General features: G+C 36.5%; 1 protein-coding gene across 1 annotated transcript; it reads left to right on the top strand.

Annotated features, from left to right (window-relative positions):
• Positions 1 to 51,294: 51,294 nt before the first annotated feature.
• beat-VI (beaten path VI) lies at positions 51,295 to 141,194 on the top strand. Its single transcript, XM_067773540.1, has 5 exons — positions 51,295 to 51,430; positions 85,629 to 85,720; positions 91,001 to 91,111; positions 132,987 to 133,256; positions 135,792 to 141,194. The coding sequence occupies exons 1-5, from the start codon at positions 51,346 to 51,348 to the stop codon at positions 136,359 to 136,361; spliced, it is 1,128 nt and encodes a 375-aa protein (XP_067629641.1). The 5' UTR covers positions 51,295 to 51,345; the 3' UTR covers positions 136,362 to 141,194.
• Positions 141,195 to 144,179: the final 2,985 nt, after the last annotated feature.

Here is a 144,179-nt window from a genome sequence, read left to right as displayed (position 1 = left end):
ACCCTCAAGAAGTATTCGGTTCAAAAAGGAAAACCATTCCAAAAAATATCTGGTTCTGAAAAAGTATATGCTTTTAAAAAGGTATCCCGCATAGCTCAGAATGTAGTCTAAAAGTGCCCAATCTCAGAACTATGTTTATAATCTCCTTTGCTTGGCTCAAAGCGTGTTATATTAATGCTGAGATCGAGTTTTTCAAAAAACTTCATGTCAAGGGAATTTTTTAACCAAATTTTAAGGTAAAGCATGTTTGAAAAAAAAAATTCTTACTTACGGACTTCCGAGTGAGTATTTTTACTTTATGTTTTTTTTTCATGAGAAAAATTTGAACTCTTTCAGGATAAATTCAATGAAAATAGTATATTCGTATCGTCTCATGCTGAAAAAATAAAGTTGAGTAAATTGATAGACTAACATATTCGTATGGCTTCGTTCTTTCTACAACAAACACCATTTGCAGTTGGAAGCATGGAAACCAGAAGGATAAAAAATGTCTCTGCAGCCTTGTCATTGGCTTTGATTTGACGTGAGGATGCACAATGCGCACATACAAATCTCTTCATACATTCGACATTTGCAAGGACATGCATATTCAGATGCAGTCACAAGGAAACGATTAAGGCAACAATTCAAACATTAGAAGGATATGTGAACTGTGACCGAAAGCACCATTTTGTCTCTTTTCTGCCTCTTCTATTTCGTATTTTTTTTTTTTTTTTTTCTTTTTTCACTCGCCCACATTCAAAGAGTTTTAGATTTGGGCCACTGATTCATCATAGTCGTCTTACAATTACTTAGAATGGCTGCAAGGCATTCAAACGTAAACTGACGGCTACTGCAACGAGTTGTCCTTAGTGAGTGGCATCCACTAAACGCGCTTACTTGGTTGTCCTCTTTGTTAGACAAACATACATATCTACTTACATTGGTTATGTATCCGGAATTATTGGTGGTTTTTCTGATTTTTATACTCAGCGTGCTTTGCACACAGAGTATATTAACTTTGATTGGATAACGGTTGGTTGTACAGGTATAAAGGAATCGAGATAGATATAGACTTCCATGTATCAAAATCATCAGTATCGAAAAAAAATTTGATTGAGCCATGTCCGTCGGTCCGTCCGTCCGTTAGCACTATAACTTGAGTAAATATTGAGATATCTTCACCAAATCTAATACACTAGCTTATCTGGACCCAGAATAGATTGGTATTGAAAATGAGCGAAGTCGGATCATAACCACGCCCACTTTATATATATATATAATTTTGGAAAACACAAAAAACCTGATAATTTAGTAAATAATGCACCTACAATGTTGAAATTTGATACGTGGACTGATATTGGAACTCTTGATAAAAAATGTTTTAAAATGGGCGTGGCACCGCCCACTTGGGATAAAATCAATTTTACAAATATTATTAATCATAAATCAAAAACAGTTAAACCTATCGTAACAAAATTGCCTTTACTATAAGGAATGCTTTGAAGAAAAATGAACGAAATCGATTAAGGACCACGCCCACTTTTATATAAAAGATTTTTAAAAGGGCCGTAGACGAAAATCATAAGCTATATCTTAGCGAAAAAGAGCTTTGTATCAGTAGAATTTTACTTTCTAAATTGTATTATAACATTAAATTGGAAAACACTAAAAATTTTGAAAATGGGTGTGGCACCGCCCCTTTAAAGACTAAGAAAATGTCTATGTTTCGGGAGCCATACTTGAAGAAAAATGAACATATCGTAATGAAATTGTGTACACATAATTTCCTTATAGCAGAAAATATTTCTAGCAAAATGGAAGGAATCGGTTAAAGACTACGGCAACTTAAATATAAAACAAGTTTAAAAGAGTCGTGGGCTAGAATAATAAGCTATAACTTAACAAAATATAGTTATGAATCAATGATATTCCACTTATCAAGTTTTATTGTAAGAGAAAATGTGGAGGCATTTTTTTTAAACGGCGGTGTCACGAGTTAAGTAGAAAAGTAATTTATCTGAAATGAAATGTGCAATTGAAGCTCACGCTGAGTATATAAAGTTCGGTTACACCCGAACTTAGACACCTTTACTTGTTTTTCTTCGCTGTGATTTTCCTACTTTACAATTTTCCGGCTCCTGCCCTTCTTCTCGTTTCACTTCATTACACACATTCCTTTGCCTAAATTTTTTCTTTGCCAAATTTTCTGATCTTTTGTAGCTTTTGATTGATTAGAGGCGTGGGTTGAGTGGCATAAAAAAATAAAATAAAAACCACATGCCCTTGCATACATACATGAATACATGAATGAAGTATGCACATTTAGATATACATATACGTATTTATGCTAAAATATAGACAAATATGTCTGTTTCTATGTACAAACGTTGGTGTGCATCCTTGAAAATGTGCAGCGAATTGTAATTTTGACTGAAATGCCCAGGAGCGCAACTTCATGGCCTTTTTTTTAAAGGATTCCATTAGAAAAAATAAAATAACATATAAATAGAGCAGATCAGAGAGGTCAGCTATGAAATCGCCAAAGTGCCTCCGGTTGGCAGTGCAGTGGTAACAAAAAAAGGTTGTCTATGTAAATCACTTTAGATAGTTCCTTCACAAAGGAATAAATTTATGGCAGTTTTGAAAATATTAACAGCTATTGGCGATTTATCATTCAAATAGCCTAGTATATTCACTACGAACAAAACAATATTGATTTGAGGGACAAAATCAACTACAAGAAGTTTACTTAGCAGAATCGGCAGTGAATAGCACTAGTTTTCAAGTTTCAACTTTCAAGTCTTAGCAAATAGATGCCTTATTCGGAATTGAAACCTAGTAAGGCAACAAAGTATAACTTACCAGAAAATTCAACCAAATCGGAATACGAAAACAAATATATGGCAAACTAAGAAACTGAAATTGTAATTGAAACTAGCAGTGAAACAAAACAGAGCCAGAAATGGAATAAGAAGCCAAAAGACATCAAAGTCAGAAGAGGAACTCAATAGCTTAACCTAAGCTGAACAAAACTAAAGCCCGAACGAAACCGAATCGATGGCGTGGCTACCAAAAATAACTTCTGTTTCTAGAACGACCAAACAAAGAACTAAACAAGAAAATAGAAAGAAAGAAATAAAGGAATAAACAAAGAGGTAAACAAAAACTTATCAAGGGACTAGAAAAGGAAGTAAACAAGGAAATTATCATGGAACCAGACAAGAAAATAAACAAGATATTAGTCATTGGGATAGACAAGGAAATAGAAAATTTAATAAACAAAAAACTTAAGAAGCAACTTAACATGGAACAAAAGAAGGAACTAAACAAGAAACTAAAAAATGATCTAATCCGGGAAAAAAGAATGAACTCAACAAGAAACTGAACAGGAAACTTAACTAGAAAGTGAACAGGAAACTTAACAAAAAGCTGAAGAAGGAACTAAAAATGGAACTAATCTTGGAACAAAAGAAGGATCTTAACAAGGAAATAAACAAGAAACTTAACAGGAAACTGAACAAGAAAAGAAACTAAACAAGGAACCTAACAGGAAACAAAGAACTAAACAAAAAACTTAAAAAGAAGCTAAAGGAGAAATTAAGTGAGAAGCTAAATATAGATCTAAACTTTTAGCTAAACAGAGAACTCAACACGGAGCTAAACAAAGTAACTTAGTTAAAGACTAAACAGTGAACCAACTGAAAATAAGACGAAATTAAGCATGGAGTAAAATTTAATAGGGAAAAAGTAATCAAAATCGGATGTGAAATCAGAAGCGAAATTGCACTGAACTAGGAAAAAAATGTGTTAAAAAAATGAGAGCCATATGGTTTACCGTAATCAGAATCACAACAATGCGATATTCCGTTAACAGCTCAACCTTTTGGGAGCCATTCCAAATCAAACAAGATTTCATAAAACTACTTAAATGGTGTGGGTTCTGAGTAAAATGAGAAATAGACATATTACTTTATGACTAAACTAGTAGAGTACCAGTCTTTACCAATACGACGAAATTTCAGTGCTCAACGTGTATTTCATGTAGTCATCAAGATCAACGTTTTCTGATTACGAATGTTTTGGGACACCTAAACTGAAGGTATACAATTTTATGAGAGAGTCGGTGAGTCACATGGATGCCGGAGTATCATAATATACTGCATAATGAGCTGGCTGTGGGACTATCACGGGCAAAGCAAATGTCGACCATATTGGATATCCTCGTCGACAACCATACACCCAAGAATATCTCTTAGCAAAGTCAAAGAGACTCTCAAATAATTATAAAATAATTGTCCGGACTCTTGTAAGCTACACGTCCCCTATATGATCGTCGATTTCAAAAGAAACGCACTGTGGGAACTGCAGGGCTTTCAAGACACTGCGCTCAGAACTTCCACGGAATGTATTCTAATGTCTAAGGGTGTTCTATCTTAAAATGAAATGCTGAACAAAAAGTTTCTGCTGAATACCCAGAATATTGGAAATATTCTGAATACTATAAATCCCAAACGATATTTGTTTAAGGCGAATCCACCTCACAGAAATTTAAAAAGTCATCTCTGTTAGAATAAAAGAAGCACGTAAGGTCCCTCACAGATATCTACGAATATTCGTCGGTTAACTGTGTCAGGCATTTCCCGTTGAGATGGGGAAAGCAACCTCCCCGTGGATACGCGCTCTAACTGAACTTCGTTCTGGATACTGTAACAGTCTTACTTGTTCAGAATCAATCGCAATTTTTCCAATGCATTTCCCGCTCGGAAAGTGTCCCCACATGAAACCGATTATCCTTTCAATTTCAATATGGATCCACTGCCTCTAACACCCTTATCTCTTTGGTTCAACTTTGTTTAAATAGCAAGTTTCCACGGACTTATGTACTTTAAGGGATATTGATGACAATTTGTGAGTTATCGCAACTATTGAATGAGGCGAATCACTGCTTCAAACCAACAACAGCAACAACAACAACAATACGTATGTTGCTTTTGAGCAGCTCTAATTGAACTGTGATTTACTGCGATATCAAGACATCCAACATAACCCAAATCAGCAGTACAATGGCGCCAATGGCAAACGTAAATATTTCGCTGACTCACTTAACTCGATAAACTGATTAACTGAGACTGATAAACGTCAAATACAATTCACAATTGTTATTGTCAATCCCTGATTTTAAAGTGTATCATAGTATGTGTACTTATGTTATTACCTTCAAGCATTTAGGTTCAATTATTAAATGAACTAAATGAGTGAAATTGTCAATACTCCCAAATGTTAAATAGATACCACTAAATTGGACGCAAAACAAATCGTAAGTAAACGAAAACAATTGTTATTTGATATTGGTGACGGATATAAGCGCACATACAAATGCGTTGAGGTATACACATTAACAATGAAAGTATCTATATAGAGATATAGATAAAAGCAAAATTAATACAACAGTCAATCTACAACGAAATGAATTGAAATGAAATGAAATCAAATGTTATATATATTTGGATATTATTAAGTATATTGTCAAGCCATACGAAATGTGATATACCTCAAGTGTACATACATCTGCACATACATAAAAGCTCGTATACTCTTGTGATTTCTGATTATTGATAGCGTTTGCCTAGTTGTAGCGTTGTAGCAATCAAATCGAATTTATTCTAAATATGAAGCGCAGCCTTTTTGTATACTAGAAGTATACATACATATATCTACATCCATACAAACATATCTTATCTCATTCCACATTGTCCAGTTTTTACCTTGCTCAGCATGAATGAATTTTGCTTTCAATTATTTGCAGCTAAATATATGTACATACGTATGTATGTAAAAGTTTGCGTTTGCTGTAGCCCCAGATATCTGATGTCACTTCAGTTTTTGCTAACAATGCGATTTACCACAAATTGTTCTGCGTGGCACTGATAACACTCGATACGATATTTTCGCGTCATGAAGATGTAACACACACAAGCACATACATACAAGCACTTTTATGCTCTCATATACTCTGCATTTCTCTTAACCGAATCTTGTTGATGACGTGTCACTCATAGTGGCTTTATTCCTATTTCTATTTGCTTTCGCTTAACAATTGGTATTAGCTACGTTAGCCAATACATGCGTGGAATGGAGCTGTCGATTTCCAATCTTGCCTATAACCTTCAATATTTTTGCCGGCTTAATTTATTTCAGCAAAAGGCTTACATTGTCGTTTACATTTCAACATCGACATTTTAGAGACGTTGTCAATTACAAATTTTGATTGCTTTGATATGCCCAGCATAAGAAAAACTCTATTTATATTTTTATACCTTTCATGAAACTGAAATGATATATTAACTTCGTTACGAAACCCAAAATTGTAAGTCCTTAAAGGAAAATAGATAGACCCACCATTAAGTATACCAAACTAAGCAGGATAAAGAGCTGAGTCGATTTAGCCATGTCCGTCTGTCTGTTTGTATGCAAACTAGTCCCTCAATTTTATAGATATCTTGATAAAATTTGGTGAGCGGTTATTTTGCGTGTCCAATTAGACATTTGTCGGACCCGGCCGGATCGCACCACTATAGCATGTATCCTCCATACAACCGATTTTTCAGAAAAGGAGGATTTTTGTCATATCATCCGCAATTTATCAGACGAAGCTTCAAATTTCACCATATGTTTAGTATATTGCACGTATTGTTTTCTGAAAAACTCATAGAGATCGGTGGTATATATAGTGTATACCCAATATAAACTGTCATTTCCCCCTTTTTTTACGGCTAGAAGCATCAAATTTCATCAAAAACTTACGCTAAGTGATTCGTGGTCATAGTTTTTACATGCAGACCAAAAAAAACGTGAAACGTTGCATCCTCACACAAAGTACGGACTTATTTTTTATTTTATATTTATCTTAAAAATCGCTTAGGTATGTACATATGTTCACTATATATTTCTTATCTTATACGGCCGATTATTTGGAGATTACGAATGGGATAAGATTATTGTTCAGCCCCATTCATGAAAAGTATGAAGTCTTCGGCACAGCCGAAGACAATCACATCCTTACTTGTTTTTTTGCTTCTTGTTCTTTTCTGTGAGATTTAAAGCATTGTTATCTGGCTCATCTAATTACCATTGCGGTTATATTTTACATTTTTTATTTCGACTTTTGTTTAGTTCACTCATCTTCAGTGATGATGTGCCAAACACTTCTTGATTTGTAGTGCGCTGCGCGTGCGATACGGCGTATACGCAACATTTTTATACTCAGAGTGCTTTGCACACAGAGTACATTAACTTTGGCCAGAGTATATATGTATAAATATTTGGCGGCCACCGTGGTGTGATGGTGGCGTGTTCCGCCTACCACACCGTATGCCCTGGGTTCACACCCCGGGCAAAGCAACATCAAAATTTTAGAAATAAGGTTTTTCAATTAGAAGAAAACTTTTCTAAGCGGGGTCGCCCCTCGGCAGTGTCCGGCAAGCGCTCCGAGTTTATTTCTGCCATGAAAAGCTTTCAGTGAAAACTCGTCTGCCTTGCAGATGCCGTTTGGAGCCGGCATAAAGTATGTAGGTCCCTTCCGGACAATTTGTAAGGAAAATCAAGAGGATCACGGCGTAAATTGGAAGTGAAGCTCGCCCTTAGATCTCTTCGGAGGTTATCGCGCCTTACATTTATTTATTTATTTATTTATTTTATATTAACTTTTATTGGGTAACAGTTAGTTGTACAGGTATAAAGGAATCAAGATACAATCAAGATACAAGATACATAAAAATCATCAGTATCGAAAAAAAATTTTATTGAGCCATGTCCGTCCGTCCGTCCGTCTGTCCTTTAACACGATAACTTGAGTAAATATTGAGATTTGTTCACTAAATTTGGTACACGAGCTTACCTGTACCCAGAATAGATTGGTATTGAAAATGAGCGAAATCGAATGATAACCACGCCCACTTTTTATATTTAAAACATTTTGGAAAACACAAAAACCCTGATTATTTAGTAAATAATGCAGCTATAATGTTGAAATTTGACGTGCGGACTGATATTGAGACTCTTGCTAAAATTAAAAAAAAAAAATTCAAATGGGCGTGGCACCGCCCACTTCTGATAAAATCAATTTTACAAATATTATTAATCATTAACCAAAATCGTTAAACCTATCGTAACAATATTCGGCAGAGAAGGTGCCTTTACTAAAAGAAATGTTTTGAAGAAAAATTAACGAAATCAGTTAAGGACTACGCCCACTTTTATATAAAAGATTTTTAAAAGGGTCGTGAATGAATAAAATAAGCTATATCTTTGCAAAACAGAGCTTTATATCAATGGTATTTTATTTTCCAAGTGTATTTATAACAATAAATAGGAAAAACTTCAAATTTAAAAAACGGGAGTGGCACCGCCCCTTTTATGACTAAGCAATATTCAATGCTTCGGGAGCCATAACTCGAAGAAAAATTAAGGGATCGTAATGAAATTGTGTACACATATTTTCCTTATAGCAGAAAATATTTCTAGTAAAAATTGACGGGATCGGTTAAAGAGCACGGCAACTTAGATATAAAACAAATTTAAGAGGGTCGTAGACTAGAATAATAAGCTATAACTTAGCAAAAAATATTTTTAAATCAATGATATTTCACTTATCAAGTTTTATTGTAAAAGGAAATGGGGAGACATTTTTTAAACGGGCGGTGCCACTTGTTATGTAGAAAAGTAATTTATCTGAAATTAAATGTACAATTGAAGCTCACGCTGAGTATATAATGTTCGGTTACACCCGAACTTATACACCTTTACTTGTTTTATATATTTCCGTACATATATAGGTAGCCGATTAGGTAGCCAATTGGATTGTCAAAATGAAATGAATATATTAATATGCTGGAATATGATGCATATGCAAATACTAGTAGATATCATAAATACTAAAATGTATTATATATTGCTAATTAAAAAAAAAAAAAAATACCAGAAATCGAATGTAATATTTATATATTTGTTAACATGGATAAAAATTCGTATTTTCTGCTTAAAATATTTCAAAATATTTGCCTGATTCAGTTCACTTGTGTCGTTTGCTCGTTTCAGTCTGTGATTCATTGAAACAGTGTTGTATCAAGTACCAATTTCCAATTTTGCTTGCTTACTAAAATTAAAACTGCGCCATCAAGCAGATGGTTATTTTCCTTACTAATTACTGGATAGCAGTGAGTGAGGGGATGTAGGCTTTCGTTAAGAGTGTGGACGCTTTTGGTAAACAATTCATATAAGTGCAAATTAGTTTATTTTTAAGTAGAAGCAAATAACTATTTTGTCATATTTTGGCGCTAATTGATAAGAATTTGATGTGCGTAAGGTTAAAAGCTTAAGAGATCAAAATAGAAAATTTACTGATATGAATAAAACTCTGTACAGAGAATCCAAAGAACTAAGCAAATTTTAAATTGTTTTTTTCTAAATAGTTGAAATTACCTTTCATGCACAGTTATACAAAAAAAAAAAAAAAAATATTTCTCTCTTGAACGAAGAATATCAACGTACTAATGAGGCATTGCTGGAAAAATATATAGCGCATAAAATATATTAAAATTTCTTATCAGTGCAAACTGGACCGAATTGAGTGTCATTTTACTTTATTTTATTTAGACGGGTGCTTTAGCAATAAAAATAACAGAGTCACTTAATCGAGTTTGCAAGCAAGTGTTTTATAAGATCGCGGGTTCAAAAAAATTGCAAATGTTTTATGTTAGTCTTCAAAGTTGGGTTTTTTATAGCTACAAGTTGTTTAACCAATAATCGTTGTTCAACTCTTTGTTTGATTTATATGTAAACATCATTGCTGAAAATATGGGGAAATCCTGAATATAAGCCTAACATGTAAGTGTAAGCGTTAGCGCAAGCGAAGTCACTGTAAGAGATATGCTATATGTAGGATACATGTAAAATATATATGCACACTTAGTTTGCATTGGTATTCTGTATGGAGTAATAAAGAATGAGCGATACTGTATCGAAGTCACACAGCAATTAAAGGCAAACATGTCACTTACATATAAACTAAAGTCTCTGATCATATACAAAATTTTTGGGCACACACGTTCTCGAAGAGATGTATACAGTGCTACTTTGTAGGAAATAAACAGCCAGACCAACCATGAGCAACTACGTGATACTGGTTTCTTTTATTGGTTTCGTTGGTTGTAGGTTAGGTTAGATTAGAGTGGCCACCGGTGCGAGCACCACTGCACTTAGGCCCAAAAAGGTCCCATTGTAATACCACGTGGATTTCTCCCCTACTCAAACCAACAGCTCGATACAGCAAACGTCAGGAGTTTCTTATGTTCCAACTTAGTCACATCACAAAAATCGTGAAAGAAGGAAGATCGCAGAGATTTCTTCCTCTTGTGCAAAAGCGCGGGACAATCGCACAGAAAATGTTTGACTATTTCTATCTCGTCTTCGTCTTTGCAGCTCCTGCAGTAATCAATATAGGGAGCAGCCAGTCTTTATGCATGCCTTTCGATTGCTATGTGGCCGGTTATAAGTCCAACCACCAGAGATATGCCCCCCCTACCAATATAAAGGAGACCTTTTGTGCGTCGCGCATCCCATTCAGGCCACACGAGCTTGGAGTGGTAGCAGGATTCAAGATTGCTCCATAACACGCCCGCTTCCTTAAGGAAAGTCCCTTTCAAAATGAGCTTACAGGTACCGAGCGGCATGCTCAATCCCTTCCAGGACGACGAAAGCGGAACGGATGTGCCCCCTCTTGCAAATTCGTCAGCCATCTCATTGTCCGGTATATTCGAGTGTTCAGGCACCCATACCAGACTGAGGGAAGTTTGCTTAGCGATCTCGATCAGAGATTTGCGGCACTTCTCTATTCTCCTGGACTTACATGTGACCGATCCAAGTGCGTTTAGTGCAGCCTGACTGTCAGAGTAAATACAAATTTGGTTATAGCCATGAGCAGCCTTTCCCAGGCGATAGGCGGCCTCATTTATAGCAGCCACCTCCGCCTGAAAGACGCTGCAATAATCGGGCATGCTAAATGATAAATTCCACCATAGTTGAGGTGCAAAAACATCGCTACACACCTTATAATCCAGTTTGGAGCCATCAGTATATATCTGCAACCTATCGCTCAGGTCTGGCGGCTTCTTCAACCAATAATCATATTGAAAAATATAGTCGGAGCGCAATAGTCCAACGAAGGCGCATCCAGATACTTAAGGATAGCTGCATGGCCATCCACATTGTCTCTCCATCCGGATAACTCTCGCAGCCGCAGAGCAGAAATGATCGCACATTGCTCGGCCATTAAATCTATTGGCAACACATTACAAATAGTGTCCAGCGCCTCCGCCGGGGTGGTGCGCAGAGCACCCCCCACGCAGATTAGAGCACATCTTTGTACCTTCTGGAATAACCGTACTTTTGATTTAGTATCTATGCTTCGTTGGCTGTAAGATATTTGTACATTATTTGCTTGGATTTATATTAAATAATAAATGCACAAAGAAAAAAGAGGAAAATAATTAAAAAAAATTTAATTAAATAAATCAATATATATATATACAAATCAAATAAATTGAAATAAAAAGGAAAAAACATAAAAGCAAAATAATAAAATAAAACCTAAAATAAAAGAAAAAAAAAGAAAACAAAACAAAACAAAACAAAAGAAAAGAAAAGAAAAGAAAAGAAAAAAAGAAAATAAAAATAAAAATAAATAAAATAAAGTAAAAAATACGAAAAATGAAATTAAATTAAATGAACCACAATTAAAAATGAATAATAAACAAATCAGTGCCGTTTGTAAACTTTAAATTTTTCTCTATTATCAATAACATAAACATTTGTATAAAGCATTATTAACATGTCTCTCTAATTAAATAAAATACAATGATATTGATATTATAGGGATCAGCGGAAGCATTGCTTATAAAGCGCTGCTAAAAATGTTACTAAGCTCTTAAAATAATAAAACAAAATAAACTAAAACAAAAAAGGAACATAAAATAAAATAAAACAAGTAAGAACGGGACTGTCTTCGGCTGTGCCGAAGACTTCATACCTTTCATGAATGGGGCTGAACAATAATCTTATCCCGTTCGTAATCTCCGAATAATCGGATGTGTAAGATAAGAAATATATAGTGAACAGATATACATACCTTAACGATTTTTAAGATAAATATAAAATAAAAAACACGTAGGTACTTTGTGTGAGATTGCAAAGTTTCAGGTTTTTTGTGGTCTGCGTGTAAAAACTATGACTACGAATCACGTATTTCAACAATATATGACGTAAACGTAACTATTTGATGAAATCTGATGAATTTTGAAGCTTCTAGCCGTAAAAAGGGGGCAAAAATTATAGTTTATATGGGGTATATAATATATATACCACCGATCTCAATGATTTTTTCAGACAACAATATATGCTATACACGTAAGCATTTGGTGAAATTTGAAGCTTCTAGCTGTTAAAATGGGGAAGAAATTGCGCAAAGTTTCTTAACTGAACAATCGGTTGTATGAGATATATACTATATATACCACCGATCTCAATGATTTTTTCAGACAACAATATATGCTATACACGTAAGCATTTGGTGAAATTTGAAGCTTCTAGCTGTTAAAATGGGGCAGAAATTGCGCAAAGTTTCTTAAATGAACAATCGGTTGTATGAGATATATACTATATATACCACCGATCTCAATGATTTTTTCAGACAACAATATATGCTATACACGTAAGCATTTGGTGAAATTTGAAGCTTCTAGCTGTTAAAATGGGGAAGAAATTGCGCAAAGTTTCTTAACTGAACAATCGGTTGTATGAGATATATACTATATATACCACCGATCTCAATGATTTTTTCAGACAACAATATATGCTATACACGTAAGCATTTGGTGAAATTTGAAGCTTCTAGCTGTTAAAATGGGGAAGAAATTGCGCAAAGTTTCTTATCTGAACAATCGGTTGTATGGGATATATACTATATATACCACCGGTATCTATGATTTTCTCAGACAACAATATATGCTATATGCGTAAGCAATCGGTGAAATTTGAAGCTTCTAGCTGTTAAAATGGGGAAAAGATTGCGCAAACTTTCTTATCTGAACAATCGGTTGTATGAGATATATTCTATATATACCACCGATCTCAATGATTTTTTCAGACAACAATATATGCTATACACGTAAGCATTTGGTGAAATTTGAACATTTCTAAACGATTTTTAAGATAAATATAAAATAAAAAATATCTAGGTAATCTGTGTGAGGATGCAAAGCTTCACGTTTTTTGTGACTATGACTACGAATCACGTATTTCAAAAATATATGACGTAAACGTAACTATTTGATGAAATTTGATGAATTTTGAAGCTTCTAGCCGTAAAAAAAGGGGTCAAAATGACAGTTTATATGAAGTATATAATATATACCACCGATATCTATGATTTCTTCAGACAACAATATATGCTATACACGTAAGCATTTTGTGAAATTTGAAGCTTCTAGCTGTTAAAATGGGGCCGAAATCGTAAAAAAAAAATGTATATATATTATATATATATACTATATATACCATCATATATATATTATATATATCACCGATCTCTATGATTTTTTGACACAACAATACATACTATATACGTAAGCAATCGGTGAAATTTGAAGCTTATAACTGTTAAAATTTCAATTTCATTTTCAATTGGGGTAGAAATTGCGAAAAGTTTCTTATCTGAACAATCGGTTGTATGAGATATATACTATATATACAACCGATCTCTATGATTTTTTCAGACAACAATATATGCTATATACGTAAGCAATCGGTGTGAAATATGAAGCTTATAGCTGTTAAAATGGGGTAGAAATTGCGAAAAGTTTCTTATCTGAACAATCGGTTGTATGAGATATATACTATATATACAACCGATCTCTATGATTTTTTCAGACAACAATATATGCTATATAAGTAAGCATATAGTTAAATTTGAAGCGTCTAGCTGTTAAAAAGGGGCAGAAATTGCGCAAAGTTTCTTAACTGAACAATCGGTTGTATGAGATATATACTATATATACCACCGATCTCAATGATTTTTTCAGACATCAATATATGCTATACACGTAAGCATTTGGTGAAATTTGAAGCTTCTAGCTGTTAAAATGGGGCCGGAATCGTAAAAAAAATATATATATACTATATATATACTATATATACCATCATATATATATTATATATATCACCGATCTCTATGATTTTTTGACACAACTATACATACTATATACGTAAGCAATCGGTGAAATTTGAAGCTTATAACTGTTAAAATGGGGTAGAAATTGCGAAAAGTTTCTTATCTGAACAATCAGTTGTATGAGATATATTCTATATATACATCCGATCTCTATGATTTTTTCAGACAACAATATATGCTATATGCGTAAGCAATCAGTGAAATTTGAAGCTTATAGCTGTTAAAATGGGGAAGAAATTGCGAAAAGTTTCTTATCTGAACAATCGGTTGTATGAGATATATACTATATATACAACCGATCTCTATGATTTTTTCAGACAACAATATATGCTATATGCGTAAGCAATCGGTGAAATTTGAAGCTTATAGCTGTTAAAATGGGGTAGAAATTGCGAAAAGTTTCTTATCTGAACAATCGGTTGTATGAGATATATACTATATATACCACCGATCTTTATGATTTTTTCAGACAATAATATATGCTATATACGTAAGCATTCGTTGAAATTTGAAGCCTCTAGCTCTTAAAATAGGGCAGTAATTACGAAAAGTTCCTTATCTGAACAATCGGCTGTGGGGGATATATACTATATATACGACAGATCTCATAAATTTTTTCAGGCAACAATATCTGCAATATACGAAAGTATATGGTGAAGTTTGAAGCTTCAATCTGTTAAATTGGGTAAGATATTACTGAAATCCTCTTTTTCTGAAAAATCGTTTGTATGGAGGATATATGCTATAGTGGTCCGATCCGGTCGGTTCCGACAAATGTCTAATCGGACACCCAAATACACCCGCTCACCAAATTTTATCAAGATATCTCAAAAATTGAGGGACTAGTTTGCATACAAACAGAGAGACGGACAGACGGATATGGCTAAATCAACTCAGCTCTTCAACCTGATTATTTCGGTATACTTAATGGTGGGTCTATCTATTTTCCTTTAAGGACTTACAATTTTCGGTTCGTGACGAAATTAATATACCATTTCATTTTCATGAAAGGTATAATAAAATAATCGTGCTTGCTATCGACCTTTTTAATGTTACCTTTTTATTTGCTTGCTCGAGGTCATATAAATAAAAACACGGTGTTAATATTTTATGCCAATATATTTCGATTGGGCGGCCGCCTATCACACCGAAAATCCTGGGTTCACGCCCCGGGCATAGCAACATCAAAATTTTAGAAACAAGGTTTTTCAATTAGAAGAAAATTTTTCTAAGCGGGGTCGCCCCTCGGCAGTGTTTGGCCAGCACTCCGAGTGTATTTCTGCCATGAAAAGCTCTCAGTGAAACCTCATCTGCCTTGCAGATGCCGTTTGGAGCCGGCATAAAAACAAGTTGGTCCCGTCCCGCCAATTTGTAAGAAAAATTAAAAGGAGCACGACACAGTTTGGAAGAGAATCTCGAAAATAAAATAAAATAAAATAAAATAAAATAAAATAAAATAAAATAAAGTAAAATAAAATAAAATAAAATAAAATAGTCGATCACACATATCCATATGTTCCTGATGATGACTTCAGATTGAAGTTGAAATATCGACCAAATAAATTATAAATGAATATAAACTAAAAAATAAGTTTTATTCATCTTGAAGCCTTTTAGCTCAATAAACCTAACAATTTATAAAATAAAATAAAATAAAGTAAAATAAAATAAAATAGTCGATCATACATATCCATATGTTCCTGATGATGACTTCAGATTGAAGTTGAAATATCGACCAAATAAATTATAAATGAATATAAACTAAAAAATAAGTTTTATTCATCTTGAAGCCTTTTAGCTCAATAAACCTAACAATTTATAAAATAAAATAAAATAAAGTAAAATAAAATAAAATAAAATAAAATAGTCGATCATACATATCCATATGTTCCTGATGATGACTTCAGATTGAAGTTGAAATATCGACCAAATAAATTAATATAAACTAAAAAATAAGTTTTATTCATCTTGAAGCCTTTTAGCTCAATAAACCTAACAATTTATAAAATAAAATAAAATAAAGTAAAATAAAATAAATAAAGTTAAATAAATAAAATAAATTTAAAAAAATAGAATAAAATAAAATAAAATAAAACAAAATAAAATAAAATAAACAAAATAAAATAAATTAATATAAAAATATAAAAAAATAAAATAGAATAAAATTAAATTAAATTAAAAAAAATAAAATGAAACAAAATAAAATAAATAATAATGGAATAACAAAAATTTTATAACATTAAATTAAACTTAAATTTAATTAAATTCAATCAAACTAAATTAAATTAAGTTAAATCAAAAATTTTAAATAAAAAAAGTGAAAAAATTAAATTGAGCTTGTCTTTCAAAGTCGACTTTCTATAAAACACACACCTTCAAACCTTCAATATTAAATCGATGACACATAACTAACGCTTCGATACAGTCAAAAATAAAAACACGAAAACTTGAAATCGAGAACTTTCCAAAAAAATTAAAAAAAAAAACTACTGTAACATATTTGTTGATGATTGTTAATATTAAAACATGTGTTCTTATGCTTTTTGTGTCCAAATTGTTAAAATTCCCTAGAAAATGGTTGTTCTTTATAAAAACAATGGAGTAATTTCTGAATTCGAAAAAGTTGTCTGATCTTTTTTTTGTGTTATAAAGACATGGAAGAGTAAGAAATATTTTACTTATTTTTATTTATTTATGTCAAAATTGTAAAACAAACAAAACACCATCGATGATACACCTCCGAAATACTCCTTCTAAATTTTCTATGATAAATCTATTTGGTGATATTTGGAAATATACTTTTTTAAGTAAAGTGAACTAAATATGAGTAATATAATATCGATATGTTTTTTAACAATATATTAACCCAATAATATATTGGGCTGCACGTAGAATTTAACATGCTACTACAACAACAAATTGATGTGACCAATTGGCGCCAGTTGGCGAAGCGTAGAAGCGACTGGCGCGCCATGGTGGACGGCCGTAACCGTTTAAACAGTTAAGCTTCAATTAAATGAGTAAACGTTTAATTTGCTCCACCTTGCTTTGGTAAGCACACTCATACATACCCAAGTTTGCTGATCACTTAGTTGTGGTAGTTCCATGGCTGTCCATAATCATATTCTACGCAACCCAATGCACATAAATAAATGTCAAATAAATTAAGATATTTCCCTTTTCCATATTCAAAAACAAAAAATTGAAAGCACTCAATTTCGCAGACTAAATATGTACTTTTTTCGACATTGGAGCAAAATATATATTTCAAACACATAAAATTATTTAAGCAAAACATAAACACCAACAAAAGCCACAAGATCTCAACTTTCAAACTGGAGTGAATAATTAAAAAAGTTATTAAGTGTGTAGTAAAAAAAACTTTTCCAGCAATTTCAACATGCGTCCGAAGTATGTACCCTTTTCAACCTCCTCCCAATTTTTTTTGCTTATATAACCACTTTTAAGAAGGCTTATGTCGAACTAATATATCTATGTATATATGTGTGTGAATTGTGGTTAGCTTCAGACTTCATAAAAGGCAACAGCACATTTGATTTCATTAAAATTAAAGCAAAGTTCAAATATTTTATACAAAAACGTAATACATAGATACATACATATGTACATACGTACATGATTAAAGCTATCCTGATGAATGTAAGTATAACATAACTCTACGTTATAAAATAAATTTGTGTTTCAATATAGATTCAAGCAGACATACATACCTACTCACATGCTAACATACTCAAATTTTGTAAGTTTATGCTTATATGAACATTCATTTGTTCGCTTTGTTGGTATTAATTTTTGCTTAGGCTTTCCTCATTGATCCTTTTTAACCTTGCCCAAGAGCGCACTTAAACAGTAAATTGAATTTGTTATGTTTTTAAGGTTCATTTCTCGAATTAACAAAATGACTCTAGAGAAGGAATTATTTACATGTTTTTATGCCTTTCATGAAAGCGAAATGGTATATTAATTTCGTCACGAAACCCAAAATTGTAAGTCCTTAAAGGAAAATAGATGACCCATCATTAAGTATACCGAAATAATCAGGTTGAAGAGCTGAGTTGATTTAGCCATGTCCGTCTGTCCGTCTGTCCGTCTGTCTGTTTGTATGCAAACTAGTCCCTCAATTTTTGAGATATCTTGATAAAATTTGTTGGGCGGGTGTATTTGTGTGTCCGATTAGACATTTGTCGGAACCGACCGGATCGGACCACTATAGCATATATCCTCCATACAACCGACTTTTCATAGTATATATCCCCCACAACCGATTGTTCAGATAAGAAACTTTTCGTAATTACTGCCCTATTTTAAGAGCTAGAGGCTTCAACTTTCAACGAATGCTTACGTATATAGCATATATTGTTGTCTGAAAAAATCATACAGATCGGTGGTATATATAGTATATATATGGTGGAATATATAGTATATATATATAGTATATGTATATATTTTCGCAATTTTAGCCCCATTTTAAGAGATAGAAGCTTCAAATTTCACCGAATGCTTACGTATGTAGCATATATTGTTGTCCGAAAAAATCATAGAGATCGGTGTTATATATTATATACCCCATATAAATTATATTTTTCTGCCCCTTTTTTACGGCTAGAAGCTTCAAAATTCATAAGATTTCATCAAATAGTTACGTTTACGTCATATATTGTTGAAATACGTGATTCGTAGTCATAGTTTTTACACGCAGAACACAAAAAACCTGAAACTTTGCATCCCCACACAAAGTGCCTACCTATTTTTTATTTTATATTTATCTTAAAAATCGTTTAGGTATGTAGATCTGTTCTCTATATATTTCTTATCTTATACATCCGATTATTCGGAGATTTCGAACGGGATAAGATTATTGTTCAGCCCGTTCTTACTTCTTAAGTTTGTATTTAAGCAATGAATTTTTGCATTTTTTTAGTTTCGTTGGCCCGTCTTCATTGATTTAAGCATGACAATAAAAAACACACCATTTTACATCTTTTCAAAACTCTGTGTAGGTATGAGTCCTGGGCTCATATTGCGAGTTCCGCGAACTGAATGCTTATGACGTGATATTGCTTATTTAGTATTGAGTACATGAACATGAAGGGAGTAGCCGTGTGTAGAAATACACGTAAGTGGGAAAATGTTTTGATCGCCATTCACCAGGAAATAGCAAGGGCAATTCTTTTGCATGCGGTTCAATTAGCTCACTACTTCCGTCGCTTGTGGCAAGCATCCTTTGGGTAACCATGATATAAAACCGTGCTTGCCCCACTTTAACGCAAGATTGGGAAAAGAAGCTGTATTTGGCCCCACAGTCGGAAATTTCAGCATACGCAGTGAAACCCCTGCTAAAGGACTGAGGCTGATCGACTTCGCCGGTGTTAAAAACATAGTCACATGCAGCACCAGGTACATGCATAACAAGTAAGGGTGCTTAACTTCGAGTGTAACCGATCAATATATACTCAGCGTGAGTTTCAATTGTATATCGATTTTTTTTTTGCGAAGTATTTATTTTTTTTTTTTTTTTTGTGGCTCTAGAAATGTCGTGTATTTCTTGATCGGAAATATCATTGATACAACACTATTTTTCGTTAAGATATAGCATATTATTCTAGTCTACGATCCTTTTAAACATCTTTTATATAAAAGTGGGAGTGGTCTTTAACCGATCCCGTCCATTTTTACTAGAAATATTTTTACTAGAAAAATGCTATAAAGGAAGTATGTATTTCAGTTTTGTTACGATATGTTAATTTTTCTTCGAGTTACGGTCCGCGAAACATAGAAAATTGCTTGGACATAAAGGGGCGGTGTCAAAAATATTTTCAAATATTTTAATTTAATTTAATATAATTCCACTTGGGAAGTGAAACCTCATTGATATAATTAATGGCCCTTAACCGAATTCGTTAATTTTTCTGCGAAGCATTTATGATTAATAATATTCGTAAAATTTAAAATTTTTTATAACAAGTGGGCAGTGACACGCCTATTTTCAAAATTGCTTTCATATTTTTATCAAGAGTCTTAATGTCAATCTATACATCCAAATTCAACATTCTAGGTTTATTATTTACTAAATAATCCGATTTTTTTGTGTTCTCCAAGATTTTATATATGTAAAAAGTGGGCGTGGTTATTACTCGATTTATCTTAATTTAAATAGCGATAGGATATGAGTGCCAAGGAACCCATATATAAAATATCAATAACAAATCTCAATATTTACTCAAGTTATCGTTACCAGCGATGACGAATGGCTGTCGATATACCGCGACTGCCTCCGTGATGTCTTATGATGCTCCGTGCTTTGCACTGCTAAGCTATCTGAGAATATGCATACATCTCGGCCATTTACAGGGTTCTCCAATAGGCAGCAACTGAGCTTCTATATTCCTAATAGCTCTACTTGAATGATACTACGTTTGGAAGACGGAGCGACTTTCAGCTATTAGGAGAAAGCCCCTGCACCAACACTGAAGTTAATTTTGAACCCGTCAGTCAATAGTGCGGTGACAACCTCCTTACATACGAATTAAAGTTCTATTCGAAGTTCAATATAGGCGAAAGATAAGCCGTGGTTGAATCTACATCGGGTAGTCCTCTCAGGGTACCGCTGTGGTCATACTTTTTGTTTCTCCAGCAACCATACGCCCTAAATCTGATGGCAGAAGTAGTAGCTATCCTGTTTAACCTGCACAGGCCACCCATTGTATTGCTTGTCCAAGATTGGCCACCACACCACACTATCGCTCCGTACAATAGGATGAGTCTTATGTCTGCTGTAAAAAGCCACATCCTAAGCTTTCAAACTAGCTCACGAAGATCTAAAAGCTCGAAAATAAGGCGTCAGTTAAATTTGTTGATACCACGAAGTGGTTCGCTCCGTCGTAGCCAAACAATGGGCTCATTTGTGGCGGGCTGGGAAGCTTATTATCGACCCAAACCTTTAAATCAACCTTAACTTAGTTCAAAATTCGTTCAGAACTAGTCGTAGTATGATTGAAAATAATTATCAAATTTTAGTAAACTCTTGAAATGTTTGCCAATGACTTTGTTGGTTTGCTTACGCTATATCTAACTTTTTTAAAGACATTGTGTGGAATTGGTATTTGTAAAGTTGCATGTTTGTGTCCAAATATTTATGTAAATTTACCCTTAATCATAATATTCAATAACAAAATTGACATTGAATTACACTCTCCATATGCACAAAGATATCAACTTTATCTCTGCGACCGCAAGCTGCTTCATTGCTACTCATCGCAAAGTTTTCACAGAACAAACAGTTGGTGTCCTTGCCTTCCTTTTGTTGTAAACTTTAAGGTTGTTGATATCTGCTTGTCGATGTTACGCAGAAACTCAAGCTTTAATAATGCCTGACGACTCGCCACAATCCTAAAACAATCGGCCACCTGCAATAGCAATAATATTTAAATTTAATTTTAATGCTCACATGAGATTCCACTTCAGAAATGAAAATATTTTCATACAGAAATTTCCGGATTCTGCCAGCAGGACTACATACACATACAAGCATACTTTATTCGTAAATGCATATTAAAATCGAGCAGATGAATGAATGAACGCAAGTGAAAGATTCGTTTTGGTCGATGTGGTTGAAAGACCAACTATGTAGATCAGCGGTACACAACGCCGGCAAAGCTTCGAATACAAATGCAACTTTTTTTTTAGTAGTAACTAGCAAGGTACCCGGCATTGCTCGGGTTGGGCAGATACTAATCTAAATAAGAAGATGTATTTAAACGCATTCCTTCCCGTTACTCAAAATTCAGCAATCAGTATATGAGACTTTATTGATCTTCTTCAAATTATATCTCCAATTTTTCTCATTCTTAGCGTTTATTATTTCCTTATCTCTCCCTCTTCTTTTTACACCCTCTACCTCTCTCCTTCTTTTTTCTTAGATCCCTCATTCCTCTAAATTATCATTCCTTGCTTTATTTTTCAAATTTTACTTTGTCACACACAATTCATACTCAATCAAATCTCATAACCTAATCAAAATATTTTCGCTGCACAATTTCTGTCTATCATCTCATATTGACAGTTATTTTTACAATGAAATGCCTAAATTGATTAAAGACTTTTAAATAACTCAATGCAATCGCTTTAACTTTCAATGCTATGACCAAACAAAATTTCTGCACTTAAATACGTACATGACGTATTTGTAACTTTTGCTGACATACAAAATTTTTCGCACCATCCAGTGGCGCACGTGAAATTAAAAAAAAATTTTTATTTAAAACTCTTAGTTCTGAAATATGAAAAACCTTTGTCTTGATCGAAGGAACCTATAGTCAGAATTTGGTGATGATTGAAGTTTGGGAAATACGTTTCCATAGGGAATACACAAACACAGAATTTGATTTTTATATATACATATATAGATTGTTTACTTGTATAGAGTCCACGCAATAGATGTTTACTGTTGAACTACTAGCTAAAACTGATGGACTGCTTCCCTTATGACCGATAATGAAGTATTTCATATACATAGATACGTTCAACGCAATCTTATGCATTCCAGTAACAACGAAACTTCTGGCTTAGCAATTGAAGTTTATTTCACCTTGCCCATTCTCATACAAAATTTCGCGAAACACGGTTGTTACAAATATTCTCACCATACAAGAAAAACACTTTCTTACATATTTCGTGTTCTATTCTTTTGTTAAATTGCATTTTCTAACCGTGATAAATCTTTAGAAAAGTGCCAACAAGTGGAAAAAATAATTTCACTTGCAAACTGTGAAAGCACCCTTAGCCAAAAAAAATTTCAAATTCTTCTTCTTATGCTGTGCTTTTAACAAAAGTTGGAGATAGCTACTTTTTTATGTCAAATGGCGCTATTGTCGCTCGACCTGTCCTCCATAAAAATGCGTACAATCTACTCATCATACATTAGATGGAAACTGCTTATGTGACGAGGCTTTTATTGAATCTCTGTCGCTGCGGTCACATGACATGTAGATGAAGGGCGAATTATTTTTCGAAGCTCTCGAGTGCACCACTGATGTACGTTCATTTATTCATATGTATGCATATATGTTTGTATGTGTCGAACCAAACCAGTCAAGTCAATGAAATATCAACAGAAACCTAGATACTGCAGCAATTGTGGTTCTTCCTCAACTCTGAATTAATTTACTTACATGTGTTTGTTTTATATTTTTGTTGTCGTCTTATAGTTTCTATCTCTTTGTTACCACATAAAGACAAAAGATAGCCAAAAATATGTAGCTTCAGAGAGAAAGCGCAGTTGCCCAAAAATAATTTGTTATTCCCTGAAAGGCTTCAGTTTGAGTACAATCCTTACAAAAACATACAGCAGCGAGCAATAAAAAAACAGTGTCAATTTCAAAAACGTTTTCGAGAATTAGGTGAAATTTTACGGAAATTTTGAAATTTTTGTTTAGCTTTTGTAATTTTTTTTTAGTAGACCAAGTTTTTAGTTTTCTAGACCGAACAGCATTTATGAGTGTTGCTGCTTCCTTTCGATGATTGCAGTAAAGGCCAAATCCGCGCGCTGAACCCAAAAACATTGCCTCCCGATGAGAGCAACGGCTTCTGGACCAGCGTCAAACGAAGCCTCCTTAAGGATCAGATGTTCACTCGACGCCACTTTACTGTGTTGGAGGATTATCTCTAATACTCACAGCCCCACAGGGCTGTTTTTCCCCCTCCAACAACATTGCCATGACGTCTGCGTCATCCTCTTGCCTTTTAGCTTAAGGCTTTTAAGGTTATCTTCAACGTGTTGGAGGTTCCTTTGTAAGACTTGCAGCATTACTTTTCTGTTTGTGCCCCTTTAATATCCTCGTCGTGACAGCTACATTCTCCTCCCGTCTCCATTTTAAGGGATTCGAGTTCCTTTTCAACCTCGCCCGCTTCATGCGTGTTGGGACTGTTACACTCGGCACTTCTTTCCTGAGTCATAGATAATTTTAACTGTGTTTCAGAATATTTGTCTAAGCTGAGTGTACAACATGTCCTTCCCCTGCTTGTATATATGGACGATTTAGTACTGACCCGCATCTGTAGCCCGAGATACCGAACTTACCAATCATGTATCAGAACATTCGGCTTTTGACTCTGCAAAAGGCGCAGTAAAGCCTCCCACTTCGTAATTCATGACATTTTTGCTATGACTTTTTATATCGTGGGTATATTCCCTCTATCTATAACCTCAAGTTGTGCGTTCTTGCAAGCTTGCGATGTTGTCGCACGATATCATCTTAACACGATTGTAGCACTCCGCCGAGTCAAAGGTTGGATTGGGCTTATTTGCATCTGTCAGAAAAATTGCTTCAATCAACAAGGTTTCAGTACAGAGGGTTTCTGGCAGCAAAACCTTTTAGCTGCCTTTTACCTAATTTTACCACTTCATGGGCCCATTTCAAGCGGTCAATATCAAGCTCTTTTGGTTCGTCCACTGCCCGCAAGAGTAAGAAAATTCTTGTTGCTGCACTTTACTCCCTTCTAGAGTTCCTCTTTATCCGCTTTGCTCCGTACTCTTCTTCACTCGACTTTTCCGCTTGGATTCACCTTCCGGTTAATCAAGGAGCTCGTTGACATTCCACAACTTTTGCTCGCCGAAGCCAACGCAGCGCGTATGGAGCTTTTGTTTTACTTGTCTTGTTACTCCGTTCATCCTCTCTCATTTAACTTATTATCAAAAGATCTTGAGTTTGTCATCTTGGTGGTACGACCCCAACAAGGTGGGCTCAGGGGTCTAGTAACAAATATATAATAGCCCCGTCTGCCACAGCAGCACCCCTTTTTTAGTAAGGCCATCGTTACTTGCCGAGGCGGCCCGGTCTCGGGAAAGCTCCGTTAGAATGTACCACCTGGCTGTAAGTCATCCATGTTCGTTAAGCACCCTGGATTGGGGAATTGGCAGAGGTTTTGAGTTACAAAATTCATAGAATTTCTAATTGCTTCATCTTTAATTATAAAAAATACAATAAGGATTTAATTGACTTTTATTAAAATTGCCACTACTTCTTTATTGTTCGCTGCTGTATATACGTAAGTAATGTTAGAATAGGATGACTTACTGTAGCGACCATACCTAAAAGGCGCATTAATGAATAGAAAGACACACAAATGATGATGTAGGGAAGCTAAAGTGACTCAAAAATGTATCAATTTGTTTAGACTGCAAAGATTTTTGGACGATATTTTGCTATGGTCAAGGAAACTGTGAAATTGTTGATTTTGTATAACACACTAATTTAGTAAACTCAACTGCAGTGAAATAATAGGAAGCAAAAAAAATATGCTATAATTATCTCAAATGAACACTTCAAGACGAATATTTTCATGGTGTTTTAGAACAAAATAGAACATTGGAACTTAGATAAGGACAGTATGGTGTTACGCTAGGACAAAGTCGTCTACGTATGAGGCTTGGCTATGAAGTGATTGGATTTTCGAGAGATATGCTATTTCTAGAGGGATTTTGAAAACCGTCTTGTCGTGTAAAACTACGTATGTGAAAAGCAAAACGGTTAGCTTTATTTGTGGTCATGTATTTTTGATGTGTAAACATCTTAGCTCACGGTATGGGGGAATTCTAACTGTAAGCTTAAGCTATATACGTAAGATGTAAGCATAATGGTATTCTTTGTAAGTGGTATATGTGGAATGTTAAAAGTAGGCGTACTGTGGGGTTTTTACATATTGTATGGAGTACTAGAAAATGTGTAAACTTTGGCGTATTGGTATACTGGACGGGCGTATCCGTAAGGGTATTTACTACATTGTATCGTTATGTGTGAACAATGTATGGTATAATGTTTTATCGCTACAACAACAACACGTCACCTACATACAAATTTAAGTCCCTGAGCATGTACACAATTTTTATGAATGCAAGTGGACGAAGGGATGTATCATTGTTTTCAAATATATAAAAACATTAATTGGAGGCAGTTTTCAATTTTTAATTTATTTAAGAATTTTTTTCTTTTCATAGTTTTGCTACTTGTATACCTTCGTACAATATTTGGTTGGATTTATATGAAACACATAACAGAAAGCAAAGAAAGAAAAACTGCTAAATAAAATAACGTAAAATAAATAATATAATAAAATGATATAAAACAAAATAGCTAAGAAAAATTATCAAATACAATAAATCAAAAAATTATATTAAAATTAAATCGGATAAGATGAAAAATACATTAAATTCAATTTTTTTAAAAATACCAAATAAGATAACATAAAATAATATAAAATATATATATAATATAACAAAACAAAATAAAATAAAAATGAATAAAATGAAATAAAATAAAGAAATTAAATAGGGTAAAATATAAGATAATATAATATAGCAAAATAAAAAAAACAACATAAATTAAGATGAAATAAAACAAAATAAAAATAAAATTAAATAAAAAAAAACTAAATAAAATAATATTAAATTAAATTTAATAAAACATATTTACAAAGTAAAAGGTTGCGAAATAATATAAAACATAATAATATAAAATGAAAGAAATAAAATAAAATTAAAATAAAAATAAAAAAATAAAATAAAATTGACTAAAATTGAATTAAATAAAACATTTGTATGTTTAATGGTGTGTTAAATTTTTACTTAAGATTCTTTAGGAATTAATGAGCTTAACACCGATAAATGATAATTGCCTGACGATGATGACGTAGCGGTATTCGCAATATGCTAGTAAATGTTTCCTCCTTTTCAATTTTTCCCAATAAAACCAAAAATAATAATTGAATAACAATTATCGTTACTCGGTGTTAAGCTCATTAAAAATAAAAAATTTAATTAAAACTAAACTAAAATAAACTGTAACAAAGCAAAATAAAATTATACCAAATAAAAAAAAAAAAATAATAAAAATTAAATAAAAAATAATAAAATAAAGTGAATTAAAAAAATAAATAAATAAATAAATGTTTTATAAAATAAAATAAAACAATGAAGTAAAATCAAACAAAATAAGAATTAAATTTAACTAAATCGATTTTTAGTCTTTGTATGTATGTATCGATTTATCGAAAAAATTCATCGACATGCTATCAAAATGTTATCGGATTATATCCAGTCTAAGCGATTAAAGCTAAGCCTCTTTTTCAATTAGCGTCGCCCTCCTTTTAGTTTTTCCCACAAATTGGCGCGACCTAAGTGTTTTACGCCGACTCTGAACGGAGAATCTTTTCATAGCAGAAATAGCTCGGAGTGTTTGCAAAATCGCTGTCGAGGGACGACCCCGCTTAAAAAACCTTTTTTTCTAATTGAAAAAGTTTGTTTCTAAATTATTTATGTTGCTTTGCCCGCCGACAACCGTGGAATGTATTACATACCGTCAAAAAGAGCTCACGCATTTCTTCGCATTCGATAGCACTTTATCGCGAAAAGCGTTAGAAATTTTGTGATAAGTGGGCTTTAATAGGGATTTAACAGTTGACCAAAGTTTACCTGCACCGGCATAGAGGTCGTAGTTCCATAGGTCTTTCTTTCATTCTCTCTCGTTTGTCTACAAGCTACATATATGTAAGGCTGTGAAAAGATTATCTGTGTATTCTTTATATATTTACCACTTTCCTGTTTTGTAGTGGATCAAAGTGCGTTTTCAAATGGAATGAATGCGGCTGATGGGTAAGTGAGAGGAGTATCGGTAGGTGGTCGGATGCCAATGTTAACAACGTCTGCCAGCTGACGTAGTTTACAAGTCCTGCGCTTACAATGGAAAGGCCCGGCGAGCTATGACAATTTCCTCTCATTCATGTGGGGCGTCCTCGTTTATTGTGCAAAACGCTGTGTCTTAAATTAAATCTGGCAACGTTTCACCTCCTCTCTCATCTTATATATCAGCGACGTTGGAATCATTGTGTAGAGTTAGATGAAGACAATTGCGAAGGTCGACAGTAAAGTGTTTCCCAAAACTTAATTTTCGTGTTTTTATTGACAAACTACCGGAACTTAATTGCCACACCTTGTATTTATAGTAAAAAAAATTGTATGGTTGAACCATTAAGAAACTTTTTTTAAGAAAGCGGACATGGTCGTGAACCGATTTGGTTATATAGATCTATATATAATGCAAAAAAACTTAACTTCTTCAAATTTTAAAAATGTGGCACGGTAGCATAGTTTGATTTATTTCTTTACAGTTTTTCTATTCAATGAGGGCGGTGTCTCGCCCATTTCCAAGCGTTTACTAAATATAATTTCCAACTTGCAGTTTCTGCCCTCGATTGACACCCTTGAAATAATACTAACTGGTAGCTCCACTGAAGATCGTTTTCCTACAGCCATAATACAAGACTTAACCAGCAGTAGTTCCAAATTTCGTATCAAAAAATGCTGCTGGGTATAATATATTCCGCATATTTGTGCCTCTTCATATCTGATCAAAGATATTATACAGAAATAAATAAACAATTGCCATTTGAATAACAAATGAACAAAAATGCAAGGGCTTTCCCATTTTTAAATGCATATATAATATTTTTTTCCTACATTGCAAATTTTGTGTAAGAATTTTCAACGTCAAATATTAAAAACCCCGATACCTACTAACCAAACAAGTACATGACGCGTATATTAATATAAATATGTATGTGTGTGTGTTTATGTGCATATCTATGTATAATGAAATCGTAACCCTGCAAAAAATAATGTTATTAATCCCTAAATAGAGTGATCTGCGATTGAACTCTTTTTGTCTTTATTGGAGTATAATTGATCCCGTCGAGTCCCTTTCGGGTACAGTTGGGATAAGTCAGTTTGAGACTTATGTAGCCAATTTTAAGAAACAATAAAAAAACCAAAAGAAGTGGGTAAACTAAAAAAAAATGTTATGGAATTGAAACGAATTATTTCATAATTATCCGAAGCCACATACCGAGACTTATATACCAGTATCCTAGGTTTCATTATCGCAGGATTTGTTTTTGTTATATTTTTCTACAATACCAATAAGACTCAATCCATATAGATACGAAAAGGGACTGCACTTCATATGTTCCCATATGGTTACAAAGGGGATTGGTCCTATCGATCCCTTTCGGGTATAATTGGGTAAAATTAGTCTGTTCATAGGACACGCTCAAACAAAAGGGAAGAGTTCAACATACAAAGAGCTCAAAACTGGCATTGGTAGCATACTCCTTTGCGACTCATCCCGGATTCATCCTGGACTAATCGCATTTTCTGCAGGGCATTGTCAAACAGCAGCCACACCACTACAAATGAAAAGAGACATCAACACCCATCTTACTACTCATGACCAACTGGGAACAAAACTTAGTAAATTTGCATAACGCTAAGCATCCGCATTTGAACTGAAAACTCTCAACTCGACTTGCAGAGATTTTGTTGAAGTAGAGTGCGGCAGTACGAGTAGGGTCTCATAGTGGTTCATAGCCAAAGGTTGAATAAGTTGTTATTCTTGTAACCACACAGCACAAATTGTCAATGCCCTTCAAGCTAACAACAGCGTTTTGTACTCTTCAGCCTACATTTTGCTTCTCAGGTCATCAGCAAACTTTGCATTTTGTTGAACATCAAGAGTACTGCGTCCAATTTCCATTTTATTATTATTGCTATTATATAGGTTCGTTGTTGTTGTTAAAAATGTTTAATTCCGTCGGTCTTTGCTAAATAGCGTTGAGTATGAAAGGGTCAAGTTGTGTCATAGGAGCTAACCGCATTGTTTAACAACAACAATGCCACCTCTGTGTCGCATTCTGGTTCAGCAACTGACAACTTGGCCAACGAACCGACAACAGATTTCTCTGTCAAACAAACCACAAAAGAAATTTGAAATTTTAATGCAATTTAAATAGACAAGTCGAAATGTGCCAACAACACAATGATATGTAAAACAAATACAAAATACAAGTAGGTATACACACAAAAAAGAAATTAAACAAGTAAGGAAGGCTAAGTTCGGGTGTAACCGAACATAACATACTCAGTTGAGAGCTATGGAGACAAAATAAGGAAAATCAATCTGGGGTAACCCTGGAATGTGGTTGTATAACATGTGTATCAAATGAAAGGTATTACAGAGTATTTTAAGAGAGAGTAGGCCATAGTTCTATGGATGAACGCCATTTAGGGATATCGCCATAAAGGTAGACCAGGGCTGACTCTAGAATTTGTTTGTACGATATGGGTATCAAATGAAAGGTGTTACTGAGCATTTTAAGAGGGAGTGGGCCTTAGGTCTATCGGTGGACGCCTTTTCGAGATGTCCCCATTAAGGTGGACCAGGGGTGATTCTATAATGTGTTTGTACGATATGGGTATCAAATGAAAGCTGTTAATGAGTATTTTGAAAAGGAGTGATCCTTAGTTCCATAGGTGGACGCCGTTTCGAGATATCGCCATAAAGATGGACCAGGGGTGTCTGTACGATATGTGCATCAAACGAAAGGTGTTACTGAGCATTTTAAGAGGGAGTGGGCAATAGGTCTATAGGTGGACGCCCTTTCGAGATATCGCCATTAGGGTGGGCCAGGGGTGACTCTAGAATGTTTGTACGATATGGGTATCAAACGAAAGGTGTTACTGAGCATTTTAAGAGGGAGTGGGCATTAGGTCTATAGGTGGACGCCTTTTCGAGATATCGCCATTAGGGTGGGCCAGGGGTGACTCTAGAATGTGTTTGTACGATATGGGTATCAAATGAAAGGTGGTAAGGAGTATTTTAAAAGGGAGTAATCCTTAGTTCTATAGGTGGACGCCTTTTCGAGATATCGCCATAAAGGTGGACCAAGGGTGACTCTAGAATGTTTGTACGATATGGGTATCAAACGAAAGGTGTTACTGAGCATTTTAAGAGGGAGTGGGCATTAGGTCTATAGGTGGACGCCTTTTCGAGATATCGCCATTAGGGTGGGCCAGGGTGACTCTAGAATGTGTTTGTACGATATGGGTATCAAATGAAAGGTGGTAATGAGTATTTTAAAAGGGAGTAATCCTTAGTTCTATAGGTGGACGCCTTTTCGAGATATCGCCATAAAGCTGGACCAAGGGTGACTCTAGAATGTTTGTACGGTATGGGTATCAAACGAAAGGTGTTACTGAGCATTTTAAGAGGGAGTGGGCATTAGGTCTATAGGTGGACGCCTTTTCGAGATATCGCCATTAGGGTGGGCCAGGGTGACTCTAGAATGTGTTTGTACGATATGGGTACCAAATGAAAGGTGGTAATGAGTATTTTAAAAGGGAGTAATCCTTAGTTCTATAGGTGGACGCCTTTTCGAGATATCGCCATTAGGGTGGGCCAGGTGTGACTCTAGAATGTTTGTACGATATGGGTATCAAACAAAGGTGTTACTGAGCATTTTAAGAGGGAGTGGGCATTAGGTCTATAGGTGGACGCCTTTTCGAGATATCGCCATTAGGGTGGGACAGGGGTGACTCTAGAATGTTTGTACGATATGGGTATCAAACGAAAGGTGTTACTGAGCATTTTAAGAGGGAGTGGACATTAGGTCTATAGGTGGACGCCTTTTCGAGATATCGCCATTAGGGTGGGCCAGGGGTGACTCTAGAATGTTTGTACGATATGGGTATCAAACGAAAGGTGTTACTGAGCATTTTAAGAGGGAGTGGACATTAGGTCTATAGGTGGACGCCTTTTCGAGATATCGCCATTAGGGTGGGCCAGGGTGACTCTAGAATGTGTTTGTTCGATATGGGTATCAAATGAAAGGTGGTAATGAGTATTTTAAAAGGGAGTAATCCTTAGTTCTATCGGTGGACGCCTTTTCGAAATATCGCCATTAGGGTGGGCCAGGTGTGACTCTAGAATGTTTGTACGATATGGGTATCAAACGAAAGCTGTTACTGAGCATTTTAAGAGGGAGTGGGCATTAGGTCTATAGGTGGACGCCTTTTCGAGATATCGCCATTAGGGTGGGCCAGGGGTGACTCTAGAATGTTTGTACGATATGGGTATCAAACGAAAGGTGTTACTGAGCATTTTAAGAGGGAGTGGACACTAGGTCTATAGGTGGACGCCTTTTCGAGATATCGCCATTTGGGTGGGCCAGGGGTGACTCTAGAATGTTTGTACGATATGGGTATCAAACGAAAGGTGTTACTGAGCATTTTAAGAGGGAGGGGGCATTAGGTCTATAGGTGGACGCCCTTTCGAGATATCGCCATTAGGGTGGGACAGGGGTGACTCTGGTATGTTTTTGTACGATATGGATATCAAATTAAAGGTATTAATGAGGGTTTTAAAAGCGAGTGGCCCTTAGATGTATATGTGAAGGCGTTCTCGCGATATCGACCAAAATGTGGACCAGGTGATCCAGAAAATCATCTGTCGGTTACTGCTAATTTATTTATATATGCAATACCACTAACAGTATTCCTGCCAAGATTCCAAGGGCTGTTGATTTCGCCTTGTAGAACTTTTTCATTTTCTTCTACTTAATATGGTAAGTGTCACACCCATTTTACAAAGGTTTTTCCAAAGTTATATTTTGCGTCAATAAACCAATCCAGTTACCATGTTTCATCCCTTTTTTCGTGTTTGGTATAGAATTATGGCATTTTTTTCATTTTTCGTAATTTTCGATATCGATAAAGTGGGCGTGGTTATGGTCAGATTTCGCCCATTTTTTATACCAAGAAAAAGTGAGCTCAGGTAAGTACGTGGGCTAAGTTTAGTAAAGATATATCGGATTTTGCTCAAGTTATTGTGTTAATGGCCGAGCGGAAGGACAGACGGTGGACTGTGTATAAAAACTGGGCGTGGCTTCCACCGATTTCGCCCATTTTCACAGAGAACAGTTACCGTCATAGAATCTATGCTCCTACCAAATTTGAGAAAGATTGGTAAATTTTTGTTCGACTTATGGCAATAAAAGTATTCTAGACAAACTAAATGAAAATGGGCGGAGCCACGCCCATTTTGAAATTTTCTTTTATTTTTGTATTTTGTTGCATCATATCATTACTGGAGTTGAATTTTGACTTAATTTACTTATATACAGTAAAGATATTAAATATTTTGTTAAAATTTGAATTAAAAAAAATTTTTTTTTAAAAAGTGGGCGTGTTCTTCATCCAATTTTGCTAATTTTTATTTAGCACATATAGAGTAATAGTAGTAACGTTCCTGCTAAATTTCATCATGATATCTTCAACGACTGCCAAATTACAGCTTGCAAAACTTTTAAATTACCTTCTTTTAAAAGTGGGCGGTGCCACGCCCATTGTCCAAAATCTTACTAATTTTCCATTCTGCGTCATAAGTTCAACACATCTACCAAGTTTCGTCGCTTTATCTGTCTTTTGTAATGAGTTATCGCACTTTTTCGGTTTTTCGAAATTTTCGATATCGAAAAAGTGGGCGTGGTTATAGTCCGATATCGTTCATTTTAAATAGCGATCTGAGATGAGTGCTCAGGAACCTACATACCAAATTTCATCAAGATACCTCAAAATTTACTCAAGTTATCGTGTTAACGGACGGACGGACGGACGGACGGACGGACGGACGGACGGACGGACATGGCTCAATCAAATTTTTTTTCGATCCTGATTATTTTGATATATGGAAGTCTATATCTACCTCGATTCCTTTATATATGTACAACCAACCGTTATCCAATCAAACTTAATATACTCTGTGAGCTCTGCTCAACTGAGTATAAAAAGAATGAAAATTAAGTAAATATGAATGCATAAATAAGCACGTGCTTATGTTTTGTTTGTTTGTATGTATATTGGATCCTTTCATAAAAGTTTTCCATTATTTTTTTTATTCGCGCAGGCTTGAATGTGTTTAAACTGAGCTGGAGAAAAATTAGCTTATAAAGGGTATGTATGCTCGGGCGCTGTTTTCCGATTTTTTTTTTTTTTTTGTACTCCCACTCGAAATGTTTTTCGAGAAAAATGCCTTCAAAATTTGAGCATTAATAATACTGTGACTGCAAAATAAAAGTTAACTCTACCCTTGTGCTTTCGCTGAGAAAACGCTCTAACTATTCATATCAAAGTCCTTCATTTTAAAAGAGACAATCTCGGACACTACTGAACGTATTGGGTTGCAGCTTTAAAAACAAACTTACATATAGCTGAACAAGGATAACAACGTTATAAAAATCAAAATTAATCATCCATTTCTGAAATGACTAAGACTTAAGTTTAAAAATTGAGGGTATATGTAGAATAATGGTATAAGTCGAGTTACACCGTTTTTCCATAAACCAACTAAATAAAAAGAGCACGATTATATACACATACCATATTAATCTTAGAAAACAATAATGATATTTAACAAAGATATTAGCTTCATTTATGGAAAAACGGTATAACTCTCTAATAAAATTTTGCAGTAGTGAAGCATCGAAATTGTATGAAAATTCATTCAATGTCGTAGACCAGAAAGAACTGACAAATAAAAGAATTGAAGTGGTTTCAAAAACGACTAAGCAGACAGAGAACTACATTGTTAAAAATAGCAAAAAGGTTAAAAATGATAAAAATGATAAAAGTAGTAAAAACAAGTAAGGAAGGCTAAGTTCGGGTGTAACCGAACATAACATACTCAGTTGAGAGCTATGGAGACAAAATAAGGAAAATCAATCTGGGGTAACCCTGGAATGTGGTTGTATAACATGTGTATCAAATGAAATGTATTAAAGAGTATTTTAAGAGAGAATAGGCCATAGTTCTATGGATGAACGCCATTTAGGGATATCGCCATAAAGGTAGACCAGGGCTGACTCTAGAATTTGTTTGTACGATATGGGTATCAAATGAAAGGTGTTACTGAGCATTTTAAGAGGGAGTGGGCCTTAGGTCTATCGGTGGACGCCTTTTCGAGATGTCCCCATTAAGGTGGACCAGGGGTGATTCTATAATGTGTTTGTACGATATGGGTATCAAATGAAAGCTGTTAATGAGTATTTTGAAAAGGAGTGATCCTTACTTCCATAGGTGGACGCCGTTTCGAGATATCGCCATAAAGGTGGACCAGGGGTGTCTCTAGAATGTGTTTGTACGATATGGAAATCAAATGAAAGGTGTTACTGAGCATTTTAAGAGGGAGTGGGCATTAGGTCTATAGGTGGACGCCTTTTCGAGATATCGCCATTAGGGTGGGCCAGGGGTGACTCTAGAATGTTTGTACGGTATGGGTATCAAACGAAAGGTGTTACTGAGCATTTTAAGAGGGAGTGGGCATGAGGTCTATAGGTGGACGCCTTTTCGAGATATCGTCATTAGGGTGGGCCAGGGGTTACTCTAGAATGTGTTTGTACGATATGTGCATCAAACGAAAGGTGTTACTGAGCATTTTAAGAGGGAGTGGGCATTAGGTCTATAGGTGGACGCCCTTTCGAGATATCGCCATTAGGGTGGGCCAGGGGTGACTCTAGAATGTGTTTGTACGATATGGGTATCAAATGAAAGGTGGTAAGGAGTATTTTAAAAGGGAGTAATCCTTAGTTCTATAGGTGGACGCCTTTTCGAGATATCGCCATAAAGGTGGACCAAGGGTGACTCCAGAATGTTTGTACGATATGGGTATCAAACGAAAGGTGTTACTGAGCATTTTAAGAGGGAGTGGGCATTAGGTCTATAGGTGGATGCCTTTTCGAGATATCGCCATTAGGGTGGGCCAGGGTGACTCTAGAATGTGTTTGTACGATATGGGTATCAAATGAAAGGTGGTAATGAGTATTTTAAAAGGGAGTAATCCTTAGTTCTATAGGTGGACGCCTTTTCGAGATATCGCCATAAAGCTGGACCAAGGGTGACTCTAGAATGTTTGTACGGTATGGGTATCAAACGAAAGGTGTTACTGAGCATTTTAAGAGGGAGTGGGCATTAGGTCTATAGGTGGACGCCTTTTCGAGATATCGCCATTAGGGTGGGCCAGGGTGACTCTAGAATGTGTTTGTACGATATGGGTATCAAATGAAAGGTGGTAATGAGTATTTTAAAAGGGAGTAATCCTTAGTTCTATAGGTGGACGCCTTTTCGAGATATCGCCATTAGGGTGGGCCAGGTGTGACTCTAGAATGTTTGTACGATATGGGTATCAAACGAAAGGTGTTACTGAGCATTTTAAGAGGGAGTGGGCATTAGGTCTATAGGTGGACGCCTTTTCGAGATATCGCCATTAGGGTGGGACAGGGGTGACTCTAGAATGTTTGCATGATATGGGTATCAAACGAAAGGTGTTACTGAGCATTTTAAGAGGGAGTGTACATTAGGTCTATAGGTGGACGCCTTTTCGAGATATCGCCATTAGGGTGGGCCAGGGGTGACTCTAGAATGTTTGTACGATAGGGGTATCAAACGAAAGGTGTTACTGAGCATTTTAAGAGGGAGTGGACATTAGGTCTATAGGTGGACGCCTTTTCGAGATATCGCCATTAGGGTGGGCCAGGGTGACTCTAGAATGTGTTTGTACGATATGGGTATCAAATGAAAGGTGGTAATGAGTATTTTAAAAGGGAGTAATCCTTAGTTCTATAGGTGGACGCCTTTTCGAAATATCGCCATTAGGGTGGGCCAGGTGTGACTCTAGAATGTTTGTACGATATGGGTATCAAACGAAAGCTGCTACTGAGCATTTTAAGAGGGAGTGGGCATTAGGTCTATAGGTGGACGCCTTTTCGAGATATTGCCATTAGGGTGGGCCAGGGGTGACTCTAGAATGTTTGTACGATATGGGTATCAAACGAAAGGTGTTACTGAGCATTTTAAGAGGGAGTGGACACTAGGTCTATAGGTGGACGCCTTTTCGAGATATCGCCATTAGGGTGGACCAGGGGTTACTCTAGAATGTTTGTACGATATGGGTATCAAACGAAAGGTGTTACTGAGCATTTTAAGAGAGAGGGGGCATTAGTTCTATAGGTGGACGCCTTTTCGAGATATCGCCATTAGGGTGGGACAGGGGTGACTCTGGTATGTTTTTGTACGATATGGATATCAAATTAAAGGTATTAATGAGGGTTTTAAAAGCGAGTGGCCCTTAGATGTATATGTGAAGGCGTTCTCGTGATATCCACCAAAATGTGGACCAGGTGATCCAGAAAATCATCTGTCGGGTACTGCTAATTTATTTATATATGCAATACCACTAACAGTATTCCTGCCAAGATTCCAAGGGCTGTTGATTTCGCCTTGTAGAACTTTTTCATTTTCTTCTACTTAATATGGTAGGTGTCACACCCATTTTACAAAGATTTTTCCAAAGTTATATTTTGCGTCAACAAACCAATCCAGTTACCATGTTTCATCCCTTTTTTGGTATTTGGTATAGAATTATGGCATTTTTTTCATTTTTCGTAATTTTCGATATCGATAAAGTGGGCGTGGTTATGGTCAGATTTCGCCCATTTTTTATACCAAGAAAAAGTGAGCTCAGGTAAGTACGTGGGCTAAGTTTAGTAAAGATATATCGGATTTTGCTCAAGTTATTGTGTTAATGGCCGAGCGGAAGGACAGACGGTGGACTGTGTATAAAAACTGGGCGTGGCTTCCATCGATTTCGCCCATTTTCACAGAGAACAGTTACCGTCATAGAATCTATTCTCCTACCAAATTTGAGAAAGATTGGTAAATTTTTGTTCGACTTATGGCAATAAAAGTATTCTAGACAAACTAAATGAAAATGGGCGGAGCCACGCCCATTTTGAAATTTTCTTTTATTTTTGTATTTTGTTGCATCATATCATTACTGGAGTTGAATTTTGACTTAATTTACTTATATACAGTAAAGATATAAAATTTTTTGTTAAAATTTGAATTTAAAAATTTTTTTTTTTAAAAGTGGGCGTGTTCTTAATCCAATTTTGCTAATTTTTATTTAGCACATATAGAGTAATAGTAGTAACGTTCCTGCCAAATTTCATCATGATATCTTCAACGACTGCCAAATTACAGCTTGCAAAACTTTTAAATTACCTTCTTGTAAAAGTGGGCGGGGCCACGCCCATTGTCCAAAATCTTACTAATTTTCTATTCTACGTCATAACGTCAACCTATCTACCAAGTTTCGTCGCTTTATCTGTCTTTTGTAATGAGTTATCGAACTTTTTCGGTTTTTCGAAATTTTCGATATCGAAAAAGTGGGCGTGGTTATAGTCCGATATCGTTCATTTTAAATAGCGATCTGAGATGAGTGCTCAGGAACCTACATACCAAATTTCATCAAGATAACTCAAAATTTACTCAAGTTATCGTGTTAACGGACGGACGGACGGACGGACGGACGGACGGACGGACGGACGGACGGACGGACGGACGGACATGGCTCAATCAAATTTTTTTTCGATCCTGATTATTTTGATATATGGAAGTCTATATCTATCTCGATTCCTTTATATATGTACAACCAACCGTTATCCAATCAAACTTAATATACTCTGTGAGCTCTGCTCAACTGAGTATAAAAAGGTTGCTAAAAATAACAAAAAGAAATAACAAATAGTTATAAGCATTTCCAAATAATAGATTATAACGTATTTAACAATGGTTATTAATGTATCTACTATTTTGTTTAATAAAGTATCTCAATCAAAATATTTGATATTCGATATATGGAATAACGGTATAGCTCAAAAAAAAAAAGAAATCATCCATTTTCTAATGAAATTATGTATATATAAAGTTTATTACTTTTTCTTATCAAAGAATCATACGATTTAAAATCTTACCAAGTAAGATTATTATAAATTTATTTTTACCTGTATTGTTAACTTTTTTCACTTTTCTCAAAAGGTTGACTTTGAGATATACCGTTATTCCACACATCCCCTAAATTGTTTACACTATGCGCATCAAAGTCCCCAAAAAGATTCCGGAACGACTCCTAAATGACCCCGGGAGGAGCCTGAGGTAGTCTCAAAAACCATCCCGAAATTACCCCCAAAAACGCCAGGAGGATATTCCCACAATAATAGCAAAAGTAATAAATCTTCTTCAATTTTCTCTCGATCGCGCAATAACAGAATTCTAATTTAAATTTATCCGTATAAATTAAATTATCTAGAGCGTTTGGCTTATTGACAATTTGTCAGCGAAAAAACTTTTTATTTTTTACATAGAATAGCAATTACTTGTTAAATTGTCAAACTTGACATATAAGCAAGATGGTGAATTTGTCATGTGAGGATGATGTTGAAATGGCAGTCGGGATAGGCTAGTCCTGTTGTCTACTTTTAACCAAAGAATATTAATGTCGTAAATTTTTAAAGATTTCTGAAGTCGAAACGGTCTAACGTTCATAAATAATACCCAATTGAAGAAAAATTTTTGCTCTGTAAGATTCCTCTCGACATTTTGTTGAAGAGAGTAAAAGGTGCATGAAACTTATGCATCACAGACAGAACACATAAGAAGCAAATAGCGATTGCAATCATTTTTTTGTTGGTTCGTTGTTTTCTTTTGTTCTTTGTGAATACCCACTATCATAGCTATCTTAGATTATGATTGCCACACACAGCGCTACACCGTGAATTTTTTTGAAAAAAATAATAAAAAAAAAATTTCAATAATTTTACTACAAACTTTTTTGGCATAGTTAGAAACTATCATCGTAAAGTCGATTTGAGACATACATCTACGAATATAGAGCCCCTCCTTGCCAACTCATCAGTAATTGTATTTCCTTCAATTGCTCTATAATTCGGCTTTCCTCATAGACCTGTCGCATCGCCTTTATTCTGAGATCCCCTTCTTATTGAAAATCGACTTTAGGCGTAGAAATTGTTTCAGGCATTCTATACCCGCTATCCGATGAACGCTTTCCTGTTGATTTTATAACCGATTAATAGTCCCAGATACTCGGTATAATTCGATAGGTTTAAATGATGGCCCTATAGTGTTCGTAACTCATAGGTAGGTGGTTTGCACGCTGTTCTCGTTAAGGGTAGCAGATACTTCTTCTCTGAATTCGATCTAAAGCCACATCTCTGTGTCACGTTGTTTCCTACATTTTACTCATCACGGAAGGGAAAAGATATGAAATCAGAATCGCCACATCGTCAGCGTACGCTACAATCTTCATACTACTTGTGTCGAGTTTTGCTATGATATAATATTTAGTAATGAGCATCTGACCCTGTGGTGTGCCTCTATATACCTGCTTACTAATTTTTGCTCCTCATAGCCCAGCTATATGCCGTGTTTAGTAAAAAGGGATGAGATCCATTTCCTTATTGGTTCTTCGTCTCAGCCACTATGGAGGTGGTAGCTGTCAGAATGACCTCTTTGATCCCTGCCAATGGAGAGATTAGGGTTCCGTTGGCCACTTGCTCTCTGATTCTGTACAGGTGAGATCTTTGAGGCACATTGTTGCTTCCTTGAAACTTTTAGGGTTTACAGAAGCTCATCTGTCCATCGTTATTGATGTGTTGAACAGGGCAAGGTCCAGCGAGGCTTTAAGTGGCGCATCTTGATATACTAGAAAGCTCCACTTGTGTAAGTTGTGTGGAGAACGTCGATCTTGAATTATACATTTACTTATGTTAAGCTGTCTAGCTTTTGCGAGAACGTAGCGAGAATATAACCAACTTAGCTGTTCAATTTGTTTACTTACTTGCTAATTTAATTGCCGCTCAACAGTTTAAGCGATTATGATCGCTAACAAGACGCACTAGTCGCTTCATTGTTGGTAAACTGGCGCTAATTGGTTACATCAAGATCTGGCGGCAATTTCCTACCGAAATTATCACCTTCCATTCGCATAACATGGCCTAGTGTTAAAGCTCGTAAGGGTCATAATTAAAGGACCCATAATCTCTCCAAGAATTGTTTTCCTGTTCACTCATAGAGCTGCTTCGTCTGTCATGATCCATCATTAAGCTCCATATAGCAGTACGGGTATGGTAAGTGACTTGTAGGCCATGATTTCCGTTTGACAAGAAAGCACTTTACTATTTAAGTTCCTACCTAGTTCACAGAAATACTCATCGGCAAGAGTTAATCTTCGATGGATTTCAAAACTAATTTTGCAGCTTGTATTAATGCTGGTTCTCAAATAAACGAAATCCTTTACTATTTCGAAGTAATGGCTGCCAACAATAGCCTGGTAGCTGAGGCGCATATGCGCTGACTCTTTGCTCGATGACAGCAAGTACCTCGTTTCGTCCTCATTCACCCATCTCCTCCGCTTCTTTTTCTAGTTTGAAGTAAGCAGAATTTGTGGTGCGGGTGCTCAGACCGAAAACATCAATGTATTCAGCATGCTCGAGTGATTGCACGCTTTTATAGAAAATTGTTTCAGAGCAGTTATGTTCTGCAGCTTGTATTATTTTATCCAGCATCAAATTAAAGAAATCGCGAAATAGAGGGGAACAACGAAGTGTTCCCTCCATAATCTAAGTAGTCTCTGGGAATCGGCTTTCGCTTTTACACGAGTTTTCCCTGGCCTAAAAGGCCCCCGCAGCTCAAGCTCTCCGCACTAATGCTTTTCTGCCTCTGTTTTTTATTTCTGTAAAGGCATCTCGCTTCCCTTTCCATCTCGCGGTAGCGTTAATACACTCGTCCCTCTTGTAGCGCTCGCTCTATATGTTGCCGTGTAGGCAGCAGCGCTGAGGAGGGCGCGTATTTTTCCTACGACAAGATGATGAACTGAGTCGATGTAAGGTCCTCGGAGTGTGCGCACATCTAAGATATTTGAGGTATGCCGATCTGATTGCATATATTTCGATCGGGGAACAGCCATATTGCTTGATATATCAATTTATTTTTATTTACCCGATTAAAAAACAATATAGACACACAGTGCCTTTTGCCAAGAGCTACATACATATGTTGGAAATGCAAATAACTTCTTCAATCCTCTGGTATATTAGTAAAAGTTTAGATCGCCATCACTAGCTCTGCAAAAAGAAAGCTAACAGTATAAATAAAGGAAAATTCCGGATATGTAATGGTTGAGCCTAAGGTTATTACATAAAGGCCAAAGAAAGAAACATATAAAACGCAAAAACTACATTTTGATTTGCAGAAAATATAAAAGCATATATTTAAGATAATTCTAAATTCTTTATCAAATTTCAAAGTTTAAATACACACACGCACACACCTAGTACACTTTGCTTATAAGCCCAGCAAAAAATTTAAGGTTTGCATAAGAAATATTTCATATGGCCAGATTGCTTATGTCATCAGGCCTTAACTCTACAAAGAATATTATTTGTACATGTGTCGTACCTTAACAAAGCAACAAGAGCTTTCTTCGCCTGTACTCGATTCTACGGAAAAATATTGGGGATATCTCCAAAAATGGTATAATGGATATTTAGTGCTGTTGCAAGGCCAATAGTCACCTATGCTTCCCGAGTTTGGTGCCAGAATGCCTCGCAAAGAACGGCTACAGCAAAACTAAGCAAACTGCATCGACTAATTTGCATTGACATAACGGGTGCGATGAGAACGGCCCTGATGCTCTTAGTGCTTTATTGGGAATACCTCCCTTCCCTCTTCTGATAGAGAAGAGGCAACACTAGGCGCACTAAGACTTCGAATATTCCGAAGTCGAAGACAGGAAAAATGATAGGGCATATAAAAGTAATAAGAAAATTCATAGTAAATCCCTCATTCAAAAAGGAAGATAAAAGGGTTTCCATCTACAATGAAGCTAAATGATCAGATTTCCACCGATAGCTTCGAAATTGCTAACATGTTTGCGGATTTATTCGAATCTAATTATTCAAATACCTATGATTACCCGCCATCGAATTATCCTTTCAGATTGTCTCCTCTGGATTCCCAGGCAGTTCCATATATGTACTGATGATGTTTTAACTCATCTGGAAAATCTAAAAATTTCTTACTCTAGTGGTCCGGATCAAATTCCGTCGGTAGTACTGAAATCTTGTGCTCGATACTTATATCGACCTCTAGCCTGTTTGTTTAATGCGTCCCTAAAGCAAGGGGTATTCCCCAAGAAGTGGAAAGTATCATTCATTATACCACTGCATAAAAATGGAAGCAGAACTTGTGTTATAAATTATAGAGGAATAGCTAAACTCAACACTATTCCTAAGCTATTTGAATTGATTATCACCAAACAGATTGCTTTTAGAGTATCTTCATTAATTAACTTTTCACAATATGGCTTTTGCAAGGGTAAATCAACGGTGTCCAACTTGCTCGAGTTTACAACCTTTGTATCCAACAGTTTTAAGACTAATTGTGAAGTTGATGTTATTTAAACTGATTTTAGTAAGGCATTTGATAAAGTTTCTCATTCTATACTTTTATTCAAACTTGATCGGTTAGGATTTCCTCCTTTGCTTCTATCTTGGGTTTCTTCTTATGTGAAGGAAAGAAAACAAACAGTTATATTTAATAATTGTTGGTCTCGGTTCATAAAAGTAACTACTGGTGTTCCTCAAGGTAGCCATCTTTGTCCGGTTTTGTTCCTGTTGTTCATTAATGACCTTCCTAGTGTTTGGAAGAGCTGCAAGCCGTTGATGTACGCTGATGACGTCAAACTTGTAATGCCTATCCGCTCACCCGTGGATAGGGCATGTCTTCAGGCTGATCTGAATAGTCTTGGTGACTGGTGTAATGTAAACGCCATGTCACTAAACCTACCTAAATGTAAGTTCATGTGTTTTACAAGGAAGTCCTTCCAATCCCATGATTATGTTATTGGCGACTATGTAATCAAGCAAGTCACTAATTTTATTGATTTAGGCGTTACAATGGAGCCAAAACTCCATCTTAAACTTCATATTGAATCTTGCGTGAATAAGGCTAAAGGTACCTTGGCTTTTGTTAAACGTTGGTCTAAAGAATTTAATGACCCATACGTTACAAAAACTCTTTTTAAATCATTGGTCAGACCTATTTTGGAATATGCTTCAATAATTTGGAATCCGCGTTATCAGGTTCATTCGGTTATCAGGTGGAATCGGTCCAGAAACAATTTTTGCTTTTCGCTTTAAAACACTTACCATGGGATCCTTCTAAAAATCTTCCCCCCTATTGCAGCCGGTTAAAACTAATACAGCTGCCCACATTGCAGAGCCGCAGGGAGATGCTTGGTGTCTTATTTATTGTTATATTAATAAGAGGGTAAATAAATAGTCCATTTTTGCTTGGTGAAATTAAGTTTAACGTTCCTATTAGGCCCTCTAGACATTTTCAATCAATTGTTGTAGCTACATGTACGTCGAATTATGAAATACACGAACCACTTCACTGCTTATGTCGTGATTTTAACAAACACTCTAAAAATTTCGACGTCTGCGACTCGTTTCTTGGTATTAAAAAATACCTTTTAACTACATTAAATTTGTAATTCGAAATGAAGCAAAGAACGCTAAACCGTGATATACTGTTCAACCCTCTGTTTCAAATATGAAGTACCAGTTACTTGAAACTTGTTTGCAAAATTGCCTTGTGGTCCTTATTTTTATATGTATGCAATCAAATTTACTCTGTATAAATTCTTTTCTGTATATATTTTATCTACTATTAATTTGCTTTATTGTCAATTTCTTAAATTATTATTTACTAGCTCCTTCATGAGTACATTTTAACACATTTACAACATTTTAACTTTTGCTTACTTCTAAGTTTTTAATTGAAATTGTCAAGCGTTTAATTAAATACTGTTTAAATATTACTTTAAAATTGATGACTGCTTATGTTGTTTATATCGTGTATTACATCTGTGAACTAATTGTCGGTATATTTGGTCTGTATAATTGTTTAATTTTTAGACTGATAAATAAGTAAATAAAATACATACAAAATTAGGCTGAAAGGTCATGTATAATAGATCTGCACAAAGGTCGCAGTGCTTCCAGGCGTAGTAGTAATAATAATAATAATGTCGTATTCCCTATAATACTCCTTATGTCTTCAGGCATAAATATTATCTGATTTAATTTACTTTAGGGAAATGGCTTATTTGTAGCGTCAATAAGCTTGAAATAAACCGATACTATAAGGTGTATCATGTACCATTCTTATCTTGTTCTAAAGTTCATCTGTCGGTAGTGAAATATTACAACTGCTAATGTCATTTTTTGCTGGGAGTGTAAGCAATTCTTTCACTTGTATTTGTTCTTTGATATAGCAAATGAAGATTTAGTTTTCTCGTCCAATGTTTTCGACTCTATTTACACTTACAACACAAACTTACACAAAAACTACAAATGTGTTATTTATACATAAATGCATACATATACATATTACATTTGAATGTGTGTGTACTATAAGAGGATCAACTCTGCGCATATTTATTTAGAAACAAAATTTAAATAAAAGTTTTGTAGTCTTTGATATTTGTTTAATTGCATCAGATATTGTTGGTATACTTTGGTTTCGTGTATGTTCACTTGGCTAGTTGGTATTTATCTTGGCTTATTCTTTGTCATCATGTTTCTACATTTCGTTCTTAGTTCGGTTTTTGCATTTGCTTTAAAACAGATTGACTTTAAAAATTGCGCAAAGTGGTAGTTAAAAGAAGAAGCTTTTGTTAGTCATACCAAACAAATTTGTTAAAGATATATAACATACATATAAAGAAGAATTGCAAAAATTAAGGTTTGTAAACAAGCGTGGTTTTCGTTGTTATTGTAGCGATAGGGACACTCCTCGAAGGACTTTCGGAGTGTTAACGATGTTGATGGTCCTTTGTCGAATGCAGATCCGGTACGTTACGGTAATAAGCACCATAAAAGTACTAGCCCGACCATCTCGGGAACAATTTGGTATGACCACATGCCACCTTCTAGGCCATAACGCCCTCCCACCCCATAGATCCATCAGGAGTTCGGGGTCGCCAGAGCCTCGGCTGTTAATGAAACAGGAATCGCCACGGATAGGAGAGGTTGACAATTGGGTTGGGGAAGCTATTTATTGCGCTGAAAACCCCTTGAGAAGGTTGCGTTACGCAACTTCTTGAACCAATTCGGTATTTTAGGCGGCTCTTACGACAGGCATACCTACCGCGGGTATATTCTAAGCCCCTAACCCGCGGGGGAAACAAGTGTGGTATTAAGATCTAGTGTTGTACGTTCTTATATGAGGTTCAAAGAATAGTTTAAACGGACCTTAAAACCAGTTACTCTGCAAAACGAAAGCTTCATGTTCCACAAGTATTGAAAAATTTATATAATGAAACCAAAGATGAATTCCAAAACACCAGAAAACGGCTTTAATTGAAACGATTTTCCGTTAATAAATAACCCTAAGTCGGTATAAATGAAGCTTAACTGCATTCAAAGAATGCCCAACAACACATCTTTACACTTTAACGCAATTGAAGGATATCTGAAAATCAAGTTTATATGCACCGTAATTACAATCCAAACAAGCATTAACTTCCCTTTAGGGAATATCTCTAAATCTCAACAATGTTATATGACAAACAAAGATATATTATTGAACATTACAGTTTAATTTCAGAATATAATAATAAGAAATATGAGCAGAAATAAGATCATATACTGCGATTTTATACTGGCGGGATGCATCAGATTCCACTCAGCATGATTTCGGAATGCAGTGGATTCCCATCATGCTGTTGGAATGCAACAAGATTCCAATCAGCATGTCACGGGAATCCAGCAGAGCTAAGAGTAGTGTAATGAGGATACGCCATCACAAGGCATAAAAAAGTAACCTGACTTGTGTTGTTGGAATGCACCGGATTCCAATCAGCTCAGTGCCTGACCCATACGATTATACTGCCGAAATCCATACGATTCCGGTCAGTGACACATAAAAAGACATGTTTTTAACGTTGTTGGAATGCAACAGATTCCAATCAACACAATACTGTCTCGTTCCTTCGTAATGATACATGTTGATAAATGCTCCTCCATCCTTATACGAGATCGTGCCTGTTTTTTACGGAAGAAATAAATGCCGGCATATTAAATTAGCTTATATCTCTTAGATTAGATAGGCTAGTATTGCATTACGTATTGTGGCAAAAGTACATTCAAGACTGATACAGCTATACAAGTCATTATAGTGCGGGCACGAGATAAGAAGAGGATTTTTTTTAGCAAAATTTAGACGACAAAGGGGTAAATAAAAAGGAACGTAGTGTCTGGATACTCTAGGGGGAAATGCAAAAAACAAGCGGCTGAGAAGGTCCGCAGAATCAAATTCTCCAATAATGAGCTCATGGATGAACAATACCCTCAGTAATATTCTCCGATTTTCCAGAGTGGGTAAGTTAATAAGAAGAAGTGTACTTCTGTATGGGGAAGGTGGAGACTTGAGTCCCAATTAATTTCGCGAAATGCGAATATCAAAAATTGCTTTTGAATTGACTCAAGACGCTTTGTATGCCTTTGAGAAAGAGAGCACCAAACGCATAAGCAATACTCCGGTATTGGATGAACCAATAATGTGTAAAGAACCATAGCGAGGTACGGATCATCGAGCTCTTTAGCCCATCTTTTAACAAATCCAAGTACACACAACGCCTTGTTGGCAATAGATGAAAGTTGCATGTTAAAATTCAGTTTCGGATCAAAAAGGACACCTAGATCATTTGCAATAGATATACGCTCCAAAGCCGTACCATCTATTACATAAGGTTTCAATACTGGCTTCACTCGCTGAAATGTCATATGCTTATATTTAGAGCAATTTAAAACTTGTTAATTTGTTGTGCACCAAGATTGGAACGAGCCCAAGTCGACCTGAAGAAGATCCAATGAACTCAAATCAGTAGGACAGTAAGTGTAGCAAAGTTTGACATCATCGGCACACATTATTGTTGGGGAATAAATATTGTCTGTGGCAAGTCATTAATGAAAAGGGTAAAGAGAAAAGGGCCTAGATGACTTCCCTGGGGTACACCGGAGAAAACTCCGAACGAATCCGACAGATTTCACTGAAACAAGACTTTTCGAGTCCGGTTAGAAAGATAACTTTTTAGCCACATTAATAGGTGAAACGGAAAGCCCAGTAAACCAAGCTTATGAATAAGTAACTCATGGTTGACGGTATCAAATGCTTTGCTGAAGTCCGTGTAGATAACATCCGTCTGCTTGTTCGCCAAAAATCCTTCCATAACTATAGAGGTGAATACATGCTTTAAAGTGACGAACCTAACATGGCGATGTCCTAGACTTTGGAAATTGTTCCTGCTGCATTACTTTTTCTGTAGTTCTGAACTAGAGACAAAACTTTTGAACTTGATGGTTAATTGGCATTTTTTCGTTAGTTCCCTACTTGTGAAAAATTATTAGTATATATCTAGACCGCTTATTGTTACTCTTTCGATAGCTTCGAACTAATGTAAAAGTTTACAGTATAGACTTATTTCTTTTGTTGGCACAATTTCGTAAGTTTTGTAGCAGACCGAAATTCTACATGTTGCATTCAGTAGGATTTTATCCCTTTTTCTATAGCTCCAAACCACCCCATAAATATCTACGTTGGAAATATAAACTCAATTTTCTCTGATCCAGACGAAAATTCGGAATATATTTGCTGTTACCTTTTTTCACAGACGTATGACGTTTAAAAATGTTTCCTATTTTTTACCGCTTTGTAAGTTTTGCAAACAAGTGCTGCTTTGGATTGAGTAGGCAATTGCAACTTCAAGTACTCCAGCGGCGAACAAAAATCACGCGCTGCAAGTTGCTAATCATGCTTGTATGGATCGGAATCATAGACGGTGTGGAGCAAAGATAAGATGGTTCTTGGTGTGTTCAAGGTAAAAGTTCTCCGGAAGATGTATGGTCTTGTCCGTAGTGCCCTTGGAGAGTATCGAAGAAAGTTTAATGATGTGCTGTATGAGCTATCTAGGGTATGTTATGCGATTAGACGAAGAACCTCAGCTCAATAAAAGAGGAAGTGGGAGACCTCCGCTGATTTGGAAGAGAAGGGTGCATTAAGGCTTGAGCTCTCTAGGTGCTCCCAATTGGCATGAGTCATCGCGAAATGGAGAAGGCTTCCGTGACTTTTTGTGATACAGCAAAAATCGCTTTGCGGTTAAGCGCAAATTAATGATGATTAGCAAGGTTATGAAGATCACTTTTATTTTTAGCCGTTCAAATAATGTTTACATTTTCGTAACGCTTTTTTCTGCAATGCGCTTTAAAGACGGCGTTTGAAAACATATTTCCAGTTGTGCAACGTGGTGTGATGGTAGCGTACTCCGCCCATTACACCAAAGATCCTGAGGTCACACCCTGGACAAAGCAACATCAAAATTTTTTAAACAATTTTTTTCAATCAAAAGTAAGTTTTTCTAAGGGAGGTCGCTCCTCGTCAGTGATATGGTAAGCATTTCGAATGTATTCCTGCCATAAAAAGCTTCTGAGTGAAATCTCATCTGCCGGTATAAAACAAGGAGGTCCCGTCCCGCAAATTTGTAGAGCACATAGATGCATTCCATAATTCCTGAAGATGACTTCAGATTGAAGTCGAAATAGCAAAAATAAAAAACTGACAAATATATGTTTTATATAAAAATCATTAGGTGATTTTATTTCATGTACTTTGTCTGGCCTAAAGCTTGATAATTTGTTCAATATTTGTACAAAAAATTAAAAGGACACGACGCAAATTGGAAGAGAAGCTCGGCCTAAAATCTCTTCGGAGGTTATCGTGCCTTACATTTAATTATATAATTTTTTTTTTAATAAATTAAGTATTTCAGACTCCTTGAAACCGCCCCTGAGGGCTAAGGCATGTTTAATACGAAATGACTCAAATATAAGGTACTTGTCATTATTTTGATGTATCATATATATTATTTCTAATTGCTGTTTTTATGTACGGGTCCCTTTTTCGCTCTTATTTGGAATCCAAATCTATAAATAAAGTTTTGGTTGTAAAGATGGAGATTCGGGCTATTAGCGAGCTTTGGGCAATTTTGGTCGTAGTGCTTTTGTTTAGCTATATTTTATTAAAATAATTTGTTAAAAATAAACGATTGTGAAAGAAGTCTATTTGTACTATGGCACTATTGTGAATATGTGCACTGCATTACTGGCAGTTGCTATTATACGCTAGATGGCAGCGCAAGCTGTAAGTTTTAATTGATTGACGGCAGTTGCTATTATACGCTAGATGTCAGTGCAAGCCGTATGTTAAAAGAACAGCTGATTTGCGTTGATATTTGATAAGAGACTTTTATATTGGTTTCGCAAGATGTGCACGGGTCAGGCTCATTATTTTATAGTTATGGTGATATAACTCTCTTGCTGTAACCCTTTTTCTGCTAATTTCTTTATATATAAAAAATATTAAAGGGTTACGAGAAGAAAAGGCATAAAGTGAAGGTATAGTCAAAGGTCCCGAAAGCTTGTAGTAATTTTTGTAGAAAAGATATTTATCAAATATATTGTAACGAATTATGGAGATTTCTGATAATTATGCACCTTCTGCTAACGTTCGAATCTCTAAATTTTCGAATAAATAACTCCAATATTCAGTATTGCAAAATGATCTTATCTTTGAGAGTATTACAGTTATACTTCACTTCACAACTAATCGCGTGTTTAAATCAAACTGATTATTCATTTCTCAGCTTGCACTGCTTTTATACCCTCTGTTGCCTCGTTCTCCTAAGGAGACGTTTAACTTTCTAGAACAGGTGTATCTCCCGCTTGGTTGTTTAGTTATATGCGTGCGTGCGAGTGAGCAATACTTTCGGTTGATGACTAAATGTGTGTTTGTGATATGTCTCTTCAATTCGAGTTGCCGGTTATGTTTGTGAAATATTATTCGTTGTACATAGGTATGGCTGCTTGCCTTTTTGTTGTTGTTGTGATTATTTACTAACAGTATAGTGATGTCAACATTAGCCACAATATGTTCAGTATGATATGAAAAAGCCCAAAACTGTCAATATTAAAATATAGAAAATCTAATTTCTATCGAGCTAGTACTTTTTTGGTTCTTAAGGTCTAGTTCTGAATCAGAAATTTGTATCACTAGTTACTGACTTCCGTATAGATTTGTTTAAACTTATGAGCTTCGTTCATATATTGCATAAGAATTCACAAATCTCTCGTTTGCTTTTTCTTTGCAGATATCCAATAAATAAATTTTGAGCAATAAATTAATCAACAGTTAAGCGAAAATGACTAGAAGGCATAGATTATTTCATGAATGGTTCAATCTATTTGCGCTAATTTGGATGATTATCGCAGATACTTGTTTTAACGGTAAGTTATATAGAATATGTGATATACTTTTATATATACATACAAAAACGAAGTTAAAGTATAAGGAACTATACATAAGTGGTATTCCGTAGTGATGGGTGGAACAGTTTGACTCAATTTTGACTCAAACTTTAAGTAATTTTTTATTAAGTGGTATTTATAGAAGTATGGATATTTTACCAACCACAGGCGAATAACAATTCGATACAAAGCTTATGAAATATACAACTCTGGTATTTAATAAACCCAAAAATGTAACGTTCTAATGAGAAACTTACAACCAATTGGAACCTGAACGTGATTTGTTTATTTCGCATGCGCATTTCCCTGAAGTGCTCCTTAGAAGTTAATTTTGAGTCAATGTTTACTCCTAGATATTTCAAAAATGTGCTTTGAGTTTATTCAATTATCTCCTATGGTTAGGACTACCTCAACAATTTCTGTCTTATTACTATCCATCTTCAGCACCATGTTCATCAGCCATTCTTTTATACTTCCATGCGCACGAGAATTTTTCCTATCGAATCGAACATATAAATTGGCCTTTATATGGCTAGTCGCACATCTTACCAGGTTTTAGCAGATGGACCAGTCTTTGCAGGTTGCTCTGTTTTCTTCCCCTTAATTTTACTCAACGCCGTTGTGTAAGCCGATCCTCAAGGATCAATATCGGCACTTTCCTGTTTCTGCGCTGCTTCCCTGTTTTGTCGTTCCACCTGTAAAGAGGATTCTAAATTACTTTGGCGCTACTTCTGAGCATGGCAGACGCCATTCCACTTCATTTAGATATTTGACGCGACAGGTCTTCCGCAAGTGTACTTCGTATTGTGGCATTATTCCATACATTATCAAATTTTTATGGCTAAAAATTTCACCTTCTCCTTTGTATTTGGTTGGAAGCTCTAAGCTTGCTGATAGCTTCGTGGTCGCTGTGTAGACGTTACTGATAGATCAATTTGCGTGTCTCGCTAATTCGCTACTACTAAACGTGAGATCTATATTTAATCGTCTACTGCCAGTGTCGAGTGGATATTTCCTTGATTCTTTTAGGAGTTCTGGCCGCAGGAGTGCAAGGATTTGGAGAAGAACTCTAACTCTATCGTTAGTTCGGCTACTAACCCATATTGTTGACAATGCATTGAAGTGTTCACCTATTATAAGTAAGTGCTTACCCTATAGTTATCCCAAGAATTATGCTCTCAAACTCCATGCTGGTAATACTCGGAGGTGCATAGCATGTAAATAGCTATATTCCTTTGATTTTAGCACACGTGAATCCGGCTATCGTTGGTGCCATTTTTTCCTGCGGAGTAGTTTTCCTGGTATCCAAATTGAGACTTTCCCAGCTGAGTCAGAGTACCAACCTTGCTCCTGAGTATTTCTGTATGGTCACGAACATACGGCTGTATCAAATCTTCCTTCAAATATTCTTTGGAATAAGAGATATTGCGCCGCTTGGGAGTCTTATTTCTTCCCCCCGTTGTGCGCTTGTTACTTTAAACTACGTAAACAATTAAAAATTAAATTCCTCTTTTTAAAAAAAAAAATAATGCTCTACATGTCTCTTTCGTATCCTTCCTGCTATATGGTGCAAAAACATGGACCATGACAACATCAGATGAGGACGACGCCGAGTATTGAGGCTTTACGCAAACACGAACATAGTCCAGCGAATTTAAAAAATATAACGGCAACGCTGGCTAGGACATGTTATGCGAATGAACGATGATGCTCCGGCTAGGAAAGTATTTTTGTCGCAACCCGCATATGGAAGCAGAAGCCGCCTTCATCGGCCCCCACTCCACTGGAAGTACTAGGTGGACTATGATTTAACTTCCCCTGGTGGGTGCGACCGATGGCTACCAGTTAAGCCAGCGAAGAAGCAAAAAAACGACGATGGGCATTGCCGTTTAAACGGTGACGCGCCAATTAAGTAAGAAAGTTATATGAGTATGAGAAAGAGGTAGGACAAGATGAGATAAGATTATTTACAAGTTTTTCCTCAGCTTAGCAAATACTAAAAATTTTGCACATGATGACTTTTTTTGAGTAAAGCTGAGGAGGCTTGCGATTTAAAAAACGATTAGCAATGAGGAATTGCAAACAATCACCTTCTTAAATGCTGAAGACAAATCAGCGTGTCAACATCGGTTCTCCTTTAGTTTTTATTTTTAAACTAATTTGCTGTATCCTATGACACCTTCTCCATATCAGCGCAAAATTCAAGAAGATCGATTGCTTTATTGATACATTCCTCATTTTTTGAAAATAATTCATAATCCTCCGAAAATCGTGCGTGCATCACTAATTCTTTTTTAGTGTTCTGGTTATAAGTAAAAACAAAAAAAAACCTATTGGTAAAAAAATAAAGTGATATGATATCGAGAGTATTTACCAAGCGCTAATAAGCACTCAGAAATGCGTGTTTCGCAATTATTTTCCGTAATCTTTTATCTGTATCAGCAACAAAGCAAAAAAATTTGAATCGAAACCAGCTGCATATATATATTTACTAACGGTTTAAAAAATTTGCGTTGAATTTGGCTGCATGATTCCGATGCATATACGCATATCATTTACCCGACTAGGATTGTGCCGGGTCTTTGGTAGGTATGCGTGTTACGAAGTATCCGGTGCTAATATGTAAATTTAAAGGTTTCGGATTGAGGCTGGGAATCCTTTTAAAATTACACTGGTTTAAGCAAAAATGTACCAGAGACACCATTATGAAATTCCTATGTAAAATCACCCCTTGATTTCTTAAATCAAGGTTATTTTTAATTCTATGGTAACGTTTTTGAGATATTTACGAATAACGGTTTTTTCCAAAAAAAAAAAAAATTGGGTCCACTTACTCATATATATCTCAAGAACGAATTGAGTAATTCCAAAAGGGTTTGAAGCTTTTATAAGGTACTAAAATTTGCAGTAAACTGTGCATACTACACTTTCTGCTAGACCCTGCATATTCAAAGATAACGAACAATCATTACGGATTTATTCCATTTTTTTGTAAAAATATACAAAAAATTTGTAATTTGCGAGGAAAGATCTCGAAAACTTTTTATTTTTTTGCAAATTTGTTTTTTGTTTTCTTCTCTCTAAGCTCTGTTCTATTACAAAAAAAATAAGCTGTAACTCAACAAAATCGATGGACTAATACAAAAGTTATAAGCATTCAAGTAAATATTCCCATTTAATACTTAAGTACGCTACTGGTACATATGTATATGTTAGTATTCGTACATCAGTTAGTTAGTGAATTTTAGTTACGTTCCAATGACGCGTGAACCAGATACGGATAGAAATTTAACATGCAAATGCAACAACAACGTTGTGATCCTGATATTTATCTGGTTCAATTTATGATCCGTATAGCAGTTCTGTTCGTTTCGTTTTTTGTAGTAGATTTTTTGACAGCTAACCACTTTTGAGTTGGTAGCACTCATGGCTCAACGATATAGTTGGCTCAACTCTACAGCAACAGCGTACCTTTGTTCAGATTGTCAAAACGAGCGTGCTGGTGTTGGGCGAATATAATGAAATGAAAACATAAAACTTAGCAGCTTTTGTGTGTAGTAAGAAAATATTGTCAATGTGTTGGTTTCGTTTTGAGTTAGCTATCTCCTTCTGACAATCTTTACTCCAGTGAAATGAAAATAATAAAATCAGCTAGTGGATGAGCCAACCATGTAGTTGAGCCATGGAAGCACTGAAATAAATATGTGTACATATATGTATACATAAGAGATTTCGCCATATTTAAAAGCAAAAACACGGAAAAGGTAAACAACTTGAAGAAAATGTAAGGAAAATAAATAGTTTGTTTACGTGCGGAACTACTTAAATGTTAATCATTCTATCTGCAATTTTTGTGTACGTTTCTTCTTATTTTCAACAAAAAATATGTTTTATATTAGTGCTACCAACTTTCGATTAAGTTGACCCAGATCGTTCCAATGAGATTTGATCGTGAGCCAGAGCACGTTAGGTCAATGAAACGCCCTAATTAACACATATGTACCAGTAGGGTACTTAAGTATTAAATGGATATATTTACTTGAATGCTTATAACTTTTGTATTAGTCCATCGATTTTGTTTGTTTTATTTTTTTTTGTAATAGAACAGAGCTTAGCGAAAAAAAAAAACAAATCTGCAAAAAAATAAAAAGTTTTCGAGATCCTTCCTCGCAAAGTACAATTTTTTTATATTTTTACAAAAAAAATTGAAAAAATCCATAATAATTGTTCGTTTTCTTTGAATCCGCAGGGACTAGCAAAAAGTGGTGTATACACAGTTTATAGCAAATTTTATTACCTTTTAAAAATTTCAACCCGGTTTGGAATTGCCCAATTCGTTCTTGAGATACATATATGATTAAGTGGACCAAATTTTTTTTTTTTTTTTTTTTTTTTTTGGAAAAAACCGGTATTCGTAAATATCTCAAAAACGTTACCATAGAATTAAAAATAACCTTGATTTTCGAAATTAGGGGGTGAGTTTACATAGGAATTTCATAAGAGCGTCTCTGGTGCAGAAAAAAAATTGGAGTTTGTGATCCAGGGTTTTCGGAAGATAGCAAACAAGTTTCATTCTGAAAATATTTGCTTAAAACCTGTGTTGTGGAAGCCTTTGGAAAAATTTCAACAAATTTGAATATCACAAAAAACAACCAAGGCATGACGTAGCTGAATGCGTTTATAACCATTTCGACTATCGTAGGAGTGCGGGTTCGACTCCCACTCCCGGGAGAAAAGGCTTTGAAGAGATTTACAAGGTATAATCGAAACAGCTGTCGCCTTGCCCGTCCTTATGTCACGTTGTTTAAATTTTCCCCAAAATTATTAAATAAATTACAAAAGGATTTCATTATCTTCTTTGTTGTTGTTGTTGTAGCGATAAGATTACTCCCCGAAGGCTTTGGGGAGTGTTATCGATGTGACGATCCTTTGCCGGATACAGATCCGGTACACTCCTGTAACACAGCACCATTAAAGTGCTAGCCTGACCATCTCGGGAACGATTTATATGGCCAAATTAAACCTTCAGGCCATCCGTCCCTCCCCAATCCCAAGTTTCATGAGGAGATTGGGGTCGCCAAAAACTCGTCTGTTAGAGAAGCAGGATTCGCCGCGGATAGGTGAGGTTGACAATTGGGTTTGGATAAGCTATATATTGCGCTGGTAACCTGAAGGGTTGCCCTACACAGCCCCTTGAATCTGGTATTTTAGTCGCCTCTTACGACAGTCATACCTACCGCGGGTATATTCTGACCCCCTAATCCGCTGGGGAATCTTTATCCTCGTACTTGCCACTATTTTTTATATATTTTGAGCAACTTCTAACTAGCGGAGAACACATCGTTAATTTTTTGACAACAAAAGCAAGAGCTTTTCGATAACAAGCCGCTTTTATATAACAAATTTAAGATAGCAAATCAAAAACTTTTGAATAGAAATCGATAATTTTTCAATAATTAATCGATAATTCTTTAATTATAACTCTATTAAAAATTGATAGCCTCTCGAAAATTATAAATTATGTACAGCAAATCAATAACTTTTGAAGACAAATCGATAAGTGTTCAATAAATAATCGATAATTATTTAATTATAACTACATTAAAAATCGTTAGCCTCTCGAAAATAAGCCGGTAACTATTTAAAAATACGCTTATATTAAATTGGACACACTTCGATAACAAATCAATAATATCGACGAGAAATGAGAAAGTTCATAATAAGATTTCGATAACTTTTCGCTGTGAACTCGAATATTTTTCCATAATGAATCGATAACTTTTTCATATCAAGCCGTTAAAAAATCAAAAGCCCATCGATGACTGGTTATGCATGCTTCTAACAGTTCGGTGAAAAATCAAGAAACGATCACTCATCCCCAAGAAAAGTATATTACGCCTATATCTCGTCAATGACAGACCGTCTACTCGATAAATAACTGTTGACACTTCGATAAGAAATTTATAACACGCCATCAATTTTTGTTTCCGACTTCGGTTTTCACTTCTTGTCTTTCCTTCTCTCCTGCTTTTACCTTTTCTTTCCATTCGCATTCCCTTCCTTTATATGCGATATTAAACAGACTTATTCAGCGCTGGTTAAGCTGTTGTGAATTTGGCAAAGCCCACAAAAGTTTCTACCTGACAAAATAACTTTGTTAAAATGAGATTTACATAATAGAGGATGTAGATTTTTCACATACTAGGTGAATTTGTATGCTCCACATGTCTAGATACCTTACCGATACGCCACTAGATGATATATTCGTACGCAGCCTGACTTTTAGTTTACATCGTACACTTTTTTTGTGATCTGTGGAACTTTATAAAGTGCGCGGCAGCAGTACTTGATATGTGAGCAACTTTTAACTACTGCTGGATTACATCGGCAGGCCTAAGGGGTATAGCAGTGAGCCAGTGGGAACGCGATCAATTTGGTGTTGTGTTATTTGCTCAGGATACAGAAAAGTATTTGGCTGATGTTGTTGTTGTAGCGATAAGGATATTCGCCGAAAGTTTTGGGTAGTGTTATCGATTTTGGTAGTCCTAAGTCCGACCATCTCTGGAATGATTAAATATGAACCAACCTGAACCTGAACCTATTTTGATATTCTTTTTATTAGAGGCTGAATTGAAGAACTCTTTACTTTTCCGCCTTAGGCTTTATGCTGGTAAACTTGATTTTGATGATATGGCTGCGAAGAGGTCATTTTAGTTTTCTTGTTGGATCACAATCAGTTTTAGAATATTTCCTATAAATTGTGCTTTCATGTTTCTGCTGCTGTCCATGAGCGGAGGAGGACGTCTTCTTGTTTAGTGGCGTTGAAGAGATAGAATACTGATATTGTAGAACTTATCGCAGATTTAACGGCTATATTTGGCATTCCAACAGTTCCTCGGGACTTATTTTCTGCAATTATATGTGTTGCATCCAATACTTCCTGCTCTGTTATTCGTAGGATTTCCATACCATTAAGACCTCGCTTTGATAGTTCAAGTAAGATTGCGTCGGGAAAAGAGTTTCGACGATTCCTCTCATTAGCATTGGTAGATTTATCTGATATCTTGCTCTTTTTTTAGCCATCACCGTTCTGTGAGCAAATCCCTACATAACAAGATTGGAACTATTCATAAGTTCCTTGAATCTCATTTATACAGCAATTTTAAGCGCTGTTATTTGGGCTATATAGGTACTGCGTTGCTCGTCATATCGTGGTGACATATAACAGGTCTACTCCAAGCTCGGACACCCAAATTTGGCCATAACTTTTTATCGCTCATCGGTGATTCGATTATTTTGGTTAATCCCTATCCGGCTCAACTCTAGTTTTAACGGTATTATTTTTATCAAATTTTTTTGAACTATGCAATGCCATATTTTGCATTTTTGTTGTTGTGCTCGCGCATAGCAATGCGGCAGTTAATTGAACTTTAATCACATGTACGGCTATTTCATTTTTAATTGTGTTTCCAGTTTTTTTTCTTATGTGTGCAGCTGCAGGCCACAGTTGTATTTTTGTTGTTTTATCACTGCACAATGCTGCACCAGCAGTCAGGGGCCAACATCAACAGAAAAGTTTATTACCCAATCGATGGCCATAAAAATGAATAAAAAACTAATGCAAAAAATTCAGAAATAAAATTGATCCTTCAGAATGCAGAATGTGGTGACTTTGTTATTGGAATGCGATACTACATAAATAGATATATATATAGGTGTGTATGTGTACACGAAATTCACTTAACGCCAATTTAAGTGCGTGTGCCAAAAAAATTGGTAGCCAGTGGTTGAAGCCACCAATATTTTCGAATGAAACAGGTGTTCGTTCATAGTATGCAATTTTGTTGTAATGTGAGGACCTGAGCATGGTTGCCATACGATATTTTTTATTATAAACCGAAAATTCATCATTGAGTTGACCAATAACGCTTTGAGGCGTTGTTATATCAACACACAATAACCCAGTTGAGTATAAGAGTTTGTGTGTAAAGCAAATATCGTACGGTAGATTGTTTCACAGATATCGATTAGTTCACCCGCGCTTTGTGACGCATAGTATCTTAAACGGGAAAAGTTGTATATAGACCCAGTCAATCCTTGAAACCGTTTCGAAAATGTTTTAAAATATGCGCATAAGAATATTTCTAATCCCAAAAACATAAAATAGCGAGTATCGCAATCTGGTCGCAAGTTTACAGATTTTTGATGTGCAAACATCTTTTCTCACTCTACGGAAGAATCCTTAATGTAAGAGTAAGGTGTAAATAGCGAAAGCGTAATAGTAACAGTAAGCTTAGTCTTTGTAAGTAGTATGCTATAGGGGGAATATATTGAATGTAAATCCAGGCACTTTGTGGGGTTTTGGTGATCTGTATGAAGAATGTTCGGATTTACGTTGTCATTACATTGTAGCGCTATGTGAGGACAATGTATGTGGTACAGCAGACATATTTATATATATACAGCAGACATATTTTACGTAGTGCATCAAAATTTCTACCTGGTTGATATCAAATTCAAGAAGCCAAATTTTTATTTTTTTGAAAAACACAGATCTGGATCTAATATCTCGTATATTTTCTGGAATGGAATTAAAAAGTTTTCAGGATAAGACAGTGTAGGAATTTCTAAACAATATTGTTCGAAAAATTGGCAAAGAAACATGTGTGCATGTTGGATTTTGCAAATAGCTACGTCTCATGTAAACAAAATTTTAAACTTTTTAATAGAACAAATGCCGAACTGGGAATATATTTTACCTTCTAAATAAGTCAAAGGAGTGAGTTCAACGTGGACAATTAAAAATTTTTCAGTTAATTAATTGATTTTATTGGAGTGAGCATCACGCCAGCAACTTATTCAATATTGACTTATCTTGTTTTGTTGAAGTTCCGACAGGGTGGATAAATGATGTATATTGGGACGATTTTCCGTCATCCCTTGTCAGATTTGGTTTTGGGACAAACCGGTTTCGGCGTTGTGCCATAATCAGTGTCGATTTTCGTTCGACACTGATGATGGCACAACGCCAAAACTTGTTTGTCTCAAAACCACATTTAATAAAGGATGACGGAAAATCGTTCCAATATATATCATTATTCCATATTCTTATTTTGAATGAAATATACCATATAAACTGTTTTCAATGTATGGTTTGAAACGTATTTTCTGCGACGGTAAAGTATATGATTGGATGAAAGTAAGAATTTTCTTATAGTTGCGATTTGTTCATTCCAGTTTATATTACAGTCAATTGTGACTCCTAGGTATTTGAAACTATCCACTTTTTCAATTTCAAATCAGTTAGAGTCACATACTGTACTATTATTGAAAAAAACACTCATAACGATGGTTGGAGCACTTATTACTATATAGGATATTACGCTTGCATATTGCACTGTGAAAAGTTATATTAAGATTTGTGCTTCTTGAAGTTTTGGACCAAAGCACACACAAATTATATACAAGACTGCGGCTTTGTTTGAAACAAAGAGCCAGATGCATAATGGAAAACATTAGCAAATACGTCGTGTTTATTACTGATAAAAAGTATTTACAAAAACAAATCCTGTGGTTAGGTATTCAGGTTTAAGCTGAAATTTGCTACACTTAATTAGATTAGTTGAACTGAAAGGCCGCGGTTAATGAATAAAACTTCCTTTTGGTTTGTTTTATATTCATAAATTTTAATTTTGGTCGATATTTCTACTTCAATCTGAAGTCATCATCAGGGACATATGGACATGTATGATCGACCCATCGATGATGATGACTTCAGATTGGAGTCGAAATATCGACCAAAATTAAAATTTATGAATATAAAACAAACCAAAAGGAAGTTGTATTCATTAACCGCGGCCCTTCAGCTCAAATAATATAATTAATTGCAACATTCAAGGTTACTAAATTTTATCAAAATGAAATTTGTTACTTTTTTTAAGTTAGATTAAAATGAAAACAGAGAATAAAATAAAATTTAAAAAATAAATCAAATAAAATAATACGAAAAATAAAATAAAATAAAATAAAATAAAAGAAGTAAAACAAAAAAAATATGACATAATAAAACAAAATAAAAAATCAAAATAAAACAATATAAAATAAATTAAAAAATAAAAATTTAATTAAATGAAATCAAATAAGAGGGCTAAGTTCGTATGTAATCGAACATTACATACTCAGCTGAGAGCTTTGGAGACAAATGATATCTATATATATAAAAGATATGTCGAAAAAAATTTGATTGAGGCATGTCCGTCCGTCCGTCCACCTGTTAACACGATAACTTGAGTAAATATTGAGATATCTTCACCAAATATAGTACACGAGCTTACCTGGACCCAGAATAGATGGTATTAAAAATGAGCGAAATCGGATGATAACCACGCCTACTTCTTATATATATAACATTTTGGAAAACACAAAAACCTGATTATTTAGTAAATAATACACATATAATTTTGAAATTTGACGTGTGGACTGATATTAAGACTCTTGACAAAAGTATGAAACAATTTTTTAGAATGGGCGAGGCACCGCCCACTTGTGATAAAATCAATTTTACAAATACAATTAATCATAAATCAAAAATCGTTAAACCTATCGTAACAAAATTCGGCAGAGAGGTTGCCTTTACTATAAGTAATGCTTTGAAGAAAAATTAATGAAATCGGTTAAGGACCACGCCCACTTTTATATAAAAGATTTTTAAAAGGGTCTTGAACGAATAAAATAAGCTATATCTTTGCAATAAAGAGCTTTATATCAATGGTATTTCATTTCCTAAGGCCGAGCTTCTCTTCCAATTTGCGTCGTGCTCCTCTTGATTTTCCCTACAAATTGGCCGGACGAGACCTACATGTTTTATGCCGACTCCGAACGACATCTGCAAAGCAGATGAGTTTTCACTGAGAGCTTTTTATGGCAGAAATACACCCTGAGCGCTTGCCAAACACTGCCGAGGGGAGACCCCGCTTAGAAAAAACTTCTTCTAATTGAAAAACCTTATATCTAAAATTTTGATGTTGCTTTGTCCGGGGTGTGAACCCAGAGCATACGGTGTGGTAAGCGGAGCACGCTACCGTCACACCACGGCGGACGCCAAGACAAGCTCGGCCTTAGATCTCTTCGGAGGTTATCGCGCCTTACATTTATTTAATTTTTTATTTATTTCATTTCCCAAGTGGATTTATAAAAATAAATAGGAAAAACTTCAAATTTAAAAAAAGGCGTGGCACCGCCCCTTTTATGACTAAGCAATCTTCTATGTTTCGGGAGCCATAACTCAGAGAAAAATTAACGGATCGTAATAAAATTGGGTACACGAATTTTTCCTATAGCATGAAATATTTCTAGGAAAAATGGGCGAGATCGGTTAAAGACCACGGCAACTTAGATATAAAACAAATTTAAAAGGGTCGTTGACTAGAATAATAAGCTATAACTTAGCAAAAAATAGTTTTGAATCAATGGTATTTCACTTATCAAGTTTTATTGTAAGAGAAAATGGTGAGAAATTTTTTTTTTTAAATGGGCGGTGCCACGTGTTATGTAGAAAAGTAATTTATCTGAAATGAAATGTGCAATTGAAGCTCACGCTGAGTATATAATGTTCGGTTACACCAGAACTTAGGCACCTTTACTTGTTATATATACAACCTTTTGGAAAACACAAAAACGTAATTATTTAGTAAATAATACACTAGAAATATTACTTGTTGTAACCTAACGTGAGTATCGAATTTTGTTACGAGGGATTTATTTATTATTATTTTTTTTTTGAGGCTCTTGAAATATTGTTTAATGCTTGACAGAAAAACGTCTCCCCATTTCCTCTTACAATAAAACTTGGTAACTGAAATACCATTGATTCAAAACTATTATTTGCTAAGTTATAACTTACTATTCAAGTCTACAACGTGCGTGGTCCTTAACCGATCCCGTCCATTCTCACTAGAAACATTTCCTGCTATAAAAAGAGTATATATTCCCAATTTTATCGCGATATGTTATTAATCTTTCTTCGAGTTATGGCTCCCGAAACAAGAAAGCTGCTTAGTCGAAACAAGGGCAGTGCCACGACCGTTTTAAATTTTTTTAATATTTTCTTATTTTTGTTGTAAAATAACATTGATATTAAGCTCATTTTCGCAAAGATATAGCTTATTTTATTCGTCCACGACCTTTTTAAAAATCTTATATATAAAGTGGGCGTGGTCCTAAACCGATTTCGTAAATTTTTTTTCGAAGAATTCTTTCTAGTAAAGGCAACTTCTGTGCCGAATTTAGTTATGATAGGTTTAACGGATATTGATTTATGGATTATTTATATTTAAAATTGGTTTTATCACAAATGGGCAGTGCCACGCGCATTTTCAAACATTTTTCAAATTTTTATCAAGAGTCTCAATATCAGTCCACACATCAAATTTTAACGTTACTAAATAACTAGTTTTTTGTGCTTTCCAAAATGTTATTCATATAAAAATTGGTGGTTATCTTCAAATTTCGCTCATTTTAAATAAAAATGGGTGACGAGTGCCAATGAACCCATATAAAAAAATTTCCAAAAGATATGTCATTATTCACTGAAGTTATCGTGATCACAGACAGAGGGACGGATGGACGGACGAGCATGGCTAAATTAAAGCATTTTGATATAAAAAAGTCTATATTAATCTCGATACGTTTATGCCGTTACGATCCACCATTATTTTACCAAATTTAATATATTCTGTTTGCAGAGCACGCCGAGTATACCAATAAGTTGTTGTTATGGGTTGTTAAACATTAGTGAAAAGGCGACTTAGCTCTTTTCAAAAAGCCCGAAAGTATTTGTTTTTGGTAAAGTTACCATGTTGTGGTTAAGTTCAACCCATGGGCGAGCTATAGTTAACTTAAAAACATTTGTTTCTTGGACGTTCACTTTTATTTTTCCCATCGAACTTAACGAGGACCAATTCTTTTTTTGTAAAACAGTGCAACAATGTTATAGACATTGGGGATGGTGATATTTTAAATAAATATGACATTTTTAGTTTCTAATAAATCTTTTAGAGATCCTAGTGAGCCGCGACCGAAATACCTTTGCCTAGTTCTGGTAAGCGGTGGACAATCAAGTATAAAATATTTCGAAGACTTCTATTCAATTTCAACTCGTCATTCTCCAGCTGCATTAATGGTTTTTCAATATGTTCAGAAGTACCGCACAGCCTCTCATTTGGACAGTTACCCGTCAAAGCCCCAATCACCATTGAGTGAGGCGCCTTGATGAACCCAATTATTTTAGCAGACCTTCTGCTATACACTTCTGGTCAGTAGGATCCCGCTATCCTGCAATTGGTAGTGTCTGTCTTTTGGTTTGATCCGGAGACTATATTATCTTCATCTTAAACTGTTTGACGCAAGCGCAGGCGAAATCAAACATTTCAGTTCCACCTCCGATCGCACCTACGTCGAACTCAGATCCTTGATAACTGTTTGGCAGTCGAAATAGGTGTTGAGTTCTCTAACCGTAGTAGCACTGGAAAGCGTACCATGTACCGTATCCTCAATTACGTCAACCTTCGCTTTGAAGACGCTGCAGCGATCACGTTATTAAAAATTGCGGCTTACATCGAGCTCCTCACAAAAAACCCTCTTCCAACCTTACCGTAAAACTTCGATCCATCGGTACACTGAATTTTCACTTACGACTGGCACTGTTGACAAATGCAAATTCAAGGCTGCATGAAAACGAGTCCAGCTACTACTTCCAACTGAATACATGCAATTATTTTAATACGTAGATTCAATACAAAAGTGGAGTATTTTACATTTATATGCAAATTTAATTTAAAGTTGTTGTAAGTATGTAGGTACGTAATCAATTATATAAATATGCAAATTCATTCATTAAGTAATACATTATGCAATAAGCAAATTCCACATGCAAAATTCCAGCGCATTCCCATATTTTAACAAATTGCTTTTTCACGTTGTTGACTAATTTCAAGCAACTGGCACAGATGACGAACAAACCCCAGCGGGTTAGGGGGTCAGAATATACCCGCGGTAGGTATGCCTGTCGTAAGAGGCGACTAAAATGCCAGATTCAAGGGGCTGTGTAGCGCAACCCTTCAGGTTGCCAGCGCAATATAGAGCTTCTCCAAACCCAATTGTCAACCTCACTTATCCGCGGCGAATCCTGTTTCACTAACAGACGAGGCTCTGGCGACCCCAAGCTCCTCAAGGAACTTGGGGTGGGGAGGGAGGGATGGCCTGAAGGTTTAACGTGGCCACATAAATCGTTCCCAAGATGGTCGGGCTAGCACTTTAATGATGCTGTGTTACCGGAGCGTACCGGATCTGTATCCGGCAAAGGACCATCACATCGATAACACTCCCCAAAGCCTTCGGGGAGCAACCTTATCGCTACAACAACAACAACAACAACAACGAACAAAAAGAAACAGTTAAGGACATGACTATCTGCGGTTGGGTCGAAGTCCGTACACCTTTCATGAAATCATTTGAAAAACTTACATCGCAGAACATTTTTTCCAAGTAGTTGGTCGCCGCTGTGGTGATGGCGTGCTTTGCAGCGAATTCTGATACACTTACATGGGACAAACAGGACGACAAGTAAGAATGAGGTTCAGAGAACAAATTAGAGATTACAGCAAAGAAACACGGAATCCAACCATTATACCAGAGTCAAACTTTGCGAATCATATGGTCAACAATAAATGCTCCCCAGCAAACATCAATAAAACAGTCAAGGTCCTTCACATGCAAGCAAAATTCCGATAGCTGAACTTACAAAAAACATTCGACAGTAGAATAGTAAACAAACTGACAAACACAATTCCTTATGCAATAGGTCTTTGAACCTTTAAAACGTAAAAAAGAAATAACAGGTACAACAGACCTAAACTTCCCCACAAATAAATACAAAACAAAAAACCAAACACAAATACACAAAAAAGCTGAAACGACAAAAATTATTGATTTCTACCTATCTCAGCGAACCACAAAAAATGATCAGTGAAACCCACTCCTATTTCCGAATGAGTACATAACACACACATACACATATACATACCCAAGCATTCCGTTTGGCCATACCTGCTCATGTACTTACGAACAACTCATATAAGTGAAACAACAACAACAGATCACAACGATAAATTACACTGATGATGGCGCAACGCCGGAACCTGTTTGTCTTAAGACCAAATTCAACAATGGATGACGGAAATTCGTTCCAATACACATCAATTATCCTCTCTGCAAAAAACCTGCTACAAGGTGGAAAAAGACGCTGTGGTGCGATGCGAAGAGTTGAGTCTCTCTGGGGACCTCTATATAAAAAAAATAAAATATTTGGTTTAGTTGCGAAGACGGCGCAATATTAATCCAGCCCGTGGTACTTGTCACTTCCGTGCTATCTCTCAGAATTTCTACCAAGCTGTACGAGATAAGATTCCATATATACCTTACGCAGTCGAGTAGCTTTCCTCAACGTTTTCAAAGCCAATCCTTCTAGGTGCGATAAGCTTCGAATTTTTGGTATACCGATTGTCAAGCAAATTCTCACATTATGTTCTAATTCCAAATACAGTCAATCCGGACGTCTGTCTAAAAAAATCGGCTGGCATTACCAAGAAGTTGTTAAGAGTTGGGAAAGGATATATAATGCCATATTATGCGAAACTTTGAAACGAAACGAAGATAAGATAATAAAATCTTACGGCTATGAAGTTTGAATAAGTTCCGAGATAAGTTGTATAAAATGAGGAGATATCTAATAAATAAGTACATGAAGAGTTTGGAAGAAGCTGGCGATAACTGACAACAATTGTTGTCATCACGGACAGGATGTACAGAAGCCTGAACTAACGGCGCGTTTGTTAAAGCCTATGATATCAATATTTTTCGGTCCTATAGTGCCATCGAATTTTTAATCTGTTGCTTTAGGGTAAAAAAGACGTACGATAGTTATTCGCCTTTTTCCAAGCTCCGTTTGCTGTCGAGTGCCTCGCAGAGGTCCTTTTTTAATCCACACGGAGCTGGTAGTGTTGATCAATGCCAATGAAAAAAATATATTAGCTCTGCCCATAACTCCAGATCAGACAAGTAAACAAGCGTCTTCATTCGCGCTGTCAAACAATGTTTTAAGTTGGCACAAAGATGGTTCTTGTCGTTGTTATCGTAGCGTACAGACACCTCCGGAAGGATTTGGAAATTCTCTCGATGTTGATTGTCCCTTGCCGGATATAGATCTGTTACGTTCCAGTAAAAAGCAGCATTAAGGTACTTTCCCGACCATCTCGGGCCCGAATTAATATGAATACGTTGAACCTTCTAGGCAAGCTTCCCGCCTATATGTTAAAATAGGTGGTGCGTCTTTAACCGCCGCCCTGTTAGTCTTTAGTCGAGATAATGTTATTTTCACTTTATCACAGTCGGATGACGGAAAGTATATTTCGGCATCAATAACAAGGGTATCAGGTTCATCTTCTTCCTAGCTTTCAAGTAATGGAGAGCTATTTTATCTTGTACCACCAGACTATATAATATGGCCAAATGTTTAAGCTACCGACTGTCTTACCCTCAAAAATAATGGGTTAAAGTTCGATCAAGACATATATTTTGGCGATCATGCATCCGAAGATGTACCCAAAGTTCAGAGGGAGGGGTTCTTACTTACTTACTTAATTGGCGCTTAACCGTTTAAACGGTTATGGCCGTCCAACAAGGCGCGCCAGTCGCTCATTCTCTCTGCCAACCGGCGCCAATTGGTCACACCAAAGGAGTTGAAATCGTTTTCCACCTGGCCCTTCCAACGGAGTGTGGGCCGCCCTCTACTCTGCTTCCATAGGCGGGTTCCGATATAAACACTTTGTTGGCCGGAGCGTCATCTTTCATTTGCATAACATGGCCTAGCCAGCGCAGCCGCTGCGTTTTAATTCGCTGGACTATGTTGATGTCTGCGTATAGCTCGTACAGCTTATCGTTAAATTTTCTTCGATACTCGCCATCGCCAACGCGCGACGGAGGGGTAACAAAATCATAAAATCTCTGGCCGGCTATCCCCAATATGGTCGGCGAGCACAAAATAAACACACTGAGGGAAATTGCAGGCCTGCCAAAACATCTCGGTCAGAACTGCCACGGGATGTCTTTTTGTACACAGTGAGGCGAAATTACTCTCCATCAAGGAGAGAAATTAAACCTGATCATACCAATAGACATAATTTTGAAGGGACCCTCCTCCCAGGAACTTAAAAAATCATCTCCCTATAAAAAATCCGGCGCTTGAGAATAAAGCTGTATGGAGAAATAGAGCATGAAATGCTTCTCAAAAGCATCCACAAAATGTCATAGGACAATTATGCTATAGATTGCCTGGTGCGCCTCATTCTTAAAGACAAACATCCTGATCTCGCAGTTGAGGAAAGTGGCCTCCCCAGGGAGACGTGGATCAGTTAGTTCAACTCCGATTTGGGTACTGTTATATGTTAAACTCTTACTTATCTCGACCCCGACTTACCCAATGAACGTCCCGTTAGAGATATTGATGGAAATTTGGGAATAATTGCACCTCTTTGAATGGGCCGAAGCACCGCTACAACAACAACAACCAAAGGCTCATTTTCGTGCCTGGTATAAAAATGTTGCTAATGATAATAGCAGCTCCTGGTGCTCAACATTGTTAAAAGGAAAGTGTTTGTAAATGGATATTCGCATGTATATTTGTACATGTGTCTTTTTTACATATATATAGTAGAGTTACCATAATTAAAAATAAAAATAAATGTAAGGCGCGATAACCTCCGAAGAGATCTAAGGCCGAGCTTCTCTTCCAATTTGCGTCGTGCTCCTCTTGATTTTTCCCTACAAATTGGCCGGAAGGGACCTACATGTTTTATGCCGACTCCGAACGGCATCTGCAAGGCAGATGAGTTTTCACTGAGAGCTTTTCATGGCACAAATAAACTCGGAGCGCTTGCCAAACACTGCCGATGGGCGACCCCGTTTAGAAAAATTTCTTTTAATTGAAAAACCTTATTTCTAAAACTTTGATGTTGCTTTGCCCGGGGATCGAACCCAGGGCATACGGTGTGGTAGGTAGAGTACCATCACACCACGGTAGCCGCCATAATTGCTTCTCCATTTAATGTGTTAATTTGCATTCTTATTAAGGTTGTTCAGAACAGATTTTTTTTTTTTTTTAACATTTAAAAATATTTAAAAATGTTTTCAATGCCAAACTATTTCATAAATCTTCTTCATATGAAGTGTATCAGGAAAATCTGCTTGATATTATATAGATCCAGCAAGACTAAAGTGACACTGGTAAGATCCAATCAGTTGATTTACGGCTGACTCAAAATTTCGCACAACATTATAGATATATTCTATATCCGATATAATGCAAAGTTATGCTGTAGTTGTAGGTGCGGCTTGCTGGATTGCCTATTTTTTTGATTGCTGAGAGCAATCGCAATATCCTATCATAACAGCATTAGCTTAACCCTCCATTGTGTGATGTGGCCTACGCAGGCTCTTTCGATTTTTAAAGGGGTATATCTTTTTGTTTCGTTAATTTTTCAAAAAACGGCGTCAATATACCATACAGGCCTGTTAGCTGAAGCTTCTGAAAATGTTATAACCATTTCTAGCGAAGTGATTATGAAAAATATATATTTTACACAAAAACTTTATATGCTAGGGTAAATGGCCTGCACAGGCCATCACTGCAATTTTGGTGTAGTCATGTATCGTACTTTTCGGCAGTTTTACTAGATTTAGTAAAAAAAAGCACGAGAACAGGCGCCAGATATCTCCAGTTATGTTGGAATTGAATTTGGTTGCAAATTTTCTTTGTGTATGATTTATTTCGCTTTTTGCAATCATTCTTGTTTGAGCGGAAACAAGTTAGTATTTATTTACAATTGAAATAGTGACCTGTATTATTCATAAAGTGTTTCCTTTTATGCTGTACCGGAACAGAAATATCACTTTTAGACGAAGTAGATAGGGCTCGATTAGTTATCTGTAGTAGTAGTTATCATCAATCAAGTGAGTAAGTGCGCCATCACGAGGAAGTGCTGAGCAAATTTACTGCAGCGGAGGATGAGAAAGATAATCCGTATGCCACCGACGACTATGATGATGATGACTATGTTCCTGTCGATAACGGAGACGTGTCTGATATTGAGAATGAACTTGAGCTCAAAGAAGAGTTGCCTAAAAACCAAGACTTTTATGACGTTGAATGGGATTAAGTAATCGAAAAAGAGCCTAGTGTCTCAAATCTTGCCAGTGGAGTGAATCGATTACTAGGTGAAAAAGCAATATAATGAGTGCAAGATTGACAATATGTTTTGGAAAAAGCAACCGCCAGCACCTAGAGCACGCCATTGGAACCGGTTTATCAGTACCCGCACCAGACCATTGGGACCTGCTCATAGATTTTTACCGATTGCAGTGTCTATTTTTCGTGACATGATGTCACCTGAAATAGTGGAATTATCCGTCAGTAGAAGTGATCAAGGCCTGGAATAAGGCTAATCCAACATGTAAGCCAAAAGAGTAGAAGCCGACTGACGAAATGGAAATGTATGCTCGGTTTGTATTGCTATTATTTTTCGGTGTGCTCCACTGTAATAATATGTAAGCAATGGATCTATGTCATTCTCGGCATTTTGATATTTATAATGCAACGTTAGATCGATTCAAAATGTTGATTCGGTTTGTTCGTTTTGATGGAGCAAACACTCGTATTGAATGTATGCTGTTGAGTAAATCTGCACCAATTGACGACATTTTGACTATGATCAATCACAATCTTCAAGAAGCATATAGCCCTAACGCAGCAATAACAGTAGATGGTCAGCTATTTCCCTACCATGGGCGAACTAGGTTTACGCAGTATATTCCGTCTAAAACGGAAAAGTGTGGAGCAAAAGTTTGGTGGGTCTGCGATTCTTCAACAAACTTCTGTTTTTTTTTTATTAGTATTACACTTATATTGATTACAGACATAATTTCCACACCACCCTACAAACAAAGCACGTTTTCTTATAGGTGGCCTAGCCAGGCCATTTTAAACAACGAGTGGATATAAAACTTTCACACAATGGACGGTTAAGTAAATGCACGATTTTTGTCAAATTTTCACCTCCCTGATATACAAGTTGCGTATTTAAAAACTCAGGCATCGAAACATCTTAAGGTATGATGTATCAGCTTCGCTTCTCTAGCTTTATGTTGTCCACAATATAAATACCCCCTAAATGTTGTTTCCCACGTCACCATTACTGCGCCATAGAGTTTGGTAGAATTTTGATACCTCCCTAGGTCACCTTCATGAGAATTCCACCTGGAAATCTTGATTTCTGCTTTTACTGTATTGTACACATGTATTTGATACAATAAGACTGCGATTACATGATTTCCATCTTTTTCCCAAGCATACAAATCTTAATCACAATGCGGCATTTAAAATAAAAAGTAAGTAAGGAAGATTAAGTTTGCGTCCATCCAAAAATGATATACTCTTCCCGAGCCTAAACATGTGCCATATAGCACTTAGAATATTGTCTATTACGATGCAAGATTCGCGCAAAGGCGCTCAAATGGCAAATGAGGCGGTACATGTGTACAACGATGGTTCCAAAGTAATGGAAGGTGTAGGAGCTGCGATTTACTGATCCTACAAGCTGACAAATCACTTTAGTATTTTTAAGGTGGAATTACTTACTACCTTTGCAGCAGTTAGAGCAACAATCTCTCAATGCGCAACATCTTAAAGTGTGCTAGAGTGTAAGCAATCTCTAGAAAGAATCGGAATAGGGAGATATTTACATTAATTGGATTCTTTAGCATTTGGGAATAGAGGGAAATGAATAAGAAAGTAAGTAAGCCAAGAAATGGCGCATAGCCAGCGGCTTTTACCGTGGATATTTCAATCAGATTGGGCAGGGCTGGAAAGTGTCGAAGGTCATACGGAGGTTTTACAACTTTGGACTTGCGAAGTTAATCTTATCATTGAAACCAGACACTACCTTCTGGCGTTAAATGCTTTAAATCAGGCAGAAGTAGGAAGAGCGCAATCCTCACGGATCAGCTATTTCAACCTGAGCTAACAGCGTCAGAACATTATAAGTTACCACAACTCTCCTTCCCATATAAAATTTGACATTTAGTATTTTCAAAATAATTGCGATTTTTCTGTGGTTTTCAAAGTACTCGATATACACAATGTGGGCGTGGTTATTATCCGATGAATGATGCGTGCCAAACAAAGTACATACATCGAAATTCTCAGTGAGATAGCACAAAGCTTCTACTAGTTTTCACGCATACAGAGGTAAGGACCTGGTTTAATCAAATCATTTCTTTGATTTTGTTGATTTTCCTAAAACATGGATTAATGATGTACGTATAACTTCAAAATGTTGATAATGTGACCTCCTGGTTAAAGTGTCAACTTCGTGGAGATTTCAAATATTTAAGCTTTTTTTCAGTACCTTGTAAAACCAGCGAAATTAGTTTTTTTTTCTACAAATTATTTGGAAGGTAGCGAGTTTGTTGTGGCAGAAATTGGATGGCATGAGATCTTTAATATTTCCGAATAATAATAAAATAGATGCGCTGAAGTTTAGCATCCGAATTATCTTTCTCTTTTATTGAATTAATTCTTTCCTATTTATACAAAAGTTCTTAACCTATACATATATACATCCTTACATTAATATTTACATACTAGAGGTGCATGACTCAATAGTGAGAAATGCTTTGTCAGCGAATTATTATATTGACCTACATATTGTCAATATGATTCCTACTTGAGCAATTTGGGTATGACGCATTAATGCATTAGGCGACTTGGTGAACGCGAATGAACTCATGGTAGTTACCTGGGTCAAAGAACGTATGTTTGTAATGTTAAGCGTGTTTGAAGTGAGGTGAATTCCACGCGATACTACAGGTCTGCCGAAATGATTGGGTTCACTAAGGCTCATCTCTCAATGGTCATTGTAGTTTTAACAGGAAACTGTCCAATGGCAATCCATATGGTACATCTCAATGTACTGGAAAGTCCATCCTGTTGCAGCTGTATGGAGGATGATGAGGTGGAACCATCGAGTCAGTTTATGCCTAATTGCCCAGCTTTTGCAGTATTTTCTTCGAATGTATTTCAGTCATAAATCACTCGGATCGCCGGGGAATTTATCCAAGGTTGAGATCGCCTCATTCGAAACTATATACGCAAAAACTCTGTGAGTAGATGTGCATAAGTCAGCGTTATTTTATGTGGTGCCACAATGAAAATTCATGCTTTCCAAGTGAGCTTCAGTTTTAGTTTTGCTGAGCTTTATATTTGTCATCATTACTTTTGGCTGGGGTGGGGTTGACAGTGGCTGGAACATTAAGGATAGATTCAATATGACGTCATGACAATTTCGTAGCAGTCACTGAATTTCACACTTATCAATATATAATACCAAAAATTTCACAAAGGCACTCAGGTTTACTGTGATTCACTGAAGTGACTGAGTGCTTTCATATCATACGAATGTTGGTTTACACGAGTAAAAACGACTCGTTGCGTTCTACATAATTTCCCCCCAAGGTATACTTGCTTTTCGGTTAAGCCCTTACATGGACAACGACACAAAACAGTGAAACTATTTTCCATCAAATTTGGTTATGTCAACTTCAGGGCCGTTTCCTGTTCGAAACTGGAATTCGATATATTACAAGGTTTAAGAGAAAATTCGTCCAATATTATCCTCTAATTCATTAATTTTTTTATCTCCTTCATACTAGTGATGTTTTTATCGAATTTGTTGGCGTATTAGTATTTTGATATAAGGAAGTAAATATTTATTTTAACTTGTTTCTGCTGCTTCAACCCACTGCATTATAAATTTAATAAACTTGTGTAGCATGAGCACCAGAGCATAATCAAATAAAATTGCTAAAGAGAGAGAAGAAATAAAAAAATATATTTTAAATATAGCGAGAAAATGGATAATCGAAGGTAGATATGGATAATTATTGCATTATATGTACATATGCATATATGTGTGTATACGGAGAAACTTTCCAACGGACGCCTCTATAAGGCGGACACTTCCCACAAGTTAAAGAAACAGTTTTTAGAGCAACCATGTTTAGATACTCGACCAAGCTGATAAATGCCTTCAGGAACTATGAACTATTTTATAAAATAGCTACATACGATTGAAAAATACTATAAGTTGTATAAGGACCATCCCACTTACTATTTCTAGAGCTGAAAATTTTATTAGACATGATTTTGATGACCTTGCATAAAACCATCTCGGTTCCATAAGATTGGTTCTACATGTATCGTTTTTTACGACGTTGCCGCGCCTTTGCCACACCCTTCAGCCTTTATTAGGGCTCAAAGAACTCCGCGTTACTTACTTACTTACTTACTTACTTTTGAGAGCGGTGTTATATAAAAAAATGTGTCTTTAAAATGAAAGGCTGTGAGTACCATTAACTAAATAGCAACCCATACTCTTGAGCGGACACCATTCTTATGTTAGGTTAGGTTGACCTGGCCGGTCTTTGAGGACTTCACATAGACTGAATGAGTTCGTAGTGTTACCAGAAGTTTGGTTGAACGAGCAAAATGAAAAACCATATCAAAAGCCAAGACCTATGTTAAAAAATAACTCAGTCCTCTTGCCAAATACTAGAACTTTTCTGACTTAAGCCACTTGCTGCTTCTAGATCTGACAGCTGTATCACTCCTGATAGATGTAGTGTTAGCCTGGCAAGCGCAGGGCACGAGCACGTGCTCTATCGGTTCCTCCTCCAGCCTGCACTTCCTTCATCCATCACTGACCAAGCCTAATTGTAAGGCATATGACGCCAGAAGGCAGTGTACCCGTCATGACTTTACAGTCCTCTCTTTTTAATTATAGAAACAACTTTGTTAGTCTAAGGTTTTAAGACCTAGACATAATCTTCGAGGACACTACTCTTGGACGAACAAAAATGGGCTGGCGGTTAGTGTTCGCTTTACAGGGGTTTCACTGTACACGTATATGTGCAGCATCGAATTAAAACTCCTATAATATAAGGAATGCATTAAAAATTTTTATGAACCATTAAAATCATAGCAAATGGATCATAGATATGAAAAGAAAGGGAATATGAAAATAAATGCCAATTGAATGTATCATGAAGTGAGAAAAAAATGTAAATTATTAAAATATGGAAAATGGGAGGTAATTAAGATACAATGCGAAGTGCTCATATTATGACAGTTGGTCATCTGGCCTACAATCCTCATCTTCAATAGACAACCAAACTCACATGTTAAAGTTTTGTTTACCGTGAAAGCAACAAAAAAAAAAAAAAAAAGGATAAGGGAAAATATGCTAACATTAAAAATTTCTTACGCCTCTGGAGTCCTTAACCCTCTACAGTTACCTAGGCAACAGTGGCATATATGCGATTGATACGTACTCCTGCAGAAAGTTGGGCGTATGACTTTTTTAAAGCCAAGACAAATCTCTATACCTGCTCTAATAGCGACCGTCTTAGTATAAAGGATTAACACTTAGATTAAAGTTATCTGGCATGCACCCGTTCGACCATGTTTACACAGAAGTTGAACAACTCCCTATTTGAACTACTTATAATACCATTGATGAAAATTAAATGGTAAAGTACTTAAGTTTGGTTTGACATCAAAAATTTAAAAATATTTAAAGGCCACACAGAAATGTTCACGACGACGAGCTGAGTTGATTAAGCCATGTCAGTATGTCTGTCATGCTGCCTGTCAGTCTCATTTTAACGGTTAGAAGCTTGAATTTTCTCCAGGTGCTTACATATATGACATACATTTTTATCTGAAAAAATCTGTCATATACATAATATCAACATATACAACATACAACTGATTGTTCCGATTTTATGTATATTTCGAGTTTCATCAGATTATTGTTCATTCATGAAGGTATGAGGTTTTCGATACATCTCAAGGCCGTGCCTTTAAACTTGTTTCTGTTTTGACTTCGTCATAGCCAGGTGGGGGATTATTAGTTCCATCTCAAAATCGATTGTGGAGTGGACCCTGTTCGTCACCTATCGAAATTTTTTCCCCAAATCTTATACATTTCCGTCTTGTTTTCAGCCACATATGACGAGTTTGTAACTCAATGATAAATATTATCTCACAAATGTATCGCAATATGCCACGCGATCGGTGCGATATTGCTAACTATCCAGATGCATGTGATTTCCAGCGAAACTTTTTGTTATATAAGTTAAAGAGTCTTTGATATCTGAGCCACACTTCTCTCACAGTTATTAGCTTGCAGGGAAGTTACTTAGAAATCGATTCCATGATCTCTAATTATCTCGATCTCTGCTATATCTAGTGAATCTTTTTTCCCAAATTTTACATTCTAATAGGGCTTTAAGCTGTTTTCAAATGTTCAAGTCTCTAGCTCACGGTTAAGTTATTTATAAACCGATCGCAATATTCCTTATCTCGTATAAATTTTTCAATTATCACGACCCGCGCGCCAACTAGCAATAATTTTGTCTCCTTTTCAACTAGAAGTTGTTCAACAATTTTTTACAGTATTTCCCAATTGTTTCCTATAATACTTCCTACAATGGATCGGTATCGGGAAGGCTCAGTTGAAATACAGCCGGATATATCCATTGGCTGTAAACCATCCAATAGGCACCGCTCGCATAAGACCCTGGACAAAAAATCGGCAGCACGACCAAACATATTTTTTCATGATTTTAAATCATGATGAACGGAGCTTCTTTCTGACTTAGCTAGATAATATACATTAGCTTTCAGTCCTGTTTACGCTAGAGATGACGATCCCGAGATCTCGGGACCACGGTTTTTTTTCAAATCCCAAAAATTCCGTAATTATTCGACCTTAATCCCGGGAATGTTGGAAATAGCAATTTATTATGCATTGCACTGGCGGAGAGGAAAATTTAAAAAGTCGGTAGCAAGATTTTTGTTATTGGTTTCTAAGGGGTTTATTGCACAAAACCTTAACCTGATTTGAGATGTGCCTTATAGGTCCAAGCTTTCAAGATATTCTTGTCGTAAATTTCGACAAGCGCCATTTTCTGCTGTACCACAGGCAGACGAAGGTCAAAATAAATTTTGTAAATAGAAACAGGAATAAACATTCTCGAAGACTGGCTCGTGGTGAACCCGAATCTGAGATAAAGCAGTCCCCGAACTTCAAGTTTTTAAGATACGGAATACTAAAAGTGCAAAAATAGAATTCTGTTTTTAAGCAAATTTTTTCTCCTGAGAGTAACACTCTTACTCTTCAAAATTGAGCTTTTAGAAAATGTCTTTTTGCTTTTGAAAACCTTTGAAAATACTTAGTTTGGAAAATTTGTCTATGTGTTGCAATTTTAATCCATAAGAAAGAAAAAAATGCCAAATTTCGTGACAACCCCGGGATAAGAGATCGAGCTTTCAGATCCCGATAATCCCGTGGCGGCAAAAGTTCAGAAAATTGTCAGCCTAGTACGCACAATAACATTCACTAGTAAATTACTCGCCTCAGATTATGAATTTTCGTCTGACTTGTGGCTAGCGTTAATGGCAGCATCAGCTTGACTTTATGAGCTAAAAAAATGTATTTAGCTATGTATGTAGGTATGTAGATGTGCTCCACGTACTTGCTGCTGATGAAGCTCACTTAATTATGTGTCAAACACAGTCATTGAATGATAATTTTGTATACATAAACATATGTACATTCATACATTCATATGTATATAAGTTTGTATGACGCTGTCAAATAATTTTTATAATTTTCATTAACATGAAATGGTATATTAACTTTGTTTGTAACGTTGAGAAATATAGAAGATAGACTCACCATTAAGTATACCGAATTGATAAGGGCGACGAACTGAGTTGATAAAGCCATTTCCTTCTCTCCGTCCGTCCGTCCGTCTGTCTGTTTGAACGCAAACTAGTCCCTCAAATTTTGAGATATCTCAATGAAATTTGGCACAAGGATGTATTTTTGTATTATATTAGACATTTTTCGGATCCGGTAGGATCCTATAACATAAATCTCACATACAACCGATAGTTCAGATAAGACGGTTTGGTCATTCCTGCAGCAATTTAGAAAGTATAAACGTGAAACTCGGTGATATAAATTCTAATATATCATAGAAAATATCCTAAAAAAATCACTTTGATCGAAGCTATATATAGTTATATCCCATACAACCGATCGTTCAGATAGAATGATTTTTGGCCATTTCTCCCTTAATTTAGACAGTATAAACGTGAAACTCGGTGATATATATTTTAGTATATCATAGAAAATTTTCTGAAAAAATCACTTTGATAAATATAATAGAGTAATGATCATTATAATTAATTTTATCAGATACTGCTCTAAATTTCTATCTGCAAAAGAACCAAACGCAATTTCGGGAAAGATTTGCTGAACTGTCGAATATATAATTCCAATATTCAGTATTGCAATATGGTCTTTATTTATTCTACTTTGGGAGTAGTATAATTATACCCTAATATCACGTACTTCACAAAAGCATATTTAAATCAAACTGATTACTGATTCCTCAGTTTGCGCTGCTTTTATACTCTCGGTTTTCTCATCCACCCATTTTTCCTAAGTTCTAGTCATTTCGCGAAATTCTGTTCGAAAACAGCCATATCTTCGTTGCTTTGTACATAAGTCTTGCCGTTTTTTGTTGTTGTCATTATTTACTAACATCATAGTGATGCTACTATTCGCCACAGTATATTATACTAGAGGTACAAGGTCCCAAATTGGACTAGGCTTAAGATAGTTGGGTGGCCTTATATGAGAAGCATTGCACAAGATATCCATCAATCATTTTAGACAGTTAGTTGTCGTGAAAGTGCTTTCTTGGAGAACGTGGGATCAACGCGCTCTCCCACTCTGTCTCATTGGTTATTTAAAGTGTTTATAAACCCTATCGTACACTATGGGGTCTTTTTTTTTGATGGACAGCTATGGACACAATAGAACCTAACTCAAACAGTTAGAGAAGGTATGCAGGCTATCAATGCTTAGAACTACGGGAGAACAACGGGAAAACAACGTCTGCACTATACTCACTTCTGCACGTTCCACCTGTAGACCTGGTGGAAGACAAAAACATAGCGTCAACAACTGTAAAGAGGCTTAATGGCTCGGGGCAGCTTGAGTGCAGACCATACGGATAAAGTAGTATAGCGTCATCAATTACTGTACAAACAGTATACCATATTCCGTACCTGCACTTCGAAGGAGCTCCTGAAGCGACTATATAGTTGGATGGTTGGCGCAATGGTTCTAAAATGGCAGACGAGGCGATACATGTGTACACCGATGATTCCAAAGTAATGGAAGGTGTAAGGTTAGAGGTATACCGCGCTGACCCAGAAATAAGCAAGCGGAGGTAGAAGCCGTAACAATACCAGTAGAAACAGTAGAAGAAAATAGCTTAAACTGCAGTCGCGTCAACTTTATTATTGATATCCCAGCAAAAATCAAGGTAAAAAACTCGCACAGCACAACATCTAAAAGTGTTTTTGGCAGTATGCAATACCCGGAAAGAATGGGATAGCGCGAGGTTTACGTCTATATTGGGAGTGAAAACTCTGATGAGTTTCTTTAAAAAAGGGGCTCTTCGAAGCTTTCTTCGTAGACGTCCCAATAAAACTGGCCGAGAATAAAGTTAGTCCAGAGTTGTAATTGATCACCCAAGTAGGAAAGGCGTGGACTCAAGCGCGCGCTGAAAAGTGTCGAAGATCATGAGCGTGTCTTGCAACTTCTATTAACAAATTTACCTGTCTCATTGAAAGGTAACAACTGTAGGCTCATAACAGGTATTCAACCAGACACTGCCTTCTGATTTTACATGCTTTTAAATTAGGCATAGTCAGTGGAAACTATCGATTTTTTGCTCACTCCTTGCGCTTATCAAGACAGGATTCCAGTTATTAGGAGTGATATAGCTATCGGTTCTAGAAGCAGGAAGTGCTTTATATCCTAGGAGACTTTTAGCATTTGACAAAAGGACGGAGTTAGTTAATAACATAGATCATGGTTCTCGATAGGATCTTTCAGTTTGGTCATTAAACAAAGTTTTGGTAACCCTATGGACTCAATCAGTTGATGTGAGGTCTTCACGAACAGGCCAGTTCAACCTAACCTAACCTAACAAAGAAAAGCGGCATCAAACAAGTACCACTTAATCGATACATCCATATCGATATGTCAGTGTATCCCTGACATCGCTAGTAGAAGTTTTTTTTTTGCTGTTTTAAAAAATTCATTTTATTTATAAATCATTAAATTTGTTTGCTGTTTTAACAAATAAAAATAAGTTTTTTTTTTTTTATTGTATATTTTGTATTTTTTTGCGCTGATTATCATCACTTTTAATTGACGCACAATACTATAAATAAATAGGTTAAGCTAAATTAATTTCTTTAATAACAGTTTGTTTATGAAAACTGCATAGAAGCGTAGGGATTTCGAAAAAATAAATTATATTTCAATTGCTTTGAAACAATGTAGCGGAATGCGATAACGAAATTTATTAGGAAAAAAATTAATTACAATATTTTGTGTTTGTATATGTTTGTAATGGGGGGACACAGAAATTGTCATAAAACTTTTTGTTGTCACGTGTTTTAATAGAATGTAAATGGAACTCATTTAATTGACGTCCTATGTCGACGGTAACGATGGCCAGTTTTTCCATAACCGAAATAGTTTTTATGCTTTGACATGGATATTAAAGCCTCACTGCGATACACTTCGTCCCTTCTTTCATGAAGGGCTACCCACTTAAACCCAACTTCCCACGACCCGCGCAATTCCCCGTACGTGGGACCACATTTAGCACTACTTCGTGTTCTGGTGCACTCTCCGTGACCTCCATGGCTACTCTCACGCTAATGACCTAGGCATCCAACTACTCGTTTGCTTGGAAGTTTATACCTAAGATCTGTGCTGACCGTATTCCATATGTGTCTCCCGCAGGTGGCGTTATTGATGATTCTGCCGGGGGGTAGATCGCGAAGTATCTCTTCAACTCTCGTCCGATGTTCAGCTAAATGCTCGCATTCGAGGAAGGCGTAGCATACATCGTCTTATTTTGTATAGTACCGGCAGTTCGGGTTTTAATCCTTGTTCATTCTTAGGTGATTATTGCGTTGCTTCCGCGTGTCCTGTTAAAAAAATTTAGTCAGGTAAAAGTCGACTTCTCTGTGTGGCGGCCTAAATCATGGTTTCAGTTCAGGAATTAGATCCCTGGTCCAGTTTTCTACGGTGCTGCCGCTCTACTGTTCTTGCCAACATCGAATCAACTCTTCTCGCGCCTTCATGGAATCAGCACGTCTACTTGCTTCTAATACGTTGTCGTATATTACTTTTCTTTTCCAAGTGAGAAGATATATCCTGCAATGACCAGGACAGCTTTAGCCGAAACCGTGCGGTAAGTCGAATTATTCGCAGCGCTCCTCTTCGCTGAACGGAGGTGACAGCGATTCAGTTCTACCCGTATTTCGTTGAGTCCCACTCAAATTTCTGCATCATCTTTTAAGATTGCGCATGAGGTGGTTTAGTTAAAGCTGTGCATGCTCAATGTTATGACAGCTGCCACGTCGTGCGCGAAAGCAAGTAGGAATGTGATTTTTGGAGTTTTCAATTGAAGTAGACTGTTGTAAGTAATTTTGCAGGGATCGGAGCCTAGTAGCGTGCCCCTACTCCGCCTTATATCCTAACCTTTCCTTTACAGTGGGTGGTTTTGTAAGTTAGACAACGGTCTCCCAAGTAGTTCGTCATAATTTCTAGCAGATATCGAGGGTCGGCGGCCACGGTGGTGTGATGGTAGCGTGCTTCGCCCACCACCCGGAATGCCCTGGGTTCTCACCCCGGGCAAAGCAACATTAAAATTTTAGAAATACAGTTTTTCAATTAGAAGACAATGGCAAGCACTCCGAGTGTGTTTCTGCCATGAAAAGCTTTCAGTGAAAACTTATCTGCCTCGCAGATGCCGTTCGGAGTCGGTATAAAACAAGTAGGTCCCGTCCCGCCAATTTGTAGGAAAAATTTAAAATTAGCACGACGCAAATTGGTAGAGAAGCTCGGCCTAAAATCTCTTCGCAGGTTATCGCGCCTTACATTTTTTTTTTATTTATTGAGGGTCAATAAGCTAGCGATCTAATTCCTCACTTATGTTGTCGCTCCTGGCTAAGTTAAGATATTTCTTTAGATCAAGCTTGACCAGAAAGACCTCCGATCTTACTACTTTAGAGCGCCCCTTGGGAAGCCATGCTGTCGATGAGAAAATTTTCCCCCATCCTCTATTTCTCATCTTGGGGTATTGCTACATGAGATTCTCCATCAGTTTCCTTGTGGTATCCAGCATACATATTGGGTAGAAAGAAAATGAAGAAATGCGGCCTCTTTTGCCCTTTGGAACAAGAACTAGCCGTGCATTGTCTTCCATCTTATGGGGAAAGTTGGTTTCGAGACATTTGTTATATATGTGCAACAAAAAAAAAAAAAATTCTAGGCAGATATTTGCTGCTAACCGCCTCCAAGGGTTTTCCTTCAGGACTTAACTCTTTTTTAGATTTCATGCTACTCTTCTTAGAGAAATGGTTAAATGCCGTGGTCTTCTTCGGGACGTGCCCTTGTCGATACCGAAAATTATTATACATCGACAAGAGAACTCTCCTTTTTAGTCAATTTTGCAAAGCAGGCCAAACACGAGCCATATTTAAAGAAGAAAATTCAAAGTTTGTTCAGAGCCATACCTCAAATCGTCTCGTTTTTGTACTAACTACCTAACTACGCTTTTTGAGACACTTCCAGAACTGAAGCGCTCCACAAGGATCACACTTTCATATGGTACACCGATGGTTCGAAGACGTCGGAAAGCTATGGAGCGTGGACCTTCGGCCTTAGGACCAACATATTCATACCTCGAAAAGTGTACGAGCATTTTCCAAGCAGAAGTTATCGCCTTAAACTGGTGTGCAAAGATAAATCAGCGACAGTCAGGCCGCGCTTAAGGCAAATTCTTCAGGTGTGACTTAATCATCAACAATCCTTGAGTTCGTGGCGAGATTAAACCTTCTAGGGACTTATAACACCATTCCTTTAACTTGGGTACCTGGCCACAGAGGGATGGATGGAATCGAGCAAGCGGAATGGCTGGCTAGGATAGCAGAGGCCGAAAAGTAAATAAGGCCTGAGCACATCATGCCGTTAGGGTTACACACTATTAGAGAAAACCTCAAGCAAATGGGGGCGTGTCTCAGAAAATTATGTTGATGCCAAAGTCTAAGACTTCGGCAGGCAAAGGCAGTTAGAGGAAGATATAAATTAAGATGTAATAAAGGCATGATAACCTGGAAAAAAGCTGCCTTAAAATTTTAACAGACATTCTTAAGAGTCACATGCACAAACTGGGTTTGTGGCTTAACAGCTTTTGCGGGATCTGTGTATACGGTCCCTGCATCGCTAAGATTAGAAGGCAGATACATATATTCCCCTAAGCCTAGCACCATTCTGGGTTTCCTCAGAGAACTCGGTTCGGACGAGGTGCTGTGAAAAGAACAAGGGCATAATAGGCCAATAGGTGGCAGTACATAAACTCACAACAATCAATATATCTATGTCTTAAGTAAAAGGACAGGTCTTGCGTTTTTATTTCCTGTGATTCAGAATTGATTTCTTTGTATATATGTATCTGCTAACAGATGTCGCTGATGATGGCAACATTAACGCTATTACGATATACAATTTCTGGTCATAAGCCACAATTGCTTAGGTCCTATGTAAAGTTATTTAGTTAGTTTTCATTTCCGAAATTGCGGATGCGCTGTTGTTGATACTGCGACAGTGCTTCGCTTCATCTAATACGTACGACCATTCACAAATTGTCATCAATATCCTCTAACGGGAGTCCAAGGAATATTGTAGTTTCAATAGGGGCAGACCAGATAGCGGGGTGTTTCTTATACGGCTGAGTTCTCAGGCAACGTATTTCCTCATAATGCTTGCAAAGATGTTTTCTTAGTCCCTGGGGTGGTGCCTCTTCAATCAGATGTCTGTTAGGATGCTCACATTGCTGGGTATTCAACAAAAACTGTTTGTTCATCATCATTTCTCATCCTAGTGGAGAGTATTCTAGCCACACTGTGTAGATGGTGTTCTGAGCACATAAGAAGACTGCCCGTAGCGGTTCGGAGGGCAGTATTTTAACCTTTAGGCTCAGCGACCATATCGGAGACGCCAAGCATACAACATGCATGCCAATTGCTAATGGTAGTGGTGATGAGCGTCTCTTTATTAGGTTAGATTTAAGGTACGATAACGGATGTATTCTCGCCAAAATGTAGATCCGGATCAAACGTCATACCCACACAGTCGGCAGTGTATTGCCATCGACGTGGATTTCCAATATTGAGAGATCAGAGAGATAGTTGTTTTTTTTACAAAGCTTATCGATGGATAGGTCGCAATCTATAGCCATTTTCGTGCAGTCATCGGCATCGGATACAACCGTAACTCCTTCTGGTGGCGAAGGGTGCTTCGATATGTAGAAATTAGACAAAAGCGGAGATGGGACACCACCCTGGGGTACCTCTTGTGGTCTACTTTTTGAGACTAGGGAGAAGAGGGACCCTTCCATATCTTACAATAATATGCCGCAGTCGACTTTATATAAGTCTAGCACTGCGAGTACTGTTCTGCGGTGGGGTTTTTGATTCAACTCAACCCCAACCACATTTGATTCTTCAACAAATACGTCGTCACCAGAAGTTCTTTTATGCATTTTAATCATAAGACCAAAAAAAATTAAAATATTTATATTTATGTATTTAAAAATACAAGGACGGGTGCACAGTGCTTTAATTAAATCTGGATATCTACGGGTGTCGATTTCTTGATAATTTCAGTTATATTTATTAACTTTCAGCAAAAGTCTAAGATTTATTTTCATATTTCAATCCAATTAAATTTTGACTAAAAACATACATTTATGGTACTCTCTTATTTCCTTCTTCCACTGCAAAAACAAATACATATTTGACCACATGGCGACTAAAAAAAACACCACGGTAACCAACTAACAGCACATTGCTTGAAGGACCTGAAAATTTTTGTGCCAGAAGCGGTTATTATGGGCAATGCAGCGACGCTCTCATGCCAATACGATCTGGGACAGGTATGTAAATGTGTAAATGTTTGTAGTAAACATGTAATTGATTTCAATTTGTATGTAGATATGTATTAGAGTGCCCCAAATAAACAAGTAAACTTTTAATCACTGGAAAATGCATGATGTACAAAAAGGTATAACCAGATATTTTGCTAAGTTTATTTAGTAATTCGAGAAGCACATAATCGTAATTGCATCGTGATCAAAATTCGGTCTAGAATTCGAACTTTAAATTTACTTTTGAAAATAACTTCCCTAAGTTCTCTTTTAATTTGAAACCTCTTAGTTTTTAAATATACGGGTTTTCCTCGCAACCATCCGCGTGTGCAACTTTTGTAATTTTTCTGTAATATTATTAACACAAAGAAAAATTATTTGAAGCAACTAGTATATCCTGCCTTTTTTACTTTATCTTCCTTTTATACTCAGTTGAGCAGAGCTCACAGAGTATATAACTGTGATTGGATAACGGTTGGTTGTACAGGTATAAAGGAATCGAGATAGATATAGACTTCCAAATATCAAAATCATCAGGATCGAAAAAAAATTTGATTGAGCCATGTCCGTCCGTCCGTCCGCCCGTCCGTTAACACGATGACTTGAGTGAATTTTGAGGTATCTTGATGAAATTTGGTATGTAGGTTCCTAAGCACTCATCTCAGATCGCTATTTAAAATGAACGATATCGGACTATAACCACGCCCACTTTTTCGATATCGAAAATTTTGAAAAACCGAAAAAGTGCGATAATTCATTACCAAAGACGGATAAAGCGATGAAACTTGGTAGGTGAGTTTAACTTATGACGCAGAATAGAAAATTTGTAAAATTTTGGACAACCGGTGTGGCAACGCCCACATTTTGAAGAAGGTAATTTAAAAGTTTTGCAAGCGGTACATTGGCAGTCGTTAAAGATATCGTGATGAAACTTGTCAGGAACGTTACCCCTATTTCTATATGTGTGCTAAATAAAAATTAGCAAATCGGACGACGAACACGTCCACTTTTAAAAAAAAAATTTTCTTAAAGTCAAATTTAAAAAAAATTTAATATCATTACAGTATATAAGTAAGTTATGTCAACATTCAACTCCAGTAATACAAAAATAAAACAAAATTTCAAAATGGGCGTGGCTCCGCCCTTTTACATTTAATTTGTCGAGGGTACTTTTAATGCCATAAGTCGAACAAAAACTTACCAATCCTTGTAAATTTGGTAGATGCTTAGTGTCTAGGACGATAACTTATTTCTGTGAAAAAGGACGAAATCGGTTGAAGCCACGCCCAGTTTTTATACACAGTCGACCGTCTGTCCTTCCGCTCGGCCGTTAACACGATAACTTGAGCAAAAATCGATATATCTTTACTAAACTCAGAGATGAAACACGGTAATTGTATTGGTTTATTGACGCAAAATATAACTTTAGAAAAAACTTTGTAAAATGGGTGTGACACCTACCATATTAAGTAGAATAAAACGAAATAGTTCTGCAGGTCGAAATAAAAAGCCCTTGAAATCATGGCAGGAATATTTCTCGTGATATTACATATATAAATAAATTAGCGCTGCCCGAAGGATGATGCTCTGGGTCACCCCGGTCCACATTTTGGTCGATATCTGGAAAACGCCTTCACATATACAACTACCAGCACTCCCTTTTAAAACCCTCATTAGTGCCTTTAATTTGATACCCATATCGTGCAAACACCTTCTATAGTCAGCCCTGGTCCACCTTAATGGCGATATTTCGAAAAGGCGTCCACCTATAGAACTAAGCCCCACACCCTTTTAAAATACTCATTAACCCGTTTCATTTGATACCCATATTCTACAAACATACTCTAGGGCCACCTCTGGTCCACCTTTATGGCGATATCTCGAAATGGCGTCAACCTATGGAACAAAGGATCACTCCCTTTTAAAATACTCATTAACAAATTTCATTTCATACCCATATCGTACAAACAAATTCTAGAGTCAGCCCTGGTCCACCTTTATGGCGATATCCCTAAATGGCGTCCACCTATAGAACTATGGCCCACTCCCTCATAAAATACTCTTTAATACCTTTCATTTGGTACACATGTAATACAAACACATTCCAGGGTTACCCTTAGTTCATTTTCCTACATGGTTATTTTTCCTTATGTTGTCACCATAGCTCTTAACTGAGTACGTAATGTTCGGTTACACCCGAACTTAACCTTCCTTACTGGTTTTATTTCATTCTTGCCCATATATTTATTGAATATTACTACATTTATCTCCCTCCCAACATCACTCTATCTCCCACTCCATCTCCTACTACCACTCCCACTCCATCTCCACATCCAATCTCTCTCAAAATGCTAATACCACTCATTCTCCCATATCGACTCACACTCCCACTCTCACTCAAATTTTCACTGGAACTCTCACTCGCACTGCACTTCTACTGATATATGAAATCTTTGTAATAAATTTTGCATACCTGCTTCAAATGATTGCGGAGATAGATCGATCCATACTTTTCCTAATAAGAGGCGGCGCACTGTCTCGGTTCGATTTGCCTGAAATTTGGTATATATGTATGTAGCCCTTTTCCTAGATTAATATTGACGATATTTTTTCCGGGAAGAGGACCAAGGACCGATTTTTTTGAATAAATTCTGTTCTTGGTTCGATTTTCCTGAAATTGGGTATATAGGGAGCTCTTTACCTAGTTTAGTATTTATTTTTTCCGAAAATATAGCAGGCACCGACTGGGATCGGGACAGTGACTTGGAGTGGAAGCGGCACTGAGACAGGGCATTAGACTAGGACTGGGACTGGGACTGGGATTGGGATTGGGACTGGGACTGGGACTGGGACTGGGACTAGGACTGGGACTGGGACTGGGACTGGGACTGGGACTGGGACTGGGACTGGGACTGGGACTGGGACTGCAACTGCGACTGGGACTGCAACTGCGACTGGGACTGAGAATCTGCCTAGGACTGACACTGGGATTGGGATTGGGTCTTGGACTTGGAGTGGGACTGGGAATAAGGGATGAAGAAGAACTGGAGAGCAGAGAAAAGATGGAAGGATAAAGAGATAGAGTTAGGCGAAGATAGAGAGATATGGATAGATGGAGGGGAAACGAAGTGAGGGAAAAGGCGGAGAAGGAGAAAGAGACGCAGAAAAAGAGAAAAGCAGAGGTAAGAGTGAATGAAAAGATAAGGAAAACGAGGGGAGGAAAGGGAGAGTAAGAGGTGAAAACTGCTTAAAAGTTATGAAGAAAGACTAAAGTTAGGGCAGAGCAACGACTGCCGGGTCTGCTATTTTTTATATATAAACTAGAATAACCGCCTTCGTTTTGCTCTAAAATTGGTTTACCGATATTTTAAAATTGAGCCTCGCTTCCCCTCTTAACACTCAATCCCTCTCTTCTCTTCTATTATATGTTGCATTTTTCCTTTCATTCTTGTCCATACCTCATTCCATTTATCTTCCTCCCACACCCCAACCATTACTACTTCAACTACCACTGTCACCACTACTCCTACTGCCACTCCCACACTCACATCCTACTGCAACTAACCTCACCGTTCCAGCTTTTTTAACCCCGGAAAGCTAAGAAAGAAAACGAATGCAGATCAAAGTCATCCTCAAATCACCTTGAACACACCTACAAAATTTCATCAAAATTTGTCAAATCGTTTAGGAGCAGTTTAGTCAGAAACACACGTACAGAATAAATATATATATAAATATTTATTTGTCCTAAAGCTCGGAAAACACTTAACAAATAAGAAGAACAAGACCGGTAATCTAAAAGAAGATATTTTACTGTATTTTCTTTACTCAGCTGAGCAGAGCTCACAGAGTATATTAATTTTGTTCGCATAACGGCACCCCGTAACGGCATAAACTAATCAAGATAGATATAGACTTCTTTATATCAGAATGATCTGGGCGAAAAAAGAAATTCATGTCATGTCCGTCCGTCCGTCCGTTTGTCCGTAAACACGATAACTTGAGTAAATTTTGAGGTATCTTAATGAAATTTGGTATGTAAGTTCCTGGGCATTCATTTCAGATTGCTATTTAAAAAAGACGAAATCGGAGTATAACCACGCGCACTTTTTCGATATCGAAAATTTCGAAAAACCGAAAAAGTGCGGTAATTCATTACCAAAGACGGATAAAGCGATGAAACTTGGTAGGTGAGTTGCCCTTAACAGAATAGAAAACTAGTAAAATTTTGGACAATGGGCGTGGCACTGCCCAATTTTAAAAGATGGTAATTTAAAAGTTTTGCAAGCTGTAATTTGGCAGCTGAGTACTTAATGTTCAGTTACACCCGAACTTAACCTTCCTTACTTGTATTACCTAACAATGTAGTACGTCAACAAAGTGATACAATACCCTAAATTGAATGTTCTCGTTGTTTTTGTAAGCACTTTGAATGTCAGCAAAGAAAATTATACATTTATTTATATTTGCTGATTCACTCGCTATATTACTACCAACAAAACAAATATGTACACACAAAAATATCAAACACATTTTGCCTATTGAAACATTTTCATAGTATAAGTATGTACGTATTTGGCATTGTTAGTGGTGCCATTTAAAAATTAATATTTTAGCGTTAAATCAAACTTTTTAAAAATGTTTAATGGTCTGCATTTCTTCTTCCATAAGTATGTTTGCATCAGCTGCTCTATAAATATATGAATATGGCAAGTTTGCAAGGCCTTTAACCCATACGGCATATGGTATTGAGAAGCCTCAGTTCTTTTTGAAGTTTTTAGGCATTATATAAGACCACTTAGCAAATAACGAACAACCTAATATATGTAAAAATGTAAGAGCTTTTATGCAAGTACGCGAGTTCTAGTGTTTTGTTCAACCAACTGACATGCAACTTATGCCACGTGCTCTTAAACACAGTTTGCTACTTGCAACTTGGCAGCGTTTGACAACTAGCGCATGTTCACTTTCCCTTTGGCACACCCTAACCCCTTCCAACTACAGTTTTAATGTTGTTGGTAAAATGTCGACGCGTTACTATTCGTGCTGCTGCTGTGCGCTCCTCAATTAAAATAATTGCACGATAATTCGTCACTAATTCCATTCCACTTGCTTGCTGCCAACATGCAACACTTACTCTTCAAGTTCTATGGCTCTGAAGTCTCTGATATAATTATATTTGCTAGCTTACTTACTAACTAACTGTTTTGTTCCGTTACATACTCACACTTGTATAAAGTACGAACATTTATATAGTTTTCTCTCTCTTTCTTTCTTTTTTATTTTTAGGTGGCACTTTACTCTGTGCGTTGGTATTTTGGCACCGAGGAGTTCTATCGTTATGTACCCAAGGAGATGCCGCCCACATTGGTCTTTCCGGTGTCTGGCATTAATGTCGATGTAAGTTGAAGCAATTTTTTTTATCTTTTTTATGTTCCTCTGACTAACATTTCTCGCCGTTACGTGTCTGGTGTTTTCTGTGAATATAAAAAAATATTGCTTTATTTCTTTTCTTTTTTTTTAACTTTGCTAAAGGATAGTTGTTCTTGCACGCGAGATTTGTGTCATTTGCGACAAATTTTCATTTGCATGCGAAGACATGCAACCAAAACATGGTAATAACAATAACGACATTTGCGAATGGTTTAAAACTATCACGAAATGGCCATTAGTACATTGTTAAGTGAATACAAGTATACAAAAATTAGTATTATAGCATCTTCATTGGGTCGAAATGATATAAACTGACACGCTGGTCATTTGGGGCTCTCTCCAATTAGGAGAACAGGGAAGTGTTCCCTCCAAAATGTTAGCACCCTCTGCGCATCGGTTACCAGGTTGCCGTTTTATTATACTCAGCTGAGCAGAGCTCACATAGTATATTAATTTTGTTCGCATAACGGTAATCCGTAACGGCATAAACTAATCGAGATATATATAGACTTCTATATATCAAAATGATCTGGAAAAAAGAAATTCATTTCGCCATGTCCGTCCGTCCCTAAACACGATAACTTGAGTAAATTTTGAGGTATCTTAATGAAATTTGGTATGTAAGATCCCACATCTCAGACCACTATTTAAAATGAACGAAATCGGACTATAACCACGCCCACTTTTTCGATATCGAAAATTTCGAAAAACTTAAAAAGTGCAATAATTTATTACCAAATAGAGATAAAGCGATGAAACTTGGTAGATGGATTGACCCTATGACGCAGAATAGAAAATTAGTAAAATTTTGAACAATGGGCGTGGCACCGCCTACTTCTAAAAAAAGGTAATTTAAAAGTTTTGCAAGCTTTACATTGGTAGTCGTTCAAGATATCGTGATGAAATTTGGCAGGGTCGTTACTCCTGTTACTATATGTGCGCTAAATAAAAATTAGCAAAATCGGACGACGAACACGTCCACTTTTAAAAAAAAAAAAATTTAAGTCAAAGTTTAACAAAAAATTTAATATCTTTACAGTATATAAGTAAATTATGTCAACATTCAACGCCAGTAATGACATGGTGCAATAAAATACAATAATAAAAGAAAATTTCAAAATGGGCGTGGCACCGCTCTTTTTCATTTAATTCGTCTAGAATACTTTTAATGCCATAAGTCGAACAAAAATTTACCAATCCTTGTGAAATTAGGTAAGGGCAAAGCTTCTATGACGGTAACAGTTTTCTGTGAAAATGGGTGAAATCGGTTGAAACCACGCCCAGTTTTTATACACAGTCGACCGTCCGTCCTTCCGCTCGGCCATTTACACGTTAACCTGAGCAAAAATCGATATATCTTTACCAAACTTAGTTCACCTACTTATCTGGGCTCACTTTATCTTGGTATTAAAAATGGGCGAAATGCGACTATGATCACGCCCACTTTTTCGATATCGAAAATTTCGAAAAATGAAAAATAATGCCATAATCCTATACCAAATATGAAAAAATGGATGAAACATGGTGATTGGATTGGTTTTTTGACGCAAAATATAACTTTCGAAAAAATTTTGTAAAATGGGAGTGAAACCTACCACATTAAGTAGAAGAAAATGAAAAAGTTCTGCTGGACGAAATCGAAAGTTTTTGGAAACATGGCAGGAATACTGTCAGTGGTATTAAGGTGCTACCACACTAGTAACAAAACGTGTTACAACAGTTATATAACCAATGTTATGTAACTTGTTAGAAATTCAACTGAAAAATATTGTATAACACGATGTTGTGTAACTTTTTTCTGTTTTTATAGCAGGTTACATGTTACCCATAGGTTGTCGGTAAAGATCAAAGGAATTAAATAACTTGGTTGTATAACAAGTTGCAATTGTTTTAAAACAATTGTTATACAACTTTGCTATTTCGGTACCGGTGTGGACGTACCTTTATATATATAAATAAATTAGTGGTACCCGACAGATGATGTTCTGGGTCACCCTGGTTTACCTTTAAGGCGATATCTCGAAAAGGCATCCACCTAACGAACTATGGCCCACTCCCTTCTAAAATATTCTTTAGTACCTTCCATTTGATACCCATGTTATACAAACACATTCCAGGGTTACCCTAGGTTCAATTTCCTACATGGTTATTTTCCCTTATTTTGTCTCCAAAGCTCTCAGCTGAGTATGTAATGTTCTATTACGCCGGAACTTAGCCTTCCTTACTTGGTTTACTTTAATTCTGTCGCCGAATTTTTTTTGTAAAGTTTGCGGGTGTTATTCACGTCTGTTTTTTTCCTGTAGAGGCATCTCGCTTTGCTTAACAACTCGTGGTAGCGTTTACATATTCTTCTTGTTGAATTCGCCTTTAGGCTTAATCTCCTCTTACTTAAGAGATTCATGTGATGTTAATTTAAAAATTGCAATATCCTGGATATATGAAATATATGATTTTGAATTATATTTTTAAATTGACCTGAAAGCCAAATGACCATCATCCATATAAACAAAGTTTCAATAATTGACTTTAAATCAATAACAAAAACGTTTTTTCAAGTCAAAGTTTCGTTTAATTTTCCCACTAACCCAGTTATAAATATTAAAACTGCCAATTATCTTCATTTAACATTTATTGATAAATGTGTGTAATGAAATTGTTGAGTAACAACAAAAAAAAACTTAATGAAATCTCATTAATATTCGTGTAGACAATCACACTAAAAACCGTTATTTTAAAATCAACATTTTACGAAGTGCAAAGTGAACTGTGCCATTGTTCACTTATGCCTTTCGTATGCAAAAATTTTGTTCCATTGCTCTTAACCCTTCACTGCTTAGCTGCAATTTAGTTGCATGATATGTATGTATGTATGTAACACAGCTTTTTTGCTTGCTTTATTTAACTGTTTGATTAATAATCCATTGTAAGTTCATAAGTTTTTGTTAGTTCCACACTGCAAATGCATTTCAAAACTCATTCGACGGCTTAAGCGCCAAATACACGACACGACGATTTCCGCGAACATTCCCGTTATGTCATGTTTCTGCGACCTTTCCTGTCATCAAAATATTTTAATTTTTGGCGAACATTTGCGCGAACTGTTCGTGCGTGTACGGCGAAATAGCTCATAATCGTAGTAATTTCTGAACGGAACAGACGTGCGCGGAAAAGTAAAATGGACAATAAAAAATTTCTGAGTGAATTTATTGAAATGTATAAATCTTTGCCATCATTGTGGCAAGTAAAAAGCAAAGATTATTGTAATAGAATTAAAAAGAATAATGATTATGCGACTTTAATCGAAAAATTAAAAGAAGTAGATCCTGATGCCACAAAGGATACAGTTATAAAAAAATAAGTAGTTTGCGGGCGCAATGCCGGCGTGAATCAAAAAAAAAGCGAGCAATATTGCTGCAGCACAATTGTTGTCCGTATTCATCGCTGTCTGACAGAGAACTAATGTTCGGCCAAAAGTTCGTATGGTGTATGGCCAAAGCTGCGAACAAGATTGCGGAATGTTCGCGGAAATGTTCGTGTCGTGTATTTGGCGCTTTACTCATATTTAGTTGCTCATTTACATTAGCGTTAGGAGCATTACCCGCTTCCCCTGCATTTTCAAGTGAACTTAAAGCTCTCATTTTAGTTTGTTTATTATTGAATTGGGTTGGTCAATAGTTCAATTCGTTTTTTATGAAATGCTTTGTTATAACGTACCAGATGATTACCATTATGCTGGTTATTCTACCAAAAAATTTGGAATTGTAAATACAAAAAACAAAAACATTTTAGAATCTACGTGTCATTAAACAGAAATAAGCGCTCCCAGCATTGAGAATGCTGCAATTTGTCTTAGGGCAAGCCACAAAAGCTCGCGAACTCGCAAAACTTGAAAAATCTCGCAAATTTATATGAGAAATATTTTCACTTGTGAGTTTAAGTTAGTTTCCTTTTTGTATATGGACAACTGTACCTTCCCTACAAAAAAACGTACCATTTTTCATTTTTTCTAAATGTATTAGAAATAACTGCCCGAGAAGTCCTGACTGGTATATTTCTAATTAAAATCCGTATATTAATTATTTCTCTTCCTCAGCGTACCCTCCACCTCTCCCTCTTTCGCTCTATACACACAGAGAAAAACTATTGTACAATCAACTTAAAATTGCGTATACCACAACTAAAACTTAGGCATAATTAACCTATTATGTTTTTTTCTTCATCTTAATAAATAATAAGTAAATTTGGTAATAAATTGCCTAAGATTTGCTTCCATTGTCGAGCATGAATTGTGTAAGTACTTTGGTAGGATGTACAAGTTTCTTGGGCCCCATACAAAATTATTTAACTAAGTCAACTTTGTTCGCTTTAAAAAAAAAAAATAAAAATTTTTGTTCGATTTACAACTGTTTTTTCTCTGTGTGTAACTTCACCTCGAAGAAAAAGAAAGCCATAACAGAAACTTAGGTCTTAAGAGCGCAAACTCTAAAGCAGACGTCGGCAAAATGAAACTGCAGAATTTTCGTCGAGATCCTTTTAATTTTTCCTACAAATTGACGGGACGGGACCTACTTGTCTTATGCCGACTCCGGACAGCATCTGCAAGGCAGATGAATTTTCACTGAAAAGCTTTTCGTGGTAGAAATATGCTCGGAGTGCTTTGCCCGGGGCGTGAAGTTAGATTAGTTTGAACCTGTCGGTCCTTAAGGATCCCTGACAAACTGAATGTGTTCATATTGTTACCAGAAGTTCACTTGATGACCACCCTAAAAACTCCCTTCAAGAACCAGTACCCATGTTATCAAATATCTACGTAATGTGGAAAAATGCTAAAAGATTTTCGGGCCCACCCTACTATCTACCTCTAGACTTAAAAATTTTATTTGACACGGGTTTTGACACCTAGCAACCCTGCGCTTGATCACCCTCCTCTTGTTAATATTGTTGTTGCAGCAGTGCTGGTTAATCATTTGCAGCTATTGTCTCCCTTCCCCGCCTTTGACTTGCCATCTATGCCCATATGACGGGCCTTATTACGATTGTGGGCTTCTCCTTATTTCAATACTTCCAAGTGCTTTTTATACTCAGCTGAGCAGAGCTCACATAGGATACTAATTTTGTTCGCATAACAGTACCCCGTAACGGCATAAACTAGTCGAGATAGATATAGACTTCTATATATCAAAATGATCTGAGCGAAAAAAGAAATTCCCTTAGCCATGTCCGTCCGTTCGTCCGTAAGCACGATAACTTGAGTAAATTTTGAGGTATCTAGATGCAATTTGGAAAGCAGGTTTCTGGGCGCTCATCTCAGATCGCTGTTTAAAATGAACGAAATGGGACTATAACCACGCCCACCTTTTCGATATCGAAAATTTCGAAAAACCGAAAGTGCGCTAATTCATTACCAAAGACGGATAAAGCGATGAAACTTGGTAGGAGGGTTAATCTTATGACGCGGAATAGAAAATTAGTATAATTTTAGGCAATGGACGTGGAACCACCCACTTTTAAAAGAAGGTAGATAATTTAAAAGTTTTGCAAGCTGTGATTTAGCAGCTGAGTATGTAATGTTCGGTTAAACCCGAACTTAGCCTTCCTTACTTGTTTTTTACTCTAAAACCCTTCTAGTTGTTGTGCTTTGCAATATTATCGCCTCAGTGGTCGTGAACACAAAAGGTAACAGGATTTGAGATTGCGTCGTTTTCTTCCACTATCTCTGCTTCTTTGGCTATGGCTTGCACTTCTGTCTGTAACACATTGCCAGCTTGTACGATATTCGTAATACCGGATTGGCACAGTATACTATAGATCATTGTGGATCCATTAGTTCTATCAGTGTATTCGTGTACCGTTTCTTCCACTATTTACTCGTACATGTCCCATCCTTCCAAATTTATTCGGGCTTTAAGAAACATATCCCATACAAAGCGGAATTTTCTTATATCACTGACTGAAATTGCTCATGTCAAGTTTTCGAACTTTTGCACCATTGCCTTATGTTACAAATGAATAGTTGAGTTTGTATTCCCATCGTGAGCCTTAAGTCTTACCTCTTTTGAAATGTGAGAAAATTTGTGAGTCTTACGTCCAAGGATTTGCACATGATCCTAGAATTTCCGCAGCCTCGCGTTTCTTGACCAAATGCAACTCCCATCTAATTTTGATTTGTGCCAAATGGATTACCGGTTAGTTACCTTCTATCCTTTTATGGCATGAAATTCAGTATGGATTTATGGTTCCGTTGATCGAATTTTGTCCAATTCTTGCTTGCGTTCCAACACATTTCTTAATGAAGTACTGTGTGAGATTATAGTCTTGAGCGCACTTGACTATCACTGTATATATTAACCTGGGTAAAAAATATTTTTTTCTTCAAAAAAACTGTTTTAAAAACGTTGGCGATAACAGTTTTTTTTTTTCAAAAAAAAAAAAATCTTTTTTGGGTTTTGGGGAGTGTTTTGGTCGAAAAATTTACCCTTTCGTCATTGTTTTTTTTTTGCAGGCTCCAAAATTATTTTTTTGGGTATGCGTAGTGGAAATTTTTTTTTCTGAGCCCAAATCCTATAGAAATATCAATGGCGCGATATCGGTTAATAAATCGACCCAGTCTAATATATATATATTAGCGCATCTGCACCTTTAGCCGCTTACTCCGAAATTTCTGCTGCTTCCTTCAAGGCTATTACTTCTGCCTGAAAGACAATGCAGTGATAGGATAGCATGTAGGATTTACTTATTTCTGGATCGACATAATAAACAGAAGACCCATACCCTCCGTGAATTTCGAACACGTGTATAATTCTGCACTCTTGCCCAAACCGGCTACATTGTGGCCTCATGATCTCTTTCGAAGCTCAGGCAAGGGACCTATAGTCTGTTCGCCCAGTATTGACGCTATACTGCTATGGCCAAACGGCCTGTACTCCAGTTGCCCGGAGGCCTTGTTGCAGTTGTTAGCGCTATGTTTAAATCCATTGAGTTTGCCGGTGGGCAGAATAACATGTAGTGCTGCTGCGGGTTAGTTTTCAGCGCTTCTGTTATACTTATCTTTGATTTAGTAGATACCCGCTCAATTTTTTTGGTGTACGTACGTTTTTGTGTGGCTGTCCACCAAAATATGGCCCTATTGTAGAGTATGGGCTGGAGAATTTCCATAAACGAACAATGCAAGAGTTTGGCCGATAGGCTCCACGTGCATCCCAGTATCATCTTGCATGCGTACAGAGTCACGGCGAATTGCTTAGCTCTTCCTTCCTCATGGTGTTTCCACGTCAATTTATAATCTAGTATAATTTCCAGATATTTTGAGCTGTGCTCTTCTTGTAGGGTTTCCCCTCCAAGCTAAGGCTTATTTGGATTAGGGACAATATATTTCCTACTAGGTAATACTATACCGACTCTTGATGCGTGTACATCCCGAAACGTCTGATACACCAAAGGGCTTGTTTCTGACAAACATGGCCTGTACTGTCTGTACTGTTTTGATATCTGTATAAAGTCCGTACTGCTCTTGTTCGGAGAGGTCCGTAAATCTTCCTGGAAACTTTTCTTTTGAACACTCTTAGAGCCCCTTGATTTGATCTTGTCATAGCCCATACTTCTGCTCCATATAGCAGGACTGGTGCAATAAGTGACTTTTCTTTTCAATTAACTTGACACTCCGATGTAGCATTTTTGGCAAGAGTGATTCCTCAGTGGACTCCTAGATTGATATCCTACCATAATCAATCTAAACAAATAATTTCACTCCGGTCAAATGTTACCAATGCTCTTCTATTTATCTTATATTTCATCAGGGCCATGAAGGTCATGAACATGCAGATTACCTACAAAAGCAGGATGCTATAGCAGCATTCTATGGTCCAGAGCCCTTTTGTGGACTCGCAAAAGCACACACCAGCGAAACCATAAGTAACCCAAACTGCTTATACTTCCGGCAACGAAAGTATCAGCCAAAATCATTATTCTAAGCAGGGAAGACCTAAAAACTCCCACTGGGTACTATACGGGGGCACTGTGGTCTACGATATGACCTAAGTAAGTTAAATCTATCCGATACTCAAATTTGTCGTTTATGTGGGCTGGAAGATGAAACGCCGGTTCACATTCTCTGTGAATGCGTCGCTCTGGCAAGGCAGAGACTCTCCCATCTTGGTGGTGCGACTCTTAATCCGTATGTCATATGGAGTAGAAAGCCTGAAGAGGTACTTAGATACATCAAAAGCCTTCACATACAAAAATAGGCTGAAAGGTCATGTACAATAGATCTGCACAAAGGTACTTCGGACCTAAAAATAATAATAATAATAATCTTATATATCAACAATTACTTTTATTTCATTTCAAGTATAGCGTTCAAAATAAATTCTCGAACCCTGTTTCATACTTCCCTCTTTTCTTCTCCGCCTCTGTTTTCTTTTTTACTTACAACTTTTCGACACTAATAAGTGCTTAAGTTTTTCTGCACTTTTACTTTAATTATGAAATTTTTTAACAAGCATATTCTTTACTTCAATTTACATTAATCCCATTGGCTATTCTGGCACAAGTACGACAATTGGAAAATCCTTACAAACATTCATACAAACATACGTACATAAAACTTGGAGAAAGCAGCAAGATATGAGTAAATCCACGGTTTAAGGGGCAAAAGGATAAAAAAGACTTATTGAAATTTTTTTACAGAATTCATGATTGATTACATAAAGTGCAAGAAAATAGATGTAAGCAAAGAAAGCGCAGAAAAATTCTTCAGCTGTAGATAAATTATTGTACGGGAGCGGCAAGAAGCGTGGCAAAATTTAGCGTTGCAATGAAAATGCTAAGTATTGGTCGCCAACATTTACTGCATTTACTCATCCGCTAGGGGACATCCACGCCTGCAGGACGTATATACTTACATAAACGCATATAACGACCTACATATTGTCGCGCTGGCAATGGCAGTAACGGATGAGGATGATTTAACTTGTCCGCAATGAGCTGTCATTTTGAGCATCAAAAAAATAAAAACGTGAAGCAGCTGCAATGATAACAAAAAATTGATTATATAAAATAAGTGGCAGGGCGGAATTGAGCGGAAACTTAAATGGATGCATTTAAACAAATCTTTGGAAATAAGAGCGTTGTAAGGTCAAATAACTGGGATACCAAGGAAAATTAGCAGCGTAGAACCTTTGGGGTTATGAATGTAAAGCAAAGAATTTCCAGGAAATAAGTAACAAATTTTTCCAGAAAAGAGAAGTTAAAAAGCGAATTAAAAATAAATGCAAAATTTTGGGGAGCACCAACAGAAGGAGAAGAGCAGCAGTATAATCTGAGGCAAAACCATCAAGTAGTAATTCCAACAAAATCCAATGTACTTATACGTCAATACTGCACTCTAGAGCTTCGGAAAACTATTCGACGTTCACAGATGATGCAACAGATGCTCAGTAAAGCAAGCAGTCAATCAATGTTTACTTGTATTTCACGAACTAGGCATCTCATGGACGAATTATATGCTCGAAAATTCTCCATGTAAACACCTACACTAGAAAAAAGTTGCATTTGTGTTGGAATCTCTGGACATTGGGCTGTCTGACCTCGGTCACCCTAGCCTTCCTGCCATGTTCGGTTTTATCCACAACACGACGGACTATTGTGTGCCGATAACTGCTCCCTATGCAACATTCACACCCGACATACCCCCGAAATAGGAACGAAAAATGGGATTTATCAGGATCCAGGCAGAGGACCAGTTAACTTGTTCATGGGTGGGTGGAAGTTGGACGGAAATGTTGTTGGGGAAGTCAAATACAAGCCGAACTATTTTATTATTAAGATTTTCTGAATGCCGGGCTATAGTGATATCTCGTGCAATTGTCAAGCGGATCTCTTATTCCAAATCGATACATTTGAACCCGATTAAGATGGCTGTAGGGATATCGGGATTTCGTTGGCCACCTGTGGTCTGCTCCTGCATAGATAGACCTCGAGTGGGTTCAACAAGTCTTGCCCAGACACCACCTCTTGCAATCCATCAAGTTCTTCCTGGCCAGACATGGATAGCAGGAGGTCTGCCGAAAGGATTGGGTTCACTAAGGCTCGTCTACAAATAGTCATTGGGGTGTTGATAGGACACTGTCCAATGGGGGTCTATGCTGTTCGTCTCAATCTACTGGAAACGCCATCCTGCTGCAACTGTATGGAGGATGATTTAGTGTACAAGGTGGAGATCGGTCTCATTCGAAACTATATCGTGCTACGCAATGATTCTCTAGATAGCTATAATTTACGTTACCGTTCCTCTGTGTGATATTACAACGGAACTTCATGTTATCCAAGTGAGCTTCAGCTACCAGAGCGGCTTTCACCAAACCTATTCGAATCTCTGCCGGCACTGTGCACCACTGGTCTATAGCAATAAGAAAATATTATTTAGGAGAAAATATTTTAAATTTATGGATACATATTTTTTCTCTAAGCAATTTGTCTATTCATTGGTATTTTATTTTTATTACATATTTATTGACACTACCGAATTTATCTATCGATCCCTGTCGATATGATAATATGCGTTCCCTTTTGTGTGTATATACATTAGGGCGGGTCCATTTAAAAATCGCTCATTGCTCTGTGAAAATCGTATTCTAGGGATCAAAATAAGAAACTTTGCCCAAGGAACCATACCTCTAAAACGAATTCTGATGTTCCCCCCTTTGGGTCGAACTTTTGGGTAGGGGCAATTTCAATTCTACCTGCTGTGTCTTGTGGTGGCTTAAAAAAAACAACACAAACAATTTTACGATCTGCAATTGTGTCACAGTTATACCTTCATTTTTTAAAACGGTTGAATAAAAAACCCACACAACTATGTTTACGACATGCAAATGCATCACAGTGATGCACTGGTTTTAAAAGGGGGTTGTAAAAACGCTAATTTCTAATAAATTTTTTTTTATTTCTTTTCTATTACTAAGTTAAATTCATTTTTTCATTTACATATGTTCTTACTAATTAAATTTCTAAAGAGAAAATAAGCTCCAAAAAGAAAAAACATAGGCATTTCAAAGTGGGATTTTTCAAAATTTGCCCCTACGACCCAAAGAGGGGGGGGGGGGGGGGCATTAGAGTTCGTTTTAGAGGTATGGTTCCTTCGGCAAAGTTTCTTATTTTGATCCCTAAAATATGATTTTCACAGAGCAACGGGCGATTTTTTTGCCTCTCCACAAATCGAACCGGCCTAATATACATATTCCCTTTTGACTAAATACTGGAAGTGTTTCATTAAAACGGAATTCCTATCAAGCTAGTAATTAAGAATATTCGAAGATGTGGCAGCGAAATTCATTGAATTCATGCACCGAAAGGATATCTATATAGCACTTGGAATTTTAGCCAGGGTAACGTTAAGTTTAACACTCATTGATTTGATTAAAAGCGATTGGTCACGGATGACCTGCCGTTAAACGTATGTTTGTATGTGTAATAGGGTGCATTTTGTTCATCGAAATTATTAGGGTTGGCTGTTATTCGTTGTACTCATCGTCGTCATCATCATTAATTATCCGATATCGCTGTTTTGCAATAACTGACGTTAATTGGAAGCACCAAGGGAAGTCAAGTGTCCTTCCACCCGTCTCTCCCAACCCATTGGAGGTCCCTCCCTTCCTCTGTCGACTGAAATACTTACTTCTTGGCTGTCCTCGTCGATTCGCATAATTATTGAAAAGCGCATAAAGGCAGATTTCCTATCCCTACTAAAAACAATAAGAAAATTATTAGGATATAATACTAAGAGCTCTTTTATTTCATGAAATGGTTAGTATTCTATGCAACCGTTACTTTGGACTAAAGTAGAAATAAACGAAATTTAACTCCGAAACCTGTTTGATAGAAAACAGGTAAGGAAGGTTAAGTTCGGGTGTAACCGAACATTACATACTCAGTTGAGAGCTCTATGGTGACAACAAAAGGGAAAATAACCATGTAGGAAAATGAACCGAGGAAACCCCTGGAATGTGTTTGTATGACATGCGTATCAAATGAAATGCATTAAAGAGTATTTTATGAGGGAGTGGGCCATAGTTCTATAGGTGGACGCCATTTAGGGATATAGCCATAAAGGTGGATCAGGGTTGACTCTAGAATGCGTTTGTACGATATGGGTATCAAAAGAAAGGTATTAATGAGGGTTTTAAAAGGGAGTGGTGGTTGCTGTATAGGTGGTCGCCTTTTTGAGATATCGCCATAAAGGTGGACCAGGGGGACTCTAGACTTTGTTTGTACGATATAGGTATCAAATGAAAGGTGTTAATGAGTATTTTAAAAGGGAGTAATCCTTAGTTCCATAGGTGGACGCCGTTTCGAGATATCGCCATAAAGGTGGGCCAGGGGTGACTCTAGAATTCGTTTGTGCAATATGGGTATCAAACGAAAGGAGCTAATGAGTATTTCAAAAGGGAGTGGGCCTTAGTTCTATAGGTGGACGCCTTTTCGAGATATCGCCATAAAGGTGGACCAGGGGTGACTCTAGAATGAGTTTGTACGATATGGGTATCAAATTAAAGGTATTAATCAGTGTTTTAAAAGGGAGTGGCCCTTAGCTGTATATGTGAAGGTGTTTTCGAGATATCGATGAAAATATGGCCCAGGGTGACCCAGAACATCATCTGTCGGGTACCGCTAGTTTATTTAGATATGTAATACCACGAACAGTATTCCGGCCAAGATTCCAAGGGCTTTTGATTTCGCCCTGCAGAACTTTTTTATTTTCTTCTACTTAATATGGTAGGTGTCATACCCATTTCACAAAGTTTTTTCTAAAGTTATATTTTGCGTCAACAAACGAATCCAATTACCATGTTTCATTTCTTTTTTCATATTTGGTATAGAATTATGGAATTTTTTTCATTTTTCGTAATTTTCGATATCGCAAAAATGGGCGTGGTCATAGTCGGATTTCGGCCATTTTTTATACCAAGGTAAGGTGAGTTCAGATAAGTAGGTGAACTAAGTTTAGTAAAGATATAACGATTTTTGCTCAAGTTATCGTGTTAGCGGCCATGCGGAAGGACAGACGGACGACTGTGTATAAAAGCTGGGCATAGCATCAACCGATTTCGCCCATTTTCACAGAAAACTGTTAACGTCATAAAATCTATGCCCCTACCAATTTCCAAAAGTATTGGTTAATTTTTGTTCGACTTATGGCGTTAAAAGTATCCTAGACAAATTAAATGAAAAAGGGCGGAGCCACGCCCATTTTGAAATTTTCTTTTATTTTTGTATTTTGTTGCACCATATCATTACTGGAGTTGAATGTTGACATAATTTACTTATATACTGTAAAGATATTAAATTTTTTGTTAAAATTTTACTTTAAAAAAAAATTTTTTTTAAAGTGGGCGTGGTCCTTCTCCGATTTTGCTAATTTTTATTGAGCGTACATATATTAATAGGAGTAACGTCCCTGCCAAATTTCATCATGATATCTTCAACGACTGCCAAATTACAGCTTGGAAAAATTTTAAATTACCTTCTAACGGCGTCCACCTATGGAACTAAGGATTTCTCCCTTTTAAAATACTCATTAACATCTTTCTTTTGATACCCATATTGTACAAACAAATTCTGGGGTCACCCCTGGTCCACCTTTATGGCGATATCTCGAAACTGCGTCCACCTATGGAACTAAGGATTACTCCGGTTTAAAATACTCATTAACACCTTTCATTTGATACCCATATCGTACAAACGCATTCTAGAGTCACCCCTGGTCCACCTTTATGGCTATATCCCTAAGCGGCGTCCACCTATAGGACTATGGCCCACTCCTTCATAAAATACTCTTTAATGCCTTTCATTTGACATGTGTATCACAAACACATTCCAGGGTTTCCCTCGGTTCATTTTCCTACATGGTTATTTTCCCTTATGTTGTCACCAGAGCTCTCAACTGAGTATGTAATGTTCGGTTACACCCGAACTTAACCTTCCTTACTTGTTTTTGATATGATCAGTCTAATGTACATTCACACACATTTACATACATAAGGATGTGGCTTTTGTAAACTTTAATGTAACCGTGATACTAACGTGTATAATTTTACTTCTGATCACTGTTTAAGGAGGGATTGATTTAAAGCGAGCTTAATAATACATTATTTACGATCGATAGCTCCTGACCCACCTAAGGCATTGAGAAAAATATGACTAAATAACTTGTATCAATTTTCATTGACTAACTTGGGGCTCGAAATACGGTCATCAGCCGTACAAACTTCCAGCGTAAAAATATACACCTAGCTATTTGGTTGTCTCGTGATCGAAGAAAACGAAACCAAATGAATCACTTCTTGATGCACAGTTCAAGTGTCTTGAATGTGCGCACTCTACGAGGCCCAAATATCGGCTGGGGCCATTACCTTATAACAATCAAGATAGGTATAAACTTGGGTACAGCGAATGCAGTGCACGTAGTAACACAAAGAAAGTTATCCGTCGGAAAGCTGATCGTCGTTGAGGCCGAGCAATGAGAGCACATATCCCTTTCAATACGTACGTCGATTCTCACAAAAAAAGTTTCCAGCGCTGACGCAGAAAAATGGAAGCTGCCAATAGGACTACGGCACATACGGAGCGACGCCTACTGAGAATTAAAAAACATGAGGCAGAACGGCGTTAGTACGAAAAATTTCAGATCTGACTGGTAGAAATAACGCCCAAATATTATAATAAACAATTCAATAGATGAAGGAAAGTTTTAAGAGAGGGGTACATTTCCTCAATGATATTGTTAAGTCGTGAAAGAAGCACTTCCCAAATTGCTTACTAGATAGGTGGAACAAGAACCCGATCCCCCAATTAATGATAACGAAAAAATTGTGATGACGCAACAATTTACAAAAGCTCACAATTGCTGGAGTATTTTGATAATTGGCCGTTACAAGCGCACCGTGAGTTCTGTTTTCCCTTGATTAGATAAAGGGCAAAAAGAAATTGATTTTATGATAAATGAGAACAAGACCAAGTTTGCTGTCGTCCAAGAAAGAACCGGCGAATGCGCGCGTTGGAATTCAATAATGGGAAGGTTTTCGTTCAATCAAAATTAAACAGCATAAAAAGCGAGAACAATACTAGCAAAAAAATTTAAAGGAGGATAACTCGTGCCAAGTACCAGTTTGGACGAAGAAGGCAATTGAAAAGTGAAGTCAGTTCTTGACAAACAAAAATCACGCTTTGCAAGTCGCTCATCATACCTGTCCTGCGGTGTTGAAAGAAATTAAATAGCTTTTAGAGTATTCGAGAGAAAAATGCTCTTAAATATTTATAATTCTGTCCGTGATGCCGACCACGAGTATCGAAGAAGGTATACTGATATATCGCTCATTTACTTCAATAGTGTCATAACTCAAAAAACATAATTTTCAAGGAGAGCAATTCAAAGATTTTAATTGCCATATGTTGCGCATATAAAGGCATATTTTCATTTTTATAGCACGTGGTAAATTTTTAACTGATCACAAAGATTTTTTTATACAACATAGATCATGATATTGGGTAGGTTTATATATTATTAACTCAAAAGTAATGTTTTTGAGTTATGACACTATTGAAGTAAATGAGCGATATGAGCTTTACACGAACATAGTGCAGCGAATGCATGGCCATGCTTGGCTGGCTAAGTCATGTTATGGGCATGACTAGCGGAGGAATACTTGGTATCCATATCACGAAAGAAGAATTGCTAATGTGACTAGCTAGGAAACTACTAAGATCGCCTTGGAGCTAAAACTTGTTCATGGTGATTATAATATTTGATGTGCTAACGGTGTGTGAGAATACAGAATGTAAGCGTTAGTGTTGTCACGCTGTCTCAATATGGGATCATTGTACGTGATGATAGAGTTGATTATGAGGATAAGCAAGAAAAGGAAAGAAGTGGAAAGAAGTGTAAAGAAGTGCAAAGTTAAAGAAAGGAGAGCAAAAAAGAAAGAACAGGAAAGGAATCGAGGGGAAAGGAAATGGAAGGAAAGGAAATAGAAGAAAAGAAAAGAAAAGAAAAGAAAAGAAACGAAAATAAAGAAAACAAAACAAAATAAAGGAAATAAAAGGGAAATGGAAGGAAAAGAAAGAGAAGAAAAGAAAAGAAAAGAAAGAAAAGAAAAGAAAAGAAAAGAAAAGAAAAGAAAAGAAAAGAAAAGAAAAGAAAAGAAAAGAAAAGAAAAGAAAATAAAAGGAAAGAAAGGAAAGAAAAGAAAAGAAAAGAAAAGAAAAGAAAAGGAAAGAAGAGGAAAGGAAAGAAAAGAAAACAAAACAAAACAAAAAAAATAAAGGAAAAGAAAAGAAAAGAAAACAAAACAAAAGAAAAGAAAAGGAAAGAAGAGAAGAGAAAAAAAAGGAAAGTGAAGGAAAGGAATTAAAAGGGAAAAAAGGAAAGTTATGGGCGTGCTGTCCATATCATATCGGCTTGTTAGAGGTTTGCTATCGCTGAGTTATAGGCAGGTTATTGAAGTGTTACTGTTTTCGAATGTTTACTACGATTAATTTAAATTTTGAACCACATCTTCTGAACTTCACTTGCAACTTTCTGAACTAAAACTAACAAAGTTGTGTTACTTGACGCTCACGTTATTTATAACTTTCATGAAAACCAAATGGTATATTAACTTCATCACGAATCTAAAACTTGTAAGTCCTTAGAGGAAAATAGATAGACGCGCCAATGAGTACACCGAAATGATCAGGATGAAGAGCTGAGTTGATTTAGCCATGTCCGTCTGCCCGTCTGTTTGTTTGAATGCAAACTACTCCCTCAATTTTTGAGATATCTTGATAAAATCTGGTGAGCGGGTATACTTAGGTGCTCAATTAGACTTTTGTCGAAACCGGCCGCATCGGAACAAATCGGTTGTATGGGGGATATGCGCTATGATGCCCCCATACAACCGTTTTTTCAGAAAACGAGGTTTTTGTCATATCTTCCACAATTTATCAGATTGAAGCTTCAAACTTCGCCGAATGCTCATGTATAGAGCATTCGTTGTTTTCCGAAAAAATTGTATAGATCGGTGGTATATATAATATATATGTATCTCATATAACCGATTGTTCAGATAAGAAACTTTTCATAATTTCTGCCCCATTTTAACAGCTAGAACCTTCAACTTTCACCATATGCTTTCGTATATAGCAGACTTTGTTGTCTGAAAAATTCGAAGAGATCGATCGTTTATATAGTATATGTCCCCTAAAACCGATTGTTTAGATAAGAAACTTTTCGAACAGCTAGAAACTTCAAATTTTAGCAAATGCTTACGTTTACGTTATATGTTGTTAAGATAAGTGATTGTCATAGACATTTTATGCAGACCACATAATAAGTGAAACTTTGCATCCTCACACAAACTACGTTCACTATATATTTCATATCTTATACACTCGATTATTTGGATATTACGAATAGGATATCCATTCATAAAAGTTTCGTCCTTACCTGTTTTTTTTTTTTTTTTTTTTTTTTTTTTTTTTTTTTTGCAATGGTTTGGTCCAATATATACTCCTTATAAACTAAAACTTACTTTGACTGGTGTTACCCGTTGCCACATGTGCACGGCTACGCTATTGTTAACTACTACATAGTCCGGGCTCGAAGAAATAGTTTTATATTTTACAATATTGCTGTTCTTTCCATTGTACTACTTCCGTCTCATAACGGAAAATATCTTAAAACTTCCCACACGTAGCCTTAAAATTGTAAGTTAAAAAAATTGTCAAAAACTATAGTATGCTTAAATAGAAACAAATCTTATCCAGAATGCCCACAACACTACTCAACGGCGCATAGGCGCTTCCGGCAAACATAACCAACTTCCTTTGCTTATATCTGTTCATTGTTGTAGTTTTTGTTTTGCTAGTTTTTATTATTGTTAGCAAAGTTGCTGACATCGGCGGATGTGGTTGGGAATTTAGCATTAAGTTGAAACTGCACTCCACTGTCGGTGTTTAGTAACTGCTCGAGTGTGTGTGTGTCATGTGTGCCAGCTGACTTATTTGATATGCATTTGTTTATGCGTGCGCAGGAGTACTTCGCACACGCACACACACACACACACACACAAATAAACTTCACATGAAATTCAATGTTACCGCTAAAAAAGTGTTAGCGAAAGTTTTTTTTTTTTGTTTGTTCTATCCTTAAGCGCTCTCGTTGTTGTTTCTCTTGTTGTTAGCGCTTTTGTTTAACTCATGCGGTTTGTAATTGTTGATGCAACAATATGAATTAAACGACAACAACAACGGCAACAATTGTTACCACCCATTAACCTCAACGAAATCTCTAAAGCCAAATGTCTACAAACGGCATTAACCATTTGAAAGTTTTGTAGAAAATTTTTGCAATTTTCCCTTTTTTATTTGCATTTATGTTGGAAATTATGTGCGTGTGTATGTGTAGAGTTTTACTCAAAAACGCATGCTGATGTATGTGTGCTTGTGTGCAGCGCACATAAAAGTTAAAATTGTCATCCTGTCATAAATATGAAATACAAAAATTAAATTAATTTTTCTGTCTCATGGTATCTTTTCCTGTTACTACTACTTAAGCAAAATTTAGCTTGACGTGAAATCTTTCAATTAATTACTAAATGAAAAGTTAGCTATATATCTCATCCTTTGTGGAAGCATAGCTTCATATGAGTTGCCAGCCAACGAAGCCCAAATTTAGTTTTTAGGGATTTGCTATACGCGACGGAGTATAGCGTTGCATCTTTTCTTAAATAGGTATCAGCAGATTACTCCAGATCTATCTATAGTTAGTTAGTTTCGGCAATCGATCGATCCATGATAACCTTATATCGACTGAATGAGCCGAAGGTGTTGCTGTTGATTTGTTGATTTGACTTAAGCAAGGAAACAAATACAAGCAGGATAGCCTAGTGGTTAAGGCAACTGACGTTTCACCGTGTGATTCGCGGTTCGAATCTCCGTGAAAGCTTTGACAGTATTACGAAACTGCCTGATGATGCTTACGTGGCGGTTTTCGAAATGGTAACAGCGCAATAAGCCAGTAAATGTTTCTTTCTTTCTTTTCACTTTCTCTTAGAAAAACATAATAATTGAATATTCAATTATTATCAGCCGGTGTTAAGCACATGAATTCTTAAGTAATAAGTATAAATTATTAAACAAACAAAAACAAAAACTTTTTCCAAGTTCAAATCGCTGGGTCCACATGGAATATTCCCTGCTATGCTGCATACGACAGGTGGAACTATTATAGAATATCTTGAAATAATCTTTGAGAATTGCACAAAGCTGAACCACGTCCCGCAACCTTGGAGAACGGCTAGAGTGGGCTTCATACCGAAGGCGAGAAAAACCAATCGTCTACATCCGAAAGACCACAGGTCTATTGGTCTGACGTCGTTTTTGCTCAAAACCCTAGAGCGATTGATATGTTCTTATATTAAATCAATAATGAGGAATTATTCTGTTCAGCACAACATGCTTACACCAATGGGAAATAAGTCGACACTGCAGAACATAGGGTGGTCGTAAACATCGTGAAAGCCCTAGAGTACCAGGAATATGCCCCGAGTGATTTTTCTGGATATTGCCGGAGATTTCATCAATGTCTCTACACTAGCAATCATGGACAGTCTCAACTCGATTCAAGTTTATCATCGGCCATAACAAATTGGATTGGCTCCATGTTAAGCTGCATAATGCTCACGTCGCAATGGAGTTTATAAGAGGCAACAAAATCTGTCAACAGGGGAACCCCGGAAGATGGTGTTTTATCACTAATGCCTTGACGCTGATTATCAACCAATTTCTTGGGCGGCTTGACGGAGGACTAGTCACACTTACGGCATATGCAGATTACGTTTCAGTCATCATAACAATCACCTTCTAATGGATTAGGGATTAACCGCCAATGCGGAAAAACGCGATCTTGCCCCCCCCCTCTCTTTATGTATGCAAGAGAATTCAAGGATGCACGTGGGGTCTTTCACCCAAACTCTCTCATTGGGTTTTTACGGCAATTGTCAAACCCATACTTCACTATGAGGTTCTTGTTCGCTGAAAAGGCACACAAAAAACCACGTATACCAAAATACTTGAAGGGTATGCGGATTATCAATGACTAACATAACCGGAATCTCAAAGATTGCCACAACAACAGCATTGCATGCCGTTCTACATAGCCCGCCGGCAGACTTGGTGGCCAAAAATATCGCATTAGCAACTGCAACGAGGCTTAAGGCCTCGCGGTAGCCTGAGTGCAGCCGTATGGCCATACAGGTTTCGTGGAAACGAAATATATGATCCCGATGCCAAAGCTTCCGAAGAGATCTTTTGACTACAATTCAGCCGATAGATTGCTATCAGGGTCCAGAAATTCAGAATATACTAAAAACTTGTAAAAAGATGGTTCTAAATTAACTGAAATGGTCGGGTCTGCAATTCACTGTGTCGATCCAGTAATAAGCAGATCTTACAAGCTTCCAGATTACTTCAGCGCCTTCCAGGCAGAAAAACTCGCAAGGAAAGCAGCAGAAACTTCGGACGAAGCGTGCCTAAACTGCTACCCCGTCAATATATATACTGATAGTACCGAAATGCTGAGAAACATTAGGAAAACTTCGTTCAGGCCATACCATATAGTTATACTGGGTTCCTGATCATAAAGGGATATAAGGTAACGAAAAGGCCAGTGAGTGGGAAAGGGAGGGAGCAAATCCTACGACATTAGACTTCAAAGTGGCTCATATCTCTGAAGAAAATTACTTAAGACTCACGATGGGCATACTAAGTGGACACTGCCTTCTGGCGTCACATGCTTACAAGTTAGACCTCGCCAGTAAGAGCAGTTGTAGAAAGTGCTAGCTGCAGGAAGAAACGGTTAAGCACGTTCTATGTTCGTTTTCTGCGCTTGCCAAGACAAGGCCTTAGATTTTAGAGGCGTCAGAGTTGCCAGTTCTTTATTCCAATATTCGCCAAGAGGATTGAGGTATTCGATAATATAAGTCCTGGCCCCTGATTTGGTTTCCTCGTTCGGTCGTCAAAGAAATTCTGGTAACACTATGGACACAGTCGGTCTACGTGGGGTATTTACTGATCGGCCAGTTCAACCTAACTTAACCTCATCGACTTTGAGCCTGCGTCAGTTCAGTCATTTGATCAAATGGAAAACAATCATGAAACATTTATTATTGCAATATGATGTTTTGGATATTGTGCTCTCTTATACTTTTATAAATATTTGGGTTTAGAGATGCTAAACGGAGCTATCCTTTTTGATGAAGATGCACTAACAAACCCAAGGATGAAACCCAAAAAGCGAGGATTTAAGGAAAGTAAGCACAAAACATTCCTTAAGTGCAATTTAGCGGGTGAAGGCGGACCCATGACTACGACGATATTTAGTAATGCCAAAAAGTGTAGCTCACACGTTCTGCTTCAAAAAGAGGCGTTTTTTTTTTTTTGGAGGGGCCGTCTTCACCAGTTCTCTTTCCTTTTGTGCCAGATGCCATCTCTTATCTGAAAATTTCTTCTAGTAATTTGCTGAAGCGCCCTTGCTTTCAGGATTCTCATTTCAATTTCCAACAAAAATTAAAAAAAGCCAAATAATAACAAAATGAAACCCATAAAAAATTCACACTGGGTATGAATATTATTCGTCCTTTTTATCATTGGCCTATTTCAGTTTCTAAATTAACACAAATCCATATATACCAACATTTCGACAAAAGGATCAACAAAGAGTACAACAACAATACAAATAAAAACCGGAGCTACAATAAATAAATGCAACTGTAATAAAGTTGTAAAAACCAGAAATATTGTGTGTCACATTTCTAAGCTTTAATTTACAGTTACTAAGTGAGCAACCAAAAAAAAACTTTAGTCGCCAAAGGATTAAAAATTCTAAAAAAATAAAAAAACAAATAATATACATATGTGTGTATGTGTATCTACATATGTACGTATGTGCGCATGTGTGCAAAACAGTTTTTTTAGTGAAATTATTAAAAAGAACATTTGAAATTCTCGTAACGAGAGCTGAGTGAAGTAGCACCGTTATTGTTGTCGCCGTTCGTGTTGTTGTAAGCGTACTCTTTTATTTATTAGTGTCGCCCACATTTCATTTTGTTTATGTATATGTATTGTTGCTTTGTTGTTGGTGTTGTTGTTTTTGGTTATGGTGGAGATGTTAGTGGTGTCGCTGTCGTTTCGGTGATTCCGGTTTTGTGAAGTAATAATTTAAATGCGAGGCAGCCCAGCAGCCAACATTGAGCAATCACAACAACACAGCTCAAGCAATTTGAAAAAAAAAAAACATTATTTACATGAATGTTATTGTTATATACCCAGTTGGGAGTTTGAGAAATATTATTGCTACTCCTTTCTTCTTGCAGCGATATGAAGACTCCCAAAGGTTTTGAGGAGTTTGATCGATTTTGGTATTTGTTTAAAGGATAATGATCCGGTATGTTCCAGAAAATAGCACCTTTAACGTACTAGCCCGATCGTTGCGGAGACAATTTGATATGACCGTGTGAAATCCTCTAGGTTTTTGTTGTTGTTGTTCTTTTAGCGATAAGGACATTCCCGAAAATTTTGGGTAGTATTATCAATGTTGGTGGTCTTTGTCCGAAATAGATATTGTACGCTCCGGTAACAAGCACCATTAAGGTTCAAGCCCGACTATCGCGGAAACGATTTAATACCCACGTCTAACTATAAAAGCTTTGAGACCAATCGAGCCTCGCCTGCCAATGAAACAGCATACGCCACGGGTAGGCGAGAATGACGATTGGTTTGGAGAAGTTACAAATTGCTCTGCAACCACTTGAAACGGTTGCGCTTGAATCCCTAGGAGGTCCATTTTTTCTACCACTTACTTGATTTACACATACACACATACATATATGCATACATATATAAGCGCTTTTAAGTGAAACTGGAATTGCATTCGTCGTTGGTATGGCCATAGTAGCAATAAAAACCAGTCACTTCTACAAATATGACGGGTAGTATTTACAATAACAACGAAGTAGCAAACAATGAGCTACGAGCAAATTGTGAATTGGCAAATGGCCAGTAGTGAGCAAATGAAAACAAACATTTTAGATATGTAAACCAAATAAAATTCACGTTACGTGCATGTGCGGAAAAGGTTTACAATTTGAGGTCGCTGCGCCCTTTAGACTGGAATCTTATTTGCCGGATTGGTTGGCTCATTTATATGGCAAGGCTTCTCTGAATCTAGTTAGCTCTTAACACCTGTTTTGATACTCACTATTGTAAGTTCACCAATGCAAAATATTATATGGATCGCAACGTAGGTGCGCTACAGTTTCTTCCAACCCCAATAGTCTAATGCCCGGGCGTATCAGAACTAACCTGACTATACCGCATCTATTAGTTTTTTGGGCTTGTCGAATAGAGCTTCGTCGGCAACTTATCGGCAACAACCGGCACCGACAAGTTATTGTTTTATTTTCGAAAGCGAAATTACTGTCGAGCTAAAGGTATTTTATCGGGTTTTTATTGCCGATTCATCGACTTCTAATTGCTTTCTTATTGGCTTGTTATCGAGGTGTTAAAAGTGTAACCGATCTTATATTGAAGTTCTATTGGTATTGGAACACCGATAAGAAATCGAAAAATAACACCGATAACAAATAGACAACTTTTCGTTAAACACCCGATAAGCTTTCGACAAATAATCGATAACATTTTGATAGTAAATCGATAAAATTTCCTTTACAAAACTAAACACTTTCAAAAAAATATCGATAACTATTCGAACACAAATTGATAAGCGTGCGATATCAAACTAATAAAACGCTGATAACAAATCTTAATTTTCTTACTGCATATTGATAACCTTTATCGAAAGCAAGTTTATACCACTTTGATAAAGAAAAATATATGTCCCGTCTATATCTCGTCGATAACACTGCGATAACTCTTCAATAAGAAATGGATAAGACGCTCATATCCCGTGGATTGCGAACGGAAAACTCATCGATAACAAATCGTTAACACTTCGATAACAAACTGGTAACACGAGGTACTGTTTTGGATTTGGCTTTTCTTTTGACTACTAATATTTCCTTTCCTCTTCCCTCGTTTTCTGTTTTTCTTCTGCTCCTTTCCTTGTCTTATCTTCCCAGCCTTGACGATAATTATACAAATCGTTATTATAATCCAAATAATAATCGTATCTTTTATTTTACTACCATTTTTCAGTCTCCTCTTCTTTTGTTACATTTTTTCATTTTCCTTTTTCTTTTCACTTTCTCCTTTATACATAAATCATATGTTTTCTGGCTTGGAAACTATACTCAACGTTTCTAATTTAGGGGATCTAAGAGAACTACTTTTAGAAGAGATTTTAAAGCATTAATGATATTTTAATAACGGTGCGACTCTATAAACCCCTCTCTGGAAAAGGAAACATGTGCACTTGGTGAAAAATCTGGCATTTTACCGTGGAGAGAACCCTCATGTGGAATTCTCTTTTAGTTGCTACTTTTCTCTTCTTCGCCTGCAACCAACTCTCCGGCAAAACATGAGGGCTATCTCTCAAAATAATATACCAGATATTTAGTACTGTAGTGATGCTTATGCGTCATCCGTTTGGTGGCCGAAGACCACGCAAAGAACAGCAAAAACAAAATTAAGCAGACTGCATCGACTAGTATTAGCATAATGAATAGGAAGAGAATGGCCTCTGCTGATGCGCTTTGAACTTAGGCGGAATACTTCCCTTCGTTATTCCAATAGAGAAAGAGGCAAGACTTGTTGCATTAAGACTTCAGCATATCAGAATATCTCTGAGCTTAAGAGCAGACATATGACGTATCAAGGTTTTGCTAGATTTTCAAGCAAAAGGGGCATGAAAGTAGTTAACAGATCCCTTCTGTGGACTCTGTGGCACACACTAGCCTTACCATAAGTAGCTGGTATACGAACATACAACATTGGATTGAATGCGCAGGATAAAAACAGGCCAAATTATTTATAATTCCAGGAACGAGAGTATCAGCCAAACTCATTAATCTAGGCAGGAAGACCCTGCGACATCCCGCTGGACACTTTACGGGGCACTGTAGTCTACGATATAACTTAAGTATATTAATTATATCCAATACACAAATCTGCGCTTTTGAGCAGGAGGAGACTCTTCCATCTGGGTAGGGTGACTCCTAGTCCCTTCGCAGAATGCAGAAAAAAGCCAGCAGAAGTACTTAAATATATTAAAAGCCTCCACATAAGTAGCGAGCTAAAAGATCAGGCACAACAGATCTAATAAAAATCGCACTTCGTCGAGGAAGAATTATAATAATAATAATATTTTCCGTTAACTGTTCTCCTGTGTGATTTCGCTCGTATCAAATTTGTCACGTACATTATTCTACCCTAAAGTGACTAGGTAAAAAGGGCGCATCCCTTGAAGCTTGCTTCGTAGACTTACCAGTTAGATTAGGCGAGGTTAAGAGAAGGCGAAAGGTGCACATGTTCGACCAAGCGGGAAAAGCGTGGGTTCAAGCGCGGGGCTGAAAAGTGTTGAAAATTATGTGTAGATCTGACAACCTTACTAACAAAGTTGCTTCTATCATTAAAAAGAGAGGACTGCCGAGTGATGACGGGTATTCTGCCTGGACACTGTCTTCTGGCGTCACATGCCTTTAAATTAGGCTTGGCCAGTGCTATCAGATGTAGGAAGTGCGGGTTGGAGGAGGAAACGATCGAGCACGTTCTGTGCTCGTTTCCTGCGCTTGCCAGGTTAAGACTCCAACTATTAGTAGTGATACAGCTGTCAGATCTAGAAGCAGAAAGTGGCCTAAGTTTTTCAGTTTGGTCGTTAAAACAAACTTCTGGTAACACTACGGACTCATTCAGCCTATGTGAGGTCCTCATGGACCACCCATTTCGACCTAACCTACCCTACACTGAAGTGACTACACTCACGTTTGCATTCTGTATTTCTCCATATCAAAAGCAAAGTTGTTTACACATCAAACCAATTTTCTAGGCTGGGTGGCCTCTCGGCAGAGGTTTTGCTGATGCATGTGGGACCCGCCAATTTAAAGTAAAAATTAGAAAGTTGCACAACGCAAATTGGAGCAGATCGTATTTAATGCCCCAGAGGTATATCCCGCCAAATATCTTTTTAATTTTTCATACACCTAAATCAATGTCGATGTTGATCTACGCCCCAGATTTCATCCTTTTTTTTATACACCTACATAAGCAAATATATATATTTTTATATTGGTATGATGTGTCAGTCTTGTGCAAATTTTAATTTCGGTTACAGTTATTATGCAACAGCGCATCACGCTTCGTTTGCCAAGGCACCACTCTCAGTCTACACCCGCATCCGCATGACTCCTTTACAAAATAGACTTTAGAGTAGGTGCTCATTGTACAAGTTATGCGACTGCCGTTAGTTATTGCATGCAACACTTCATGAATTATTGCAATATAGTAACGTACCACAATAGTTCATATCTAAGATTCATAGTAGGCCACCATATATATGAGTAAAACAGCCTATGCACGTATGTATGTGTGTTTATATGCCCTTCAAACCATGGTGTAAGGGCAAAGTTAAAACCAATAAGGAAAAGGCAAGCAGCGCTGTAGGCTGCGTTAATTGAAATTGGTCCGGGTGCTGTATAAAAAAATAGTCGCTGACGGACGGCTTCAAACCACGGGCAAACTCATATAAAAAGGGGCGTGACAAAGAAGTACTTGTACGGTCTTTGGTAAAAATGCTTCGTTGGCTTCATATACGGAAGAATGGACACCGAAAAGTTAGTGTTCTAGTAACGGCTTATTATGGTAGAAACTCTATCGATAGAAGTATGCGGTAGAGAATGTCTACGCAGTGGCTTATCATCGAGGAGTTGTCTTACAAAATTATTTCTGAGCTAGTGGATGAATGAATAGATTTTGTTAGGATGGGTTGCCGGGCATCAGTGACACTAATGAAATGAACATGCAGACTATCGAGCCAAGCAGGGTACTATAGACACATTCTATAGTCCAGAGCCCCTCTCTGGACTCACAAAGGTACACACAAGGAATACCATAAATAGCTGTGAAACAAAGATCAACGCCAGTTTGAATACCCAGAGAAAATATAGGACAAATTGCCTTTATTCCTAACAACGATAGTTTCAGCCAAATTTATTACTATAAGCATAATGTCATGGGGGGAAACGTGATTTAATCGCCACTGCTTCGAATGCGCCTTTCCCTTTTAGGGGAACTAAATTCCTAATGGAAAGCTCCTCTCCAGAGACTCTTTTGCTATGAAAGCGAAGGCAATGGAACATTATGTATTCTGCGTTTTCCAATTCGGTGCGACAGTGTGGATACAAAGGATCCTCCTCTATCCTACGCTTATGTAGATACTCCTTGAAACGGCCGTGCGCACTCAATATCTGCGTGAGGTGGTAATTTAGTTTGCTGTGCTTCCGCACGTATCATTCCGCTAAATTTCGAAGGAGGTCCCATAACCCTAAGACAATAAACCGTTATCAGGCTGATAACAAATTGATAACCCACCGTCCGATTTTCCCACTTTATCCGCCAGTGCAGTGCCTTCAATTACGTTCACATTTTATAATCCCCCTTAAAGCATACCGTTTTCAAAGACTACCCTTACACTTACAATTACCTAATACTTATAATCTACATTCCCTCATAGCGTGAGCAAAGATTTTTTTACGTAGGAACGTCGATCAGGTTAGCTATATGCAGAGAGTACGTAAACAGGTTTTTGGACAAAGAAATTATCGCATTTTAAAGTGTTATTACGAAATTGTATGCTTGAATTTCACCAGGTCAAATTTGGCAGTGTCAATGAAAGCGGCCTGTCATACAACGTCAAGTGCGTTTGCCAACTGTTTTTACTACAAATTAACTGTTAAATTGACCAATAAATGAAAGCGGCAATTGACGTACGCTATGTCAAATTTTACATCCAATTTCATTTGTCATCATGTTGACAATTTATTTGCGATTGCCAACAGGCGTCCCATCAATAAACAGCCCAAAAGAGTGTACAAATGCAGAATTAGTAGGGGTTGTGAAATAAATGAACAAAAAATTGAATCGTGGGTTTTGACGACGCACTGCTTTATCGGCTTCGATTGTATAATGTGACATAATGGAAACGCGTTTGACTCCAACTAATTAGCGAGTCAGATCGAGACAGTTTTTGATGTCAGTCATTTAGATCTAATAAAAACCAAGCATTACTTTCTTTTGAGGACATATATATCCTTAAAAGATGGAACATTTCAATATTCTGTGAACTGTGTAGACACATTTTGAGCCATTTTATCTTCAAACGAGCCGTGCATATCTTGCGCAACAAATATAAAAACCTCATATCAAATATCAACAGAAATCAGCTGTTCCAATCAAACATCTTTAAACTTACATGCGCTTGGGCTGCCATCTGGCGAATGTTAGCAACTGCCGGTAATGCAGTGTTAGTTCTAATAAAATATTCACAATAGTACCATAGTACAAATAGATTTCTTGGCGTGCTCACAATCGCTTATTTTTAACAAATTATTTTAATAAAATATAGCTAAACAAAGGCACTACGACTAATAATGCCTAAAGCTCGCTAATAGCACGAATCTCCATCTTTACAACCAAAACTTTATTTATTAATTTGGATTCCAAATAAGAGCGAAAAGGGGGCCTGTATATAAAAACAGCAATTAGAAATAATATATAAAATCAATTAAACGTGCTAGAGTTTTTCAGCAAAAATTATATGCGCGAAGCTTCTTTTAGAAAAATAATATGGTTTTGCTTGGTTTTCTCTAGGTCAAGTTTGACCATAAACCTGGCAATATTTATTAAAGCTGCCTTTCATACAACATCGAATGCCCTCGCCGCACGATTTCACAGTTAAATTGAACAATAAGTGAAACCGGCTTTTACCCAACGGTTTGGATATATTTACGTTCAAACATCATTTTCCAAAATGTTGGCATTTTGTTTTCGTTTGCAAACAGGCGTCCCATCAACGAACGTCAAAGCGTATGAACCAAAGGGAAATAATTAAATCGGTTGTGCAATGAATGAACACAAAATGTTAGCGTGTAATTTGATCAAGCACTGATTTAGCGACTTTGAGTCAGTAATGTGACATAATCGAAAAGCTTTTGACCCCAATTGACCAGCGCTCTGTTTAAGGCAGTTTTTGGTATCAGTCATTTTTACCTAAACAAACCAAGCAAGCATTATTCTATTGCAAATTTTTGTACAGTATTAGGACTCTTTTAAGATTCTTTTAAGAAATGAAATAAGCCTTATATAAGTTGCTGATTTCATGGTGTATATGTATATGCATGTTTGCACATATGTATGTGTGCTTGGTAGATGTGCTATATTCGCAGGAGCAACAACTGTATAGTCCTAACTATGCCACATTATGACGCTGCAGGCTTCCGCCAACTCTATACACTCAACTGTTCAGAATTTGCCAAATTCTCAGTGATATTACAGCGTGCTGCTTTGATTCTAAGCAGAGAAAAAAATAAGTACGAAATATGTGTGTATCGGTATGCATGCATATGTGAGTTTATTAGGCAAAGATAGCCATGAGTTTAGTCTATATGGGATTTCCCGTGTGGTTGTGGTGATACTACCACCAAAAAAAAACTCATTAAGCTTTTTATATGTACACTTAAATCGTTTTTATATAAAGATACTAACAAACGGGAATATACGAAAACAAACACATACATGCACATATTAAATAAACATGCATTTATTACAAGCCGGAAATTTTTACTGTTGAAAAATATGAAGTTTGGAAAGTGTAAAATTATAATATGAGCGGAACAAGTTTTCGGAAATGTGCTGAAGAATCTCGAGTTTTAGTTCCTGTTCTGAATAATGTGTGAGTGTGTGTGTGTGTACTATAAGAATACAACATTTCCCTAAACTGGTCGGTAAAAAGTAAGAGCAACAAGTCACACGCCATCAGTAAGTTTTGATAGGTGTCATAACGTTAAGATTCCCTCGATAGGGACTGAAGGGGTGATGAGGTGCACACAAAGACGAAATTTCATTCCACATCAAAACAGACTCTGGTGTGGGAGCGGGTGTCTTCTATGAGTATCTAAAGGTGTCGCTGTCAGTCCCTCTTCCCAACTTTGTCAGTATCTTTCGAGCAGAAGCTCTAGGTAGATAAGACGTGCACGTTCCTGTCAGGAGAATTGATGAAGAGCACGAGGTACTCAGATATCAAGCAACGCGCATGGCGCTTATATGCCTAATCACTTCGACTAATGCTGTTAGCAGCTGCAAGGGGAGCGGATGTTTTGCCACAGCTTACTTCGTAAGCATTATAATGTATGAATACCTGATCACAGAAACATTGGTAGCAACGAGAATGCAGATGAATTTGCAAAGACATGGGCTCTGCTAGATCCTGCGATGGAAGAAGAACAGTGGACATTTATAAAGGGGTAAGAAAATAAATATTTATGATCACTGCTACGGCACGGTACTCTGGTCGCTCGGTTTGGTTGGCATGCTGAAAAAATAGGGATCTCAAAAATATTTGCCGCAGCTGGGGCGAGGAACAGTGAACTCCCATCCCTAGCACACATTTGGTTTATAACGATCACTCCACTATAAATAGTGCACTATTGCTGCCTTTTACAACACGGTGGGGCTTTTGTCAACTTCAAAACCAGTGCTTTTGTCAAATCCCTCCAAAGAGTTAAAGTTTATAACCACATTTGCGGAAGCACGCATTCAATGTAGGAGAACGGAATTATATAGGCAGCCATGGCCTCTGTGATAACGGACCGAACTGTGCGAAGAGGAACACCCCATGGTGGGATACTTTCCCCACTACTTTGCTGTTGGCTCACTGAGCAGACGATGTAGTAATCGCAGCTGCAAGCAAAACGGAATTAATAGCCTTTAGTTACAGATCCTAAATACCTCAATTTCGAATGCCCACACTTAATGGCACTGAAACTTTCCTTTCAACGAGATTCAATTACATCGCCGTCGCAAGGGCTCTAAGTTCATGTCCAACGGAGGCGCTAAGTGTGGTCTTTAACCAGCCACCATTGAACCTGCACATACGCATGCCAACTACGCTGACAGCCTCAAGAATGGATTGGTCAGCCGACGCACTTTACAAAGCGATTAAAGCCTCTCCTACATTATCCAGTGGACCGTGATATTGGTGCGGAAATTATCTCCGAACACCTAATAGTTACAATATCCACACCTTTTCCAAACCCAGCTACAATTTTCCAAGCAGAAATACTAGGTATAGTAGAGAGGGCCTGTTTTTTCCTGTTAGAGAATCGGCTACAAATGTGCTCGTACAGAGAAGCAGCGCCAAAGCAATAAGCTCACTATATACGTTATCTAAACCCTTCAAAAACTGTAAGGAACTTCACGCGAAGAAGCAAACTTTGCACCCATCATGCCAACTAGGTTACCCGGTCACAGAAACATTGACGGCAATGCAAAATCAGATGAACTGGCATAGGCTGGCGCATTGTTAGACACTTCGGAGGCAACCGCGGTGCATCGGCCACTTTTGTCAATTAAGAGGAATATTCTTATCAACCTCAAGAAAACGACAATTCGAAAATGTTACTTTACGGATACTTGCGACATTACCAAGAAAACATGGCCTGATTACAACCAGATAAGAACATAGTCTCAAATGAAAATGTCTAAGAAAGAGACGCAATCAGCACAACGGGACACTGTCCAGTTGATCTATTTGCGAATGGAAATCCCCTTAAAAGACAGGTGTAGAAGCTGTTATCCGAACGGTTTTAATAAGACAGTCACTTATTTCCCCTGCGAGTGCCGGGCCCTGGCGAATATGATGTTCCGAACTGTAGGCAGTTTTGTGCTGCCCGACCTAGAGTGGTATTAAAATGTTTCCTAAAGCACATCAGAAGTTTTATCATTCTATTCAAATAGTTTAAGCAATCACACAGGGTACATTATGCAATTGGGTTCAGGAGAATCTGCTCCAAAATGTGTCGTCTTTTCTGCCCGGATATAAAAACGGATATTTCAATAGTCTTAGCGCTGTTGTAGCCACTCTGTTCAGCAGCCTTCCTATCGCCATGAATAACAACACACTGAAGTACGTGTTTTCGTTTATTTCGCCATCGTTTATGTTTAGAAAATTTCACCACAGATACATACGTACATGTCTAAAAACCTGTTTTTCCCTTTCTCTTTCATTTTTTATATTTGGCTTTTCCGCCTTGAACGGATGTAATGCGCTCAAGGTATATTCAAATCAATAACACTCGTTAGTTGAGTAAACGAATGGCAGTTGATTGACGACTCACACAATCACACTTGTTGCCGCTACAATGTTGAATTTGTGTTCATTCATAGCAATGCTGTGCGTAATGATAACAATTTCAAAACTCAATTTTTAAATATGGGTGTACCAATTTTAACGTTATGTATTTATCTTTCTGGAGCTAAATATAAGAATTTGTTTAAAAAACTGTGTAGCCTAATACCTTCGGTACTGTCTTCATTCCATAATTTAGGACTTTGATTTAAAATACGAACAGATATAGAAGAATGAGCTGATGCTGAGAAATAAATTCCGCTTTCTGAAATAGATGCTAAAGGAGTACTTTGTGAGACACTCTAATATGAAAAAAATAGATAACATAATCCAATGAATTATTGTTGTATAATATGTTAGTTAATATTGTTACGAATATTAGCAAAACTAAGGACTGCTGCCATCTCTAAGCCGATGCTAAGCAGTGACGTGAATTCACATCCATAGATCAATCATTATGTATCTACATAAACGAAACAATAATTGCGTCTACACATATGTACCATGTACGTATACGAGCAGCGGAGAGTCAATGCACAAACACATGCATATATCTGAGATACTCCTATAAGTATGCAATGAGAAAAACTATAAAATTGTGCAATTGTAGTTACAGCTGAGAAGTTTGAGAGCTGGTGGACTAGTAGATTCTGGAAGCGCCTAGAAGATGCGAAGGTTGAAATCAAAGAGTATAAAAGGCGACAATTGTAGAGGCGCTGGAATTTAGTTTGATTTGAGTTGTCAAGCAGTTTCGATTACGATATCTAGCGAGCAATAACAGTATTATTTTGAAAGTCTGTTTCATTTAAGCTATCAGTTTGGTTATTAAGCCAGCTAGTTGCAAAGTATAAGTGTTATTGTGAAGTACTTTAATAAAGGCCATTTTTCCATTATTCAATATTGGAGTTATTTATTCAACAGTTTAGCGATACGAACTTAGCAAAAAAGGCAAATAAGAGGATTTGCCAGCAAATTCGTTACAATATGTAATAGCTCAATTATGGAAATTAGTTTCGCAATTTAGCGTTTATAGAACATTTGAAATTGAATAATTTCACTTATCGACATAGCGATTTCGTTTTCTATTTATTTAAAAAAATTGTTTGTCAATGCAACATATTTGAATATGTAATTGCATAAATTGCAGGCTAATTTAACATTGCTAAATTACCGTTAATAAGTTTGCACGATACATTTAGAAACAACCAAATTATGTGGAATACACTCATCAGAAGTTTTTGATGAGAATGAAACTAAATTTAAAATTCTTTGGCTACCCCGCTTAGAAAAAATGTCTGCTAATTGAAAAAACTTTTTTTTATTAATTTTTCTAAGTTGTGTTTCCGAGACTTGAATCCATGAGCTTTGGTGTGGTATCCGGAGCATGCTACATCATGGCAGCCGTCATTCATTCAAGCTGAAGTTAATGATATTAATACGATACGTACTGCTAAAAATAATGTTATGCCGGGTATACGATCTTTTTGGTCCTTTTTCAGCTGTCCGGATACTTGCCAATATCCCACCAAATATCCGGATATTTGTTAAGTCGACGAATTGGCAAAGTAGGGTGCAGCGCTCGTTGAATCCTAGGTAGATGTCCCAATCCAATCCGTTTGGAAGAAATGAGACAGGAATTGCATCAAGCAGAAATGGCGTGGGCAGAAGCACGGAGCTGCAAAATTTCTAGGATAATGCTCAAATGCTACGAAGCTAGACCCACAAAGTTGCTCATATCTCGGAAGAGAAAAGTTCAAGTCACAAACGGTGTCCTGTACCGCCTTCGGGCATCAAATATTTATAAGTTACACCACGTCAATAACAGCAGCTATAGGAGGTGCGAGCTGCAAGGATAAACGGTTGGTCAAGTTCTGTGCTCGTGTCGTGCGCTCGCAAGGTAAAGACACGAGCTTTACAGGGCGGGTGTAGATCCCGTAGCAGCAATCAAGCTAACTTCTCGAAATCGTCTAGTATTTGCTAAGAGGACAGACTTATCCTACAAGATAATTCCTGGTACACAATTGAGGTTTTATCGCTTGGTCGTCAAACGAATTCTGGTAACATTATGGACATATTCAATCTACGTGAAGTTTTTATTGAGCGGTCAGTTCAACCCAACCTAACCCAATAAGTCTGCCCAAAATATCGAACTGGTCACATTATGCTCATTCGTCGGATTATAATTTTTTAAATTAATTTTCTATGATTAAAATACCCTCCTGTTGGTTCTTCAAATATACCCCCAAAGGTATTCCGAAGATTTTAATTGGTGGACGCGAAAGCCAAGTAATATCGAAACCGCTTCCCATAAGACTAATACAGGTACTTATAGCGACTCCACTTCCAGTTTTATAAATAATAATACCCCTGTTCCACATTTTGCACGAGACTGTTTCCAATTTTACTTTATTTTCTTTTAAATTAATTTAGTTTATGTATTTAATTAGCGAGACTTGCTCATATTACTTTATACAATTGTTTTGTTATTGATATTAGAGAAAATTTGCAAAGTTTACAAACGGCGATGGTAAACATTTTTTTTTTACTTTATTTTATTTTAATTTTATTTATTTTATTTTATAATAATTTATTTTTTTTTAATTTTATTTATTGTATTTCATTTTATATTACCATATTCATTTTATTTTATGTTTGTTTTTAATTTAATATACTTTATTTATTTATTCTTTTTATTTTATTTTATTTTATTTTATTTTAATTTATTTTATTTTATATCATTTTATTTTTTTTTCTTCCTTGAACTCCACTTTGGGTTATACATTATACATCGGTTGTATACAACAAGACATATAAAGCTATTTATACTAAACTAGAAGACCCGGCAGACGTTGTCCTGCCCTAAATGTGGCCTAGGTGCATACATTTTAATAAGCTTTTTCCGTCTGACTCTGCCCTCCCCCCTCTTCACTTTTTCCTAATCCTTTTATTCACTCCTCCCTGTGTATTTTTCGCTTCATCTATCTCCATCTTCGTCTCATTCTATCTCTTTCTCAATCTCCTTCTCATTCTCTCTTTTCTCTTCTCTAAATTTCTTCTCATTCTTCTGCATCCCTTATTGCCTGTCTCAGAGAGTGGTATGTATTTTATTCCAGTCCCAGTCCCAGTACCACTCCGAGTCTCAGTCCCAGTCCTAGTCCTAATCCGAGTCCCAGTCCGTCTCTGGATAATATATTACTCTGTACTAAAGCACTCATCAACAGCTTTCATTTGATATCCATATTGTATAAACACTGTCTAGGCATTCACTGGCCCACATTTGGCCTATATCTCGAGACCCTAATCACCCAGGGGTATGAAAATTACCCTCTACACAACTAAAGACTCTCCTGAATGTCATAGTACCTCTAAATCGCGGACCCCCTCAGAAATCGGTTCAGTAGTTTAGGAGTCCATCCATTTTATTTTATTTTATTATATTTTATTTTATTTATTTTATTTTATTTTATTATATTTTGCTTTATTTTATTTTATTTTTCTGTGATTTTTTTTTTATTTATTTTATTTTATTTATTTTGTTTTGTTTTATTTTATTTTTGTAAGTGTATTTTACTTTATATTATATTATCTTTTTTTAATTTAATTTGAAAAATTGTATTTTGTTTTTGGAATAGTAAGTAGAAAATTTTTCATATATATATAGTTGGTAAAAAGGAATAGAAGTAGCAAATTTGCCAGTCAAACAAACCCCCGCTGTATAGCTAAATGGTTAGCGCAGCATGCCTAAAGCGTACTGATGATGAAGGCTTAGCACCCTTCGAAATGGATCTATCTGCGCAGCTATGGCTGGTTGTCTGAAAAATTTTCTAATTACTATTCCAAACACAAAATACAATTTTTCAAATTTAGAAAAATTAAAAAATAACAATAATTATCATTAGAAAAAAATTATTGTTCTGGCCTTGAGCTCGATTCGAACCTTGAATAATTTAATTTATATAATTTTATTTTATTTTATTTTATTTTATTTTATTTATTTTATTTTATTATATTATTTATTTTGTTTCATTTTATTTTTATTTGATTCTATTTAATTACATTTTATATTATATTTTTCTGTTTTATTTAATTTTTTTTTCGCGGGTTCGAATCGAGCTCAAGGCCTAACAATAAAAAATTTAGACAACTGCCAAAGCTCGTTGTATAGATCCATTTCGGGAACTGCTAAATTCCTTCATCGGCAACATTTAGGCGCCGCTGCTGTAACCATTCAGCCATCACAGCGGTGTTTTGTTTGTCTTCATTAATCCTACTTCTATTCTGGTTCATGCCAATTGATATTCACAACACTGCGACATCTGTTGCAGAATGGATTTTTTCTTTCTTCTTAATTTAAAAATTTTTTCAATTAAGAAAAAATTTACCATAATAATAATAATGATAAAAAATTATTGTTAGGCCTTGAGCTCGATTCGAACTCGCGATTTTACAAATCAGTAGGCCGATATAACAACAAAAATTGTAAATTTTTTTTTCTATTTTACTATACTTGGTTTTCTTTTTCTTTATTTGATTTCACCTTTTTGTTTAATTAATTTTTTATTTTATTTTATTTTATTTGTTTTTATTCTGTTTAATTCTATTTTATTTTACCTTTTTTCATTTTAGCCTATTTTACTTTGTTTTGCTTGTTTTCTTATTAGATTTAACTTTATTTTACTCCATTTTATAAAACTTTTTTATTTTATAATTTTTATTCTTTTTTGCGCTCAATTCTTTTATATGAATCTAACCAAATAACGCACAAACATGTTGCAACCAACAAAATCTCAAAAAACCTAATTATATAACCACGTGCTATGGTTTTGTTAATAAAAATCACGCATTTTCTTCACTTCTAATGTAACAGCAGTGTATATATCTCTTCATGCACTTGTATGCATAACAGTTAAGTATATGCTCTGAGGCTTCAATTTATATGTGGGTGACGTGTCTGCCTTAAGTTGTTGTGTGATTTCGCTCATATCAATTTTACCACTTCCTAACGATAGGCTTCAGCGCAGTGAGTACACTTACGCTTACATGGTCTTGTTCTCCATACAATATACTAATACCCCAAACTACGCTTGCATTAATATTCAGTATTTATTTCCCATATTGCACACGACTTACAAAAACTATGCCTACGCTTACCCTTACCCTTACGTTCAAATATGTTTGCGCATCAAAACTTTAAACTCGGAATTTCATATGTTTAAAATTAAACATGCGATATATTGAAGGCAAAAACAGGAACAATTTATAATTATGTTGACACTGCTATTGTAGTAATTTTATTGATGCACATGTTCACAGAGCAATCGTAATAGCTCACTTGAATTTTTTGTTTTTTTACGACATAATGCTTATGGCATAAACAGCAGCAGTAAAGGCGGAACAGATGAGATAAAGGAAGAATGAAAAGGATATCTTAATTGCCTACGGTGCCTTTCAATGTGCTCACACATTAATTACGCTATTAATGTAAAATTGTTATTATTATTATTAATACTTTTATTATTATTGCAGTAGTTTCAACATTTATTGACACTGTTATTGTATTACTGTATTTATTGCAACAAGGCATTCGATGTTGTATGTCATATAAACTATATTTTTGTGTTGTGTATTTCATATATTTGAAGAATCGGTTCCCTTTACTACAGCCCGAAATTACCCTAAACATCAAGAGGATAATGAGCATATGTACGTATACCGTCTCCTCCCATGTGTTTCCCTTGCCTTATCATCCTCCCTTCAACTCCTTCTCCTTTACCTTTCTTGTACCTCCGGTTCTTCCTCTACATGCCTTCTATCGTAGCTCATTTGTCCTCTTTTAATCTTTCCAATCCCGCAACAGACCCCTGCCTCCTCTTTTGTAGTATCTTGTACCAAATTTGGGATGCTTTCTTCAGATATTTGATAAGATATAGCGAAATTTGCTTTTTCTTAGTTGGTTGTGAAGTCTACTTAAAGATACGTTGAAAACTTTCGCTACCCATTTATCCTTTTTTTGAATTAATATTGTGTGTTTTCTGCTGACACCAAGTACTTAAAAAAAAAATAAATTTAAGGCGCGATAACCTCCGAAGAGATCCAAGGCCGAGCTTCTCTTCCAATTTGCGTCGTGCTCCTCTTGATTTTCCCTACAAATTGGCCGGACGGGACCTACATGTTTTATGCCGACTCCGAACGGCATCTGCAAGGCAGATGAGTTTTCACTGAGAGCTTTTCATGGCAGAAATACACCCAGAGCGCTTGCCAAACACTACCGAGGGGCGACCCCGCTTAGAAAAATATTCTTCTAATTTAAAAACTTTATTTCTAAAATTTTGATGTTGCTTTGCCCGGGGTGCGAACCCAGGGCATTCGGTGTGGTAGGCGGAGCACCCTACCATCACACCGCGGTGGCCGCCGTGCCATTTACTGGCATTTATATCTGTGTCCTTCAGAAAGAGGTTCTCATTATGAGAATATATGGAATTATTGCACAAAAAAATAATATTTAGGGAGGTATTGTATTCATCAAGCTAATGCAAAAGTTTCCATATAATAATATAATACTGGGTTGGTCCTTCGAAAGATGGCCGAAATCGGTTTTTTGCTTCATTAAAATATTTTCCATTCTGTGTATCACCATCAGTTTTATATTTCCTATCAGGTATATAGTAGGCATGTATGGTACACTTGGGTCAAATTGACCTGTAAAATGATGGCTTATTTTGCCTACGGTAGTTTAAGTTGCAATTAAAAGCAGCTCCAATTTGTTGAACTTTCGTAATTAACTTCAAGTATGACCGTAAAACTAGATGTATGTATGTATATAAGTACATATGTACACATTTAAGTATATCTATTTAATATAAATGTAAGGCGCGATAGCCTCCGAAGCGATTTTAGGCCGAGCTTCTCTTCCAATTTGCGTCGTGCTCCTTTTTAATATTTCCTACGAATTGGAGAGACGGGAACTACTTGGCATCTGCAAGGCAGATGAGTTTTTACTGCGAGCTTTTCATGGCAGAAATAAACTCGGCGTGCTTGCCAAACACTGGCCCAAACAACTTGTTTGAATTTTGATGTTGCTTTGCCAGGGACGTGAACCCAAGATCTTCGGTGTGGAAGGCGCAGCACGCTACCATTACACCACGGCTGCCGCCGTGCCATTTACTGGCATTTATATCTGTGTCCTTCAGAAAGAGGTTCTCATTATGAGAATATATGGAATTATTGCACAAAAAAATAATATTTAGGGAGGTATTGTATTTCTCAAGCTAATGCAAAAGTTTCCATATAATAATATAATACTGGGTTGGTCCTTCGAAAGATGGCCGAAATCGGTTTTTTGATCTACCTTGGTTATTTGATATCAGATTTTTAAAACTGATACGTCATGGAAAAACACCGAAAGTGTAGTTTTGATAAAAACATTTTTTTGTTTGTACCATAATGGAACGTAAGGTAATAGTATCTTAGGCTTGTTATGTGCTCCGCATTTTTATAAGAAAATTTATTTCAATTCCATAAATTATTTTACCCAGTTTGCTGCCGTCTTTTTACTTCTTCTGAAAATTGGGTAAATAAATTTCAAACTGACTTATCCTAACTGCACCCAAAAGAACTTGAAGGGATCAATTATACTAATGAAGAAAAATAGATCAATGCCTGCCCACTCTCTTTAGGAATTAATTGCACAATTTTTTGAAGGTCACAATAGCCAGTTGTGATCTCTTTTCTAAACAATCTCTTTGTCGGACAAAACAGATTTATACCTCTAGAGATAGTGCCGGAAACGACCAATTTGTGCCTCTACGGGTACAGGCGGACAGGTCTTCTTTGTTCGCTTACCGGTACTGTCGGACAAGTCCCCTCTCTACCCCTACGGGCAAGGGCAAGCTAACTTTTTAACTCAAATTTAACATGACATGATAGGTTAAATTTAACATTTTTGAAAAATATTATTATGCAAATATTAGCATCACAATGATGTACGTAAATTATCACAACAACAAACAAAGCAAGGAGCCACAATTATTTACATGTACATATTAAAGCAAGCAGCCACATTTAAATATGTACAAGTCAACGAAGAATATTCCAGACATATAATCAGTAGCTCGAAGAGAAGAGATTATTTCACAAACACATATGTAGTCAGCAGAGAAGAGTAGAAGCTGTTACTCACACATACACATGCAAATACCTAGAAGAAAAACATAAACTACAGATATACATGTATATAACTGAATAACCAAGTATGAGATACAACTGTTACAGAAGGCATGTTCGTGAAAAGTCTAGACCTTAGGAGAAATAGGTGCGGTGCAAGCGATTATCAATCATGGCATAGGGAGATGGCAAACGCGAAATGAAGCCAAAAAATTTACAATTATTTACTGCCGTTGTGGTTAAGTAAGTTTTTCACCATTCCATTCACCTAACGCCAACATGCAGATTTTGAAAATCTGAACAAAGAATGTTGTTTATGTAGAGATGAGCTAACCATATAGTTGAATAATACTCTAAGCTATAAAAATAACTTGCCATTCTGCAAGTGGGCCTATCGCAATATTTCGAAGTTTTTTCTTATTGGTATTGTAGAAAAACAAAAGGAAATAATACCACGATGATGGAACATAGAGTGGCGAATATTAGCATCACTATGCTGTTAGTAAATAATTGCAACAACAAAACACAACAAGCGACAACACTTATGTACCCACACACACATGTAGTCGTCAGCCGAAGTAGTTACTCACACATGCACGTGCATATGGCTATAAGAAAAATATAAATTACAAATATACATGTATATAGCTGGTAACCAAGCATGAGATACCACTGTTCTCGAACTGTTCGTGAGACGACTAGACCTTAAGAGAAATGGTTGAACGAGAAAACCGAGAGTATAAAAGCAGCGCAAACTGAGGGATCAGTAATCAGTTTGATATAAATACGCTTTTGTGAAGTACATGATATCGAAGTATAATTGTACTACTCCCAAAGTAGACTAAATAAAGACCATGTTTCAATACTGAATATTGTAGTTATTTATATGATAGTTCAGCGATACGAACATTAGCAGAGGATGCAAAATTAACAAAATTCGTTATAGTACGGTTCTAGTATACCATTCTCGAGATGGGGCTCTAAAAATTCATTAAATAAGTTTTAATTCTATTTTATTTCGATTTTAGTTTACCTACTTTGTTGCTATTTTATTTTGATTATTTCTTAAAATCGCCTATACAACTTTCAGTCTCAACTATACCCAAAAGGCAATTGAGAAGATTAATTTAATAATTTTAGACAAAAAATATCTATCGCAGAGTAATTTTTTTTGCGATCAAGCTAACAGTTTTTGCAGAGATTATTAAACAACTGACACTGACCAGCCAAAAAAACTTTTTCTGAACTACTAATTTGTTATTATCCTCTTATTTCTATTATCTTTTGCAGCTAACAAATTCAGATGCCACTTCAGTGACTCTAAAAGGTGTTACGCGCGAATTAACTGGAAATTATCAGTGTGAGGTATCAGAAGATGCGCCACTTTTTCACACCGATATACGCTCAGCACATATGCAAGTTATCGAACTGCCCAAAGATGAGCCAGTCATGCAGGTGGACAAGAAGGTTATTACAGCTAATGATAATTTTAAGGCCGTTTGTACAGTGGGACCATCCTATCCGCCGGCAAATATAACGTGGTACATCAATGGTCGTAAGGTAATTTAACGAAGAAATTTTTTTTCTAATAACATTTTGTTGTTGCTGTTGTAGCGATAAGGACCCTCCCCGAAGGCCTTGGGCTGTTAATAAAACAGGACTCGCCACGGGTAGATGAGGTTGACAATTGGGTTGAAGAAGCTATATATTGCGCTGACAACCCCTTTATCGGGTTGCGCTACACAACCTCTTGAATCAATTTGGTATTTTAGTCTCCTCTTACGACAGTCATACCTACCGCGGGTATATTCTAAGCCACCTAACCTGCTGGGGGGTTATTAATAATAAATTACACAGACCTTCAAAAATTGGCTTTTTTTTTTTTGTTTTGGATCAGGAAGTCATTTTCGACGTATTTTTGTGCGCTGAATCCGAATCCGTCCTCATATTTGGCACAGCACGTTAGGTTTTTGAGATATCCTAACCTAGAAGTGCGAAAAACGCTGTTTTTAGCATTTTTGAGTTTATATTTTAATAATAGGAAATTTTTTTATGCAAATCTGCTTAAAGTATCTTTGAGAACAACTCTTTCCCCACAAAATCCATTTTCGAACGCCATGATATGATTTTTTTTGTAGCACTTATATCAATAATAAATACGTGACCCAAAGTGTTAGCGGCCACCTCTTAATATGTGACCTCGACAACAGACCCCAACTTGAATTTGCCATATCTTGAGAAAAAAAATCGAATCTAGGCGTTCGAAAATTGATTTTGTGGGGAAAGAGTTGTTCTCAAAGATACTTTAAGCAGATTTGCACAAAAAAATTTACTATTATTAAAATATAAACTCAAAAAATGCTAAAAACAGCGTTTTTCGCACTTTTAGGTTAGAATATCTCAAAAAACTGACGTGCTGGACCAAATCTGAGGACGGATTGGGACTCAGCACGCAGAAATACGTCAGAAATGGCTTCCTGATCCCAAACAAAAAAAGCCTGTGTTATCTAATAACATATTCTTTCATTGTTAAAATGTTGAGTCTAATTTTGAAAGCTTTTTGTACTTCCCACATATCCAAGTCAATTTGGATATTAAATGGGGATTATACCGGTTATCGTGAAAATGCGTGCGGAATAGTTGATTTCAATTTTAAGTCTTTAAACAATTGCTATGCGATTCGACAAAGGACCAGAAAAATCACGGCTTATGCAAATAGCGCTTCACTCATCAGAAGCGGTAGATGTTTACGAACATCAGAGAGCTGATGGATCAGGCACTTCGGGAGCAGGGTTAACCGCCATCGCGGAAAAACACGATCTAGTATTATTTATAACAAAGACCATAAACCAAAGCTTGGCGGGATAACCCTACAAATATCTAGAAATTGCGCTGTATGTATGCAAAAGGATGATAGGTTGCACGTGTATAAATTGACGAAAAGGGTCGAACGAGTCTGCTGTTTACTGTATCAATCCAGAAAAAAGTAGATCACACGCTGCCAGATTACTGCAGTGTACTTCAAGCGAGAACTGTAGCCACAAAGAAAGCAGCAGAAGTTCTGTAAGAAGCACTCACGTCAATATATATATTGATAGTCAGGCGGTGATTAAGACAGTAATTTCACACACTACTTCATATAGAAGTGTCCTGGAATGCAAAGAAGCATTGGAGAGACATCGCTCAGGCCGGAATATATATTTGTACAGGGTTCCTGATAACAACGAGCTCGCTACCACTACACCACAGCAGCCGCCGTACTATTAAGTACTAATATTGTTAGGCCTCGATGCACTGCGATCTTTATTTAGATCTATTGTGCTTGGCTTTTCAGCCTTTTACTATATGTGGAAGCTAAAAATGTATTTAATTACCTCTTCAGGCTTTACTTCATATCACTGAGGGATTATAAGTCACGCCACCTAGACGGGCAAGTTTATGCTTGCTAGAGTGATGAATTTGTAAAGAATTGGAAACGGCGTTGAATTTTCCAGCTCACAAAAGCGTCAGATTTGTGTGTTATATCCCGTATAGTACCCGGTGAGAGCTCGTAGGTCCTAGCCGCTAAGATGAATGATTTTGGGTGATACTCTCGTTGCTTTGAGTATTAGCTATTTCTCCTATCTTTGCCCTGTGCGTTCAATCCAATATTGTTTAAGGTGATTTGTTATTTATGGTTCCCTAGTGTGTGCCTTTGAAGGCTCTGGGCCATAGAATGTCGCTTTAGCACCTTGCTTGGTTAGGTAATCTGCATGTTCATAACCTTCATGCTCCTGATGCATGGGAAAGCATTCCAGCAAAACCTTGTTTTTGGCTCTCAGATAATTTATGCCTTCTTTTTCATGTATGAATTTCTGCCTGAAAAATACTGGAGTAGCATCATAGGCATCGATTTCTTCAAGTTCGGCCCACAGTACTACATATGTATTTCAAGATTTTTCAATCACATTTAGATAAAACAAAGCATAAGATTGGAATATAAAAACTGAGAATTTTCCTAAATATGTAGGCTGACTGACACGGCCACAAGCCCACTAAAAATGCATAATCTTTTTTCTACCCAATTTTAATGCTCTTTATTTATCTCATTCTCAGATCTACAAAACACCCTTTCAGCGCATCAGTCATGTCGCCTTTGAAGGTTCTGCAACATACTCTTCACTTGAAATCTATCCACATAGCCAAGTGCTGCAATGCTTCTTCCAAACAGTACCAAAATACCAAACGACCAGTATTCTTCTACTATGCGAAGTTTCCATACTGCATGTTTTTCACAAGAACGTACAACAACGCCTCCTGCTTAGCATAACACCACCCACTACCATTTCGCCCAACCTACTCGGCCTCGAAGGCTCCAAACGCATCAACGGCGGTGATCCAGACAATTCAGCACTCACTGGTGGCAGCAACAGCAGCAAAAATCGAATGGGCGTGGTCGTTGTCATTGCTATGGCGGTCAGTGCAATATTAGCAGTGGGCGTGTACCATAGCGCAAGAATAGGCTATCTAGCAAATAATGGAAAAATACTTCTTTCGAGTACAAAAGCCGCTGCTTCTGTTGGCATTCAATACAACACTCTGGCGGGGACTCTTAATGAGGTAGCAGAGGTGGAGGGAGAACTACCAGCGACATCATTTGGGCATAAAGCGAGACGCCAGCTGTGACCTCGAATCAGCTCGTAAGTTAGTGACAACCTCAGTGATGGCAAACAAATATTGCAACAACAGGAAAGTAAGAGTAAATAAGTAAATAAAAATATATAAAATTACACATACATATATGTATGTATGCACAAAGGCAAAAAAGGGTGTAAAAAAATGAATGAAACTAGCATAAAAATTAAATAAGTACTTTCATATGTACATACACTATACTTTCATATGTACATTAGACCGTACAGAAAAACAATAATTTCACGTAGTAATAATATTTGTAATATTTGTTTATGCAGTTTGAAAAAAAAAAGAAATTTAATTTTGATTACACTCTCTATATCTCAATTTTTCCATCTTTTTCATACACACAAATAAATTCAAGAGTCTAGGTTGGATAAGCTTAAACTGACCGGTAAACAAAGACCTCACATAACTAGTCCATAGTGTTTCCAGAATTTGTTTGACGACCAAACGAAGAACCCCAATCAATCAATTTTGTTATAGATTAACTTTGTCGCCTTGGCAAATACTAGAAGTTTTCTAAGGCCTAGCTTAATGCTGCCTCGAGATACGGCAACTCTGCCGCCCCTTATAGCTGTAGATTTGACCTGGCGAACGCACGACACAAATGCAGAACGTGCTAAGCCGTTTATTCCTGCAGCTCGCACTTCCTCCATCTGCTGTTACTGACGAGGCCTAACTTATAAGCATGTGACGCAAGAAGGTAATGTCCAGTTAGTATGCCCATCGTGAGCCTTAAGTGTTCTCTCTTTAGAGATATCAGCCACTTTGTGAGTCTCACATCGTAGGATTTGCACATGATCTTAGACATATTGCAGCCCCACGCTTCTGTCCCCGCCTTACCTGCTTGATGGATCATATGCAACTCCTGTCGCTTTTTGATATCTCCCAAATGGATGGGGATGTCTACCGTACCCCCTTTTGCCAACTTATCGGCATTTTCGTTATCTTCGGTCCCTTTATGACTGGGTACCCGGCCTGATCAGTAATATTAAAACTAATTTTGGCATACTTACAAGTTTAGCTCAAAAATAGAGTAATGTGGAAAAGAGTGATGTTATTGTACAGTATTACAATTTTCGGAGTGATAACTAAACCTTATTTCAGAGTCAGTGCTGTTGCTTGTTGTATTGCATAATTTCAGATGTGAACAATAAGCTGCAGGGGTTTGAACGCCCTTAATGAGCGCAACTTTTATCTTGTTTTACTTAACTCTATGACAAGTTATTAGTTTTATGCAAAGAATGCGGCTATTTCCAAAGCTCTACTTAGTGAGTTTCAATTCCCACCCCATGATATAATACTTTAGATTAAGTGATAAAGGACAAACAAAATTAGAAAAGGCAATTCCCAAACTCGGCGGCCATCGTGGTGAGATAGTAGCGTGCTCCGCCTACCACACCGAATGCCCTAGGTTCACACCCCGGGAAACGCTACATCAAAATTTTAGAAATAAGGTTTTTCAATTCAATTTTTCTAGGCGGGGTCGCCCCTCGGCAGTGTTTGGCGAGCACTCCGAGTGTATTCCTGCCATGAAAAACTCTAAGTGAAAACTCATCTGCCTCGCAGATGCCTTTCGGAGTCGGCAATTTGTAAGAAAAATTAAAAAGGAGCACGACGCAAATTGGAAGAGAAACTCGGCCTAAAATCTCTTCGGAGGTTATCTCGCCTTACATTTATTAATTTTTTATTTTAATTCCCAACCTAGACCATAATGGTACAGAATATAGTTTTAGTGCAGCTCCCTAAACTTGGGCCAATTTTACATTGTTCCATTAGAACATTAAATCGAACTATCAGAGTTTTAAAACGAGCTTTTGTATCTTATTGGTGATGGCACTGCCTTCGAAGGGGAATTACTCCACAGCAGCTTTTAAACCTTGAGTGAATTGCAGCAACATGAATTTCAATATAAATCATATTGTTGCAAACCTTTAGAAATTTTCAATAATTCTGCACTTTCTGTTAACGATGGAATCACTGAACTGTCATATAAACACACTGATAAGTAGTATGTATGAAATGCTCTTCACAAACAACACTTCTCTGTTAGTGGAACTTCACAGTTGAAATTATTCCCGTACTTCATTTGCACCCTTTTAAAATCAAACTGTTTTCCCATCACTTCGACTGCGCCGCTTTTATACTCTCAGTTGCCTTGTTCGCGTTTTTCTCCCAGGATCTATACTTTTAGCGGACAGCCTTCTCGATTAGTTGGTAATTGACTTCTCCCATGTCTCTACATCTCATTTTCGCTGTTGCTTTCCATGCATATGTGTGCGGTTTATCTAATGTCATAGGCGCTGTTTGTTGCTGTTTACATGGGTCCTCTAATCTCTCAGCTGTTTATGTGTGAGTAGTCATTTGTTGTCTAATCTGCTTACATAGCTAGTGTGCTTATGCAAAACATGCGTTGTCCGAGCAATACAAGCTCCAAGAGACCAAGGCGTAAAGGGATGACATCCCACATACTTTCTTACCCAAAATTTACGTTTTTTATTGATTTTTTTTTTTCATACGGTCTAATGTACATACTACTCATCCTAGTAGTAAAATATTAAACCACAAAAATTGTATTGACAAACAAAAAAAAAAAAATGCAACAAAATCCAATAGGAAAATAAAGAAAATATAAGTTAGACACAATAAAAACAACAACAAAATACTAAAAATTATATAAATAATATGGAATTAAATGTGAAATGAAATATTTTAAAATCAGATGCAAGTGGTGAAAAACACTTCAAATAAATTCAATAAATACAAATTAAAAATAAAAATAAAAATAAAGAAAAAAAAAACAGTACAAGAAATAAAAACAAAAAAAATTATTTAAAGTATGCTGCTAAACAATACAGCCAAAAACGTAAACTAGAACAAAAAAAAATATTAAAATTTAAAAACTATTATATTGTCATGCGTAAAATAAATTAAGCTCATCAGAAAGTAGGTGCAAGCAATTAAATAAATAAAAATAAACAAACAGACGCATTCGTATATAATATATTTGTACATATGTATATAAGTATGTATGCATGTTTACATAAATTTTAAATAATTAAATGCAAATTACTTTTGCAAACAACAATAAAATGCAATGAATGCAATACTCAGAAAATTGTATATGCTAAATGATAAAATTGGAAGCAAAATAAATTTAAAAAAAAATGTTGTATGTATTAGCATATAAGCTAGTAGATATGGTCGATGAGTCTTTGAAGAAACTATGAGGCAGATGTTTTTACTAGAAAAGAATAGAACGAGGAACTTGATGTAAAATTGCAACAGTTTTATTTAAAGACTCTAAATGCTTTTGCACTTTCATATGGGATTGTAAAAAGTTTGTTTGTTGCTTTTACTTAACAGCGTCATTTAAGAAGTAAGAAAGTGTCAGTTGAATTGAAACCGAATATTATATACCTAAATAATGTACCCAGGATACCTTTTCCTGCTCGAAAATTGGTTTGCCTACATTCAAAACCCCCACTCAAATACAAAATCTTTTTAATAAATTTCGGAAACCGTCTTCAAATAATTGCATAGCAACCGGAAATGTAATCTTTTCCAATCCTTTGCTTCCTAACCATACTTAACCCATAATGAATGAAGCAAAAAAAAATTATCGAAATCGGTCAAGCCGTTTTTTAATTTTAGCGAGAATTACGCACAGAAAATCATTTTTATACATATTGTAACGAATTCAGGGAAATACTGGTTATTATGCACGTTCTGCTAACGTTCGAATCGCTAAACTGTCGAATAAATAAATCCACTGTTCAATATTGCAAACTTTATTTAGATTACTTTGCGAGTACTTCAAAATTATACTTCAAAACTGTTTACTGATTCCTCAGCTTGCGCTGCTTTTATACTCTCGGTTTTCTCGTTCACCCCTTTCTCCTAAGGTCCAGTCATTTCGCGAAAATGTGTTCGAGAACAATTGTTTCTCTTGCTTGGTTACCAGCTATATACATATATATGTATATTTGTAGTTTATTATTTTCTACTAACCATATGCGTGTGTAACTTGTGCACTTTGCTGATGACTACATATGGCTATGTGAGATATTCTTCGTCGCCTTCTATGTGTACATGTACAAAAGTGTGGCTTGATTTGTTGTCATGATTATTTACTAACAGCATAGTGATGCTAATATTCGTCACAATGTAGATTAAGTGCGTCTCATAACTATAAATAGGACCCAATCTTCCTCATAGAACTAACTGCTGGAACATTTTTGGGATACGCAAAAGAAACAAAATAAAAATGTGGATAGTATAGCAATTTATCCTCTTTTCGTTTCAGCAACAGATTTTTATACTCAGCAGAGCAGAGCTCACGGAATATATTAACTTCTTTCGCATAACGGTAATCCGTAACGGCATAAATTAATCGAGATAGATATAGACTTCTATATATCAAAATGATCTGGGTGAAAAAAGAAATTCATTTAGCCATGTCCGTCCGTCTATTTAAAATGAACGAAATCGGACTACAACCACGCCCACTCTTTCGATATCGAAAATTTCGAAAAACCGAAAAAGTGCGATAATTCATTACCAAAGACGGATAAAGCGATGAAACTTGGTAGGTGTGTTGAAAATATGACGCAAAATAGAAAATAGAAAAATGTTGGACAATGGGCGTGGCACCGCCCACTTTTAAAAGAAGGTAATTTAAAAGTTTTGCAAGCTGTAACTTGGAAGTCGTGTACTAAATAAAAATCAGCGAAATCGGATGACGAACACGCCCACTTTTAAAAAAATTTTTTTTTACAGTCAAATTTTAACCAAAAATTTAATATCTTCTGATTATTTTTTAATTTTTTTATTTAAAATTTAAAAAAAATTCAATATCTTTACAGTATAAAAGTCAATTATGTCAATATTCGACTCCAGTAATGATATGGTGCAACAAAATACAAAGATAAAAGAAAATTTTAAAATGGGCGTAAATCTGCCCTTTTTCATTTAATTCGTTTAGAATACTTTCAATGCCATAAGTTGAACAAAAATTTACCAATCCTTGTGAAATTTGGTAGGGACATAGATTCTATGACGGTAACTGTTCTGTGAAAATGGGCGAAATCGGTTGAAGCCACGCCCAGTTTTTATACATAGTCGACCGTCTGTCCTTCCGCTCGGCCGTTAACAGGATAACTTGCGCAGAAAACGATATATCTTAACTAAACTTAATTCACGTTCTTATCTGAAGCCACTTTATCTTCGTATAAAATATTGCCGAAATCCGACTATGACCACGCCCACTTTTCCGATATCGAAAATTACGAAAAAGTAAAAAAAATGCCATAATTCTGTACCAAATATGAAAAAAGAGATGAAACATGGTAATTGGATTGTTTTTTTGACGCAAAATATAACTTTAGAAAAAACTTTGTAAAATGGGTGTGACACCTACCATATTAAGTAGAAGAAAATGAAAAACTTCTGCAGGACGAAATCAAAAGCCCCTGGAATCTTGGCAGGAATACTGTTCGCGGTATGGCATATATAAATAAATTAGCGGTACCCGACAGAAGATGTTCTGGGTCACCCTGGTCCACATTTTGTTCGATAGCTCGAAAACGCTTTCACATATACAACTAAGGGCTACTCTCTTTTAAAACCCTCATTGATACTTTTAATTTGATACCCATATCGTACAAACACATTCTAGAGTCACCCCTGGTCCACCCTTATTGCGATATCTCGAAAAAGCGTCCACCTATAGAACTAAGGTCATCTACGTTTTAAATAATCATTAAAACCTTTCATTTGATACACATGTCATACAAACACATTCCAGTGTTACCCTAGGTTCATTTTGCTTAATGGTGATTTTCCCTTACTTTGTCTCCAAAGCTCTCAGCTGAGTATGTAATGTTCGGTTACACCCGAACATAGTTTTCCTTACTTGTTTGAATTACTATGTTCCATTAATATTAACGTCATACAAAAGCAAAAGAGTGCCCTAATTGTGTATAGGAAATCATTTCATAGCTATAACACATTTAAAGAATTGTCTAAAATTCGAGTTTTTTCTGGTTATTTTATATAAGAGCTATTCTGTCGGTGGTGTTTAAGCGAAAAACGAAGGTTTTCTTTATACTCCTACGCGTTTCGGTACATTTTGCACCTTCCTCAGGGAGTTTTCATAACATAAAACAATTACTTGCAAAATAAACATATAGCTTTTTCATTGATATCTTTAATTTATTAGATTTCCATTTTCTTGAATACATTTAAAAATTCTATTATATGTAGAATTTACTAAATTAAAAATTAAATTATTTTCCAGTTGCTCCCATTTATCCACAATGACACAATTCAGTTCGTTTGTGAAGCTATATTTGTTGTTTTCGGTATATGCTATACGGGCTAATAATCCCAATATATTCTCCATGGGATTAAGGTCGGACGAAAAAGCTGGCCGATCCGAAACATTAACTCTATTTTCAGAAAAAAAATGTTTGTCTCGTGACCTACATGTATGTGCATTATCTTGCTGAAAACTCCACCGTTTTTCACTATTTGCTCGTAAAAAGGAAAAAAGCTGAATTGAAGTACATTAACGTAATGTGAACTCTTCATTTTTAAGTTCACAAACTTCAGCTCTAGTACGGCGTCGCCTCGAAAATTCCCCCAACCCGTCAACGACCAACCTCTCTTTGAAAAAATTTGAGGCTCCTTCCCAAAATCTCTCCAATATCCTTTGTTTTCGTCCAGGCCATTTAAGTTCCATATTTTCTCATCTGAAAATATAAACTGCAACAAAAGATGAGACATAAATATGGGTTCAAACAAACAATTAAACCTTCCTACTTGAGACCAGTCCATTTGCATATGTTTCTTGGCGTACTCAACGCGAGCATTTTTTGTCGCTCTGTTAAAATTAGAGTAATCTTAATTTATTTGCGGCAAATATTTGGAGTTTCTTGGAGACTCCTCCATATTATTGATCAGATTACGCTGTCCTCATGAGTGTCGCCAATTTTGAACAGCTCAGGGGGATTGCTCACGTTTGTTTTTATGTTTCGTCTTTCGCGATCCGAAAGCTTCCGCTTTGGAGACCAAATCTTTTCTAATCGTACCCCGCTGTATTTAGTCAAAATTTGCTCACAAATTTGCGACTGTGGTCATTTTTTTTGCAATTTCACTAATTTATAAATTTTGTTCTTTCAAAACCAATATCTTGCCTTTTTCGGTTTCAGTTAATTTTGTTCCACGGAGCATTTTTATCACCGTTGGAAGAAGTTCGTTAAGAAGCTACTTTTCCCTTGGAGAGTACTTTTCGAACTGTGAGCTTTGTTTATGAAACGATTTTACAAGCACAATCTAGGGAGTGTTTTTCAATTTTATAACGGTCAATTCAAAGCAGGAGAGATATTCGAAAAATTGGTGGCTCAAATTAGTGAAGGATTAATAGCAGAACTTTTCCATATTTTTATTTTTATTTCTAAGAGCAAAACAAAAACTTCTCATCAATTAGTTCTTCGAAAAAAAATGTGTATACATACATTTATCGATTTCCATGTTCATCGTTGTTGTTCTTTTTGTAGCAATAAAGACACTCCCTTATTGTCCTTTACTGAATATAGATCCTGTACATTCCGGTAACAAACAACATTAAGGTACAAGCCCCACCATATCGGGAAAGAATTAATAGAGGGACTCATGTAACCGTATAAATGCCTTATAATGTGTGTAAACGTATAAATTTATCTATTGCGTAAACGAACTGTCAAATTTTGTATGAAAAATCATTTACACAATTTGTATAAATATACGCTCATATTTTATTGTGTA

Source organism: Eurosta solidaginis, chromosome 1 (assembly GCF_040869045.1).
Source record: "Eurosta solidaginis isolate ZX-2024a chromosome 1, ASM4086904v1, whole genome shotgun sequence".
NCBI lineage: Eukaryota > Metazoa > Arthropoda > Insecta > Diptera > Tephritidae > Eurosta > Eurosta solidaginis.
Note: the sequence above shows the minus strand (reverse complement) of the source record. Positions and strands in the feature narration are given on the sequence as shown.

Coding starts and splice junctions, on each gene's coding strand:
- beat-VI (XM_067773540.1), top strand. CDS start 51,346: ATGACTAGAAGGCATAGATTATTTCATGAATGGTTCAATCTATTTGCG. Junction 51,431..85,628: donor CGCAGATACTTGTTTTAACG/GTAAGTTATATA, acceptor ACCAACTAACAG/CACATTGCTTGAAGGACCTG. Junction 85,721..91,000: donor GCCAATACGATCTGGGACAG/GTATGTAAATGT, acceptor TTTTATTTTTAG/GTGGCACTTTACTCTGTGCG.